Below are 144,179 nucleotides of genomic sequence, written 5' to 3'. Positions count from 1 at the left end.
ACAGTGCCTAATTATCCTCCGGATAGTCATTTACTTGAAACCATTAAAGGAACAGGCTGAGAGGAAGATTTAGGACCCTGGAAAAATGTTAGCCTGACTTCTTTCTTCCAGAGGATGGGATGGGGCTGAAAAATAAAAATAAAATCCTGCTAAATGTTAGCCATTTGCTTTGATGGCAGAAAATTGTTCACCCCACTCTGTTTTTTTACAGGTTAAATTGCTAACTAGTTCATTTTATCCATTGCCTACGGCTGGTGCTAAATGTCAGTGACAAATTTTGTACTTGTCTTGAAGAATGAATTGTTATGCACAAAAGCTATAGTGCTCTTTTAAGATGAGTGAATTGCAGAGGGAAAAAAGTTGCTCTTTTGAAAAAGGATTATTTTGATTAAAGGCCTTTTCTATTGTAGCTGAAGACAGGTAGTGTTTTAAGATAATTCTGACAGTTGCCTCCCACTGAGGCTACAGTCCTTTACTAGAAATTTCTTTAAGAGCACTTGTGTCAGATTATATACTATGATTATTATCATAAGACCATTAGTGACAGTGGAAGAAATTACTGAAAAAAAGCCCACCTAGTTTTCATTAACTGGAGTAAAAATAATGGTTTTCTGTGTGGTATCAGCATTCTATCACTGTTACACAAATCTTTCACAGTGAGTTGCAGTGGGAATTAAAGAGGGACGTCTATGCTTGCCAAAATGTTGCAGAAATGAAACCCTAGATAGGGTACTTCGGCAACATGTAATAGGAATGTATGACAGCAGCTGATAGAGACTTTCAGCCCTCTTGTTTTTAGTTACTTGGCAAATGAGTTCTGACGCGCTATCAGCAGTTACTGATGTTATATTGGGAACTGGTTTATCACTAGTTTATATAAAAACAGGTTTGCATCAGTCTTTTTTATGGTTTTCATTCACCTTTTCAAGGACCACTTTTTGCTTATTTATTACATAAAGTTTATAATAGTTATTTTGCCATAGTATGGAATTATTTTAGCTAAATTTTAGCATTGTTGATTAAAAATGGGTAACATAAGAATGCAGTTTTTAGATACAGGATTGGTGTAAACCATAGCAAAATTTGGGCACTCGAAGGGGTATTTCATCTCTGGTTCAAACTGATGGCCATTTGCTTTGGTAGGGACAGGATTTCCTAGGATGAACCCCAAGAATGTGACTAACTATGACTAGTATAATTTCTATTCTGCTAGTTCAAAATGTTTACTTGAAGGAGCAAAAATGTGCTGATGGTTTCTTGGTGAAGTAGTGCGAACTCAATTTTTTAGTTAGAATTGTTCTTTCCTGGTAAGGAACAATATAACCATGCTTTGTTTTAATATACTCTCCTATTGTTCTGTGAAATTATTACAGGAAATTTGATTTTAAAGAAAACTATAGTTAGTTTTAAAACCTTAGTTAAATAATTACTTACTTGAAATCAGCTTTTTAAAATTGCATTTAAATTAAGGGAAGCAGTTGTTAAATCAGCTCTTACCAAAGTGCTAGATAAATATAGGTGTCTGAACTTGTGTTAAGACCCAGTATTCAGCGTGGCAGGGAATGTTTTTTGTGTCTGAATGGTTTCCTCCTTTATCCACAGTGCCCCACCCATTCTCTAACCATTTCCATCCTGTTCTCTAATTATGAGTTGGTGTGAATGGCCTCTCAGTTGGAGTTGCCATTATCTTCATCCCTCCCAGCAAGAGTTTCAGTTTGTTGATATAGAACAAGATTCTGAGGAAAGAGCCTAGGCCTCAGTATTAGGGGGGAGAGTCTCCCAGAATGTTGTTTAGAATCATTTTTTCTTGGGGTGTGTCTAGAGAGGGAAGCGCCAGTTAAAATGAAACAACTTAATCTACAAAAAGTTGATTCTTACATGCTTTCTTGGGTTTGGTCTCACACCATATCGTTGGCTAAGTTTACCATGCTCTGTCACCAAGGGAGTGTGTGTGTGTTTTCTGATACTGATGTCTCAGGAATTTGGACACTGTGTAAAGCAGATCATGTGGCATATTCACAGCTTCGGAGTGTAGTGCACTGATGAGGTGCTGATATTGCCTGGCTTCCTTCTTTCCTTTTCGTATGTATGTTATTGTCCATATAATTATCGCATTCACCTCATAGGCTTAAATAACATGCTATTTAGTTTTTAATAAATAGCCATCAAAGAGCTTTGCACCTGTACAGTTTCCACCCCCCCCCTACATCAACTGCTTGTCATGGATTTTCATACTTCAAAATTTTTATTAACAAAATAATAGCAAAGATAAAATCAGAGGACTCAGTTCTTCTCTGCTGAGTTCAGTGATCGGTGTTTGCTAGGTGGGTTTTGTCTTCAAATTGTTCCCACTGTGACTTGTTGGCATTAATGAGGCTGTTGGTTGGGTCAGAGGGACGAGCAGAGGGCATTCTTTTCCCCAATGAAAATCGTCTGTGTTATCTGCGTCTGTGCAGCTGAGAATGTGGACCTCCTACTTAGAAAGGATTCAGTGTTGCAGGAGGTGTGTGGTGAAGCCTAGAATATATTTTGGCATTTTGCTTCCACGTGCAGCTTCTTGTATAATCAATCCCACTGTGTTTAAAGGTGAAACCTTTTTATGCTTTTGTTTTATGAAAACAGTGGGATTGGTTGGGAAAGCAGAAACTTGAAGAGTAAAGTCTTCTGCCAAAATGTAGACTGAGAGCCAAAGTAGTTTTGCTTGTGTATAATTTGGAAATATAATAGTAAAATATCTTTTTGTGCTTTAGCTGTGAATTTTGTCTAGTTACCTGTCGTCATCAGTCAACATTTCTGCACAGGGCTTTTATGGTGGCCATTTGAGCTTAAACATTTTTAAAAATTTAGCACACTATTAATACATGTCCATTTGAAAAATAATTTTACCATCTCAATTTATTTGGCAGGGAAATCATAAATTGACCTGCAATATGATTTGGTCCACGTGACCCCTTCTCTTAAAACCATAAAATGCATCAATGTGAATTCAACTTACTGAACATTTTTGTTTCCTTGTTTATGGTGACGTTACTGTCCCACACCTAACGACCTAGGTAGTCAAAACAAGTTCAACAGGAGGAGTAGGGAATGTCAGTGGAGGACTGGGTGAACATGGGACATGGCATATTTGATTCTACCTTTGTCTTCAAGGTTCTTATATAATTTGTTGTCTTCTTTAACCACATCCACTTTTCAAAGAGAAGTCTTACTGCTCTGATCAGTTTTAAGGGATTTCATTTTGATGATCTTATATTGCTAAATATTACAATAAACATCTTCTCTTGAGAACCGTGTGTCGCATTTCCACTTTTAAATCTTAAATCTTGTTTTCTATCCCTGTCACTTATTTCTAAACCTACCAAGTTTAAATTGTCCCCTTCCCCTCTCCCCTTAGGTTTTCAGACCACAAAGCTTTTCAGAGCTGATATAAAGCACATAGAAGATGAGTAAAAATTATTGAAAAATGACCTCAATTGTGTAGCCATCACATGGTCTTTATGTTTTTAAAGATTTTATTTATTAATTTTTTTAGAGAGAGGGAAGGGAGGGAGAAAAAGGGGGAAAGAAACATTGATATGTGAGAGAAACACTGATTGGCTGCCTCTCACACGCCCCCAGCGGGGCACCGGGGCCCACAACCCAGGCGAGGGCCCTGACCAGAAGCGACCTGTTGGTTTGCAGGATGATGCCCGACCCGCTGAGCCACACCAGTCAGGACTAGACTTCAACTTTATACAAAATTCGTAAATTAGTGCTGTGTCTCCCCACCAACTTGGACACTCTAATTACCACATGTCATGTTGTGGTATATTATTATCCACAGTGAAATAATCAAGTGAAATTAATACTTTTTCCTACTTCAAAGCTGACCAGCTAATTTACTTGTTCCCAGCTCAGAAGGCCCGAGCACACTGTCTGAAAATGTAGACATCGTGCGGAACTTGCAGGCAAGTGTGTCTGCTCAGATCTCCTGCCTGTGTAATGCAGATCCGCTGTTTTCTCTGGAGAAGGCCTCTCCCTGTTTTGGCAGAAGCTATGGTATTACTAAGTCAGAGTGAGGCAGTTTGTCAGGGAATGCTACCTGAGAGATCTCAAATAAGTATAGATCTCATATGTACACTTAATGTTCATTTTATTATTTCTTTGTGGGAAATTGGAAATAACTTGGAGGATAGATGTATCACTACTGCAGACCAAATAGATAAAGCATCTTGTTTTATAAAACAAGAAAGCTACTGGTTACTTGCTTTATAATACCAACGATAATGACAATAGTGCCCATATATTTTGAGCTTAACTTTCTGTTAAGCATATATTAAGGATTTCATAAGGTGTTCTTATTTGATCTCCATATACACTCTGCTAAATACTTATAATCTTTATTTTACAGATAAGAAAACTGACATTTACCACTGTAAAATATGTTGGTAAATCTATTGCAGCACAGTAACAATTTTGCTTTTATTTCAGTTTTATCTGTTTAAATAGAAATATATAACTAAAAAAAAGAATAAGTATAAATGATTTGGAATGAAAGTTTGTGCACATATTTTTCTCATGGGATTCAAGTTATGGTTCTGGCTTTTAGCTTTCATCTCTGTCTCCTTGGAATATTTCTTATGCACATTGGAACAAGCATCTGTCTATCAGGCATTTGTGATCTTCAAACCAAATAAAATCACTGAAGACCTGTAAAATAATTTAGTGTCATGATTTTGTTTGGTGTAGATGATTCAGAATAATCAGAATGCTAGGCTTTTTTTTTTTTTTTGGTGGGGGGGAGTAATGCCTTAGTAAGTACAAAAGAAAATTCAGATGAACTTCATTTTAGGTGTTGCCTTTTAAACCCTTTCTGGGATCGGATTTATGGTGATGCTGTGGGCACTATACTTTGTAAACAGTAGGCTGCACTGCTCCTTCTCTCCTTGCACCTCCACTTTCCTCTCCATCCCAGTAAATCCTTTGAAGGTTTTATTATTCAGAGGTGGGAAGATTGGAGTGAAAGCTACAGAATGATTTAACACTGTGGGAACTTAATCAATAAGAGTGTTGCCCAAAGCTCCCAGCAAAGGGTGTTGTTTTCCATCCACATGATAATGAGGCCGAGTAGCAGCAACCTCTGGAGGAGGAGTGCTGGGGCAGCGATTCTTTGGTGGTGCTTTTCCTGGTTGCTAATTAATAGTTTTGAGGCCAGGGGGGCACCTTTTGGCCTCTCTGACATTTGCAAGCTTTTCTGTGGCTTGTCCCACATGTCTTTCCACCATCAGGGGTCACTCTCAACTGGATTGGAGTCTGACAAGTCTAATTGGCTCGAATCTATGCAGATTTAAACATCTAGCCCACATGCCAAAAATCTGATGTTTTCTCATGCTGCTTCTGAGTTCCTGGCATTATGGGATCGGTGCATGCCTGAATTATTATGTACCAGCTTATCCTTCTGTTAGCATGTTAAAGAGCAATTAGCTGGATGTGGTGTAAGAAATAGGGGAAAGAACTTCAATGCAGTTCAGTTGTAAATGCCTTTTATACTTAAAAAACTGTCAGACCATTGAGCATTACTGGTTGGAAAGCAGATTGAATTGTGTAGTCAAAAATTTTAAAGGGTGAATAATTTTCTGAGTGTTGGTTAAAAAAAAAAAAAGATCCTTGCTGGGCAAACATTCAAAGATGGCGTAATGTCAATCACCAAGGCATTCCTGATGTGCTTACATTGCCCTGTTCCATTTTCCCAATCTTATACTTCTCTCATATTCTCGATTTTTAATTAAAAAAATTCAACTTCCTTATAACTAGTTAGTGGCCAGGTGTATTTTCTTGTAGATTGTGTTTTTTCTTACTGACAGTTCATAGGGTTCTGAATTAATGTCAGGATGCTGGGCTAGATGAATTCACACTCAAGCCAAGTTATTTGGATAAGATAATTCCTGTTTTCTTAGAAATAATTTATTGTAATTGACCATTAAGCCATACACAGAATAATGTAATGGCTATGCTGATGTATTGCTTCATAGTTTGTAAAATATTTTGTCATGTTTAATCTTCACAATGATCTTGAGAAGACAGTAGGTCATGGTAGGTTAGTATCTGTAAATTTATGAATGAATGTATTGATTTACAGAAAATTCAGGCAATTTGCCCAATGCGCCTGTGTCACTGAGAGGCAGATATAGTGTTGATCCCCAGTCAATTCTTCATCATAGTATGTGTGTATGAAACTTTGTTCAGTAGATTATTGCATAGACATTTTTGACTATGGATTGTGCACTAATTTTTAAAAATATGTTGGCTTAGTCTTAGAACAATCTAAGGAATTTATGAAAGATAGCAAAAAGTGATGAATAGTTTCACTTGTAAGTCATTAAAAATTTTAGCACCAAATGCTCTAATGACTAAGCTTTCACTTGATTTTCATTTTCTGAGAGGTCTGTGTCATCATTGCTAATTCACCTGGGGACATTGACTTTGTCATGTTACATATCGAAAATATCAAATTAATTAATCCTTTAAAATCTTACTTTTTATAAAAATCTGTTTAATGCTAATAATAATTTAAAATGCCAATTTCATGTTATATTCAGGCTTTGTCTCATATTCTTGAGAAATCTGAGAGTATCTTTTATTTTCTTCTTTTTTTTATCATAGAATGTTGTCTTTTTCTGACAATTCTTTGGTATCTCAAAACTGCTGATGCCTTAAGCCCTCTTTTTTCTTTCCTTTGAGTTTATGTATATTGTAGTTTCAGCTTTGGAAAAATTTTTACAAGGTAAAAATAAGTGGTGTGTGTGTGCATGTGTATGTATTGTATAGTTCAGAATTTTCTAGTCTTCAGTGGAATTGATTAGATGGAGTGTGGCAAATTACATTTGATTCTTGTTTTTAGTTTCTGTGAGACACCCTTAAGAGGCATGGGCATGGATGTTTAGAGATCAAATTAGTAAAGAACTCAGATATCATTAGTTCAGCTCATTTTAGATTGTAAAGATTTTATTTGCTTCTATGTTTTTTCCCCTCAAAAACAAATAACATGGGACCTATTAATATAAGAAAAAATAGGAAGATAAACACTTTTATATGTCATCTGTGGAAATAATTTATTATGACATTGCACTAGGCAATGAATACACACTAGTTTTAACAAATTTTAACATAAAATTACAAAAGCAGTTTTAATGAACAATGCTTGAATCTTACTCTTCAAGATAAGAATGAGACCACATGTAATTCTTGAAGGGTAGAGGAACTAACATGCTTAAAATATTTGCCGTTTGTCAGGTTGGGTGACCAGAAATCTTAGTTTGCATGGGACAGTCTGGTTTACATTTGTTGTTCTGGCCTAGTTACTAATAGTGTTTCCCTTTACTCTCAAACCATATGAAATATATGGATCGAGCATATGTCTTCTGTCTCTTTTGTCTAAACATTCTCTAATGGAATTAAATCACCAGAAAATTGGGGTTTCTCGTTTAGACTTGCTATGAACTAATTATGTGCTTTAGGTCAAATCGTTTACCACTCTGTAAATCAGATTTCTCTTTAGCAAAAGAGGAGCAGCATACTTTTCCCATACAATAATAATGAACTTTCATGGCTAGTTCTGTAGAACATATCCAGAGAGGACTTGCTATGATCAGATGAAGAAACCATTACTTTGAGGTGGTATCAAATATTTCAAAGTATGTAATGACTGGACTTACACAAAACCTTAGTTGAAATCCTGTTCAACACTTTACCAAATATGATTTCTTAGAGAATTAGGTCTAGGCTGTGATTTTTTTTCTTTTTTGGTGATTCTATTTTTCCCTCAAAAATAAAAGAAAAAGAGATAATACATCTCACATCTCTGGTACAGACTTGATAAATGATAAGTAGTTAGCTTTACTTTCCTATAGTTTTGTGAAAATCACTGGGCAAATAAACTTAGAGTTTATGTATGTGGCTTATCATTGTTGTTGTATAATAATGCTAAACTATCATGTTCCATCTGAATTTGCTCACTCACTTTAATTACTATGTTTAAATCTCCTTGATCATTATGCTTAAGTAGGGGTAAAGGATTCAGAATGACTCTGTGTTGCATGTAGATTTTGTCTCAGTGAAGGGAATTGAGTAGAGCTAGATAGATATTAGCTACCTGAGCCGAAAGGAAAGTGTTTTGTTTGTATGTTTGTTTGTCTTGGCTTCAGTTCTAGAGGAAAGAATGCTAGAAGGAGTTAGGCCAAGTGTGCAAGAAATTAAAGAGAAAGCACTTATGGGAAGGACCAAGCTAAGACAGGGTAGATGGGATTTGGGGTTGGGATGTACCCATTAGTGTTAACCAGGTGTGATTTGGAGTAAAGGTCAGTTTGGGTTTGGAATATGAGTAAGGGTGGCATTTAAGAGAGAGGTTGAGAGGAGTAGTAAGCAGAGTTAGGGAAATTTCAGTATGGGTTTCAAGACAAATGCTATAGGTAGGCCCAAGATTTTGTTTGAGATTATTGGCAAATCTGTCTTTTGATAAGCTAGGAAAAAAAGGGTAAAATAAGTCAAGAGTTGATGTCCTAATGGCTTATTTTTGTCAAATTTGTTATCTAATGGTACTCCCAGACCAAGTTCTAATTAGCAACTGAATATCTGAGATTTTCTTTTGCACCTGAGCACAAATGTATTATCTCAGAATCATGTATTATTAGAGGGCTAGAGCTCTAGCAGAAGCAAGTTTTATTCACCAGTTTCCCCCAGATTCTGACTAAAGGTAATGAGTGCCTAAGCAGTTACTAAACATTATTCCTCTTAAAATTCTATGACTAAAGGACATGCTTGTAAATGAATCTACAATGCCTATTTATTGCATGTTAATTTTTTCTTTTTGTTACTGAGTTAGAGAGATAAATCTCTCAAACCCTCAATCAATTGTGACTACATCTATAAAGCTAACAGTGGATGTACATTTTCAAAATTGAAAGTCATTATAAAACAATGTAGGCCACTGTAAATCATAGCTAAAAAGAGTCATAATGGAAATCTTTTATCTATGTCTGATCCACTAACATGCTGTTATTCTGAGAACTAATAACTTGTTCTTGGAGATAGGGCCCCAAATTCAATTTTATAGCTCACAGTCCCAGTAAATAAAAAAAGTCTGCCAAACCTGCCTTTATAAATGCTAGCAATTTCATGTTTTTACCACATGTAATGAGCTAGAAAAAAAAAGAGAAGTGAGATTTGATGATTTTTTAAAATTTGAACAATGGCGTCTACTCTGTATGTGGTTTGGTTATTAATATTTTATATTTCAAATACTATAGCTAGCATTAATTATTTCAGTAAAATCCAAGAGTACTTAAGAGAAATATTTGCTTCTCCCTCAAATTATAATTCATAACTATTTGAATAAGCCCTCAGTCCTCATTTTCTACTCACTAAGCAGCTGGGCTACAATAATCAACTTCCGCCATGGTGTTGTCAGAGAAAAGGGGGTCTACTGCTTCCTCCTCAGCGGTGGTGGACTTCTCTGACGCTTTCTAATTCCAAAGGAGAAATTTACTAAAAAAAAAGCACAGTGTTCTGAGAAAAAAACAACAATAACTGCAAGGGTCAATCTGTATCTTTTAAAAAGAGAATCTCACTTTGTCTAGAGAGGCTCAGGTTCTAATTTGATAGCTCCTAATGTTATCTGGTAATATTTTCGAAGGGTTATTCTATTTTTGTTGAAAGAGTTTTATTTTTATCAAATTTATTGTTTAAAAGTGAAATAACAGTCTTCATCATATTTTTAGTTGTGCACGAAAGAGTCCCAATGGCCAAGACAGCAGAAAAGGAACTCGCTAAAAGGATATTGGGTGTTATCCAATTGTTACAAAGATATTAAAAGGAAACCCTGGAAAAACTAGAGATTTAGGCTTGTAAGTTATACAGAGAAACAAATCTCAAAGTTATTTTGCAGAACGAATGATCTATTGGGTGCAGATATGGAACCTTGGACCGCTGACAACACTCACCCACGGAACTAGTAGTGATGCTGCTAGAACCGTTGTCCCTGGAATCTGGATGTAGTTGTTGCTAATGCCCCTGAACTCACTAGAATAGATTCTAATGTTCACTCTGCTGCTTGGCTTTGCAGAAAATCTTACTATCCTGGAGACTAATCCAGAGATTTAAATAATGAAAACTCTACAAAAATGGAGTACCTTGTCTAGTAGGGTGGTGGCCGGCTTCTATTCACTGTAAATGTTCAAACGATGAGCCCTTACTAGAGTTATTTTAAAGGGTATTCCTTCATTGCATCTGGTTTGAAATAGATCTTGTTAAATCATAGTTTAAATTTGGGAAAAGTGTCAGGGTATATTTATTCTACCATTTGTCATTTTCTTTCTTTTCCTCCTATTGATCTGCAAGGACATCTGCTGAAATAAAACTCTGTGATGGTCTCATTCTAGGTGCTCCCACAGGTAAATGAAGGCAGGGTATAGGTTTGTACATAACAAGGTTCATTGTATCAGTTTTATACTTCACACAATGCTTGCTTCTCACTTAAGAGACACAGAAATAACGACAGGCTATTATTGATGTAATGGACTCCCCATTTAACATGTTGTATTGAACATAAATATTTATTTTCACCCCTTGTGAAATAATTAAAATAACCAAACATTTATATATATATATATAAATGTCCATATATATATATGGACAAAGAATGGAAGAAGAGAAGTAAATAGATGACAGATGTTCAATTTTGGAAGATAAAAAGTAGATGTTAAAGTGGTAGCAACTAACTCATATACCTCAATAACAAAAAAACCCATCTGATTAAAAAGTGGGTAAAGGACATGAATAAAATTTTAAAAAAATTTTATTTATTCATCTTTAGAAGGGAAGGGAAGGAGAGAAGGAGAGAAATATCAATGTATGGTCACTTCTGGTGCATCCCCTGCTGGGAACTGGTCTGCAACCCAGGCATGTGCCCTGACAGGGAATCGAACTGCAATCTTTTGGTTCACAGGCCCATCCTCAATCCACTGAGCTACACAGCCAGGACTTTGAACAAACATTTTTTTGAAGAAGACATGCAAATGGCCAACAGATACATGAAAAATGCTGAACATCACTAATTAGCAGGATAATTAAAATCAAATCCACAATGATATAATCATCTCACACCTATTAGAATGGTTATTGTCAAAAGAGACACAAGACAATAAGCATTTGGAGTAGCTGTGGAGAGAAGGGAATCATGGGCATTGTTGGTAGGAACGTAAACTGGTGTAGCCACTGTGGAAAACAGTATGGAGATTCCTCAAAAATATTAAAAATAAAACTACCAGTGATCTAGCAATCTCACTTCTGGGATATATTCAAAGGGAACAAAAACACCATTTCACAGAGATATTTGCACCCTCTGTGAAAATTTGCTGTATTATTCACAATAGCCATGACTTGGAAAAAAGCTAAATGTCCATCAGTGGATAAATGGATAAAGAAAATTTGATTAATATATAAAGTGGAATATTACTCAGCCATAAAAAAGAATGAAATTCTTCCATTTGTGACAACATGAATAGATTTTGAAGGCATTATAATAAATGCAATAAGTCAGAAAAAGACAAATCCTATTTGTTCTCACTTACCTGGAGAGTCTAAAAGGTGGGAATTCATGGGTGGCTTCCAGGACCTGGGGGGTGGAGGAAGTGGGGGTGTCAGTCAAATGGCACAGACTCCCAGCTGTGAGATAAAGTTATATGTGTGTATATATGTATATATATATAAATATATTAAAGTAGCAAAAACTAACCTGAGCAAGTGATTAATATTAACATCACTACTGATAAGTCCTGTTGATATCAGGTAAGGACTGATAAGTCCTGTTGATACTGATAAGTCCTGTGCCCTCTGACACAATGAGATGAGAAAGGCACTTAATCTCTGTGGTATTTGTCCCCTCAAAACATGAGCCTAATCAAACCAAAAGAGAAATATCAGAGAGACTCAGATTTGAAGACATTCTACATGATACCTGACAAGTACTCTTCAAAAGTGTCAAGGTCATGAAACAAGGAAAAACTAAGAAACTCACCAAGCAAAGGAGATTATGGAATACTTTAGAATGGAATATTGGTGTCTTCTCTGCCTTTAGTTTTTCAAGTATGTTATATATCTATATGGACTCATACTGAATTTATATTTTGGGTTATGATCTAACACATAGGTGGCCAACACAAGGCCCACGGGCCGAATCCGCCCCTCTGCCTTGTTTTATCTAGCCTGGCATCATGTTTCTACCCAGCGGTAGTCCTGAGCTCTTGTTTAACTGTTAAGGAGTAGTTCCATTTACACAGTCCTAAAATTACATTCAGCCCTTTGAAGGCAACTGTGAGGCTGATGTGGCCCCTGGCGAAAAGGAGTCTGATACCCCATAATTAATGCTATTTGTTTTATTGTTTATAATTTTTATTTATTTATTTTTTAATTACGGTTGTTCCCATTTACCTCCATTACTCTTCTCCTCCTACTCACCGCACCTTCCACATTTAATCCTCCCCCCACACTGTTGTCTTTGTCCGTGGCTCCTTTATTTATGTTCTTTGGTGATCCTTCCTTTCTTTCCCCTATGACCCCCCTCCTGGCTCCCCTCTAGTCACTGTCAGTTTATTCTTTGTTCCATGTCTCTGGTTATATTTTGCTTGCTTGTTTGTTTTGTTGATTTGGTTCCACTTACAGCTGAGATTGTATAGTATTTTTCTTTCACTGCCTGGCTTATTTCACTTAGCATGATGCTTTCCACCCATGCTGTCTCGAGTGGTAGGAGTTCTTTCTTTCTGCAGCGAATTTTTAAAAGACTTTCTTTCAGACTTTAAAAAATGATTTAGATGTTTTTATAACTTGGCATCTGAAACCTATATTGAGTATAAATAGACTCTGGTTATTTCTTAGTGTTACGTGATCTTCATTATTAGTGCAAATAAAGTCAGTTACAATAAACTTCATCCCCTTACTTGGCTCATCTCATTTCATCTCATTGTGTGGGGTATTCTGTGCCCACTGAAAAACAACTTCAGTGAACATGGATGTGAAGTGTCTCTTTATGATTCTGCTTTCAGTTCTTTTGGATATATACCCAGAATATTACAGGGTAATATGGTAGTTCTAATTTTAATTTTTCAAGAAACCTCCATACTGTTTCACAATTTTACAATCTTAGCAACAGTGTGCAAAGATGCAATTTTCCACAACCTTGTGATTACTTGTTACTTTCTGATGTATATTTTTTTAAGTGGGGGCATCCTAGCAGGTGTGAGATGTTATCTCATTCTGGTTTTGATTTGCATTTTTTTGATGATAGTGATGTTGAGCATCTTTCTCATATATCTCCTTTGGAAAAATACCTGTCCTAGTCCATTGTCCATTTTAAAATCTTTTTTTTGGTTATTATAGAATTGCAAGTTATTTGTTTTCTGGATATTAACCCCTTACCTGACAAATGGTTTGCAAATATTTTGTCACATTTTGTAGGTTGCCTTTTCACTCTGTTGATTGTTTCTTTTGCTATGCAGAAATTTTTAAGTTTGATGTAGTTCCATTTGTCTATTCTTGCTTTTGTTGCCTATGTTTTGGGTGTTTCATCCAATAAACCATTGTGCATTCCAATGTCATGAAGCTTTCCTGCTGTTTTCTTCTATGGGTTTTATAGTTTCAGGCCTTAAATTTAGGTCTTTAATACATTTTTAAATTAATTTTTGTATTCAAAATATGGTGTAAAATAAGGGTCCATCTTCATTTTTTGCATGTGGATATCCAATTTTCCCTGCATAGTTTGTTAAATAAACAATATTTTCCTCATTGTAGTCTTAATACCCTTTTTGAAGATCATTTGACCATATATGAGAATTTGTGTCTGTCTTCACGCTGATACCACACAGTTTTGATTATTGTACTTTGTAATATGTTTTCAAATTAGAAAGTGTGGGCCTTTAGCTTTGCTCTTCCTTTACAAAGTGTTTTGCCTATTTGAAGACCTTCAAGATTCCAGATGAATTTGAGAATGTTTCTCCATTTCTACACACAAAAATATGCCACTGAGATTTGGTAGGGATTGCATTGAATCTGTAGATTGCTTGGATAGTATGGACATTTTACAAACATCAAATTTTCCTACCCATGAACATGGGATGTATTTCCATTTATTTGTGTTATCTTTCAGCAATGTTTTGTAGGTTTCAGTGTACAAGTCTTTTGCCTCTTTGGCTAAGTTTATTCCCAAGTAGTTTATTCTTCTGAATGTTATTTTAAATGGTGTTTCCATCATTTACTTTTCCTTGTTGGTATATGGAAAAGCATCTGATGTTTGAGTTTATTTTGTATCCTGAAACTTTTTGGCATTTGTTTATTAGTTCTAACAGGTGGGATTTTTTAAATATTTAGGGTTTTTAAAAATATATAAGATCATGTCATCTGTGAATAGAGAACATTTTACTTCTCCCTTTCTGATTTTGATGCCTTTTAATATCCTTTCTTGACTAGATAGGACTTCTGCACTATGTTGAGTGGAAGTGACAAGAATGGGTACCCTTGCTACGTTTCTGAATTTAGAGGAAATCTTTCAGTTTTTCACTGTTATGTATGATGTCAGCTATGGGCTTTTTATATATGACCTTTTCTATGTTGAGGTAGTTTTCTTCTATTCCTAGCTTGTCAATTATTTCTAATCAGCAAAGTGTGTAGAATTTTGTCAGATGTTTTTTTTTCATCAATTGGAATGATTATGTGATTTTTTGTCCTTTGATCTGTTAATGTGTTGTTTTATGTTTATTGATTTTCATATGTTAAACTATCTTTGCAGCCCAAGAATAAATTCTACTCAGTCAGGATATATAATCTTTTTAATGTGGTATTTGATTCAGTTTGCTAGTACTTTGTTTAAGATTTTTGCATTAGCATTCATCAGTGATATTGATCTTTAGTTTTCTTTCCTTTTTTTTTTTTTGTAGTACCTCTGTCTGACTTTGATATCAGAATGATGCTGGCATCATACAAAGTGGAAGTGATTTTTTACTCTTCAATTTTTTGGAAAAATTTAAGATGCATTCACATGATTTTTTTAAATGTTTGGTAGAATTCTGTAATGAAGCCACCTGGTCCTGAACTTTTCTTTGTTGGCAGGTTTTTGATTACTGATTCAATCTCCCTGTAGTTATAGATCTGTTCAGGGTTTTTTGTTTCTTTGTGATTCAGTCCTTGCAGGTTGTACATTTCTATGAATTTATACATTTCTTCTAGATTATCCAATTTGGTGACATATAATTGTTCATAGTAGTGTCTCATAATCCCTTTTATTTCTGTGGAATCCATTTTAATCTCTCCTTTTTTATTTCTGATTTAATTTATTTGAGTCTTCCCTTTCTTTCTGCCTCCTTCTCTCTCTCTCTCTCTTTAACCTACCTGAAGGCTTGTCAATTTAGTTAGCTTTTTCTAAAACACCAACTTTTACTTTTTCCCCACTTTTCTGTTTCATATACTTCTGTTCTAATCTTTATTATTTTCTTTCTTTTGCTAATTTTAAATTTAGTTTGTTTTTCTTTTTCTTCCTTGACATATAAATGTAGGTTGCAGATTTAAGATTTTTTCTTTTAACTATACTCATATTTTATGCTGTTATCTTTTAATTTCTATCCCAGGATTACAGTGGCTTTACACACCATTTCAGTATTATGTATCCTGTGTTTGTGTATATATTTACCTGTACTAGTGACCTTTATATTTTCTTGTTGTTTCATGTTGCTGTCTGGTACCCATTTGTTACAACTTGCAGAACTCCCTTTAGAATTTCTTGTAAGATACATCTAGTGGTGATGAACTTTCTCAGCTTTTGTTTATATGAGAAAGTCTTTTTTCTCATTAATTTTTTAGGGATTTTGCTGAATTTAGTATTCTTGGTTGACAGTTAACTGCTTTTAGTGCTTTGAATATATCATCCCACTCCCTTCTGGTCTGTAAGATCTCTGCTAAGAAATCTGCTAGTGATATTATGAAAACTCCCTTGTACCTGAAAAGTTACATTTCTCCTGATGCTTTGAAATTCTGATTGTCTTAAATTCTGAAGGTTTGATTATAATGTGTGTTGGTGTGAGTCTGTCTGGGTTTGTCTTGGTTCTTTAAGCTTCTTGAGTTTGGATGTCCATCTCCTTCCTTAGATTTGGGGAGTTTTCTGCCATTATTTATTTAAATACACTCTCTGTCCCTTTGTCTCTCTCCTCTCCTTCTGGAATTCTCATAATGTGTATGTCGATCTATAAATCCTTTACACTTTATTTATTTATTCTTTTTCTCTTTTTTTGCTTTGGCTCTATAATTTCAAATTGCTTGTCTTTGAGGTCACTCAGTCTTTCTGCTGCTTTATCAAGTCATCTGTTGCACCCTTCTAGTAAATTTGTTTTCAATCCAGTTATTGTATTTTTTAGTACTAGAATTTCTGGTTCTTTTTCATAGTTTCTATATCTATTGCACTGTTATTTTGTTCATGCATCATTTTCCTGATTTTTATTTATTTGTCTGTATTCTCTTATAGATTGTTGATTGAGCTTTTCATATACAATTATTTTGATTTTTTAATTTCCTTTTATATGGGGTTAGTTTCTGAGAATTTATTTTGTTCCTTCGAGTCAGCCATGTTTCCCTGTTTCTTTGTGTTTTGTGATTTTTTTCTTTCTTGAGGTTTATGCATCTGTACCAGCAGCCACCTCCCCTGGTATGAATGGATTGGCTTCATACAGAGGAAGACCTTCACTAATCATCTTAAGACCTCAGAGCCTTTTGTCTTTGTTGTTGATATATTGCAATTGTCTGAGCTTGTGAGTGTAATTTCCCAGAGTTCTGCCAGTTTCTTTTGCCATAGTTCATATCTCTTCCTCCCTCTGCTGTCTACCTGTGGTACTGCAGATTCTCAGGTGCTGTAGTAACAAGTACCCCATAGTTCTTTGTCTTAGCTGCTCCCAGGCTTCCAAAGTATGCCAGCTTGCTGTTAGATCCCCCAAACAGTTAGGACAGTTAACAGCCCTTTGGGCTCTTCTTTACAAAGCTGCAGTCGCTGATGTACAATCCAATCTTTTCTGTCTGTATCAAGGGAGAAACTACCATTGGGTGTTTTCTCCCTTTTGTGCTGACCTGTATGCTATGGCACTCCAGGCCCTCTGGTGCAGCAGCAAGCTGCTCCTCTTCACTCCACTTTCAGCAGCTTCAGGGCACGTAGGCAAACAGAAACCAGTCCTTTAGTTCATTTTCCAAGATCACTTGAATGCAGGTTCCACCCTTTTCTTTCCTCTGAAGGAGAAGCTGTGAGCCAAACTGAGTTACAATGGCTTGGGGAGGAGATCATCACATAAAGAGCATCAGTAGAAAGGCTTTTCTTACCTGTTGCAATGTGATTAACCTTAACTTTGCACTTACCCGGGGAACTGCAACTTCTTAATCAGTTTCTAAAGTATTCATAAAATATATTGGTCAATATATTGTTAATTCAGTGTCCCTGAGGGGAAGCGAAGGCTGGTGAGTCCTCTTTTGCCATTTTGCTGATACCACTAAGATTTAATGAGCTTTTGTATGTTGGAGCCCAAGAGGCCTGTGAGGGGTCGAGGATAGGGTCTAGCACCGCGGGTGTGGTGATGGCCTGGTTTCCGGCCTCGGGGCTGTCTTGGGTTGTAACAGTTCTCTGACCCTTTGAGAAACTAGCCGCCTCTCCTTTCCCATCAACTCATATCTTTGGACTGTGCATCATGTACCCGGAAAGTATGTTACCTTGGCAACGTCCGGACTCTAAGGGGAGAGATAAACTGTGTAGGTCAAGGAAGTGAGCTACGTGCCAGCAGGCTTCTCCTTTGTCCTCTATGTACTCAAGATTGTATATAAGCCAGAAGACTGCTCAATAAACTTGCTTTATGCCAGCAGAGCATTTGGTCCTCTCCTTTATTCAGTCCCTCGCTCAGCCTCACAACCACCCTTGCTGCAGCTGGCTGCAGGCTGCGGCATTTGTACATAGAGTTTATCATAAATTTCTACCAAATATTTAATTTAAAGAAACTTTCTTAAAGTTACTTATGTATTGGGTCAACCAAAAAGTTATTTCGAGTTTTTCCGTACGATGACTCTAGTAGTGCTTAGTTGTCTTTAACCTCATCTAAAACAATTTTGTTAAACTGCATTGTGACAGCTGTCATATCAGTTTGCATTTATAACACTTATTAAAATTGGTGAATTTTTGTAAAGCCATTTTAATATTGAAGATGGAAGAACATATACAACATTTTTGCCATATTATGCTTTATTATTTGAAGAAAAAACACAACTGAGACACAAAAGAAAGAAAAAAATTAGTGCAGTGTAGGGAGAAGGTATTGGGACAGATTGAACATGTCAAAGTGGTTTGTGAAGTTTCATGCTGGGGATATTTCTCAGGACAATGGTCCATGATGGGATAGACCAGTTGAAATTGACAGTGATCAAATCAAGACATTAGAGTCAATCAATGTTCTACCATGTAGGAGATAGCTGACATACTCAAAATATCCAAATCAATAAAGTTATTGGTGAAAATGAACAATGTATCTTTTATTATATGGAAAAAACCTTATGAATTTTTTGCCAACCCAATACATTGAAATTGGTGTGTGACCCATAGTTTTTATTAATACAAATTAGTTTGCCATTTGTTATTATATAGATTTTGATATTAACTAGAGTATCTAGTTAGAGAGAACTTCTATAAACTTGATTATTCTAGCTCTGTTTGACTTTGAACTTTAATAAAATGAACACTTAAGAATTATCCATAGGAAGATAGTCGGTTTTATGATTTGTAACTTCTAGATGATGGAATAAAAAAAAAAGATCATTGCACAGTGTGAAGGAGCAAATATTCATCAGCTGGAGGAAAAAGAGGTCTTGACTTAGGGTTTGAAAGATTACTAGGGTTAGTTACAATGACTAGAGTTCAACTGCTATTGGGATTTTCTTTAAGGGAATTTACCATATTAGAAGGGATTTACTATATTTTGCTATGTATAATGTGCACCCAGGTCTTTGGTTCAGACTTTCAGGAAAAAAATATTTTGTTTTAATTCAATTATTTATTTACTTATATTTAAAAACAAAACCAGTTATCATATTCCAGGGTGTTGTTTTGCATATGGATATCATTATTGCTTTCTAGAGTTACACTTTTAACTCATGAGCATAAGTAAAAGAATTAAAAACATTTATATAGATGTAGGATTAGCACTACCAATGTATAATGTGCATCCTTATTTTTTCCTCAAAAGTTTGGGCAAAAGGGCACATTATATAAGACAAATACAGTAATTTTAGTTTTAGGGAATGTAAAAGAAGGTTCTAGAGAGTCTAAAGATGTAGGATATTTTAGAATATGCACTTATTCCAAAAATGTTAATATTTAAATAGCATATTGCTAGAAAGAGTTCTATAGTGATTGAGAAACTGACTAGATGGTTTGGCCAATCTGTTTTACTTTCAACTTGTGTTTTGTTATGCCTGTGTGGCAATTATAAGGTTAGTATTTTATTGCTTTTATCTGAAGGTCAGTAAAAGATGTGTAGACTATAAGATAGAGTATAATATTTAAAATGGAATCTAGAAATAAAACAGAACAAGATGACTTTTTCTGTGTACAACAAAGTTAAATTTTAGGATAGAATTTAAAATAAAAACTATCAAACCAATGACATTATTGTCTTTAATTATTAAATAAATGTTGGCTATAATTTTTTTAAAGCACCCTCGCCCCCAAAATATAGATATTCTCAGTTCAATTACAGCTTTTCTAGGGAGTAATTTACTCCTTCTTTAGCCATTTCTAAGAAGGTTTCTGTGTGAAAATCTGTAAGCACATTCTAGCATCCTTCCTGGCACATGGCGTATATGAACAGGTTATGAAAAGGTCTTCCACAGTGGGTTGTAGAAGATAGTTTATTTTGATATTTGAAGGCAATATTAGAATTTAGTAAAAAATTTTTATTTCATCCTTTAAAAAAGTGGTGTATGAATGAAAAATTGTCTGTAATAGTACAATAGAGAATAGGAATATTTTTTAATTTAATAAGTATATCAGGAAACTTTTTACAGATAAAAGGTGTATTAAATACAGGTCCATTGAGATTCAAAGACTGAAACTTTTAGATTTTATCATGGCATTGACTTTTTTTTAAAGTTCTTTTGTCAAGGTATAATTTACATTCCATAAAATTCAATCATTGTAAACACATAATTTATAATATGTATTGGGGTTGTGCAATGATCACAATAAACCAGTGCTAGAATATTTTCAAATTTCTCTAATGTCTACTTGCAGTCAATTCTTATTCCCTCTGCTATCTGTCTATAAATTTGCTGTTTTTTGACATTTCATATTAGATCATATAATTTGCAGTCTTTTGCGTCTGACTTCTTTCACTTAGCATAATGTTGTTGAGATTCACCCATGTGGGAGTATGTGTATACCCACACACACTAGTGGATAGTATAGTTTATTTTTTTGTATTGCTTAGTAGTATTGCATTGTATGGATATGCCACATTTTACTTATCTACTCACTAGCTGATGGACATTTTGATTGTTTCTAGTTTCTGGGTACTATGAATAATGTTGCTGTGAATATTTGCCTAGAAGCACTTGTGTGAACATATGTTTTTATTTTCTTGGTTAGGCTCCTAGGAGTGGAATTGCTGGGTAGTATGGTAATTTTATGTTTAGCTAAGACAGTTTCAGTTTCTTCACATCCTTAGTAACACTTTGTATATTTGGATAACAGTGTTTTATCAAATATGTCTTTTGCAAATATTTTCTCTCAATCTGTGACTTGTCTTTTCATTCTCTTGACAATGTCTTTCACAGAGCAGAAAATTTTAATTTTCATAAATTACAGTTTATCAATCCTTTCTTTCATGGATTATCTACTGGTGTATCTGAAAAGGCATTTCCAAACCCAAGGTTCTCCCAACTAGACCAACTGAAAGCAGCGCTGGGTGAAAAAAGCATCCCACCTTAGTCAACAGAAAGCACATAAGCCTCCTTCAGGATAACACAAGACCTCGTTGGTGACCAGGCAAAAACTGTTACAGCCTGGCTGGGAGGTGCTGGTTCCTCTGCTGCATTCCCCAGACACTGCACCTTCTGATTTCCATTTATTTTGATCTTTGTAAAATTCTCTTAATGAAAAAAATTTCAATTCCCTGCATGACTGCAAAAGGTACCTGGAACAGTTCTTTGCTCAAAAAGATAAAACGTTTTGGGAAGATGGACTTAGGAAGTTACCCAAAAGGTATCAGAAGGTAGTGGAATAAAATAGTGAATATGTTGTTCAATAAAGTTATTGGTGAAAATAAAAAAAAGGTGTTTTTACTCTCACTTAAAAACCAATATATGTTTGGCTAACCCCATATTTTGTTAAGGATTTTTGCTTCTATGTTCATGAAGGATAATGGCTGCATTTTCATTTCTTGTGGTGTCTTTGTTTTTAGTCTCTGAATAATAGAATAGATTGGGAAGTTTTCTTTTCTTTCTGAATTTTTGTGAAGGATTGGTATTCTTCATTAAACATGTTAAAATTAATCAGTGAAGCCATGTTTTACATTTTTAAACCAAATAGTAGCATATTAAATCTTCACTTACATCTTAGTAATACCTTCACATTAAATTTAGGTTACATTTCCAATTTCTTACCATGGTTTATAAAGCACAATATATAAGGACTCTCTCTTACTTACATACTATGTTGAAACTACATGGGCCTCTTCATGCACCTTGAATACTCAAGTCTTAGGCCCTTTTCATTTGAAGCTCCTTCTATCGCTGTTTGTTTTTCATCAATTCTGTCTTAGTGCAGATGCAGTTGTCTCACAGAATGCCTCTTAGGCTTCCTACCTTCACTGCCGCCCCAACGATTCTCTAGCCTTTTACTCTGTTTTATTTTTCCCCAGCACCATTTACTATTTGAGGTATTTATTTATTTATTTATTTAGCATTTATTTTCTGTTTTTTCTCCCTTAAACATAAGCTCTGTCAAGGCCATTCTCATGTGTGGCCATATTTTTTACACCTACGAGAGTGTCTACTGTTTAGTCAAACCTCAGCCATTCTCTGTATCCTATACAAATGAAATGAATGATACCCAAATCTTGGTTGCTGATCACCCTTAGTTAATGCTATTCAAATAGATAAAAATAACTTGGTAAATACGAATGTGAATCTCTCAAGGTCCATTTTCATCGGTCGGCGAGCATGTACAGAAGTGCGGTTTGTGTTGCCGCACTCTGCTGTTGGTCACAGGCAAGTGAGAAACCACAGAGTTCTTTGGAATCTTCAGAGCCAGTCGCCTCTGCAGAGAGAAACTAATTACATGTATAATGCCCTGTGCTCATTTTAAATATTCCATACTATCGTATGTGGCCTGCAGTAAATTTAAGTACCTTGAAACTAGGCTTTCTCCCTCCTTTCTTCACTCGTTTAAATATGGCAGCCTCTAAGGCAAGACAATTCTCACTTTCCTAATGAAAAGATCCCACCGAAGCTTTTGGCTGACTTAAAATTTTAAACTTCTAAGAATGTAGATGAACTCTAATATCTACTTATGATCTTTTATTTAGAAATGTACTTTTTGTTTTCCTCCTGAAGCATTAATTGATAAATGCTGCCTTTTTCATTCTTACATATCATGGAATTATTATATTCAAATTTGTCTAGTTATCCACCACTTCAGTGCCTTTATCAATATCTCAGCTTATTTTTTGAGTCATCTAAAACAACTTTCCGTCTAACAGATTTCCAAAGCACGTAATTTTACCCTCCAGGTAGTGTGCGATAGAACCATTTTGCAATCAGCATATAATATTATCTCCAATTGTTTTTCAAGGTACTAGTAATTATTTATATAACATTGTAAAAGGTTTTATTTCTATTCATCCTCTTTACTACGTATTTGTTAAAACACCACCTTGTGTGTGTGAGTTCTACATTTGTTTTTGTTACATGATCTTTAAAAAGCTTGTTTCTGTGGCCATAAATTTGTTCTAACTGTGAGATCCTACTCCACTGTATAATTGCTTAGTCTGTATTTCATTTTTGTCTCTTCTTACTGTGCTTGCTTGTTTAGTCAGTCCCAGGAGCTGACGTGCGTAAGCATCCCAAGTTGGCATGTGTCACAGGCTAACAGATCTTCCCCAGACTACATTTGCTTACTTCAAATAAATACTGAAATTGCCCTTTAATGACAAAGTTTCTGAAAGACCTCAAACATAGGACAACTTGCTTTTTTGTAGAAGATTGTTTGGGGGAAACTTTTTGCTTTTAATTTGGGCAAATAAGGACTTTTAAAGTTTTTTTTTGTTTTGTTTTTTACTTTTTAAACTTCCAGGAATACAACACTTTTTCTTTCTAGTCAGTGCAGATTTTTTTTTCTCCTGTCTGCTTTCGAAAGTTGTACATAAGTCATTATTTTATTTTATCTGATTACTTATTTTTCTGTTAACCACTACTATAAGGTAAGATTTTAATTGGTGGTACATTTTTAAGTGGAATTGGAGAAATGTAATGTCTGTGAGAATTGATTTATTTTTAAAATTGTATAAGAGCAGGCCAGTGACTTATTATTTTACCTTTCCATTTAGTTTTGTGTTTTTAGACATGTCAATCAAATTTATTTAAAAACACAAATTCGTAGCTTTATAATGATAAAATACTATACTAACACATTTATTAGATGGATAGGTCATAGGTAAAGCCTGGACCTGATGTAATAACATAGTGGTTAAAAGTATGACTTTGCAGCAAGAGCACTTGGGTTTGCAGCTTGATTCTTTCATTTACTAGCCACGCTGTGTTTTTTTAGGGCTGCTTCTCCTTTGGGTGTCCCAATGTCCTCATCTATGAAATGAGGGTGCTAAAAAAGTATTTCATAGGATTGTTGTAAGGATTAGGTGAGTAATTTGCCAAACATTCAGAAAATGTCTGCTGCATAGTTAGCATTATGGAAATGTTCTCTATTATTGTAATTAATAATAACACTAAAATGTCCAGAGGCAGAACTTAGTCTTAACATCAGCTCATCCAATTGTGACCCATTTTAACCTATCAAACTGCTTTAATTCCAGTATGTTTTTAAACTACTGTTAATTAACTATCCTTGGGTGAGAGGTATGCTTTCCTGCTAATCAACAGTTTATCAATGACAGAAATCTAGTTAACCGTTAACCGTAAGACTAGATATGATAGAAAGGAAGCCAGTGTTTTCTGATCCTGTGCTTACTTAGCATTGTGCTAAGAATTTCTATTCTTTTTATTTAATTCCAAACTCTTCTAAACTCTTCTAATTGCATTAGAATTACAATTTATACAGATAAAGATATGATTCTTAAAAAGCATCATGAAATTTACTGAAAGTCACACTGGTGAATAGTTTTCACTTATCTGAACATGATGGGACAATCTTATTATGTATAAAGGGGTTTAAATTTGCCCTGGATGCTGGACCTAAAGTTCCAGCAAACACTGCTGCTTTTCAAGGTGGCACTGAGGAGCCTGACATGAAATGCATTTTGTCTTCTTCAGATTTACCATTTGCAACGCTGTCTCTTGGCTCCTGAGCTGACACATTATTGCGCTTGCCAAGCAATGTCATCTCCAAATTGCTAGGTGTCTGTGTGCCATAGTATTTGAAACTGAAACTCGGTAAATAATTTTTGTGCATTTTAAATAATTGTTTAGGGCTTCATCTTTTCAAGGAAAAGGATGTGAAATTAGCTGTTTCTTGCATCATCTAAGCAGATTGTCTCATGGTCCATTTATCAGTTTTGGAATACTGAACAATAATTGTTAGGTGCTTGCTGAAACTTTCTTTTCTTTTCTTTTTTTTTTTAAGATTTTACTTATTTATCTTTAGAGGGGAAGAGAAGGAGAGAGGGAGAGAAATATCAGTGTGTGGTTGCCTCCCGTGCACCCCCTGCTGGGAACTGGCCTGCGACCCAGGCACATGCCCTGATTGGGAATCAAACTGCAATCTTTTGGTTCCCAGGCCCGTGCTCAATCCACTGAGCTGCACCAGTGGATTGAGCTACATCAGCCAGGGTGAAACTTTCTTTACCTCACTGTTTTAGTTAGTTATACGTGGTGTTTCTCAGAGCTGAAGGTATAGATGAGTCACCTCGGGTCTTACTCAAAAACAGATTCTGAATCAGTGGGTTCGTGGTGGGCCTGGGGTTCTGCATTTCCAACAAACTCCCAGATTTTGCTGCTACTGCTTATCTCAGACGACATTCTGAGTAGCAGAGGCTTAGTCATAAATGAACATCCCAGGCAATATTTATTGTAAGCACACCATGGCTGCTGCCTACCTGCACCCGTTATTTGCCGTCTTCTATATTTAAGTCTGTGTGCTGAGTGCTGTTCACAATGGGCTGATGGTCCTCACTGCCTGTGGGCGATTTGCAACTAGACTAATGGTAGCTGGGTTTGAACCTGTGTATACTCGTGTCCTAGTAAGCCTTGTCCTTGATGTCTCAAGGAATCCATTGCAGGGACTGTTGAGAAATCTCTCTTTTGACCTGGTGTGCGGACAGTTTCAACGTTCTATCAGGGGTGTCCAACCTGCGGCCAGCGGGCTGCAGGTGCCCCAGGATGGCTATGAATGTGGCCCAATGCAAAACTGTAAATCTACTTAAAACCTTTTTAAAGTTCATCAGTTTTCATTAGTATTTGTGTATTTAATGCATGGCCCAAGTCAACTCTTCTTCCAGTGTTGCCAAGAGACATCAAAAGGTTGCACATGCCTGTATCTAAATGGTAAATTAAACATTTGAAATAAAATCATCTTTGACCTTGGGCTCTAGGATGTTCCTTCCTCCCCTCTATCCAACCAAGTAGATAGAAATTAGGGTATATTGACATGTGTACATGTAAATGAAGATGGTCTATTGCTTGGGCAATTTCAAAGATATTTTAAAATGCCCAGTCTGGGATGTTTATTTCCTTCTTTTCTCCTGCCGTTCTTTTTTCTGTATTCTAAGCCGCAGCTCTGTGATGATTGTCTGTAGCAGAGGAAGGGAAAACAAACTGTATAGAGGGAGCAAGGAGGTAAGGGACCAGTGCTTGGAAGAATACTTTGAAATATCAGGCATACTTTTAATTGAAAAATTTATTGATGTACAATAATTGTAGGATTACATGCAGTTGTAAGAAATAATATGTAGAGATCTAGCTACACTGTGGAAATAAATGAAGACCACCCAAATGAGAACAAATGGAGGCTATTTATTCCAAGTTTGCTATAGCAAGGGAGCAAGCCACTGTCATTTGTGTTCAGCAGAGTCCAAGGCAGGCAGGTAGAGAAACTTTATAGTAGGAAAAAATGGAATGCCTCACATGTACTCTGCTGGGAGACTGTAGGCATGAGCAAAGTGGGGGCGGGCTAACAAGAAGTGGGGCATCTTGGGTGATTGGTTTGGAGGGCATGCAGAGTTGACTTTCTCTACTAGATCCTGAATCAGAAGGGTGGCGAAAAATAGAAAATGGGCAGTTACTGGAAGAATCTCAGCCAATTGCTGCAGAGGTTTGGCTTGCTGTGATGAAGGCTCCAAAGGTTATGCGTCAGAGCTCTATTGTGTTATATGCTCTGACCATTACCCACTGGAGTTCCTCAGTACCTTCCCCAGTGCCTCCCACTGTTAACATTTTGCCAAGCTATAGTTTAATATCACAAACCAAGATGGTAGACATTGTTACAATCTTCTGACCATGCTCAGATTTCTCCAGTTTTATCTGTACTCCTGTGTGTGTGTTTAGTTTTATTACAGGTGTAGTTCCTTGTATTACCATCACAAAAAAGATACTGAACAGGACATTTCCATCAGCACAGGTATCTCTCATGTTGCCCTTCAATAGCAACACCAACCTCCCTTCCATTATAACCTCTTGTGACCACTAATTGGTTCTCCATTTGTAAAATTTTGTCATTTCAGAAATGCCATATAATATAAATGGAGTTATACACTACGTAACCTTTGGGATTGGCTTTTCTCATTCAGCTTCACCCTCCAGAGATGTCTTGTTTCCTTTTACAATCATTTAAATTACTCGTGTACTATATTTTGCCATGTTCAATGTGTACTTTTTTACCCACATTTTTGAGGGAAAAGTAAGAATGCACATTATACATGGGTGTAATAATTACATACCATGAGTATAATAATGGGTATAAAAATCCCGTGGAGAATGTGCACAGAACTGTGGGTATGCATTATACATGGCTGAATATGGTAATTAAATTTAATTACTCTTGTGAAACATTAAAATAGTGAAAATAGGTTAAAGGTACTTTAACTAAAAACACTGTCAAACCTATTCTCCTCTCTTGAAATAATTAAATACTTACTTGGTCATTGCATATTGTGTGGGGGGCTCCACCTGCAGGGCCCCCTCGGCCGCCATGGATGAGAATAAGACATGATCTGCTTGGGGAGGAAAGGTGGCCGATCACTCAAAGGAGAAGGGCCAAGAGCCTTTTTCTCAATGGGCTTTTATTGGGTTCATTTTGCCCAGGAATACAGGTAAAGCTCATTAATCATTGTCAGGCACTAAGGATCAAACAATAGATAACATACAAAGAACTACAAGGGCCTATTCTGAGTCAGGCTCTGTTAGCTAAAAGGCTACAAAATTTTGGGAAACAAACTCATTTCTTGCTCAGACCCTTATCATTTAATTGAGAGCATTCTTAGAAAAGCGGGTTTCATAGGAGTTTATGTATTCTTTCTTAGGCCTGATCACCCAGGGAACCTGCCCTTTCCAGCACAGGGCTGTGCTGCCCTCTGTCATTTTTCCAGGCTTAAGTCAAGCAGAAGTAAGGCAGCCAAGAGATTAGGAGGCTTCTCAGAGACAAAATAAGGAATCAGGCTATGTCAAAACTGAGGGGTGAGGGTCCATCACCCCCTTTTGCTATAGCCCCCCAAGTCCTTCCCTGGGCCCCCCATGATCATGCCTGTTTTAGGTTGTCCCTCCCTTGAGGAATCTTGCCTGTCATTGGCTAATGGATCATGCATTAGGGGCCAGGCAGGGTGAAGTAAAAGGGGCAGAGGCAGCACTCCTGCCATGTAGATAAGCTTTGTCTCCTTAGTGGCTTATGTTCCCAAGGTCACTCACTCAGCCTTAGCCCTGGTGGGGTTATAGTTTCTGAAACCAGGAAGGGCGGTTCCCAACAGTATATGTAAGTGGATTCTGTATTTTATATATATATATATAAATATATATATAATGGGAAAAGTAAGAATCCATATATATATATGGATTTATACAGAGTCCAGCAAAAATGCCCCTTTTTAATTATAAAATCACAAGCATGTAATTCAGTAACCTAACACTATCACACTCAAGCACACCATATGACATTTTAGGTAAAATGTTCAAGTTAAAACTATAAATCATTGCAGTCATATTATTACCCTACCAACCACACTCAGGCAGGCATTCCTTCTTTGGGACCCTCTTACACATCACAACTTTGTTATCACAAACAAGTTTCAGTGGGCATCCTCGTATAGGTCTTCTTGTTTGCATCTGTCTATTTTTCTCTATGTTTAACACCTAAAAGTGGAATTTGGGGTAGTAGGAGATGTATAATTTATTTTAAAATAGATATTGCCACATTTTCCTTCAATTTAGCTGTATCCATTCATATGCCTACAATTAGTGTCCCCAAATGACCATTCTCTGAGATTGTCCAATATCTCATTGATTTAGAAGTCAAAGTGTTTTTTGTTTTTTTTGCCAATCTTATAAATGAAGAATGCTGTCTTGTTGTTTTAATTTATACTTCCTTGGTTACTGAGAGTATATTTTTAAAATATTTAGTGTAATTATTAGCACTATTAATAATTCTTCTTTTCTGGTGTTATCTTCATGTTCTTATTCCATTTTTCTTCGATTTGTTGTCTTGTTTTCTTCTTGATTTAGAAGGATTTAAAAACAAATTTGTTCTTCATACTAACAATCTATAAAACAACTTATTTTGGATGCATGTTTATTTTAAAAACATGTGCCCCCACACACTATAGCTAATCTCTTAGCATTACAGATGTTAACTTTTGCCATTTTGACACCTTAAATTAGATGTTCAATTTATCACTCTGTCTCTTTTTGTACTTTTTAAAGCAGGTCTTCCTACCTCTCATTTTTAAACCTTTCATTTTTCTCAAAGTTCCAGGATATTTTATGTTTTACAGGCTTTTGGGCAGGTTTTCCCATGCACGTGACCTGGCTCATATCTACTATGATTCTAATCTTGGCTAAGATGTCTCTTTGGTTTTTTTCAGCTCAAGTGTCTTGTCTTGGTCTTGACTGCCTCTAACAGGTTGCAGATATTGGTTGCTAAAAAAGAGGACGTTACCTTACCTGCCATGTCAGTCTCCTTTCTGTGTGATTCATGTGGACAACTCTACCCTCAGAAGAGACTGGGAACAGTGAGAGTACATACAATTTCAAGTCAGACTTTTAAGGGTATTAAATATGTGAATAATTAATTCCAGAGAAGGGTAACTTCTAAATATTCAGATAGATTTTAATTCCTATACAGATCAATACAACCAATTTGATGATTCTAATTATAGCTGATTTTGACTATCCCCTTAAAACCAAATTTCTTTGGAGCTATCCTGTTAAAACCAACTTGCTATATATTTTCTGTAGAAATGAAAGATTACATGAATTTTACAGTAAATGTTACTTAAGAAAAATTTACCTTATGGTTCTTGGCCAAATATCTGGGGTCAGTTGGAAAACCTTTGGAAACTTACAACTTTGGCAGATCCCTAGAATTTCGTAGTATTAATGTTGTATTTTCCTAATAAAAGTTTAAATTTCTTTAAATTCTCAAATAGGTTATGTCCTTTGAAGAGACAAAATAATGGCAAAAGGAATATAGTAACCTTAAGATTTTTGAGTATTGATTTTGGAGACATTTCACACTAAAATTATTCAATATAACAATTATTGACCCATTTTTTCTATTGTATTTATGATTCTTATGGAAATATTTTAAAGCATAATAGGTTACCCCCAGGATTTTAAGTAGTAAAAATAAAGAAAGAATAACATTATAATAATATGGGGCTAAAATTTATTTTAATTCTATTTCTGTATTTAATAGGTGTTTATGTGTGCATTTATAGTTATAGTAATCACTATGCCTTTTAGTTAGATTTGTTTACTGAATTCAGACTCCAATTTAACTGGATGCTGCCACATTTTCACTGACAGATCACAAATTTGTTATTTTTACACTTAAATTTCTCTTCTTCTGAGTTCCCTAATTTGGTCAGTAGTGTCACTGATCGTTTATTCATTCAAATAAGAAAACTTTTAGTTATATTTCTCATCTCTCATATTCAATCAGTTGTCAAGTTCCTTTGATCCTTTCTAATTTCCAAAATGATCTTTTATTCACCAGTACTGTTCCTATTGCTGTAGCTTTCAAACTAACCTCTTGCCTTATATTCTCATCTGCCCTCACCCATCTCATGTGTGTTCTAGTTCATTTTAGTCGGGCAGACCCTGAGGCCAGGGCCCTTATGCAGATAGTTTATTTTAGAAAGTGATCCTGAGGAACAGGAGTGAGCAGCGGAGAGGAGCACACAAGCAGGGAGGGAATGGTGACCTAGGGTTATGTCATTACGCTAAGTTGCACTGCAGGTATTTAGGGCTCCAACTTACTAGAGAATCCTGAGCAGCCCTGTGGAACATACCTCAGAATAATGTGTCTGAAGGATGAAAGAAGGGAACTTTTATCTATCAGCTACTATCCCCCACTGCTCAAGCGTTGCTCCGTAGGTGTTAACTTGTGCATTTCCAGGTTTAGTTGGACAGATGCCCAGACGGGGTCACAGCACAGAAGTTTAATTGTGTAAAACAAGAGAACAGGGCTGGCTTCATGGGTGTGTGATCTGTTAGTGATCTTCGCACTTTGAAGCTCTTAATGCTTTGTGGGGCCCAGAAGGAAATGAAAACGTAGGACCTGCTAGAGACACATGCTAGCCCTGAGGTGAGGCTCTACCAAGTCACCAAAGGCAGCTGGATACCGCAGCAAAAGTGGGAGTAGAAAGGTTGTTCAAAAGGATGTGAAGCGAGGCCCCTGAAGTATTCAATGCATAGTGCATGTTTATATATATACACAAATCGTGAAGAGAAAGGTAAAGAATTTAGTAAGATTTTGTTCATGATGATATGCACAAACCATGAGTTTAAATACATGCCCAGAGGACACACGTAAATGTTTCTTTGGGTATAGACATATAAATAAAAATTGGAATGATTTAAAGATGGATATGAGAGGTTATGTTTATTGTTGTTATACACACATCTATATTTCTATTTATGAATATATTAAGCAGTGATTATCTACAGACAACCTGCAGAGAAATGTATAAAACTTGTTCTTCCAAATGTATCCAGGCCATGTAAACCTGGGCCTTTCTACTTAGAACAGACCCTTAGGGCAGCTCTGCAGGCTACGATTCAGGTCTGGTGACCACAGTGGGCTGGTCACTCATTTATGTGAGAATGAGCTCACAAGGCTTTTGAATAAGCCATCTTTCCTCTGTATCTCCCACTTTGACACAGAGGGGCTCATCCTTAACCTCATCTGGGAAGAGAGTTCACCAGTGCAGGGAAGCACATTCAGATGGTAGGCTGGGAAGAATGTTACTTTTGTCTGCCTTTTTTTTTCTCCAGTGTGGTGACTTTGCTGCTCCAAACTTGCCCTTTTGAGGGAGAGGGGTGTGCATCAACAAGAAGTGATTTAAGCTACTTCCCAATGAGTATGTCCTTCCTATAATATCTTCCTTTTACCTCATGCACCATTATAAGGAATCTAAAGAAAAAGGGGGAAAAGAGATCTCTAACGTGGGTATATAATCTTAAGTGCTGTACCCTCCATCCTGTAAGGTAACATTTTTACTGGGCACACACTTGTCAGCATCTAAATATCCGGGAGCAGAGAACGTTTTGGTTGGTTCTAAGGTACATTTTTTGTTTTTGAGAATCTGTAGGAGAAAAGATTAGAAAACACGAAGCAAAAATAATATATTTTCTTTTTTTTTTTAAGTGAGAAGTGCCTTAGAAGTTAGGGATGTGTCAATATTTTGTTTTAAGACTGGCAAAGCTAATGTAACGCAGAGAGGGCTGCTGACTTCTCCAATCAGAACCATCTAACGAGCTAAATATAAACAGAAACCCAGCTATGCTTTTCTCTCATTGAGTTGACAGTATTAGTTTTGAAATTTTAGTTGTACTGGAAATCTAGAGAATCACCACCAGATCCTTTCCATCTCTTTACCCTTCCCTTTTTAGAGTGTAGCTGTGAAGAAATGGGAATGTGACCTTTGGTTAGATTATAGAAATAATTACTAGTTAAGTGTTTGTTTTGTGAATGTCTCTAGTTGTTTGCAGGTATTCAGTTTACAGGTAAATCATGAAGAAAAAGGTCAAAATATTTAGTAAGATTTTGTTCATGATAATAAGCACAAACCATGTGTTTAAATGCATACCAGAGGACAAATCTAAAGGTTTTTATGGGTATAAACAAATAAAAATTGGAATGACTCAAGCATATAGATATGAGAGTTACTATTTTTGATTTTTTTGTATTGTTCCTTCTCTAAAGAGGCGTACGGCTCCAGTCATCTGAACACTGGCTATTTCTTTGTGTCCCCATCGTAAATTAACTTATTGTGATAATCTCCATGAAAACTGATGACACATTATTTTTGAAAAATGTAGATACATTCATCATCATCAGCTATGATCAGCTGCAGTGAAGATGTCTTTTGAAAATGAAGTGCTCTAAATTAAGACATTTAAAAATACAAATAACAAAAACCAAGTGAGTCAAATCCCCAGCTTTTGAAACTTGGTATATGAATGTGTCCATTTTTGATGAGGTCGACTTCAGTTGGGCACTTTCAGAACACAGCGTGCTGTACCAGTTACTATTTGGAGGAGGCCTTGGTGACACAGTTCTCCATCCCTCTGCCAGGTGGCGCTGTGTGGTAGTAGGTGAGGTCTTGAGCAAGGCGTAAAATGTCATCTGCTGATCTATTTAATTGTACTGCTGACCCTGGTATCAGATTATATTTGAAGTGTGAAAACGAATTTATTTTATAAATGTCTAAATCATCTATCTCTATAACTATACTTAAATAGTTCTCAATCTTCATTTTTGGGGAGAAGCTTCTGTTTAGTGAATGCATCTTACAAATCTTAAAAGAGTGAATTAAAAAACTCATAGTATCCAGAATGCACTAACATCTTTCATTATAACTGCCTCATGCCTTGTAAATACTCTGCTTTGAATATAAATAAAAAAGTATTAAAATAAAAGTCTTTTGTTGCCAACAGAGAGCTTTTTGCTTTGGAATAGTCAGACTAGAAGGCATTTGAAGGGTATGAATAGAGAAAATATCTTGCAGCATTAGTGTAACATGTACAATTAAGATTTAAAAAAAAATAAAAGCCTTATATATTATTTTTCCTTTTAAGGTAAATATTTTTGTGATCATTTCCCCCTTCAAGGACAATTACAGTCCTCCTCAAAATGGTCAACATTCTGGTTCCTTTTTTTAGTTCAGCATGAAGTAATTTGGTGCTTTCTTCTTCAAAATTGCTCTCAAATTAATCTTCCAATAGGAAGTTTCCAAGACCAGTGCAGGTGGCATACATCAGATCTGAAATTATTTTATTATTTTCATTTTGCCTGTTTTATTTATTTTTATAATTAAAATATTATTATTATTTATTGTTCAAGTACAGCTGTCTGCATTTTCCTGCCACCACTTTACCCCACCCCACCCAGCCCCACCTCCCACCCTCAATCTCCCCCACCTCGGCTCTGTCCCTGGGTTCTTTATAGACAGATGTTCCTTGAAGATCCTTTTCCTTCTTTCTGCTGTTACCCCTTCCTCCCCTCTGGTCAGTTTGTTCTTTATTTCAATGTCATGTGATCTCACCTATAAGTGGAACCTAATCTACAAAATGAACAAGCCAGCAAAAGATAACCAGATGCAAAATTATTTTAAATGTCAAGTTTCTTCTTTTACTATCACAAATGTACGTCTTCAAGTCACGTAAATGTGTAAGATAATTATGTTTTTTAAAAGATGAAACATCTATCAGAAGTACGAATAAATGTTAGTGTTTTGGTTTCTAAGGAGGTGGCATCTAAAAGATGTAAGCAATTGCGCAATCTTTACACAATATGACAGTTTTTCCGGTTGTCAACCTTCTTCTCTCTTCCTGTTAGTCATGCAGGCTCTACAGTGACTAACAAAACATTTTAATTTAGGAAGCTATCTCGATTGTGGGTATTTATGGAGGTCTATAGTTTCTAGAGGAAATTTTCAGAGAGGAGCCTATTTAGTGTAATTATTAAATTTCCTACGGAAAGTTTTTTAGGTCAATATAAGAAATCAGAATAGTATGAATCTCACAATATGAATTAGTTTCATAGTGTTTATAAAAGGGAACTATTTTTGTTGAATATTAATCAATAGGAACATATTTCTTAGAGTAGTTTTATTGAATATCCACACTATGCTGGCAGTAAAATCAAACAGAGGTTGGACAAGAGCTATGGCTTCAAGGAAATTTTGGTTTAATGAATGACAGAAAATTCTAGTTCAAAGGAATTCAGAGAAATAAAGGAGGCCTTTTGCAGAGTTACTGAGAATGGTATAAATATGTTAGAATAGGAGACAAGTTAAATAAAGTACTGACAAATTCCTATGATATACCACTTAAAATGTATATTTTCAAGAATATATAGTGGTATAGACAAATGCCCCTATTTATAATTGGGAAAAACTAGGATATGAAATAGTACATAATCTATATCTTTATAACATATATAGGATAAACCTAATTTATATGAGATCATTTAAAATATATATTATAAAGATTTTCACTAAGATATCAAAAGCAATTATTTCTAGATAGAAGGTTTATGAATAACTTTTTTTGCACTCTGAGGTTTCTTCACTGGATGTATTATTTTATAATGTTTATTTTATTTTAAAACAAAAACATACAGAAAGCACAGTATTAATTTGTGTTAAAGAATGTTTACAAACACATTTTATTTTATTTCAGATAAATAGAAATTCATAAGCATTTTATTCTCAATATATTTTAGGAAAGTAGTGAAAACTTTCTACCTAGTTTTAGATAAAAGCCTCATTTTGTCTTTGTTCTAGGCCCCAACTCATAACATGCAGGTTACAGGTGGCGGGGAGATGATAGGTGGCGTGAGTGAGTGCGGCTGTACAAACCCCATCAACCAATGTTGCTAGGCTCAGGTCTGTGACTAATTGATACCATTTATTGAGTACTTACCATGTGGCATTCCTGGTGATAATTACATTTTAAATACTTTATCTTGATTCCTATAGCACATGTGCTCAGCATTATTATTTCCATTTACAGAGAAGTACCTGAGGCTCAGCTGACAGTTTACTCAAGGTCACAGGACGAGTTAACTGCAGAGGTAGGATCTGAAACTAGATCTTTTAGAATTAATATCTATTTTCTTCTAATGGTAAATTAATCAGTTGTTTGACCATATAGACAAATTGCCTTCTAAAATTTAATTATTTTCTCATCTTTAAATTGAAGGACTTGAACTTGGTTGGAGGAAGCTCCAAGTCTTTCTGATAAAGGATTACTTTTAATGTTTTCTGAAATCTACATTCATATTTGAGGCCGAACAAGATAGGGTCTGAGCTGCTGAGGGTAGAAACAGCTTGGAAATTAAGGAGAAGTACCTTTTACATTGATGGTGGGTGGGAACTGTGTCTGCAATATCTGGGTCCTCCAAGGGACTGTAAAAATAATAGTTGTGATTCTACATGTAAATTTGCTGGCCAAAATACATGCTAATTAATTAGCCTTATAATTAAAAAAATATGTATAAGGTCAGTTTTAGAGAGAGTCTATAAATAGGATAAAACTGAAGTGCAAGAATATGTTACAATTTGGTAAGGGCAGAATTACTTATTTGTTACAAAAATACCAGTGGCATTTAAAGGAAATGATTGTCAGGTTAAAAAACAGTTCATCAGAGTGGAATAAAGTAATGCAATGAAAGGAGAAATAATAGAACTCCATGATGGGAGTGCGGACTCTGTATTTGGAAGTGTTTCGCTGAGAGCACTCTGATACCAGGGACAGATTAAGTGAGTGACCTCATGGGGCTTTTCTAATTTCTGTGACTCCATAACAGAGCACTCTGAAGGTACCTTGCTTATGACACTTCTGCATTTACATTTTACCACATAATGAACTGCTGAGTGATTTTGGTCGAAATAGTTTCCCTATTATTGCACAAGTCATCTCATTATTGGATGGAACAACCCCTACGTGCTCCACCAAGCTCAAAACTGGAACTGGCCTGCAATGATTTTCTAAGTTCATTTCATAATCAGTGGTGCAATACTTCTTATTCATATCCATAAATATGAAAGCCCTTGGTGACTCCACATGTGACCAATATCATATGCCATTGAAATTATGCAATTTAGTTTTGTAAAACACAAAAAAATGACCAGAATGATACAGAAACCATAAAGTGCAGATTTCCTTTTCATTAGTACTGCCCCAGCCCCTGCTTCTCATACAGCACCCAATTTAGGACAAAGACAAAACAGAAGTGTATCTTGAATATGCATCACAGGTTCCAAAAATAAAAAGAAATTGGATTTGGATAGCACTTACTCAATAGACAGATATGATACATGGTGAGAAGGTGCTCTGTCTGCCCTGTGATAGATTAAACTACTTTGTAGGAAAATTACTGTGAGCCAGTCACCACCACCACCGTGGCTAAATCTTTAATAAAATTCTCTTCCATATTCAGGAGTGAGGTATGAAGTACACAATAAGCAGAGTGAAGTAGAGTGCCATTTATCAAACACCGGCCAGGTCTGTAATCTTCTGCTTTATCCTTTCTTTGTACTTTATTTGTCTTTATTGTTGCAAGGAGGGATATTTACCCAGAACAGTCGGCATGAAGCCCTTATAACCCCCCTCCTTCTCTTCTTTTCCTCTTTCTTATTCCTGTTTGTCAACCTTGTCAGTATCATTTGTTTCCTTCCAGGTGGTCCTTTGCTTGTTGGGTGTTCCTTTCTCTCTTCCTTTTCTCTGCTTTTCTTGCAATGTGCATTCACTGAAAGCTACGCCAAAGCTACAGGAAAGTGCAATGGTAATGCTGACAGCTGTCATGAAAGACTGTCCAGTATGCATTTGGGAAGACAGCAGTGTTAAATAAAATGTTGTAGATGGCCCCTGGGTGGCAGTGCACAGCCAGTCCTGATGCCAACAAAAGCATTTTCAGAGTAGGGGTTTTATGTGTGTATATATGCATGACACACAGGACACATGTGCCATGTGTGCACACACATTATATACATGACACAGGTGTACACAAACATGTGAATATATTATAGACATGCACATCTATATGTGGGCATAACATGCACGTGTTAGCTGATATATACACATACATGTGATATGTGTGCACACATAGACATGGCACACAGTAAAAAGGTGCACTGTGTATATACTACATGTTTATTTGTCTGCCCCCAAACTAACAAGCTTAACACTCACTCTGTCTTTGAAACATGCAAACACTCAATCTAATTTATCCCATGTTTTTTAAGTAATGATAATATTGCTAAAGATAACTTGCATCTTTTTAAAAATCTTATGCTAAAAAGGTTCTGGATATACCAGCCATGAGATGGTATGTGAATTATCTTTAGAATCATGCAGATATGGGTGCAGAAGCAGTGGGAGAGTTCAGAGGACAGTGGAGGAGTTTTGTGCCCCTCAGTCTGCACACTGCCAGTCTATGCGGCAGCCTTGGGGGTAAACTATTTTTAGTACTATTATAACCCTTTTTTATTGTTTGAATAGCAGTTTTATGACAAAACATTTATATTCAGACTGCCTTTGTACTTGACTGAAAGAGAGCAATCATGGAGAGTGATAAGGCAACAATGGTAATGATAACTGCATTTATAAAGACGTACAGAATTTAAACGGGTGTGCTAAAATAGACTGACAGTAGTTCTCTACCTGAACCTGGAGAAGAGATGGGCATGGTTCTCGTGGCAGAGAAGTCTTTGCTGTTTGGGAGCAGATGGCTGTGTGTATGTAAGTGTGTGTGTGAGTTCCTTTGTCATTATTCTTCCTTTCAGTTCAATGTGCTTGTATAGATGTAGGGGTAGCAATAGAAATATTCTATATTCAGATGGATTGTTATCATAATTGTGTCAGATTATGATAAGTACAATTGCATTTCTGAATAAACTTTCAACTCAAGTGTTAGTGCTTAAAAAATTGTGATTATTTGATCTTACCTAGCATTGGTTTATTTCTCTATCTCCTGAAAAACTACTTCTCATGAAAAATTGATCATTTACTCTGTGAAAGAGAGGATGAAGGTGAGGAGGAGGAACCCGTATCTCAAAACCTAATTCAACAGCAAGAGGTGGTTCTATCTACTGGGTAGCAATGTTTCCCATGTATGTTTATGGCTTCATCAGATTTCCTTGTTCCTAATATTATGACCACAAGTAAAAACTAAGCTTCTTTCGATCCAGTTACATTCCCTTGTTTTTATTTTTAAATGTTCTACAACATTAATAGAATGAATATAACATAATAAAAAGGGTTGACATTGTGCAACTGTCTGGTGCTGTACATAAAACTAAAACTACACAATGTGGGGTAGAAATAGTATCTTTCCCTCACAAGGTATCCCTAAGGTCTCTTAAAATCAGCTATATATAGTCTAATTCTGTATTTTGTCTTCCTTTGCTCCTTCTCTTCTTCAGCAAAGTTAATAACGTCTAAAGTTAAAATCAATTTATTTATGCCCCACTTTGATTCAAACAGAAATTAAGGTGGCTTGCAAAGATATATAACATAAATTTACAACTAAGTGAGGGAAATGAAGCCAAGGAAAAGCCAGAGGAGGGAAGGGGGAGTGTGGAGTGTGACTATGAACCAAATGCCCACCGAGAGGCCCTGCGGACTGGCTGCTCATGGATAGCACATTTAGTCCTAAGCTCTTTGGTAGCCAACATGAAAATGGAAACTAATTCCAAGAGGCAGCTCAAGAGAATAAACTGATTCTTTAGAAGATCTGCAACTATTACAGGTACACAGGCTTTGTGGAAATTTATCTCCTGGGTCTTCATAGAGAGAACTTTGTGTAATTCAGGGAACTATGTTCTTCAATGTAGCCTATGGTGAACATACACATCAGTGTAATGAAAATTAGTTATATGTTATGTAGCATGCTGGTAAAGCAAGTCAGTGAAAGCAAGCCTAAGGTTGTCCATTCATTCAATAGTCATCTGTTGAGTATTTTCTATGTATCACGTGGCAATGCAACAGGTAGAAAATGCTACTGAGCAAGAGAGGTAGCCCCTGTCCTCATCAAACTTACAATCTTTCCCTGACAGTTGACATTTACAAATTAGATATGTGTGTATGCTGAAAAGTTCTGCAGTTGGCCACTAAGAGAAGTTCTAGTTGTTTAACCTAACATAGGGGTATGGGTCACAAAAGCTAAAGAAATACTGAGACTCCATAATATTTAGACAGTTCTATACAAATGACATGTCTATGAATTCAGCTTTTAATTTGTGTCAATAGTGGTGAGTTCAAGATCAAACTTCCTTACAAGAGGCTGCAGAGTGCTTTTGTTCTATATTGCTAGTTGAAAGCAAAGCCAAGCGCCTCAAGGATTATTTGGCCTGTTATGACAAAAACAATAAAAACTGTCTTTATTAAACCATATTCTATTTGTTCATATGGAAGAACAGAGCAAGAAATATTTATATCTGCATTTTGGCTGCTGAATTCTTCCATTATGAGTCCCTTATCTTTTGCAAAGGGTATGTGTAGTCTTTTCTTTAAGCTTTAAGAGTATGAGTCACACACTGACTTATGTCTTCAGAATTTTTAAACACAGTTTCTATCAAAAGTAATTGTTAACTGCATGTTCCAGAAAAGAAGTTGTTCAGAAGGAATAGTTATATATCAGGAAAATGCATACATCTATTTGGAAACAGCATTTTGCGACATCAAGAAGTAGTCTACTTTTTTCATTTGATAGTATAATTGGACTGTAAATGCCCCTGTTGCCTTCTATTTAACTTATCCATAGTAGTGCTCAGCATAGTTTGACTTTAAAATATGGAGATACAAAATTTCAAGTAATATATGTTTTTGATTGTGTGTCTCTAAGAATGACTTTGTTTGTTTTTCTAGATCTATAATTAGCTCCATATGATTTGTTCCTTTTTTGGAGCTGTTTGTGAAAACAGTAGGGAGGAAGAAGAAAGATATGTCGTAAAAGGATTATGAATCAAATGTTATCAGAAACAATGGGAAAAAATCCTAACAGATTCTGACTCGATGGCAAAATAGCATACCTAGTTATTGGTAACCATTTTTGTACAATGAGGCTACACAACTTATCAGGAAGACAATTTTCCTTTAGCAAGAGTTTTTTTTTTTCCTCACCAACATGGCAGGGATCTGGTAACGTCATCCAGAAAATTAATCCCTAGGTCTGACTCTGACTGTGGTGACCAGCATCCTTCCTTTCCTGACTCACCAGTCCACACAGGCCCCACAGACACACAAATTACCACCTGTCCCCACTTTTTGCTGTTCTCCTGTCTTCTTAGTTCCAAAGTAATGGAATACAGAAATTATCTTTACTACTTTTGACTTGAGTTTAGAGAAGTTCTGAAGAATTCTGTGTGATTCCTACACAACCTATATTAGAGGAATGAGAATTTCCTTCTTTAGAGTGTATGCATAAGTGGTTAAGAAATGGGGATAGAGGATAAGCGATGATTTCATCTCTTTTCTGAATAATCCAGAAATCTTATGACCTTTAGATTATCTCCAGAAAAAATAGCTTTCGCACCACTCTTTATCTCCCCTCATTCCTCTCCCTCACCCTCACCCACCTACATCTTAAAGTTGTTTGAGAAACAGGGCATATGTCCACCATCTTTTTTATTAAAGAAGTATAAGCCACAGAAATGTTAACATTCTTTTTTTACACTTTTACAGACTGATTCTGGGAGATACAATTAATTTGGCTCTGCCTTTCCATTGAGAAACCAAAAAAAATTTCCCTTGGGCTGTTCTATTTAATGTTTACTGTCAAACTGTGTCTTTCTTAGGGTTTAAAACAGTGGTAAGACACACATTTGATTTTTGGGGGGAAAAGCATTTAGAATAACTAAAAACGAACATGCAGAAGGCTAAGCAAAAACCTAAAGCTCCTCCTATTGTTGCCTAACATCTGTCAGATGTAGCCACTATTAACCCTTCATTTGGGAAAGCATTTTTATTTCTTTTATTATGCAAAAAGCTTCATTTAAAAAAATTGGCTTTCCGACTTTGTGCTAGTGACGTCAACACCTTCACCATGACTTTGTGCTCCTCAGTGAGGAAAGCACACTTGACCGTGTCACAGACACACTTAGCAAAAGGACCCACCATGGGTCATGCTGACATTTTTGGGTTTTTAATTTTAGACAACCTTGTAAGAACTTTAGGTCTCGCAGTAGGAACCCCCTGCAGCTGGGCTGGGCACACACCACATGCACATTTTGATGCTTTCCCAACCTTCTTGGTGTAAAAATAGACAATTTTATTATCAGAGGTTCAGGAATACCAGGTTTTGTTAGAGACTACATTGTGAGACAGCTTATGGTTGTATGTCAAATGCTGGACTGTTCTGAATTAGTTCTCTATGGCCTTGTTTCTTAGCTTATATGAAACTATTGTGCACAGTGAGCAAATGGACTCTAAGCTACCTGAATCTTACATCAATTTTTAAGAATGAAAGATGGCTCTACTCTATGGCATAATATTCTTTCTTTGAACATTAGGGATTCTGGTCTAAACTCATGCATAATTAGTCATACTGTAGAACTAAATAGATTTTATTCTAGGTGGCAGGTTCCTTTCAGGCACATAATGACAGAAAAATAGATTTGTTCCTTCAAATCCTTTTGTTTTCTCTTTAGCTTCCTTGCAAAAGCTTTTTTGAGCAATAGAAAGCATTCCTGCTAGAGACTCCATTAGGAAGACTTAAGCGTTAACCATGTTAGGCCACTGAGAAATGATAAACATAAGTTAGGTATAAGAAAAAAGAAAAATCAAATGAGAAATAGAAAGAAAAAAGAGAACTAATAAATTGGTGAAGAGGCATAGATGAAAAAGAAGAAATTGCTTCCAATCTTAATTAAAATCAAAAGTCTCAATATAGCATTGCATTTCCAAAAAGATAAATTTCTCCATAAACATACATTTCAATTTTTGAGAAGGAACATGATATAGAAACTTTGAGAGATTTGTCTGTCATATAAGAGATGTTGCCCTACAGAGTGGTATTTAGTAACTTTTTATTCAAAATAAGATGTTCACAGAGTAAGATATGATGGGGAACATTATCACTAAGGAGGAAAAGCTGTCCCCCTTTTTTTGAGAAGAAAGCAGTATTTTTAGACATCCTTCCCTTTCCTAAAAAAATTAAAATTGCAATGATGTAGTAGATAAATTGCATCGATAAGAACTGAAGAGTGTAGAAATTTCAAGGTAAAAAATTTCCTCCCCAATTTTTATTTTTTGAAAAAGATGCTCAAAGTTTTTGTTTTTTGGCCAATAGATAGTTCTTAAATGTCAATTCAGTTGCTAAATAAAAACAGTATTTTAAGCTCAGTAACGCAAATTCCTTCATGGGATATGGAATTACCAAGTAGCAGGTAAGTACTGATATTTCATACCTACATCATTTTCTCTTTTTGCTCCTGTCTTGTCTTTGTGGATATGATATCTGCATGCTCTGTTTGCGCATTTCTACTTTCTGTGTACATATTGGGGTGCAATGTCAGCACCTAAGAGGGGTACTGTGATAGGTAACATAGCAGCAAGCTATTTGATCTCCGGAGTATCCTGTGTTTGTTGTGTAAGTGCTCTATTTAAAAATTTTAATAACAATAATACCAATAGTTTTATTAGATCAATTTTTCCACTGCATATAATTCCCTAGCAACACCAATTCAAGGTAGCTAGCTCTCTTGTAGGGTTTCATAATGAGTGTACTCCATTGTCACTCACAAAAAGTTACACTATTCCCACAAAGACTTTACATAGTAAACTCTTCACTTTCCTCCCTAGTATGATGTTTAGGTACAGGTACTAATGGTTGTGAGAAGATTGGTAAAAGTTTAGTAATACACACTCACTGATATTTAACCAAAAGAAAACTTTAACCAGAGAGTCTTAGAAGTAGCAGTGTTTTTTTAAATTATTTTTTATTTAATTATTGTTCAAGTACAGTTTTCTGTCTTTTATTCCCATCCCAGCCCATCCCCCCAGTGCTCCCCACCTCCCTCCCATTTTCACCCCCCTTAGTTGTTGTCCATGTGTCCTTTATACTAGTTTCTGTAAATCTTTCCCCTTTTTCCTCTGAAATTCCCTCCCCTCTCCCCTCTGGTCACTGTCCCCTTGTTCTCTATTTCAGTGTCTTTGATTTTATTTTGCTTGCTTGTTTGTTTTGTTGTTTAGCCTCCTGTTAAAGATGAGATCATACAGTGTTTTTTTTTAAGCCAATAAATTTTAGGATTGTGTGCTATACAGAATAAATAACCGAAATGACAAAAAAGGCCTTCATCTTGCTAAATGTAATACATGTGCTTTCATCCTCATTTACTTGAGGTGTCAGCAGCTCTTTTTTTAAAATTTAATTTCACCCATCCCTCTACCCCTCTGCCCTCTGACAAACCTCAGCTTGTTCTCTATATCGGTGGGCCTGTTTCTGTTTGTTTTGTGTGTTTTTTTTAGATTTCACATATAACTGAAATCATACAGTATTTGTCTTTGTCTGACTTATTTCACTTAGCATAATAGCCTCTGTGTCCATTCATGTTGTCACAAAGGGTAAGACTTTTATTCTGTTTTATTGCTGAGTAATATTCTGTTGTATATATAAACTGTATCTTTTTTATTCATTCCTCTATTGATGGACTCTTAGGTTGCTTCCATATCTTGGCAATTGTAAATAATTCTGCAATGAACATAGGAATGCATATGTCTTTTTATTTTATTTTATATTTTATTTTATTTTATATTATTTTCTTTTCAGAAAGAGGGGAAGGAGGGGGGAAAGAGAGGGAGAGAGCCATCATGTGAGAGAGAAACAGTGATAGATTGCCTCAGGCACACATCCCAGCCAGGGGCTGAACCCTCAACCTAGGCATGTGCCCTGACAGGTAATCAAAGCAGGGACCTTTCACTTAGGGTGACACCCAACTAACTGAGCCACACAGGTTAGGACTGTGTACATCTTTTTGAGTTCATGCTTCTGTTTTCTCAGATAAATATCTAGAAGTGAAATTTCTTGAGTCATATGGTAGGTCTGTTTTTAATTTTTTGAAGAATTATAATGTTCTTCACAGTAGTTGCTCCAATTTACAACCTACCAACAGTGTATGAGAGGGTTCCCTTTTCACTGACACTTGTTATTCATTGATATTTTTTTTGTTGGTAAACTTTTCTCACAGGCATGGCGATATCTCATTGTGGTTTTGATTTACATTTCCCTGACTGGTAATGTTGAGGGCCTTTTCATGTGTCTTTTGACCATATGTATGTCCTCTTTTGAGAAATATCCATTCAGGTCCTCTAACCACTTTTTAATTGGATTTTTTTGGTATTAAGATATATTGATTCCTTATATATTTTGGATAGTAACCCCTTATTAGATGCATCACTTGTTAATGTCTTCTTCCATTCAATAGATTGTCTTTTCATTTTGTTGATGGTTTCTTTGCTGTGCAAACACTTTTTAGTTTGACGTAATTCTGTTTATTTTTTCTTTTGTTTTTCTTGTGTGAGGAGACATATCCAAAGAGAAAGTCTCAAAAAGTTTACTGCCTATGTTTTCCTCTAGAAGTTTTTGGTTTCTATTCTTACATTCAGCCCATTTTGAGTTTATTTTTATATACGTTCTAAGAAAGTGGTTCAATTATATTTTTTACATGTACCTGTTCAGTTTCCCCAACACCACTTATTGAGGAGATGGTCTTTATTCCATTGTATATTCTTGCTTTCTTTGTTGTAGCTCAACTAACCATATAAGTGAGGATTTACTTCTGAGCTCCCTGTTCTAGTCCCTTGATCTACATATCTGCCTTTATGCCAGCGCCATACTGACTTGATTATTGTAGCTTTGTAGTACAGTTTGAAATCAGGGGGCATGTTACCTTTCACTGTGTTTTTTCTTGAGGTTTCTTTGGCTCTTTGGGATCTGTGTTCCCATATAAATTTAGGTTTAGTAGTTCTAGTTCTGAGAAGAATGCCATTGGTATTTTAATAGGGATTGCATTGGATCTGCATGTTAATTTAGGTAGTCAGAGCATTTTAACAATATTAATTCCTCCAATTCATAAGCATGGTGTATCTTTCCACTTATTTGTAGAATTGGCAATGTTCTTAAAAGTTATTTACTCTCATTCTCATATTCTAGGGTTGAAATAATAAGGCTTAAAATGGAATTCCCAAGACTCAAGTTATTGGAAGAATAAATAGTAGAAATCATGTCTTAAAAACTAAACATTTTCCCCTTTCTTTTTGGGCTTTGGGCTCTTCAGTGACATGACCCCCCCCACTTACATATCAATAGATTTGGGTCTTGCTTTAAAAAACATCCATTGTGAAGAAAATTCATTCTGACAATTTCTGCTTTTTAATTGAAATTAGTATTATTTTTTATCCTCACCTCATGACATTTTTTATTGCTTTAAGAGAGAGAGAGAGGAAGAGAGAGACACACACACACACAGAGAAAGAAAGAAAGAGAGAGAGAGAAACATTTATTAGACTTTCCTAACCTGTTAGACGCTCCCAACCTGGTATCAAACCTGCATCTCAAACCTGCGGCCTGGGTATGCACCCTGTCCTGGAATGAAACCTGTGACCTTTTGATCTACGTGATTATGCTCCAGACATCTGAGCCACACTGTACAGGACTAAATGAAATTATTAATCCACTTACATTTAATGTAATTATCGACATGTATAGATTTAGGTCATCATTTTTAAAATTTGTTTTCTGTTTCTCCCCTCTGTTTTTCATTCCTCTGCTTCTTCTTTGCTATCTTATTTTGGAATATAGAAATGTATCTTAGAATTTTTAGAACTTCATTTTTATATATTTAATAGTTAGAGAGATTACTATATCATTTTTTACAGTTTAATTAGTACTAATATTGTATTGCTTTAGGTAAAATGTAGAAATTTTGCATCTATATAGGCCTGTTTACTACTTACAAACCTATATATGGTGTGTATATGCAATATCTTTCCTTTGTATTGCTCGATTTTTAAGGTGGGAAAATTTAGTTTAGGATTATTTTTTAAAACTCTTAACTTTTTTAGAGTAAAAAGTAGAGAGTAAAAAGAAAATATGGAGGTAATAATATAAATAAAATAAGAATTAAATCTCTGAAGTAGTATAAAATTTTAATAACTTATAATAATATAATAATAACATAACAAAAATAAGAAAAACATTTTCTCAAATATTTTGCAAAATTTATGCATGAAATTAGAGACAAAAACACATTTATGTCATAACCTTAATTCTAGTACATTTTAAAAATACAAAAGAGGCCCCGACTGGGTAGCTAGCTGTCTTGGTCAGAGCACTGTCCTGATACACCAAGGTTACAGGTTTGATCTCCAGTCAGGGCACATACAAAAATCAACCAATGAATCCATAAATAAGTGGAACAACAAATTGATTTCTCTCTCTCCCTCTGCCTTTCCCTATCTAAAAAATCAGCAAATAAAAAATAATGCAAAAGTACATGACATAATCTTTTTTGGTTAACTAACTTGTTGAAAAGATAATCAGATATCAAAAGAATATTTTCAGATGCTGCATCGAAATATTCCTTTTTTCTAGCATGTTAGACTAAGCCCAGGAGGAGAACCAAGCCAGCCATATAGTTATTTGCCCAGTGGTTTTGTGACTTTGTAGACTTGGAGGAGCACAGGCAGGTTTTTGTCCTTTGGGGACCCGGACACTGATGCTGGTTATTCTATGACTAGGTCAGTTAGTAGAACTAAAATTAACTGGGTGGTGGTATTTTAGTTATGTAGGTAGGGAAACAGCAGTGGGTTCATCCACTTTATTCAATTCTTCTTGTGAAGTCAGAAGTTGACTGGCCTTGTGTAGAAAAATCAATAAGGCATTTATAAACCGTCATGAAAGAAAAGACTTTTGAAAGGGGAATATGTCGGTTACATGGAGAGATGACCCTGTGTGAAGGTGGAAAGGGTTAGAGTAAGCGGATTAAGCAGCGGCGACTACAGGGAACACACACCAGTATTTTTGATTTATGTTAGCGTTCATGTAGTGAGCACTGTCTGGAGAATAGCAGTGCTTTGCAAACCCTATTGATGAAGCCCTGCACACGGTGGCACTGGGAAGTTGCTGGAGTGTACTTTGCTGACAGATTCTGTTTGAGGGTAGCTGATGATCCTTTTATTTCTTAAGGGATGACAGATATAGTCTTTTTAGTTTGGATGAATGATATTTAGTTTCAGGCTTCATGCTCACGTATAAGGTGATGTGTGATTTTTTTCTTTTTAAAATTCCTGCACAGCCAAACTTACTGCTAAGTTCTAGATTTGAATGTTTAGCCCTCCTCCTCTCTGCTTTCTTACTGCTCTCACTTCTATATGATTACTTAAGGTGAATCTGAATGTCATGGATATGTTAGCTTATCAAATATATGGCAACACTCTTTATTTTAACTTTGATTAAAAGTTAGTTAGCCCTGGTTGGTATGGCTCAGTGAACTGAGCGCCAGGTGGAAACTGAAGGGTCTCCAGTTCTCTTCCCAGTCAGGACACATGCCTGGGTTGTGTGCCAGCACCCAGTAGGGGGCACACAAGAGGCAACCACACACTGATGTTTCTCTCCCTCTCTCCCTCTTTTCCCCTCTCTCTAAAAATAAATAAATAACTAATAAAAATGTGGTTAGTATTTTAACTGATCTGCATTTGGACAGTACCTTTAATACCTTGATTTTGGTTTTCATAATTATATAAGGACACTGATTCCAGTGATTCATAAATGTGATGCTGTATGAAGGAATACAGATATACTGCTGTTTATGGATGCATGCCCCTCTATTGAAGAATGTTTAGCATTATAAGAATTGAGTCTGTTTTTTCAAAGTACGAACATATTGGTATGATGGGCCTTGAGGCTAAATCTGACTATATGCCCCTCAAAGCTTGCTTGTTGTATATGATTTTCACCACCAAAGCTGATTTTTAATTTGTAAATGTAAAATGGGCTGGATCAAAGTCTTAGAAGATTCAAGGAATCTAATCCAATTTGATGTATAGCAAAATACAATTTGAAATCTAAATAATTCCAAACTCAAGAAGCTGCTTTCTGATCTACCTTTTCAATCATCACCAAGCGAGTCTCTTGCTGTAATTCTCTCTTCCCAAGATAGTCATCTCTTCGATGCATCTCTTTGGCAACCTTAAAAATATTGCCCTTTCACTGGTTCATTTGATTTAGTGGTCTGGAAATTTGAAAACGAGGTTGTCTGTTAAAGGTGACCCCCTGCAGTGGCTCTGACAGCATGGAGTGTTCAGGAGCAGGGAGAAACAATGGCAGAAGTACCCCGGAAGAGCAGTGGTGCCGAAATGACTGGGCAGAGCAGCAAAGGCTGATTTCCTTACACTGAAGCTCTTCTGCCCCAGGCATCTTCCTCTGACTGTCACCCCATTAATGCACAGCAATTGCTAGGCAGTCTGCAAGTTATCACCTTCTGAAAAACAACAGATGGGTTAACTGGCTTGAGGTCACTCAGTGAGTCATGAGCAGAGCTGGGGTTAAGTCCCCAAGTCTCCTTATACCCAGCCTGGTGCAGAACCAAATATACAGGCTGTTGCTCCATCAGTATTTCTAATGTGTGGGAGCAAGCTCATTAAGACAGCTCTAACCTGATCAAACTAGGTTTGTATCCAGTTTCTCTCTCTTTCTTTTTTGTTTTGTTTTAATATCCTGGATTGATCATGCACCGCTTACTGTACAAATCTGCAAGGATGCTTCCTGATTATACTATGCCTCTTTCTCTGCACAGCTTCCTTATATAAAATGATAATCTTCCCACATCTCATCACATTTTATTGTTAGAAATGTAAAATCTGAAATTAAAATGTTATAAGGCTTACCCTGACTTTTAGAAAAGGAGATTTTTTCTTAATGACTGTTCTGATTCCGTATGTCAGTTTCCATATTTAAGTAGCAGCTACTCTTTGATTATGTGTAGGGGATAAGGGAAATCACGTATAATTGATATCTGCACACCAGAAGAAAGTGACTTTATTTATAAGTTTAAACTATTGAATTTACAACCGGGTCTTATCCAAAGGCACTTGAAAGATTTACCACTGAATTTAAGTATTTCCTTCTGACCAGTTGCCAAAATGAATGAAATAAAGGGCATAAGAGATATAAAAAGAAGGATAAAGGGAGGGAGGGAAAGATAGAAGGGGGCAGGAAGACAGGGAGAGAAAGAGGTGGAGGAAGAATTAGTTTAAAAAATGAAATTAATTTTATAAACAACTTGGAAGGATGGCTAATAGCCTTAACTGTAATGACAGTCTTTTGAATCAGTGGTTTGTAATTTTTTTAAAAAGTGTTTGTTTCTGGACCTGGACTTTAAATAAAGTATAATAATGTTATGAGCTCCCAGAAACATGTATATTCACTCATCAAATACAATTTTTAAAGACAAGTCTAGGCAGTTTCTGAACTCTTTTAAAGCCCATTCAAGACCATAGGTTAAGGAATCTTATACTTAATTCAAGCAACTAGGAAAAATATAGACTAAAAATTCAAAAGTGAAATATTTCTATATAATATTGGACTTACACTGAGAATTTTTAGCTAAACTGTGACCTTCTGACTCACTTTCTTATGTATCATCTTACTAACCCTGAAAGGTACCAACTCTCACTTTTGAAATCCCCAGTCCTCTTCTATTGTTGCTCTATAAAACATTGCTATTTAAAAAATCAGTATCATGACAGAAAGAAGCAATGAAAAAAAATTTGAGGAATCACTTTGAATTTATAATGCAACACTTCATCATTAGATTAGGATAAATTTTGAACCATTCTAAAAAAAGTAAAACTACTATTAAAAATTTCCCCCCAAATTCTGCGAATATTCTCAATAGTTAACATCAATATTTAAAACTTTCCTGTAAAAAAAAAAAAGGAAATTTTCCTTTATATGTGACCTAAATTCTTCATACTTCATATTAAGTAGTTATTTTTTATCATCACTGGGAATTGAACACAGCGGGTCAACAACTTCTATGGAATAGTGCTCGGAGAGGTACCTTATTTTTTTAATCAACTAAAATATGTAGATAATAGGTTGTTTTGATTGTATATTTAGTCTTGATAAGCTCCTGAAAGATTTTGCTGTGATTTAAACTCCTTGAATTTCAGCTTATGACAGAGTTTCTTTGGAACAAGCAAAACATGTTAAAATAGCAATTACTCTTGTAATTGCAAATAGCTGAAAGTTCTTGGATTTTTGATGCTCTTATTCTAGGTTTGATTTGCAATATGTTTTTGATTGCCTCCCTCAAGTTTCTTTGCGTTTTCTTGTAGTTTTATTTTTTTAATCGTGTTTATAGTTTTAAGCTAATCAAGAAAAAAATGGAAGTCAGTTGGTAGATGAAACAGGAAAAAAGTGAAAGGAAAAATGTCCAATCTCTTAAAATGCCATATCCTTTTTAAAGAACTCCTTTTAAATGAGAGTACTGTATTTTCTTGATAATTTTATGTTTATTTTCAATTAGTATGTTAGTTAAACTTTCTTGTGGATTCTTTGCAAAATCAACCTGAGTTATAAAGGGGCTAAGCTTTCACTAATGAACAGTCAGTTTGGTTTTCACTCCACACCCTACCACTTTCCTTTCTGAAAATGGCTGGAAGGAGTTTTTCATATTTCCGTGGTATCCTTGTGACTAGCAGTTGATCCTTTCAAGTGTAATACACGAAACAAAATGTTCCTCAGTTGGTGGTGTGTCCTCAGTACCTCTGTAGGTCACTCAGGGTGGCGCATGCTCTGTTCAAAGGGTCTCTCTCAGTCCTTTTCTTTTTCCTAATCATGACTTCATGTATTGACTTCACATCATTTACTACAGCTCGCTTTCCTGGAGACATGTTTTTAATTCAAGGAGACCTTCAAAATTGCTTTAGCCAAATATTAATTAAAAATAAGAATTTACTGAGTTACTTTATGTGTTTCTTTACTCACAAATTATTTTAACATTTCATATTCAGTTGTTGCAGCAGATCACACAAGATCACAGTCTCACAAACACACATGATAAACATAATGACACAGTATTAGAAATCAATAGTGTGTGTTTTATGGTATACTGTACCTAAAATATACAATAGGGCGACTTACATAAATCATTTATCCCCAGTCATGATTGATGACCTCATAACTCATGAGTGACGGGGCAAAGCAGAGCCTCAAACGAGTTATGAAATGTCATCAATAACAAGTGGAAACAAATGATTTATCCAGTGTCACAGCCCATTGTATGTTCAGTTTATGCAACAGCAGTTAATGATAAAAACACCCAAAATAGGCGCAGCTTGTATTTTATCTGTTATATATGCACATACTCTTCTAACACTGTTTTACACTAGGTTAGTGCTTATTGGCCGTGAAAAAAATGATCAAGGTTGAAATAGGAATTGTGGGTTGATAGAGAAGATATAATCTCTCTCTCTCTCCATATATCTATTATATATATATATATATATATATATATATATATATATATATATATATATATAAATCCTTTTGGAATCTCTTTCCTGTTGGCTGAATTTCCCCCCTGTATTTCTTTTTAAAATATATTTCTCTTTTCTGGCAAGGAATTTGTAGAAAGAAATATCTGCAGCTATGTAATTAAAATTGTTTCTTTTCAATTGATATTCTGGGAGACAGAAAAGTTTCTATGATTTTTAATGTTAGAGGATGTTATATGACTTTAACACTAATTTTTTTACATGTGACTTCTTTTGAGCATTTAACTTAGGACCAAAGAGTTTTATATTTTCACATTCAAATGCAGTATGAGTCTGGCTAGTAAGCAATTTTTATTTTACAACTTCATCCCATGTTTGCTATGTGTATTTAAAAGTCCTGCATGTTTCATACTGAAATTGTATGTACAACGTTAAAGTGCATTGGTTTCTCATTGCAGAATTAGAGATGTGTTTCATTGAGGTGGTTGTTGGTATGTTGGAAGCTTCCATTTGAATTTAATTTTCTGAGGCTCAATATCAGATTCAGAAATAATATTAACTTTTGGGGGAAAATACCATTTAAAAGAGAATGTCAGGTTTGGTCTTTTGAACTGAATTAAAAGTCTGTCCTGTATAACACTCTCCTTCAAGATTTATAATGCTAACTTACTAAGAACCTCAGAATCTTGTTAAATAGAAGTTTGTGAAGTACATTTAAGATACCAAAAAAATGGGTATCATGCTGTTCAGATTTTTGGACAAAGTTAAGCAAATCTAGCTTCTATTGAAATGAACAATTATAAGGAAAAGAGGCAATCAGTTTGTAAGCATTTTATGCAGGTAAATGTGTGTCAAGATCCACATAAACCTCCCTTTTGATTCTTCTGGAATGTATCTCCAAAATACACTGTGAATCTGCTTACTTCTTCAGATGTCCACTGTCATCATTTTACTCTTAGCAAATATCTTTTCTCCCTGAACCATCTACTGTGGAAGGTTCCAAACTTGATTCTCTATTTCCTCTTGTCTCCCATCAACATATTCTGCATAGCATAGTCTGTGCAATCTTCTAAAAATGCAGCACTTCCTGCTACAGCTCTTCAGTGTCTGTATAATATATTTAGGATAAATCTAAAACCCTCTAGTTGGATTTATAATTGGCTCCTGTATAACCTGGTCCCTGTGTTGGTCTCCAGCCTCATCCTGATCCATTTTCCCTTTCACTTTAGCCACGTGTCCTTTTTACATTCCCCACAGAGACCGAGCTCTTTCCTGCTTTGGGATCTTTTCCTGTTATATTTCCTCTGCTTGGAGTTTGTCTCTTTGCCTGGCTATGTCCTACTTGTAATTCGGGTCTCTCCAAAAATGTCTTTCTCAGAGAAGTCGTCCCTGAATCCTGGTCTAAAGCAGGCCCCCACTGTACACTAGTCTACTTTTTCTTGACAATGTCTATGACAGGTTTCATTGTGACTATGTGATCCCTGCGTGTCTCCCCATCTAAGCCTTCAGCCCTGTAAGGGAGGGTACATAGTCTCAGCCTTTGCTGCCCTCTGTGTGTAGCACAGTGCCTGGCACATAATAAACCCTAAATACATACTTCATTTTTTGGGAAAGGAGAGTTAGAGTTTGAAGGTTATGCAGTAGAAAAATTACCAGCTTCCTTTGAATGATTTCTCATTCATTGGTTAGCCATAACAAAACCCAGTACTGTGGAGTTTTACTAAATAATTTGAGAAAGTTGTTTTTTATCCTTGGAAAACTGACTCTAAATACAAGTACCTAAAAACATTTCAAGTATTTATTGAATAAATATAGGTAGAAGAGAGGCAGAAGTTTCCTTTCTTTATTTTATTTTTGTATTTTTGTTCAAGTATAGTTGTATCCATTTTCACCCCACTGCTCTCCCCACCCCACCCATCTCTGCTTCCCACCCTCAATCCTGCTTTCCTCTGGCTTTGTCCATGGATCAAAGAACATTTTATACATGTTCTTTGACTTCCCTTCCCCTTATTTCTACTGTTATTCTTCTTCCCTCTTCCCTCTGGTTACTGCAAGTTTGCTCTTTATTTCAGCATCTCTGGTTATATTTTGCTTGTTTGTTTTGTTGATTAGATTCCACTTATAGGTAAGATCATATGGTGTTTGTCTTTTAATGCCTTGCTTATTTCACTTAGCGTCATGCTGTCCAGTTCCATCCATGCTGGAGTGAAGGGTAAGAGCTCCTTCTTTCTTTCTGCTGTTTAGTATTCCATTGTGTTAATGTACCATAGATGTTTGATTCACTCATTTACTGATGAGATTGCTTCTAGCACTTGGCTGTTGTAAATTGTGCTGCTGTGAATATTGGGGTCAGAAGTTCTTTTGGATTGGTGTTTTAGGGTTCTTAGGATATAATCCCAGTGATGGAATCACTGGATCAAAAGGCAGTTTCATTTTTAGGTTTTTTTTTTGAAAAAATTCCGTGCTGTTTTCCACAGAGGCTGCACCCATCTGCATTCCCAGTGACATTGTACTAGGGTTCCCTTTTCTCCACAACCGCATCAGCACTTGTTGTTAATGATGGCCATTTTGATGTGTATGAAGTGTATCTCATTGTGGTTTTAATTAGCATCTCTCTGATGGCTAGTAATACTGAACATCCTTTCATATGTCTTTGGGCCCTCTGTATGTCCTCCTTGGAGAAGTGTCTATTCAGGTCCTTTGCCTATTTTTAAGGTTTTTTTTTTTTTTGTCTTCCTGGAGTGGAGTCCTGTGAGTTCTTGATATATTTTTGAGATCAAACCCTTGTCCAAGTTATCATTGGCAAATATATTTTCCCATATGGTTGATTCCCTTTTCATTTTGCTGATTTTTTTTAGCCATGGAGAAGGTTTTTATTTTGATGAAGTCCCATTTGTTTATTCTTTCCTTTATGTCACTTGCTTTAGGGAACATATCAGTTAAGTTATTGCTGCATGGAATATCTGAGATTTTCCTGCCTATGTACTCCTCTAGGACTTTTATTCTATCACAACTTATATTTAAGTCTTTTATCCATCCTGAGTTTATTTTTGTGCATGATCTAAGTTGAGTTTCATTTTTTTGCATGCAGCTGTCTGGATCTCCCAACACCATCTGTTTAAGAGGCTATTTTTACTCCATTTTATGCTTCTGTCCCTGTTATCAAATATTAATTGACCATATAGACATGGGTTTATTTCTGGGCTCTCTGTTCTGTTCCATTGATCTGGGTGTCTGTTCTTATGCCAGGACCAGGCTGTTTTGATTACAGTGGCCTTGTAATATAGTTTTATATCAGATATTGAGATTCCTTCTATTTGTTGTTCTTTCTCAAAATTGCTGAGGGTCTTTGTGGTCGTTTTTGGTTCCATATACAATTTGGAAATGTTTGTTCTATATCTATGGAAGTTTTCTTGATATTGGTGAATTTGAACCTAAATTTTAAAATCTGAGGACAAGATTCACAAGTGGAAACAGTATGAACATTGCTATTTTCCATGTTGTACCATGCATATAATCATGAAGGCACAACTAACTAGAAAGTTTTTACTTTTCTCTGAGCTTGAATTGTGTCCCTTCAAAACTTTTATGTTGAAGCCCTAAGCCCTAATATGGTAATATTTGGAGATGAGGCCTTTGAGATATATTTAAAAACAGATATATATGAGATTATCAGTGTGTGGTCCTCATGATGGAATTCATGCTATTAAAAGAAAAGATTCTAGAGAACTTTAGAGATTCTAGAGGTTCTAGAGAATGCTCCAAAAGCTGCTTAGTTTTTCTCACAACATGGCAGCTGACTCCCTCAAATCAAGTGGTAGAAAAGAAGCCATAATTAGTTTTATAACCTAAAAGTGACATTCTACTGGTCAGACAGACTAACCCTGACACCATGTGGGAGGTTGTTACACAGGGCTGTGAATACCAGGAACAGAGGTCATTGGGAACCAATTTGCAAAAGAGTTATCACATCCACCATGTCTCATAATAGCTGTCACTTGAATCAGGGAACAGTTTTTCGGATGTTGCCAGTTGTCAAGAATGTCTATTTCCCCTGTACATGCAGGAACTGGGAAATAAGTACAAAAAGAGTTTTCAGACACACTGAACTGAATGAGAGGTGCGCTTGGTTCAAAACTTCATTTGTCACATAACTACAATGACCTCTTTTCTGATTAGAGGATCACAGTAGGTCTCCACAAATTAATTTTAGCTCAGAGCCCATGTAAAAAGTCTTCAAAAAGTCTGATTATGTCTCTTTGCTCAATGCTAGTCATGGCAATAAATGACTACAGTTACTTTGGAGATAACTGAGAGGTGATATCATTGTAGGTTCTTCCCCACATACCTGGCCTTCTAAGTGAGAGTATATGATTTTCTATTAGAGTGACTCAGTCAGGCCCCTGTTCACCACACCTGGAAGCTGTTATTGAAAAGATCAATTAAGGTTGCTCATTTATTTCACTCATGAGGACCTTCTGGTCAACTAGTCACTGTCAAAGTTCGTTTTGGTGGTCCTTCTAGTCCTAATACCTATTATGGTAACTGATTCCTTCTTGCCTCTGATAGCCTCTGCCACCCTTGTATCTTATCATGTCCACTGAAGTCAAGAAACTAATTTCAACAGCAACATGTACCACTTTTCTTTACGCCTTCAGAGGACAGTTATAACAGTGTTATGACCATGTTTTCTGAGAATATTGATGATCTTTTGACAATTCATATGTTAATGTCTTTGTGAAGGGAGTGTGCTTTGGCCTGGGAGAAATATTTAGGAGGTAGTTGCAAGTGATAGAATACAACATTTCTAAGTCTTACATTTCTCTTTCCCTGTATTGCCAAAACGTTTCTAAATTATTTTAGGTCACCCATGGGTTTATGTTTTATTTAACTAACTAATGACATGCTGCCATTTGACCCACATCTAGAAGAAAATGGGGTGTGGCATGAGGAGAACCACCTCATGAGTTAGCAGCCTCAGCGAGGTCATCACCAGTTGTCCATACAAGGTAGAACCAGCCTCATCAGTCAGGGCTGTTGACTCGAGAGGTTGGTAGAATTTGTGGGTTCTGTGGACTCAAATATATCTGAATGATCTTAATTGTCACATTTATCCCTTAACATTTTTTTTTAATTTATTGACTTAGAAGGGAGGAAGTGGAGAGGGAGGGAGGAAGGAGAAAGGGAGGGAAAGGACAGAGAAAGAGAGAGAAACCAACTTGTTTTTCCACTTATTCATATACTCATTGGTTAATTCTTATACGTGCTCTGACTTGGGGGTTGAACCTGCAACCTTGCTGCATTGGAATCGTACTCTAACCAACAGAGCTACCTGGCTAGGGCTGTCACATTTTTCAGTCATTCACCAAATTCTAAAGTTTCTACTCTTTCCTAGCAAGCTTTTAATTTTCACATAAGAACTATAATACTTTGCTGTGTTCAGCAACTAAAAGATCAGATTCTTCTTTTGATAATTGGTCCTGTGACTATAGAGATAAGATATTCTTTTAAGACAGTTAGAAAAAAATCCTTTTTTTTGCTTATAGCTTAAAAAAGGACTTTGTGTGAGAGCCTGTTATTTTTCTTCTTTTAAGTCTCCAGTGCAATTACAAGCAGCAATTCTACCTGACCATTCTTGTATCCTTATACTCATCATATTCTGTTTAAGAAACTGCTATTTATTTTATTAAAGGTGTATCTTTGGTAGGCAGTTTTTTACAGGAGACCATAGGTGGGAACTGAAATACTCTGGAGACCATGGTCCACCTATAGGTAACCCTTCCTAGCAACCAGATTTTCAGTTTTTTAAGCAAACTCTGATGCTCATCTTTGAGTGTTTCATCTACAATTATTCTAGATAACAATCTATATTAGTCAAGGTTTAGTTGCTGATGTTAGAATCACTTTAGCTACTTTAAACAAAGAAAAGAAATACAAGGAAGACTAAGGTGCTTATAAAATGTTGGTATTCTGGGAAAATTATGAGCTAGACTGGATCTCCAGGGAGACTCCCAGAATAATGATGTGGAATAGTTCTTCCAAGGACATTGCAAACTCTGCCAAAACCAGGAGTTGGAAAATCAAGAATCTCACCAGGACTGTAGACTCCAGAGTCCTATCACAGCTACTAGGTCTGACCCAGAAAAAATGGTTGCCCCGTGTATCAGTCTCTATTCCACTTACACAAGTACTGAATTTAAGCATCATGCATCTAACTGGTAACACCCAGATCACATCTGGAATTCTGAATAACAGGGGAATGTGAGAAATGAGAGCTCTCAGACGTTTGTAATATAAAACTTATTTAAAGCATTTATAAATACTTGTAAATTCATGGTAAATTCTTAAAGAATGTTATTCTTTTTTAATAATTTTATTTAGTTATTTTTCAAGTGCAGTTTTTTGTCTATTTCTCCCATCCCAGCCCACCCCCCCGCCCTGTGCTCCCACCTCCCTCCCATTTCCACCCCACTTAGTTCTTGTCCCTGTGTCCTTCATATTTGTTCCTCCAAATCCCTCCCCTTTTTTCCCCCCTTAAATTCCCTTCCCTCTTCCCTCTGGTCACTGTCCCCTTGTCCTCTATTTCAGTGAAATAGTTGTTCTTATTATTACCAGGAAAGTATATCAGGTCACTTAAGCACATTGTACTATATAGGGTAATCTTGCATTTTGCATGTTCTTTGTTCCTTTTTTTTTTTTTTGCAGAGGATGATTTTTATGCATGTAGATTTATCTCCAATTGCCTTGTTGGTGGATGCCTTCAGATGTTTGCACCTAGTGCATGCACCACACTGAAGCTCTCATGCAGCTTCCTGTAGTGAATGGTTGAGCAAGAATTGAGAGTTTTTATTTCACAGGCCCTTGTGACAGTTTGTACAATTCTTGTGCATCCTCCATTTGTTGAGCCTGTTTTAGTATTCTAAAGAATTAGAAGACCATAGCAGTGGAGTAAATAAAAATGCATTGTGTTTTGAAGTCCCCAAAAGAGGATGCTTATAACAGATTCAAAGTATCCTTAGTTTGATATTTGTTTCTGGTCAGTCACAACTTCCTGTGCCCTGCTTTGTCTTACAAAGATTGCTTTGTTTATTACAAAAGAATGTGACAGAATAAACAGTGTCAGAATGCAGAGACACTTAGCTAAGTAATAATAAAAATTCATATATTGATTGTAAATGCTGGATTCAAACCATAACTCTTACATAGTGGTCTACATATTGACAAATTTGTATAGATGTGAAAGAAAAAGTAGTTCTAAAAATGTTGACATTTCATAGAAGCTTAGGGCTAAAGAAGATCTTAAATATCAGCTGGTTTTCTTATTTTATACCTGCAGAGACTGAGAAACAGAGCTGAAGTAAATTGTCCATAGTCATAAAGTTGGCTAATTGTCAGGTCCAAAGTAGAAATCAGTCCCCTTTGAAGTTCAGTCCCATCCAGGGCTCTAGCTACTCTAAAAATACCTTTTCTTTTTAATATTCTTAGTATTCATTATCTAACTACTCTTGATCCATGTTTTTTTTTCAAAGTACTAAAGAAATCAAAATGTTTAAATTAGTTTCGGTGTAAAATCCATTCATGTAGAGAAATACTTCTGATCTTTCTCTGCTTAAGGTGAAGATTTTGAAGAAGACTTGCAAGTGTTTGCAGGATAGTTTCCCCTCCAATAGTGGTGGATCAACACTTTCTTTTCGAGAGAATTTTTTTATCACCCGATAACTGCTTCTTCATATTCAGTGGAGTGGAGCAGCGGTGGCATTTGATGATTAATTAGTTCAGAAAGTGTTAGCTCCCAAAGGATAGCCTGTTAGATACTTTCCAGGTCATTTAAAAAAAAAGAGATCTATTGCTTATGTTTACAGGTGGTGGCACACTGAATGTAGATTGGTTAGAATGCACACAATGCATTGCTACTTCTGCAAGTCTCATTGCTAATTCCCTGTTACAATAATCCCATGCAACAATCCAAATTTACATTTGACAGTAAGAGATCTGAGCACTTGCCTCTTTGATTCTATAATATATTATGTTAAATATTCCTTGCACTTTCTTTTTAGATTATTGTGATAACCTGCATCCTTTGGCCCACAAATATTTTATCTTAAAGTGCCTGGAGAATTAATTTTTTTCTATTTTGAAGAATTTTGTTAAATCCATTGGGTTAATTCTGTAAATTGTTGGCACTAGGTAGTTCTGTGTAAGACCGTGGACTTCAGTACATCATAGTCACCAATTAATTTAACCCCTGAAGTTGTTCCCCGCCATGTTGGCATGAAATACATAATAAGTGTGCGTTGTCCTTTAAAATATTGTTAAGCTGTTTTTCATGTTTGAAAATAACTACTTGATGTTGGTGCTGAAATGGTAGTTTAAACACATCTGGTGAAGCTAAGAGATTTTTTGCGGGAACCTGGATGCAAAGATAGGGACCATTTTATGTGAATGTATGCAGAGCCTCAGGTAGAGGACACATTTCATAAAAGATTTGCTCTTTTTTAGGTTTTAGAGCCATTAAAGCCCAGGGGTAGAATTTTATTAGTCTCTATAGCAGATGCAAGTGCTGGGTATCCTTAATAAGATACACATTTAATAGGTGCTGAGACCCCTACCTTGTAGGGTACAATATTTAAGACGACATATTTTTTAAGCATATGCTGTATGCCTAATGTTGTGCAAGATGCTGCAGGGATCCAAGAGAAGCAGAAATGGGCAAGGCCATAGTGGTTTGTAAGGGAAAAACAAATACTGGACCTTCTTAATTTAACCTCTGATTGACCATTTGTCCTCAGTTTTAGGGAAGAGTCAATATGAAGTGCTGAACTGTGAAGATACACTCCAAACAATGATGAGTGCTAACTTTACAGTTCTCAAAGGGTCCACAGTATGGCTATCAGTGTAAGAAGAATTAAACCTTTGTTATTATTAGTTTTTACTATCCAAAAGAGATCTTATGGGTAGAATGCCACTTTGAATCCTTTCCCATGTCTATTCTGCATCTCTTGAGCTTCTTTAATTATAATCCTGAAGGTGTCAAGTAAATAGATTAAAGACTACTGATACTAATTTTTAAATGTATTACTGTTTCTAAATCTGTGAAAACATTTCCTCTCCTCCATGGACAACAAAGGCAGTGGTGCAGTATTTTCATTTGTTTTTTTTTCATTTTCATTCTGCTTGATTGTTTTAAGTATAGTACAAATTAATTACATAAAAATTCACTTTTGTATTGAAAAGTAAACAAAAATCTGTTGAAAGTGTTCTTTTGTTTTAATTTCATCTAGATATAAGTGATCTTCATAGTTTTATGCTTACATGTTCAGGTTGAGAAGGTTTACAAAATTTATCCAAAACATATAGTGTTTTTACCTCATTATTCATAGTCATAATCACTACCATAGGCTGTTTGAAAAATCATCAATCTGCATTCAGCTCTGTGCTGTGAACTTAAACAGCTTATTTACTGAGTTGTATATTAATACTGTCTTTTTTCCCTCAGAAGAAAACTGTCTTGTGCCATAGAAACTTACAGGGAATTAACAACCCTATGACCCTCTATGAGGTGGGACCCTTTAGTAACCCCTCCATGGTTCTCTTCTCCATCTTTTGGTTGAGGTGGGCAGTTTTCATCAGAAGACTGACCAACCCCACCCCCTAACCCCACACCAGCTGGCCAGCATTCAGTGTCTAGGTCCAGGCTGTTGCTATCCTTTCCTTCACTCCAGACAGCCTCTTCCAAGGATTTCATTTGGAACCTGTCATCCATGCAACCATTAAACTATGCAGGAGAACTCTTCTTTTGTTCTGGGAGTAGCCAAAAATCAGTTCTAGAACTTTAAGGCTTACCCTGGCTCCTAAGTGCCAGGGCAGCAAGATATTTTACTGCTTGGGGCTAAAGTTGGTGCTCTTAAAGTGGCACCTCATTCCACATTAAGTATCAAAGAAGTTCCTTATGGTCCAAGGAGATGCTTTTGGGTGGCTTGTTGATGATACTACCTTCTCAACCACTGTGAAGGGGCTCCAGGCATTTGTTTGTTTCTTTTTTTGTACACATTTTTTATTGTGTTTTCCAATTACCATCTGTCCCCCTTATATCCTCTTCCACCTCTACCCATCCCTCTCAGAAATCACTATGCTGTTGTCCCTGTCCATGAGTTCTTTCTCCCCCCCCAATCCACATCTAGTTCTTTCAAAACCCATTCCATTCTCTTAGAAGTTCATCAACACATATGGCAAATTTAGTGATTTGGCTTCTTGGCCAATGAATCTTGAGATAAATTGCCCCAAGAAATAGGTTTCAGATACATTGATTTTTTTTTTTTGGCATATTGACCTAAAGCCAGCTTAAGCCATGACCCTTGCTGACCTCTTGCCTGAATACCACAATTACGCTGTGTTTACAAAAAACACTAATTTTTCTTTTATATTTAGAAAAAAATAATTCCTCCTTATTGTGTTTATTCCCTGTGTTTCTCCTTTACTAATTCTGCATAACACTTCATTTCAGACACCTTTCATCAGCAAATAAGTTGAGATTTTTCCCCATATCAAGCTATTTTCTGTGACATCATTTGAGTGTCTTATAATTTAACTCACTTTTGACACTATCTACCTGAGCATAGCATCAGATATCACAGGATAGTGTCCAGTCCCACAGGACTGTGTCCTTTTCCCTGTTCAGATCCCAGGTACAAGTCCAGATTGTCACCTGTGTTCCTGACAAACAGGCTGTGGATGAAAGGTTCAAATGACCTCCTCCTTGCATTTAATTAATTTTCCAGAGCATTTCACAGAACTCAGGGAAATGTGTTGGCCAGTTAATTAAAGGATATGATAAAGGATATAGATGAACAGCAAGGCGAAGGTATACATAGGTGGGTGGATGGGTAGGTGAAAATGGGGCTGAAAATTCCAAACTTCTAATTATGGCTTGGTCTTTCCAGTGACTAGCCTGCCACCCAAGAGCCATACAGGACCCCACCCAGAATCACCACTTGAAAAAAAAGACTCTCCCAAATCCCAGGGAATTTCAAGAGTTTCAGGAATTCTGTGCCAGGAACTCAGAGCAGAGACCGAAATGTATTTTTTAAATTACAGATCACAATATTATACTCTGTCTCTTAACTTTTCATTTGTTCACCTTCTCCCCACCAGTTCATTCTTCCTGACAGCCAGAGGGACATTTCTAAAAGCATCAGTCAGATGTCCCACTCTTCCTCTCTTAAACCCGTTAATCACCTGGTACTGATTTTGGGATGGTTTCACCTGCTCTGGCCTCTGGTGACTCCACTAACTCAGTAGGCACCTGCCCCCCAACCCCACAGCCCCATTCCCATGCTTCAGTCACTCCATTCCTCCCAAACCCGGCCTTTCTTAGGGCTTGCACAAAGCTTCTATGTGTTCAGAAATCTCCTTCCCACCTTGCCCCCTGGCTAACTTCTCATTCTCCTGGTCAGGCGAAATGTCGTTTTTTCCCGTGAGGCCTTGTGCAATCCCTAGATCAGGTTAAGTCTCCTCTTGGTTATATGTTCACTTTGTACATTTCACATTTTTATGGCATGTATCAGTGCTTTGATAAAATTATTTGAATAATTTCCGCATGTCTCCCCCACTGAAAGGCAAGCTTCAGGAGAATGGGATCCACAGCCGTCTGCTTCATTGCTGTCCAGTAGCACTTCTGTAATGATGGAAATGTCCTGTTTTGCACTCTGCAGTATGGCAGCCATCAACAACAGGTGGTGACTGGGCCCTTGTAATATGGTTAATGTGATTGAGAACTTGAAGTTTTAGTTTTATTTAATTCTAGTTAATTGAAGTTAAAATTCAGCCATGCATATTTAATGATTACCGTATTGCATAGCATAGGTCTAACTCACCACTATGTCTCAAGTTTCTGGCATAACATCTGGAAGAGTAGATATTCAATTAATATTTGTTAAATGAATCACTTTTGGGGATTTGTATTACTGATCTTATTTTCGGCTAATGAAACTGAAGGGCAGAGAGAATAGAACCATCATTCAAAAGTGGATATATGCATTTATTTATACTTTATCTAATGTTTAGTTCCAAATGAAATTTGATCCTGTGATTAGGTAATTCTCTTCTTAATCACTAAGATTCAGTTTAATTATAAATTCCTCTGTGCAAGGCCTGCTACTCAAGTCTCTAAGTCTCAATTTTTCATCTGTCAAATGGAGAACATAATAGTAACTATCTTTCCATGTTAAAAACTTAAATGGCATAATTATATAAAACCTTTGTTTCACAGTTCTCGACACAAAAGAATTGTTCAATAGATGTTATTTGCCATTATTGTTAAGTATTATTTCTTAAAACCACTTAAATTTTATGAACTCCTCCTCCTCAACAACAGAGGTAGTTGCTTCCTCCATTACGGGCTAATAACCCCTTTTTAGATTCTCACTCACGTTGAAGCATGCAAGCATCTTATGACTGTTGTCCTCTTCTCCTTCATAACTAAACTGTGACCTTCTTAATAAGGGCATTTGCTTTCTTGTTTCTGTCCCTGCTGCCTTGCACAGCACCTGGTCCAAAGCAAGCACTGAAACAAGCTGACCAAATGAATGCAGTGCAGCAAACTGGGGCCAAAGCTTCCGATTTCCTGATTCATAGCCAAGTGCTCTTTTTACTTAATACTGCAGTCTCTTACTTGTCTTACTTCTTGAAAACGTGGAAGATTCTTTTTATTTACCCAAAATATTTTATAATCTTTGAATTTATGAATGTTTTATAAAATATGCACATAGAATATTTTATAACATTGAATGTGCATGTACTAGTTTTATGATAAGAGGGAACTAATTAAAATTGCACAAAACTTGAGTGTACTTCCCTTCTGTGTCTTTTCTTGATTCCAGGTTGGCCATGCTCCTAAGGATTGGTTCTTGTGATTAAAAGTTTGTCCTTAGTGTCAAGGAGTACTCCTACACATTGAAGTGTATGTCCTACTCATAGTTACAGGGAACAAGAATGGGCAGAAAACTATTTCTGAGATCTCAGGAAGTTTTCTGTAGGGCATGACATAATCATGAATAATATCTAATATGCATAGTACAGTGTGTACACATCTTGAATTTGGCCTAATAACTCTAGGTGCTTCATATTACAGCAGCTCTTATTTCTTCATAATTCTAGAAACCAGAGAGAGAAGACAGTTTTCTTTTGAACAGATAGAATTTTGTTGTTTTGGAAGAGGTTCCTACACATGTGAGTTAGTGTAGGTTTTGAGTAAAGCTTGAACTGGAACTCACATTTCTTCTTTCTCTGGGTCTAGTATATTATATTTTTAAGGAAAGATCCTGGGTATAACTTGACATAAGTGTATGTTTTACATCATATAAACAGTAATATGTTATAATTATGAAAAAGATATTAATATTTGAAAACCTAAATCTATAGTCAAATAGCAGAAGATATATTTATAGCTAAGAAAGTTAGGATGACGGCTGGGTGTTGGTATATGTAAGATTTCGAAGTTTTATTTCTTGTTATGAAAGGGATGTAAATTAATTTTATGCTCTATTTTCTCAGATAGTTGGAACTCTGTAGGCAGATGCCATCATGCCAGCCAAGTAGTCCTTCAATTCTAACACTGGTAAACATGAAAGGTTCAGAACTTAGACATTCAAGTCATATACCAATAGATTTTTTTTTCTGAGAAGTTCCCTGGATTTAAATTTCTCTTCAATATTTAATAGGGTGCTCAGGAAGACTGGTCCAAGAAAACGAATACATTTCTCTTCCGTTACTTAGCATTCAACCTGCAATCGAAAGAAAATAAGGTATATGCTAAAGCTCATGTGTGAAACTGCTATTAGACTCTGCAGGAATCCATGGTAAATTTGAACTAAAACACTCAAAGTATCCGAAGTGAGAGTGTAAAAATTATACACCATTCTTTAGTTGCAACTTAATTGTAAAAAAGTGAACTATTATTTATCTTTTTAACTAGAGAAAATTTTATTATAATTTAATGAATTTGAATTCACATTTAAAACTGAAATTAAAAAATTTAACTTCTGCTAATTTACAGGTGAGCAAGTTTATTTGTAAAATGATCACATTTGTAACAATTAGCTTAATGGATATTAGTGTGTGACTTTAAAATAAAATCTGAAAACCAATGACTTGATTTCACATTTGAGTGCTTTTAGCTAGTACAGTGAAATTCCTGATTGTTTATTTCAATGCTGTATTAAGAGGAAACACAACTTCTTCCTTTGTGTACGATATCTTTTCAAGTGTTCATGAGATTAGCAGAAATTTAAAAGGTGCATTAAAGCTATAGACTTATTTACAAAATAACATTGTTTAACATTAGTGAAAATGCTAAATTTAAATCATGTTACCAAGTTTTCTTGTTATGAAGGCAGTACCTAGAACTACAATAATAAAGTCCAGATAGCTGACAGAAAGCCTTAAGACTTGGATATAAATAAATTAGAAATTAGTTTCTTATAAGTATATCCAAATGTTGGTAGTTGCCGAGAGAATTTGAGTTGTATGACAAGAGATAAGAGCATGGCATGGGAAAGAACTGTGTATTGAGAGCCAAGGTAACTTGGTCCCTGTCTCAGTCAATACAGTAGGTGACTTTGGAGAAACCATTTTCTCTAGGGCTTCACCTTCTCATCTGTTGAGTGAAAAATTATGACTAATTGAACTCCAAGATTATTTTTAATGTTAACTATTAAAAGCCTCCCCACCCCCCAAAAAGAATAGACTTCTAAGTGTTGTCACATGTACCAGATTTCATGTGGCATTTTTGTATTGTTTTCATTTACCAAAAAGCTCATGTTCTAACTCATGTTCTGTTATCCTTTTTGCTTATAGAATTGGGCTTTAGTATCATATATCTATAGCTATCCTATTTCTCTTTCCTAGGATTCTCTACTTTGCTGGGGCCATGTGCTGGGCTATATTGAGACCTATATTGAAGTATGGGGAAGGTATAACCCTTCTCCATCCAGTACAGGATAATATGAACTAGGTGTATTGGGTCCACCTTTCTGGACATTTTGTCAAACATGACTAGGGTGAACACACGATTTATCATCCAAATTGGAACACTTTTGAGTTTGGAAAGGAACACTATTAACAATTATATGTTGACAGCTACTACTAATCAGGACTGTGGGGGAAGTATATAAGGACTAAAAGGGTATTATTTTAATATGTTCTACACAGCTTTTGCATGCTCTTCTTTACTTTTTCTCTCCTTTTCTTGAGTCAGAGAGTGAAAAGATTTAGGTTTGAATAAATGGAACGTTTTGATTCAAATAGGTCAATTGCAGATTTTGCTTTTCATATGTAAAACAGTATGAATAACCAAAAGGAGGGCTCAATTTGGCCAGAAATTCTGAAAAAGGCAATCATACAAAATCCAACAAACCCAGTGAAATATGCAGTTCAGTACCTCATGTTGCTTACCTCTCCATGAAAGGTCAAGAAGTACCTCCTACTGTGATACGTCTGCAGTCCCTGAAAGATTGATTAAAGTTCTATAGAACACAGAATTGCAGAATCTAGTGGACCATAACTTATGTAATTTTTATTACACTTTATCATTCACCTTTTAAAAGTATTTCAAATGAAACATTCTTTAGTAGGCAACAGAAACCTGAGAAATACCTGCTTTCTTTACAGTAACTTTAGCAGTTTGACTTCATTACGTCAAGGTTGGTGGGAATTTCTTAAAGGAATTTGAATGTATAAATTTACTTAATTTTTGTGTTTAAGTTTTGGAATAAAAAATCTGAGAATGAACAAGATAGATTTTGTATTGCATGGGAAAAAATGAGAAAAGTATTTTTTTCACACTTGATAAAATAGTGGCTAAAGAGGTATTTAAAAATTTCCTTTGCTGACTCTTAATTCAAAAGCTAAGGTGTGGGTGTAAGTTATAGATACCTGTCTACTCTTGCAAAATTCTATAATATTCTGAGTTCTTCTTCAGTAAGACCTCTTTCAGCAGGAGATTTGAGAAAAGTCAGAAATTAGGAGTTTTGAAGCTATGTGTATTCTACTCTTAGACACACAGAGAATTTCCTTTCTCCTTCTCTGTTCCACTATTACCCTGTTCTCAGTTCCTAATTCTCAACTCACTTTAAAGCTGGACATAGGGAAGTGCTCAAGAAGTATATGATATCTGGATAAGTCTGGTATATAGACCATCTCACATGCCCAGTGAAGGGTCTTGAGCAGGTTAGAATGATTTCTATGTCCTTGAGCATCAGAATTCATATCTTTAAAAGCTATATAATGCTGCCAGAGACCCCTGGGATGGAAATCACAGTAAAAGAGATAGCCTTTGAGAACATCAGGGGAAATACCAACAGCATTCAGATCTCGGAGCAAGATCTAAACTCTTTAACATGATCTTCAAAGCCCTGCTTTGTTCACCCTAACTTTTCTTTTCAGTCCCATTTTGTAGGGGACCAGTTTCTTTTGGTCTGACAAATGTGACTCAGCTCTGTATGGAAAACCTACAGAAGCGAAGTGGTGGGCAGGAGCCAGACCTTCAGACTAAGTTTTCCCATGGGATTCAGGCCTAAAAAATGCATACAGATTGTTATGGCTTGCTCTTACTAAAACTCCATCACCCTGGTCTAAAACAACAAATGTGTATTGTCTATCTTCAAGTTAATTTCCAAAGCCTGTATGAGTTTTCCTAAGGACAGAGCTAATCGGTTCATCACTGTTCCCCTCTGCATGTTATTTTCATTTTCTTGGTTGTACCTAAAATGTAGACAATAATATTTGGTGTAATAGATAATAAATCTTTCTCTGATGTAAGACTGGAGGGAAATCATAAAAGCCTGTCTAGGCAAGGGTCGGGGCGCTCCCCTCTTGAGGGAGTGGCCGAGGCACCATAGGCACTCTCCCCTTGAGAGAGTAGTCGTGCCTGTTCCTTTTTCCACACAGGATTGTTGTCGCCTGTGCATTTGGCATCATCAGCCACAATGGGTGGATTCTGCTGGCAAGGGTCCGCCACACAATTTCTATCACATTTCTCCCATATTTACTATCCTAGATGTCTTTATATCTTTAGTGTTTACCATGTTTGCTTTATCTCCAAGCCTTTAAAAAAATTCAAATCTAGCCCTGGCCAATGTGTCTCAATTGGTAGGAAGTTGTTCCACAAACCGAAAGGTCGCTGCTTCAGTTCTGAGTCAGGGCAGTCGTGGGTACGTCCCAGGCTGGGATGCAGATGGAAGGCAAGCAGTCAGTGTTTCTTCCTCACATTGATGTTTTTCTCCCTCTCTTTCTTCTCCCTTTCTTTCCCTCTCCCTGAAGCATACACATATAAACAAACAATTCAAATTTAAATCCTCCACATTTGATTTCCCACCCCTCCAAATGCTATTTATCCTCACATCATCATTTAAACATCCATTCCCTAGGAAAGCCTTCTCTCATGAGGTCAATTCCATATACTATGTATGTATTAGTGTTCTATTGCTGGAAAACAAATCAATACAAATTTGGGTGCTTAATAGGACAGAAGTTTTTATTAGCTCACAGTTCCCATGGATTAGGAGTGTGTACCTGGTTTAGGTGGATCTCCTGCTTCTGTCTGACAAACCTGGAAGGAAAGAGCTGGCTGGGCTATTTTTCATATTTGAGATCCAGCTTCCCCTTCTAGGCTCATTGGTTATTGGGAGAATTCACTCCTTGAATCTCTATAACTGAGCTTTCCTTTTTTTGCTAGCTGGCCAAGGACTGCTCTAAGCTCCTAAGGGTTGTCTACAGTTCTTTGCCTCATGACCCCACTATGAAGTTTGTAACATGGCTGTTTGCTTTTTTCTAAGCTAGTAGAAATGCATCTTTCTGGTGCTTCACATTGTATTAAAGACTCTTCTTATTATGTCAGGCCTACCCAGGTACACCTGGATAATCTCATTTTTGATGCACTAAAAGTCAACTGACTAGTAATTTAATCATAGGAATGATATCCCATATTTACATATTTGGCCCTTGCTCAAGGGGAGGGGATGATGTAGGGCATGTATACCAGGGGATAAGAGTCTTGGGGCCGTTTTAGAATCCATATACCTCAATGCTCTCTCATACCATATGCTTCATATCTTTTATCACAAAACACAGTTTTCAGCAGCACATTTATTTCTGTAATTCTTTGATTAATGTTAGTGCTCCCCACTGGCAAGTAAACTTCATGAGAACAGGGAATTACTGTTTGGGGGGATGTTGCCTTTGCTCACTGTGGTATTTTTGGACATTAATACAGTGTACAGCAGAGTATCAGTGCTCAACAAATATTTAAATAAATTAATGACTTTTACTGACTGAGTAAATGAATAACTGAATGGAAGTTTCACTGTGATTATCTGGCACAAGGTGGGCATCTCAGACTACTCATTCTCTAGTGCTCGTGCACTGAAAGATGTCAGCTTAATACAGACATTATGTCTCTACCTTGAGATCACTAGAAGGACTGACTCTAAAAGAAGAAATGGCTCCTTAGCTTCAAAGCCTGAGGGAAGACTATTTATGTTGCAGCTTTCCTGGTATTATCCATAGGGCTTTTTTTCCTATTAGAATAACTTTCAGAACCTGAACTTCTACCAACCCTCTAATAGAGAGACCATGGTAAACCTACATCTTCCAGCCAGGCTACATTAGCTGGGAGAGTGGGTTGAGACTTTTGGTAGACTCAGGTCTTTAAAAGACCAAGAGGATTCTAGTGAGGGTGGTATAAAGACTTACACTGTGTGTGTTATGTGTGCATACCTTTTGTATTTATGAAACTAAGTGTTGCTAATTGTAGGGGAAATGGAAGAGGTTTTTTTTTTGCTAGAAGCTTATTTCCTCTTGCCCTTAATTTCTTGTGCATGCAGTCATTCAGTCAGCATGTCCTAAGTGTCCTATGAGGCTATGGCATCATAGTCACAAATTCTGGGAAATTACAGTAAAACTTAGGACTTACTTGCACATGTAGGTGGGAGAGGGTGATGTCTCTCAGATCATATTTTCAGTCTTTGTTGATAAGTTCTTCTTTTTGTGTCTATAGTCATCAGGGTTCTCCAGAGAAACAGACTAATAGGAATATACACTCAGGGTGGGTCAAAAGTTTACAGTTGTGAGCACACGAAATAATGAGTTTATTATTATATTATCATTTAGTAATTATTATATTATTTTTCAGATAAAGAGCTGTAAAACTACTTTTGTGCCACCCTGTATATTAAAAAATGTAAAGAGGTTTATTTAAGGAATTGCCTCACATGTTTGGTGAGGCTTGACGTGTCCAAAATCTGATGAGGGTGGTGGGTGGGCTGGAGACTCGAGGAGTTACGGTTTGAATCCATAGGCAAGCTGCTATACAGCTGGGAAAAGCTGAAGTTGCACATAAAGTCTGAAAGCAGTTTTCTGGAGGGATCTTGCTCTGGGGAAGTCAGCTTTTTGCTCTATTTAGGTCTTAACTAATTGGATGAGTCCCATTCACATTACACAAGGCATTTGTCTTACTTAAAGTCCATGGGTTTGTACATACATCTCATGCAAAAACACTCTCACAAAAACATCCAGAATAATTTTTGGCCAAATATCTTGCAACTGTGGTCTAACCAAGTTGACTCATGAAATTAACCATCACAGTGTTCCTATGATTCAGTCTTACAGAATTTAGCCCTACTATTAGGAAGATAATATATGTCTGACATAAGACTATTTTCTATTCACCATCACAAGTTTGGCCAGGATGGGTCACAGAGGCCTAGGACTTTAGATTTTGACATGATACTGGTTTTTATAAGACCACTATTTCCATAAACTTCTGAAATATAGATAGTTTTTCAAGGATGTATACGTCTCCAAAACTACAAATGAAGTAAGGGCTGAATAATGATATAGCATGTAATACCAGGTAGTCAGCTAATCTTAATATTTATTTTAAGCTTCTTACTGCTCTACATTCTTATCAAGTGGCTTATTAATATTTTGAGGCTTTTGTTGTCAGGCACCTACTAATGACTGTGACACTTCTTAGTATCATATTTAGGGACCCATGTTGTCTTTTAGGATGTGTAAAATAATCTGTCATATAAGAATTTCTTGGTTGGGGCTTTGTTCATATTATGGTCCTGACAATATTTTCTTCTGACTCAAGAAAGCAAAATTCATCCAAATACCTGTACATTATCCTTGTAATGCCTGAAAGCTAAAATCTCTTCTCAGTGTCTATGTTACACACAGATTTGGACACATGGTTACTACCCAGTAAAAAATGGCAATATGAATGAATGGATGAATGAATGCTATCTTTAATTTTAGATATTTTGCTATTTGGGTTTTTATCATTTGGATAGACTATATTAAGCAATATAAGAAATATAATGTAGAATCATTGGGATAGGACGATCTTTATGAGATGGTTCCAGAAACAGACAATGAGAAGCAGTGGAACACAAACATATCCTGCTGGCAGCATGTTGCAACAGAGGCTACAAGAGGCTACCTGTTCTGTGGGTGAGCAATGTTAGCATAAGGAGTTGCCAGAGAATAGTTGGATAAACAACAATACTTGGTGGTTAGAATGAAAGAAGAAAGTTAGAATTTAATCATGGCAATGGAAGTTCAAGATCATGTGTCTGGCCACTGGAGAAGTGAAGAGATGACATTAAAACCTAGTCATAGAGGGGTTTGCTAGTCAGTGATAGTATCAGACATTCATCTCTGGGGTGTGGAGAGACTGGATGGAGTAATGAGTGAAGGGGATGAGACACAGACCCAGGCATTAGTCTGGACCTGGCAAGGATCTTGGGCCAGAAAATAATTCAAGAGGTAAATTACTAGGACTTGGGCCCCAAACAGCAAAATCAATAGTCAGCCAACTTAATGCTCAGTTGCTAGTTCAATTTTCAAAAATTCTCAATTTGGAGAAGACTGAGAACTAGATGCTGAGTTGGAGCTACCTCTGCCTGTGGCATTGGAGAGACTTCAAGTGTGGCAATGAACTTTAGCTGTGACCATGCACTCTATGTTCCTCCAGTCAGAAGACACTGTCCCACTGACTGTTACTGTTATGAAAGAAACTCAGTTCTTGCTGATGCAGTAAAGAATTACAGATCAGAGAGCCTATTAGTGTGCAGGCAAAGTTTATTAGTGCTAAGCTCTAATGGGAGAGCAAAAGCTGGGGTGTCAAGAATGAGGGTGGCAAAAGCAGGATGGCTACAACCTGGGTGTTCAGCACCCTATAGCCGGAGGCTCCCTGGCTAGAGGTCGGTTGACCAGGGGCCCCTGTGTGGCAAAAAAGGGCCATGAGCCAAGAGGCCAAGAGAGTCCTTTTTTCTGAGGACTTACATAGTTGGTGGGATTGGGGTCAGGGAATTACATATTGATTGATGAGTAAAGGTGGTGCCAGCTTTCTGAGAGAGACATGACTACCCAAACGTAGGTATGTGTGGGGGTCTGTTAGGCCAAATTTTTATCTTGCTCCAGACTCTATTTTTTCATTTTGCACATGTGACCAAAGATAGGCAATTAACCAAAGTTGTTTCATGGGTTTTTTCCCTGGGCACTGAGACCCCTCCCCTTCCCCTTTCAGGCCTTAGAATGGATACAGTCTCAGGGTTTTCCTTTTCCCAGCTAGCAGAAATGATACACTCAGACTTTCAAGGGTTTCCCCCCTCTTGCAGTATCTTCTTGTTCAAAATACCTGGCATCCTTATTGGTCCAGGCTCAGAACTGCTGGGTCTACAGGTGAGACATTTCTTCCTTTGCTTTTAGCCTCCCGTATTAAGTTCTTTGCTAGACTGCAGTGGTGAGGGCCCTGTCTTTATTTCTCCTCTGGCTGCTCATTCTACCATTACACCATCACTGAGGATGCCTTCTGAAGTGCCCAGGGAAGACGGGGATACTTTCCTCCTGTATGAAGGGTGGAGTGCACAGCAGGAAAGGCAAGGCCCAGAGAGCTGCACAGAATGGGTGAGATGCTGTCACAGCAACAAAAATCTAGGTCAACAAGAAACTTTGGTAAACTGAGTTCAGAGACACAGAGCAAATGCTTCTATGGCACTTTTCATGCTGGTTGCTTTAAAAATTTTTTTTATCCAATTTATAGAGGTGACACGGGTTAATAAAATTATATAGTTTTCACTTGTACATTTCTATAATGCATCATCTATATATTGTATTATGTGTTCATCTCCCAAAGTTAAGTCTCCTCCATCACCATTTTCCCCTCCTCCCAATTTTTTTGATCTTTTTGTCTTTGGACCTGCCTCAGATTTCTTGCCCACCCTCACTAGTTTGATTTACTTTCTTGCCCTTCTGTAGAATGCCTAGTGCTTCTACCACCCAGCTGGAATCCCTGCCTTTTTGCCAATAAATGATATATGGCTTTTGAAAGTTACAGAAGATAATTATGGTAAAGAAGGTAGCTTTTTCACAGCTTTAAATTTGAATAAATTCAAGCCTGTGGAAAAGTTGAAATATAACAAACATCCTTGCAACCTTTGTCTTGATTCACTAATTATCAATATTTTGCCATATTTGCTGTCTTTCTATCTTTATTTATTTATACATATATATGTGTATATATATATATGTATATTTATATCTTGCTGGATGATTTGAAAGCTAGTTGCAGACTTTTCACTCTTAATTGCTACAGCCTCTATCTTGTAAATATATATTCTCCAACCTAACCATGGTACCATTATCATGTCCAAGAAATTTTATATTGATGCAATAAAATGATCTAATATTAGCCTGTGTTTAAATTTCCCAATTGCCTCAATAATGTCCTTTATAGATGTTCTTATAGTGACTTTTAAAATAACAAATTTGGTAGGGCATTTAGAAATAAAACTAGGAACATGAGATTTCTGGTGTACCTTGAGAAGCATGTATAGGGTGGATGTGTTTATGCAGTCTTCTTAAAGTGACCAGACAGGAGAAGGGAGGGAATTTCAGGGGAAAAGGCAAAGGACTTACAGGAACTAGTATAAAAGACACATGGACAACAGCTAAGGGGGGTGGAAATGGGAGGGAGGTGGGGAGCACTGGGCGGGTGGCTGGGATGGGAGTAAAAGACAGAAAACTGTACTTGAACAACAATTAAATTAAAAAAAATAAATAAATCTGTAAAAAAAAAAAAGAGCAATTGTTTTCATTTTTCCCCTGAAGGGGAAGAACAGCTACCAATCTAGAATATATCAGAAGGCCCAGGTATGTAGTAATGACCTTTACCTACTGTATTGGGGTGAATTTTCACCTTCGGTTAAAAGTGGGTCCTTGCTTACTAGATGCTAGCTTTCATATTTAAATTGCATTCGTACTTGATCTTTTGAGCAAAGCAGCAAGAGACCAGTTAAAAAAATCTATTCCTCTTAATTTAAAGGCAGCAATTAAAGGAGACTCAGCACTTTGAAACTGTTGTGAGTATTCTACTTAAGAAAATAAACACTAATTGAAAGGACTAATCAAAAGCTCATCATGCTGAAGGGCACTTGGATGGTTCACAAGTGTGCAGCGCAGGTAGACTCGGTGCTTTTACAGGCGCCCTGTCATCCTAAGTGCAGGAGACTTTATGTCTCACATGAGTCCCTGTAACAGTCGGGCCGGGCTGTTCATGTTGAGAAAACACATCTACCATTAACTTCCTTCATAATTTTGAAGATAGTTTATAGAAATAATTTATCCTCAATCGGTAACAAAAAATTTACATATGGTAACATTTCCTTCAACAACATGTTCCTTTTCCCAATATGCAGTCTATATGCATTTAATTCTACCAGAAAATCTTTACAAATATTTAGGCAAATGAGTAATCATCTCTGAAAACACATAAATAACTAAACTCTCACTCCTTTATTATGGTCACACAGGGATTTTTCCTGCCCTGAAAGAGCTACTTTCATGGGTTAAGCCATTACCCCAGGGGCTTAACAAAAATTCAGAGATGAAAAAGACTTTGAGGATTTTTTAAAAAGATAACTTTAGATGCTTCAGACAATCTCCTAAGCAGTATAAATTCCGGTATGTGGACTTTCCCTCTTACCAGAGTATAAGTCAATTCCTGTGGCCTCTGATGGTGAACTGGAGATCCAGACATTTTAACTGTTGTTTGAGGAGAAGATCATTGTTGGATGGATAGTGGGGAATGGGGGTTTATTTCTTATTATTTACTTATTTCATTTACTTATTTTTATTGTCATTCTGTTACAGTTGCTCCAATCCCCCCACCCCCATTGCTCTCTCCTTGCCCCATCCACCCATGGCTCCCACTTGATTACCTGGGCAGCTTGCTTTTGAAAGTGTTGCCATCCATGAAATTTTGCTGGTCATTATAAGAGCACATGTACAAAAATGAATATAGCGAGCAACACTGGAAAGCAATTGAGCTACATAGCACAGTCTGATATCAGTAGTCTTAAAGTATTATGGAGAATTTTATAATCATTATGCTTATACATCTTGTAAAACTTGGTAGCCAGAAGAATTTTGTTTCCTTCACTGGGCACTATATATAGATATAACTCCATGAATTAATCAAAGTATAAACAAATGGATTTTAGCACTAAAAATCAACATTATGAGGCAATGGCTTCTAATGTTACTCTGTAGCTGATTCGCCACTATGACAGAAAATTGCTTAAGTCCCTATTGGAACTGATAGGACCATGGAATCAAGGAATTCAGGGATTTCATAGCTGTGGATGGTGTTATGTATGAAACTGGTGGGTATTTAGACTTCCTGTTTTAATTGACTATACAAGAAAAGAAAACAATGAAGCTAATCTGCCAATTATCTTAGTAGGGCTTCCTAATAAATACCCTACACATTTGAAATATGGAAGTTCCTGTATAAGTTTAAGTGCTATATGTGATGTCAACTTTGTTTATTAGTATTCATCATCTTTGTTGAAGTATTATTGGGAATTATACATAAATATATTTTTAACTATGAAAATGGAATATATCAGTCTTATATTTTACTTCCACAGTATAGAATTGTAAAGGCCTCATATTAACCCAGGCATTCTGGTACTTGCTGTCATCTTAAAGCTGGGCTTGGGACACTGTGAAGGTGTACTTGTCTTTTTCTCTCTGTCATCCCTCATGTCATTTAAAGTTGATGATGCAGGTTAGTTAAAGTGGGCTTTGCAGGTAGCCTCAATTGATTGGATTAATGCTTTTAACATCAGGGAAAGTATGTGTTGTGTCATTCACACTTTTTCCCTCTTCAGGGATTGTGTGTTGTTTTAGTCCATATAGATCAGAGCACAGGTGGAGCTGCAGCTTATTTCTGATGTTCTCTTTCAAATCTTAGAGCCAGGACTATATACCCAAGCTGCAGAAAGAGCTGGGGGAGAGAGCTATTTGAACACTGAGGCTCAGATCTGGCTTCCCGCCCTGACTCTTCCAAGTTTGGTTCCATCCCAGTGGGTAAACTCACCTATTATGTGTGAGGGTATAAAATGCTTTCATGGAAAGGTGGAGAGTGGTAAAAGCCTATGCCTGTGTGTGGTGCAGAGTAGGGTGTTCAAAAGATTCATGGGTGGGCACCTGTGCACCTGAAATACAGAGCTACATGGCAGGGAGGATATGGGTAGGATGGGTTTTGGCTTTGCTCCCTCCTCACCTCCATCCAAAACACAGACTAATGTTAAAGGGACTTACCTAAGAAAAAAAAAGATAAAAAAGATGAACAGTGAAAGGACAGCAAACTCACAGTTACTAAGAACCAAACCTAAAACAAAAACAAACTAAGAGGACAGCTAGATCAGGAGCAGAACCATAGAAATGAAGATCACATGGAGGGTTAGCAACAGGGGAGTAGGAGAAGGTACAGAGAAAATAAGTAGCATACATGGTAGGTAGAAAATAGATAGGGGGAGGGCAAGAATAGTATGGGAAATATAGAGTCTAAAGAACTTGAGACACATGGACATAAACTAAAGGGAGGATTGGTGGGGGAGGGGGTGTGCAGGGTGGAGGGGAATGAAGGGGGGAAATCGAACTGTAATGGCATAATCAATAAAATATATTTAAAAAAAACACAGACTAATACAACATTGTTAACTGCATGCCTGAGCCAAAGAAACAAGAAAGGCTGTGTTCATGGTCCTTTCTTTTCCTCAATCTTATTGTAAAACCTATTTACCTTATTAGTTCTTAGAGGAAAGAGAAAATGGAGATTTACAGTTTTTAATTTATCACATCAATGATGATAGATATTGACACGATCAAATTTTCTCCAACCTGAGTTTCTCGCACTAAGAAACTGAGCTAACAAAATCAGTTGGGAAAAAGATTTCCATTATTTAAAAATAATGATACCATGTACTCATATATGTTGTGAAAATGGTGTTTCATAGGAAAACATTTAAAATGTCATATGAATATCTATAGGAAGGGTTACAGTGGATTAATAAAAACCAAAAACAGGAAGGAGATGATTAAACTTAGCAAGACTTAAGGTCAGTTGGCTGGTCTGTGCTCAGTGAAAGCAATCCTCTTCTTGTGAGAAGGGTGGTTACCATACACTTAAGAGTTGCACATTTTTTCTGGAGTGGACCTTCCTTTTCTAAGTGCCAAGGAGTTCAGGACTGCCTCATAGAGTTGGCGTATCTTGCACTCATTTCACCGTGAAAAGAATTTACTTTGTCAGAAACAGGGATAGTATTATATTTATGAAATTAATCATCCACAGTAGTCTTTATTATTAAAGACATTTACTATACATGCCAACGTTGTTATACAAGAGCCAATACTGCACAGGGTTATTATCCCTCTGTTTGACTTAGAGACCAAAACAGAGAAATACCTGTAAGGCTGTGTGGGTTCTAATTTCTGCTCTAGTCCCTGCATACATTGACACGAGTTGTTCTGATCTCCATTTCATTTTCCACATCTGTAAGATTTGCTTTCCTGGATAATTGCAAAGCAAATATAAACACTTGCATTCATGTTAAATTATCTTTTAGAAGTGTGCAAACAAGACTAATACCAATTTAAACATTTGATCAATAAAAACGATGAATGTATTTTCTATTGTTTTGTACATTGTGCCAAGCAAAGGGCAATTAAATGCCAAGCATAGTAGAAAAATATGACTAGTTAGATACATTTCTGGTTTGAGCAGTGAGCTTTCTCACGAAGCAAAGATTATTAGACTGCTTTATGAAGCTTATGAACTTGTAATATGCTCCTGTAATGAAATGAGACTGTCAGACCCATCCCTCTACAGTTTCCCAAACGAGGGCCTTCTGCCTACAATAGAGTGTTGAACCCGATATACATATGCTTAATGGACTAACCGTTTTGAAGATTGGCCATGGCTTATGCAAAATAAGAACAATCCTTAGAACATTTTAAAGGCTTCCTGCCACAAATTGCTTTTGCAATTTTCATTTCATTTTTAACTCTAAAGTTAAGGCATCTTTAGTTATTCTTATTTTAAATTGCTCCTGCTGTTGTTCTCCTAGAAAGTAGCCACTATTCTTTTTCCTTTCTCCTGGCCATTGTAATTCTTTCTCATATGAATAAAGACAAAGTGGTTTATTTTTTTTCAAAAAAAGAGTTTTTAAATCCTTTGCAGTTGCCAAGGAAAATGCTTTACCATTGTCAAATTGGAAAAGGGGTAATGTGGGGCAGTTACAAGTGGGTTTTATCAATGAGTGTTTTCCTTAATGTTCTCATTTTCCAAAAACTCTTTATGCTGCATCCTTTAACATCTGTGGCTGCAAAAGTTAATTTTGAAAACAACGTAGGTAGGGAAAGGCAAGTGATTGATCAGGGCACAGATTAAAATTGGAGACTGGTGGCACGATCTTTTACTTTTTGGCCCACAGGAGTCCTGATATAAATTAATTGTTTCTGTGATTCTTAGACCTTCATCAATCAGATGTAAATTACAGCATGCATGATTGGCTGCCTTTCCATTCTCCAGTTCCCCATGGAGAGCTGCTGGCCGCCAACTGCTGGGGAGGCTCAGCGGAGCCGCAGCCTGTCTGTGGCCTCTCGGGACCACAGAAGGAGCAATAGGGCTGACTTTCGATCACAACAGTGCGCCTGTGGAGGCAGCCAGCACCCTTCCAGAGTAATTTTTGTTTAGGGAATGAGAGCCATTGTTTTGGAAAATGAGGTGTAGTGTTAGCCAAACCCATGTGGGCGAGGTTTGATTTTTAAACTCAGCTTTGGACAAGCCTAGGGAGGACAGTGGAGCACATAGCCCCTTGCAGACAGCAGGACTGATCATGAAATTAATCTCCAAATTGAATAGGAAAAACAAATATAGACACTCTAAAAAACAAGTCTCCTTAGATATACTTCATTCATTTTTAAAGGCAGCAGTAATAATAATAGCCACAACTTAATTAAAGTAACATAAAAGACCCCAGCTAGGAGACCTTGTGACCACGTTTGTAGCTGAGTGCTGAATTTAGCCCCAAGAAATATGAGATCTACTTTTCATCTCACAGCAATTTACCATTTCAAACATCTCATGTTAAGGAGGTGATTAGAAGTTACAGGGTAGCCCTACTTGCATGTAAAGAAAGGAGGGTTTGAAAATGTAGGAGGGCACCTTTTCAAAGAAACGTCACAATTAAGGTTCAAACATATATTGGCAAATGAGAACACTTGGAGTGACCTGGCTGCAAGAAATGTACTTTTCATCTTCAAGCTTTCATTCAGATCTTCCTGGGCTTATCTGAACTGTAATATTTGTATTTATGAATTCATTTGAAATAACTCCTGATGGACACTATTTGAAGAAAACAGTGAATTGACTCTCAGGGTAGAGTCAAGGACTCCGATTGCCTGGATTCAGGCCTTGCCTCAGCCACTGTGTGACTTTGACAAGTTCCTGAACCTCCCCAGTCTCTGGTAACCTTGTCTAGAAAATGGACATCTTTCTGAAGATTGTGCAGAATAATGAGGTAATCACTTCTAGCAAAGCCTGATGCTTAAGAAATGTTTGATATGTTAATTATCACTATTAAATTATCATCATTTTAATTCTATATGTATTATCTGTAACTCATTTAAACAATTATACAAAAATGAAAGTGTTCCTGCTAAGAAATTTTCTTGATTGAAACATGAACCACTGTTTAGAAAAAGATTCCCAGTAGGTTTCTGAGGACATTTATACCTATAAAGTATGGTTACTGTTTCTGTAGTTTATGTATGCTTACTGTTGAGGGATTCTTCTGTGATTATATTATCAAATTTCATGACTGTCTAATAATATTTATTTCACCATGTTCAAGGATTATGGAAATAAATAATGGAATGAGATGCCCTTTTTTTTCTTGTAAGGTGGTATCTCATGGGGATTTTCATTTGCATCTCTCTGATGGCTAGTGATGCTGAGCATCCTTTCATATGTCTCTGGGCCCTCTGTATGTCTTCCTTGGAGAAGAGTCTGTTCAGGTTCTTTGCCTATTTCTTTTAAGTTATTTATTAATTTTTTATTGTTGTTCACATACAGTTGTCCCCATTTTGTCCCCACTTCTCGCCCCACCCCAGCCATCCCCACTTCCTACCCTTGACCCTACCCTGGTTTCGACCATGTGTCCTTTATACATGTTCCTGAAAACTTCTTGCTTTGCAGATGTTTAATATAAGAAGATACCATATGATTGTTTGAAAGGTTGCTTTTTAAATGAAACTACAAACAGTAATATTTGTTAAGAAAACTTTGCCATGTGAAAAATCAAAATCATGAATTAGCAGAAAAAAAGAAAAATTTGGACCTATTCACAACATTCATTTAAAATGTAACATTCCTTTTAAAGTGATCTCTTCTTCCCCTTTTATACCAGACACTGGTTCAGATCAACAGGAAAACTATTACCAGAAATTTTGATCCTCCTTTTTTCTTTCACAACTGATGCACCATAAAATTTGTGCCTTGTGCTTGACGAGATGCCAAAAGATTTGGCTTTCACTACTGTACTATATGAAATAACTTAAAAAATATTTTAATAGTTTTTTGTACTACAACACAACTAATTATAGGTTATTTCTTTTATAAAGTAAGAAGAAAAATATGTTAATCATAGCAGCCAATAAATATCTTTCTTCTTATCTATCTAGTTACCTATTTATTTACTTATTAATATTGTTGAGTATTTACCCAAAGCTCCGTACTGTCTCAGGTACTAGGAATATGGTGGTGATCTACAAAATGCCTCAAAGCACAGCTTTTTCCAATGTTCCAAGAGCTAAAAGCACTTTTATTTCAAAAGTAGTGCAGGCAAAATGAAGCCCCTTTAACTGGCTTACTTAAAGCACTGAGGTGACATTCGGCAATACAATGCAAGAAGCATCTCTTGTTCTTGGTTTTATTTATGTACTTCTTTTTTTCCTCAAAGTCAAAGCTGTGTGGTAATACAGTAAAATAGAAACAAAAGGTGGCATATAAATAGATGCAGACACCATGGTTTAATTGAGAGTAACAACTAAATTTTATTAATTCAAGGTTTTACTGGTTATAATCTTGGTTATAACATCCCCAAATAGTTGTGAAACAAATAAATATCAGACCTGCATACATTCATAGAGTCCTGATAATAAGTTTTTAAGTTCTGCTTTTTTTTGTTCTTAGGCATGTGAACTTATTTAACTTTTCAGGATTATGGTTATAAAAAATGTGTAATTCAGTACCCATAAAATGCTGTTATTTACTGCATGTTGCTGTATAAGTATGTATGAATAGAAATATAGATGCATCGCATATGTTTTTGTAGAGCAGATGGCCACAGAGCTAATGGGATTCAGAGTACTCAGAGTCATTGTGGTGCATTGTATGTTACAAAAATTATTTGCTGCCCTTTTCTACTGTCCACTCCCTGCTAGTGAATTATACTTTGTACCTCCTCAATATCAAGTTCAACCTGGGATTTGCTTTGGCCAGTGGTGGTGAAAATGATGTGTACAACTTCTAACAATAACTTTTAAGATGAGCCATCAAGTAGTTCCATATTACTGTTTTCCCTTTCCTTCACTGTAGGTCTTTCAAATGAAGAGGATATTAAGCAGAGCCACACCCAACCCATACATGATAAGTCAGGTGGACAAGGAATAAATACAGAATAATTTCGGTTGGTCAGGAATGACCTTTGTTAATTTCATACTTGTCTCATTTGATCTTCATGATAATTCTATGGTTTAGAAATGATTACATCCCTACTTCTCAACCAAGAAAACTGCAGCTCAACAAATTTGCTCAGTGTTGACTAGCAATAAAATATGAAATATAAATAGGAACATAGGTCTGGCTAATTCCTAAGTCTCACCCAGAGAGTGCTCTATCATGGAATTTAGAATTAGTTATTATGTAGTACAATATGTTCATTTTACAAAGGAGTAAACTCAGGTTCTCAGATGTCATGTATAGTTCCGCTAGCTGAATATAAAGCTGAAATTTAAAACATTAATCTCTATGAGCTAGTACTCATATCCATAATCTGTACTCATGGTCTACTACTCCTGTGTGTTTGCGTGTATGTATCTACATATACAATGTAAAGTTATACCTTTGTAAAATGGGTATTAGGCTACATACATCATAGTTATGTCTTTTTTATATTGGAACAATAAACCTTAAGATTAATAATTAAGTTATTGTAACATGTGTTTTACCAATATGATAATGTAGTACCTGGATAAACAATAAAAATGTTTTGAGTTATTATTTTATATCCTAGAGTTTTAGCATCATTTTGATTTATATGTTATGTTCTCAAATATGATATAGTATCACTTATTGTGATTTTCTTGGGGTATAACAATATAAATAAGATGATCCTATTTCTTAGGTTGACTTGAAATTTTATTTTTTTATTTCTCTTTCTTACTTTGTCATTAAAATAAGACATTCTATATTCATCCAAGCAAAATACAGTTATATACAGAGAAATAACTTAGCTTTATTAAATGAAATATACGAATCCAGTTTTTTTAAGCTAGAGATATCTATTTAAAAAAAAGAACAGTTAAAAAATTCCTTTTGTAAAATCTTGCATTGCATTAGCAAACCATGTAAATACATAAATGTGCCATAAACCTATTAATAGGCATTTTGTTTACATATTTTTATCTCAATTATCTATGCCCATAGGACTCATTCAATCAATTTTTCACTAAGTAGTTTTCAAAATATAATTACTCTTATGGGTAGGTCTATGAACAGCAGTGTCATTTATACTATAGTTCATTAATTGAGCTTCAAAGCCATTATAATGAATTATACCAGTACATTCTTCAAGAAGATCAGTTAATGCTAATCACTGTATCGCATATATCACTTAGAAGAGATCTATTCATAAAAGCCTTCCATTTATACCCTCATTTCTTTTTAATTCTCTTGTAATGTACGTTATAGCTGTAAATATATACAGCATGTGCTTTTGTTATCTATTAGCCTGGTGAACTTTGATTCTGAGTAATGTATTGAAATCTGTGGATTTCAATACATTACTGACAAATACTACTCTAAATCTGACAAATGCTATTCTATAGAAGGAACAAACTGTGTATTTTGAGATCCCATGTAATAACTATTCTTACATAATTAAATTATTACTATATACAGTGATCTACATTTGAATCAAATTTAAAGAACTTAAATAAAATTTATTTTCCCTAAATGTTTTATCATCCCTTTTGCTGTACCCAGACCACATTTTTGCATTTCTTTTCATGTTCAAGAGACCTGGTATTTATGTTTTTCTCAGTTAAAAGTAAATGACAAGAAGATTTATGTTTTTTTTTAAAGATTTTATTTATTTTATCTTTAGAGGGGAAGGGAAGGAGAGAGGGAGAGAAACATCAATGTATGGTTGCCTTTCATGCATCCCCTGCTGGGAATTGGCCTGCAGGGAACCTGCCTGCAACCCGAGCATATGCCCTGACTGGGAATCGAACCGCGATTGTCTGGTTCGCAGGCCCGTGCTCAATCCACTGAGCTACACCAGCCAGGTGAAGATTTATGTTTTTAAACTTATACAGAATAGAAAGACTTTATACACAATGAAGATATATTCTAGATCACAAGCATATTGTTTTATGGTAAAATATGCTAAAATAACTTTGTAGACCCAGTGTCATGACAGAAAATGACATAAACACATTGACAAAAATGTCAAAAGCCTTCTTTAAAACATTACTTCTTTGTAATACATACCTACTGAGTGGTGTTTCTATAATAGTTATAGAAATTGAGATTTTCATAAGAATCCTTTTGTTATTGTCACTATATTGTATGAAAAGGTAAGTATCATTTGCATATTATAGAAGCTGAGTCATTAGGAAGTATTAATTTTCTATTCAAAACAATTATTTTAGAAATAATACAATTTTTTCTTAAGGAAAGAAAGTATGTTACCTGTTGTCATCATAATCTGAATTTCTGACTTCACCTTATAAAATTAGGAGTAGAGAAGAAAAGAAGATGGCTTTGGTGAGTCTCTGTGAGATAGCATGAAAGCTGACAATAATATATGACTGATTCTATATAAAGTTCAGATTCTACACATTACGGTACCTGAGCCTCCCCCAAAATAACACTATTGTTCCCATTTTACAGACAGTGAAACTGAGGCTCAGAGAAGCAACTTGCCCAATATTACATAATTGTTAAGAGATAGCACCGAGCTTTAAAATCCACAGTTCTATCTCAAAATTGTAATCTCTGTGCTGTACTGAATTTTTGTATGTTACTGATATTGAGGGGTGACTATAATGCACCTGGTACAAAGCCCGCTGGCAGAACTCTATTCTGATATATAGGGCTCAACTGATATGCAAAGTTATTTATTTGTGTTTTCCTGGTAATTGTTACATGTATGTAGGGAGAATGGACTAGCCCTCTTCATTGACTCTTATAAGCACCCAGAACTAACAAAACGTTTGGCAGTGTTGTCTGGAGATATCTTATCTCATCCTTACAAGAAAAATGAACACATTAAAAAGTTACTTTCCAGTTGATATGCTCAGATAAAAATCTCATTTTAAAATATATCAAAAATGGATTTAAATCAGACTAAATATTTTCTTCAAACTCCTTCTTCTAATAAAAATCTAAGAGTAGCCCTGGCTGGTGTAGCTCAGTGGATTGAGTGCGGGCCTGAGAAGCAAACAACCACGGTTCGATTCCCAGTCAGGGCACATGCCTGGGTTGCAGACCAGTTCCCGGCAGGGGATGCACAAAAGGCAACCATACATTGATATTTCTCTCCCCCTCTCCTTCCCTTCCCCTCTAAAGATAAATAAATAAAATGTTTAAAACAATCTAAGAGTAATAGTTCTGTTCTCCAGCACCAACATTATATTTCATTTCCTAGCATGTATACCATTGCTACCTTATTTTAAAAATTATTGGTGTTTAGAATATATGTTGTTTTATCTGTTGTTTCATTTTTGGTAGAAATTCTACAAAAAGCTACTTTATCAAGGATTCAAACACAGTGCTGGACATGGAAGTCGGGATTTCAGTTTTCAAGAATGAAGTAACAGGGACTAACTAAATTTACTTTTTCACCTTCTTGACAACTGGACAAAACATATGAAACAGTGGGTTTCTGATTTTGGACAACCAGCAGCACAGGATAAGGATTCCTGAGAGAAAGGAAGCCCCAGGGAGAACCCTATGATTGTCTTAGTTTATTGACTGGAGAGCATTTCCAGGATGTAAATCAGAAAAGAGCAATCCAAACAGAGCCTGAGGGTCTTATGAAGTTGAAGAGACAGAATTCAGAGTTGGGGAGTCCAGGACAGGTAGAAATAGTGGGAAAAATACAACAGAGGGAGAAGCCACAGAAAGAGAATTTTGGAGATGTACTGAGTTCTTCCCTTGAGTCTTTGGCTGAATAGTAATCTATTTCAGGTAAGGATACTAAGTGAGGCCAGGGAAAGAACCACTATGAAGAAGCAGGCAGAACAATCCTGGGGATTCACACAGGCACAGGAAGAGTATGTGTTCCTTCTAGCTAGTGTGGAAAGAATTCCTAATACATGAGGCACTGAGTAGAGTTCTCAGACTGGTATTGACTAAATAGTGGGTCCAAGTTGGTCCTAGACTGAAGGCTTCCCATTACCCATGCTAACAAAAAGCATGACTCAAAGAGTCAAACTGATTCTAAATAACTTAATTAGACACTAAAAATGCTCAACATATTTAAAGAAAAAAAGTATTATCCAGAACCCAGAAAAGTAAACTTCTAAATGTCTTCTATCCAGTGAAAAATGATCTGGCATGCAATGAAATGGGAAATAATGATTCATAATTTTAAGAAAATGAATCAACAGAAATAGACCCAAAGTGATAGAGATTAGAGAATTAGTAGACAAGGATTTAAAACAGATTTTGTTATAAATGAAATCTATATGCTAAGAAGGCAGAGGAAAGCATAAATAGGACAAGGAGAGAAAAAGATGATATAATAAAATACCCAAACTTCTAGATGAAAATGTAACATCTGAGATGAAAAACATTCTGTCTGGAACGAACAGCCTATTAGACACTACAGAAGAAACATCAGTTCATTTTAAAACTTAACAAAAAAACTATCCAAAGTGAAGTAGGAAGGATAAAGGTAGAAAAAATAGAGCAGAGTATTAGTGACATATAGAACAGTACCATGGTGGGTAATGTGAATGTCGTTAGACTCCCAAAAAAGATATGAGGGGGCTCAAAAATATTTGAAAAAGTATTCATAAAGTGTTTTAGATGCTCAGTGAAACCCAAACAGAAGAAAATACCAATGCACACAAGTAGTCATTGTAATAAATTGTAACGTCTTCCTTCTAATGAATTATTTGGATTCTGTTCCCACCGTGCAATTGAGGAACCTGAAGTCCAGAGTGTGGATTTGCCCACTGCAGTTAGTCTGTCAGGTCCTGCTAGTCAGATGGCTTCCCTTCTTATTATCCTGGGCCCAGCCCTGTGAGATTTTGGAGTGAACTGCAGTTGTCTTTCAATATGGTACTTACAGATTTCAGAGGTGAGAACTGTGTAGCTGTGCACAGCGTAAAAAATTTCACACGTATTATGACTTTTTTGCTGGTGAACTGACACCATGACACTATAGTGAACTGACACTGTAGCAGAAGTTGAGTGCCGATGAACAACTAGGACTTGGGGGACACAATTTTTTACAAGCAGTATTTGACTTTGGAGCCTATTTGGACCTGGGCAGAAAATAATAGAAGTAAATGATGAAGGACACTGAAATTATTGTTTTTATTAATGATAAAGAAGAACAATTTAAGGGAAATGATAGAATGAATCAATTGAGGGATAAGATTTAAAACAACAAGAGCAAAAAATAACAATAGCATGCAAAGATAAACTGGATGTTAATTCAGGCAGCTGTTCTTATATGGTGGTTTTATTTCCCCTGTTGCTATTCAGTCTTCTAACATCTCCCATCTAAACTGCATAGCATTATCACTTCTCTAATCTAATCTCTCTCTTACTGCTTAAAATTATCACTCTTTTATTTCAAGATGTGGTTTCTTATCCTTTGATACACTAATTGGCTTTATTACCCTTGAACCCTCTTGTCTTCTTTGTGTACTGTCTGATGATTTAAAAAAAACCAACTCATCCTCAATTTTCACACTCTTCCCCCTTTTCTCTGGATATTTAGAGCTGCAGAGTGCAAAGATTCTACCACTAAGATAAATTTCAGTTGTTTCAAGCACTGGCCTAATGAGACTCCTTATTAAATGTTGACTATATGTATAAAAGTAATTTTTAGACCAAGGACATTATGCCATGAGTCCTTGAGATTTAGGTGGACATAGGAATTCTATTCTTTTGTGAATCAGTCTTCTAGGAACTTAAACCTCCAGAATTTTTTCTTTTTCAATTGTTTATCACACTGGCTTTTCCTAGAATCAGGATTTTTAAAATCTGGAGTTTACAAGGGATATAGATAGAACATAGAGAACAAAATTCTGTAATGAATTTTAGTGTTTCCTTCAATGATGAAAGGTAACAAACAACAGTGGTGTTGACAGTATTTGAAATCATCGATGTTTTTATATTACTGTACAGTTATTATGGATAACTAAAAAATTAGTTACCCTCATCATTATTTTATTTTGTTATGTTCAATATTTCATTTTTATTATAATGTAGTCAATATGATTTATTGGGTGTAATTGGAAAATTGGTTTTTTTTTTAAATTTTATTTTTTAATTACAGTTGACATTCAATATTATTTTGTGTTAGTTTCAGGTGTACAGCATCATCATTAGACAATCATACTTTACAAAGGGATCCCTCAAGATTTCAAGTATGCGCCTGGCACCACACACAGTTATCACAATGTTATTGACTGTATTCCGTATGTGGTGCTTTTACACCCCCATGACTTTCATAACTACCAATTTCTACTTCTAAATCCCTTCTCCTTTTCTACCAGCTTTCCACCCCCCTGTCCTTTTAGCAACCATCAGTCTGTTCTCTGCATCTGTCCCATCACTTTTTAAAATTAATGTTATTAGAATTGTTTCTAAATACTGTTATTTAGTGAAGTAATAAAGAATAAGAATTTATCTTTTAATGAATAGGATTATAGCATTGAGAGTGCTGATGGTTTCATGGGTATATACTTATCTCCAAACATATCAGGTATATACATTAAAGATCTATAGCTTTATGTATGTCAATCAGACCTCACTAAAGTGGTTAAAAATGATTTTTGATGTTGAAATTTCTTTTTTTTAAAATTTTTTTTCAGTGTAACAGGGAACATTGTTTTTTATAGCACCCTTTTTTTATTGGCAGAAAGAGCATACTCTAAATCACAATAAATAGAATAGCAAATACATAAACCCATAGCATGGTCATTTAGTATCATTATCAAATATTATGCACTGTACATAACTATATATGCTATACTTTTAAAAAATTTTATCTAGTTATTTTTCAAGTACAGTTTTTTGTCTATTTCTCCCATCCCAGCTTCCCCCGCCCTGTGCTCCCACCTCCCTTCCATTTCCACCCCCCTTAGTTCTCGTCCCTGTGTCCTTCCTATTTGTTCCTCCAAATCCCTCCCCCTCTTTCCCCTTAAATTCCCTTCCCTCTCCCCTCTGGTCACTGTCCCCTTGTTCTCTATTTCAGTGTCTTTGTTTTTTTTTCTGCTTGCTTGTTTGTTTTGTTGTTTAGCTTCCTGTTAAAGGTGAGATCATATGGTATCTGCCTCTTGACCCAGAAATTCCACTGCTAGGATTATATCCTAAGAATCATAAAACATCAATTGCAAAGAACCTATGCACCACAATGTTCATAGCAGCACAATTTACAATAGCCAAGAGTTGGAAGCAACCTAGATAGTGTACATGGAAAATCCTATAGACTCTACCCAAAAACTCCTCAAACTAATTGATGAGTTTGGCAAAACAGCTGGTTATAAAGTCAATATCCAGAAATCAAAGGCATTTTTGTATACCAACAGTGAATCAGCAGAAGCAGAAATAAAGAGAAAAATCCCATTTGATATAGCAAAAAGAAAAATAAAATATCTGGGAATAAACCTAACCAAGGAGGTAAAAAACCTGTATGCAGAAAACTACACAGCCCTGAAGAACGAAATCAAGGAAGACACAAACAAATGGAAACATATACCTTGTTCATGGATTGGAAGAATTAACATTATCAAAATGTCCATACTACCCAAAGCAATATACAGATTCAATGCAATACCTATTAAAGTACCAATGGCATATTTCACAGACATAGAACAAACACTTCGAAAATTTATATGGAACCATAAACGAGCTCGAATAGCAGCTGCTCTTTTGAGAAAGAAGAACAAAGTAGGGGGGATCACAATACCTGATATCAAACTGTATTACAAGGCCACTGTAATCAAAACAGCCTGGTACTGGCATAAAAACAGGCACATAGACCAATGGAACAGAACAGAGAGCCCAGAAATCAACCCAACTCTCTACAGTCAATTAATATTCGACAAAGGGGGCAGTAACATAAAATGGAGTAAAGATAGCCTCTTCAACAAATGGTGTTGGGAGAACTGGACAGCTACATGCAAAAGAATGAAACTTGAGCACAGACTTAAATGACTTTATTTCATTTGATCACCCAATTTTCTCATTTGATAATGATAGTAATAATGATAACCTCTGAATCAGTAAAGATTGAATGAAATACCTACCACGTAACAACCACCTAGAATAGAATCCGGCATACAATCAAAAGTTTAACCAGTCTTAGACACCAGTTCCTCTCAGAACAGAGGAAAACTAAATACCCTGGTGGAGACTGGACCCAAGACTGTGAAACATCAGCTCTGCTCTGTGAGATGGAACTAACAGGCCTTGGGGATTGGATTACGTGTACTGTGTGTGGCCGGAGCGGGGCCCAGGGAGTCCCTGACTGGAGTCGATTTCTTAGTAATTTATTAAAAGTGATCATTAACTCCTCTTCCTCCTCCTCTCTTTTTGTACTTTTTCTTGCTCTTATTCTTGGATTAAAAATGCTATTACTATTTTTTTGCAATGTCTTAAAGTTTTAAAAATGATAGCTCTTGGTGGCTTTCATTATGAAGAATAAACATAGTATGGCTATTTCCCTAAGATAACTCTTTTTTTTATGTTGGCAATGGAGTGTATGCTATATTTACATACATACAATATAAATATATGTGAAATACACAAACACACACACACACAAATATTCATTCTAACAAAACCTCTTCCTGCCTGCAATCAATAATAAAATATGTTCATTTTATCAGAATATACTCTGAAGCATTCATGATAGTCTAAAAATGTAAAAAATGCCTGCAGAGAATATGAATATATTGAACTTCTTTACGGTTTTTTAGGCTGTATCTTAACCAGATAATATAATCTAATTGTATCAACCTAGAAATATATAGGATTTTATTTTAATTTTAAAAAGAGCTGTACCTTTGGAACTTGAAAGTATTTTCTCTGCTGAAAGCTCATCAAAGGATTATAAGATATCTTTAATAAAAAGTAGAATTTTATAAACTTAAGCATACTTATTCATTTCCATATATAGTTAAGTTCTTTGTATGAATAGTCCATAAATATATAACAAAGCAATATATACTTTATTGAATGAGCAGTGAAATTTATAGTAATATACTTGATGGGGACATAAGATTTCTTTAGAGGCAATTTTTTTAGAACTCTATTATTGGACATTATATCTTTTTATCACTTCCAACCTCATTCCAATATTGCTGTACTTCACCCTGGGAATGTTTCAAGTTCTTAAATAGTATTCTACTAGTTTCAAAATAAAGCCCTGTTATTTTCTAATTCTGTTTTAATTTTTAGAACTTTGTTTTCAGTTACATTGTAATTAAAATTTAAAAATTACCCAGTATATTCAGGGAAGATTTTTTAAAAAGATTTTATTTATTTTTGGAGAGGGGGAGGGAGGGAGAGAATCATGAGTGGTTGCCTCTGGAGGGCTTCCTACTGGGGACCTGGCTTGCAACCCAGGCATGTGCCCTGACTGGGAATCAAACCAGCAACCCTTTGGTTTGCAGTCCAGCACTCAATCCACTGAGCCATACCAGCCAGCGCCTCTTTTTTTTTCAAAAAGGAATTCTTATCTTTATTCAGCATCTAACTTGAGGATATAAATTTATTCCAATAGAATATATGTAACAATTACAAAGTAGCACATCAATGAACTTAAAACAAGAAAATATGTAATTGATGATAAGATTTGTGACAAAATGAGCATTTTAATAAGAAGGTTTTCACTAGGGGTTGTAAAGAATCTCCTTATTTCATTTTTGAATGGGGATCAGCATTCTCAAGGTTACTCAGTAGCTACAAGAGTAGAGAATATAACTCAAATATTTTGACCTAGTTCAATGTCAGATTTCCTTGGAGTCTGTGTGAACTGGACATATCTTTCAATGTTGGGTCAACCCATATAAGATTACGTGGGATATAATCATATGAAGGTGACTAGCCAAAGCACTTTTATCTCTGAGAAGAAAGAAATTTGAAATTCTTTAATATAGATAGGCTTATTTAGCATTTCTGTTATAGGAGAGATTCAATAATAATAATGCCACTATTGTAATGCAATTTCTGTAATAATAGCAGTTCTGTTATAAAACATCATTATTATAGAAATGCTATTATAAGAAAAGCTCTCTTGCTTAGAATTGCTTCTGTAATAAAAGTGCTAAAAAAGCCCCCTTATATTATAGAAAATTGTTGCTTTTTTTTTGCTTTACAATGAAATTTTTATTCCAAATCTTAGTTGATTTTCCTTTAAAATGACTCTTCGATTTTATTCTGATGACTCTGAGGACTGGGACAGATTGCTGTTCAGGACAGAAAATTGCTTGACAGCCAAAGTCGCTTGGTCAAATAAGTCTGCTCCCTATCTGTCAGTTTTTATGAGGTCAAGTGAACCTTCCTTTTTTGCCTTTTTTTTATTCTCAAATACTGTATCCTTTTATTGTCTTTCTAAAAATTCCATGTACTACCTTTTTTAAAAAGTTTCAAATCTTATTTTTTTAAACTAAACTTATTAGGGTAACATTGGTTAACAGGATCACACGTGTTTCAATGCTCTGTGTATTGCATTGTGGGCCCACCACCCAAAGTCAAGTCATCTTCTGTCTCCATGAATCTACCCTTCACTACCCTCCCACCACCTTCTCTGTGGTAACCACCATACTGTTGTCTGTGTCTATGAGTTTTAGTTTTGTGCTAAGCAAAATAAGTCAGTTAGAAAAATGACCATATGCTTTCACTCATGTACTACCTTTTCACAGAGGGTTCTGATAATTTTATTTCACTGAAACCAGATAGTTATAATGTTTCACATTAATTTTATTAAACTAAACAAAAAAGTGTAATTGATTTTAAAATAAAAATAATTTAAGGTTTAAATTATACCTCATTTATACTTTCTATAATGGACAGGGTAAATTTTAGTAAACTATATGTTATAAAATTGAAGTATGTACTGAGGAAAAGGCATATGTACAGAGATGCACTTAAACATATCTTCATGCAGTATTAAAACATGTGTAATTGTTTAAATTGAATTCGGGCTGTCCCTTTTAAGAAAATCACTTTATAGAACATAGTAAAGACAAGCTAGAGTTTTCTTTTTTTTAATTGCTGTTGAAGTACAGTTGTCTCCGTTTTTCTGCCACCACTCTCTGCCCGGCCCCCATCTCCCACACTGAGTCCTTCCCGCCTTTGGTTTGGTCCATGGCTCCTTTACTCATGCTCCTTGGTGACCCTTCCCCTTCTGTCCCGTTACCCCTCGCCCTCTGGTTACTGTCAGTTTGTTCTTTCTTTCAATGTCTCTAGTTATATTTTGACAAGCTGGAGTTTTCTTATAATCTGTATTATATCACATGAAATCATAGCTTTTCAGGTTTTAAAGAGTCTTAATAATTATGCCAGTGGTTTCCATACGGTTGCCATATCATTTTAAACATCATAAAATACATTTTAAAAATAAAATATTATTCAGAATCCCCAGCATTTTAACTTATAGCATCATATATGTTCATTACAGTATTTTCTTATTACAGTCAGTGAATCTTGTGTGGTCTGATGCTCACAGATTTAACTTTGGAGGGGGTGTGATGGTGCCTGTCCCTTGGCTGCCTCGATGTGCAGTTTGGTTCTGTGTTTTGACTCAGCTGCTCAGTAGGAGAACATCCTGAGTCACACAGGTAAGAAGCTGCAGATGATAACTGCCCTATAAAGATTGCCTCCTAATGTTCTCATTCTCCCTGACCAGACAGAGAAGCTGGAAAATAACAGGAAGAAATTTGGGTTTCAAGATTGCATTAGTAACTATATCTAAATGCAGATCACCCAGAACCTAAAATGAGCACTGACAGTGTCTCTAATACTAGCTTTTCAGGACACACTTAATTATATATTCACTTGTTATGATACAGCCCGCTTCCGCGGACAGAGAACAGGCGCTGTGCGGTTACACAGGGGTGGTGTCTAGCAGTCCACTGAACGTGCAGCCCACGGATGCTGGCCAGGGGGTGGTACCCAATTGGGAAACGGGTGGCACAGGAAGCACACCGGCGTATGGGTAATGTTTATGTTTAACACGTTTCAGTGGGCTTTTAAAATGGAATTTGTGATAGTAGATGAACACGTATTTTCAAAATTAAATTTGAATCCTATGTCCAAGGAAATTCTTAGGATGCTAAGTTCTTCAGAAAAGTTTTTAAAAATTGTTAGCCCAATCCAATAAACCATTCAGTTTTTGAGCCCTATCTGTAATACTTCCACTAAGCAGTTATTTAGGGCCCACTTAAATATGTTCAAGGATGGGCAACCCTCTCTTGCAGGCATAGTCCGTTTTGTCTTTATGGCATCTCTTCTGACTTAGAAGAGGATTCTCATATTTTATTTGATTTTTTCCATCTGAAGGCCTAATGTCCTTCGATTCTACAGCTGTCCCTTACATAGCTGGCTTTGTTGCCCTTTGTCATTGTGTTTCCTCTCTCATGTGTGAGTTCTGGAGCCCATATGCCTTTTAAGAAATGGAACCTCAGCTTAAAGACAAACCTGTATACGGTTTTACTTCACAGAGAATAGTCACTATCGCTTCTCTTCATATATTTATATATACATGTGTGTTTATGTATATATGTATATGTTTATGTGTGTTTATACACACATAAACATATATATTATGTGTTTGTATATATTATATAATATATAAATAAAATATTAAGTTGCATTCAACTAAGTTTCTGTTAATTATGTTAGTTACTTCATTTGATATTGCCAAAAAGTTTTCACAGGTTTTTCCCCAAATGTGTGTATTTTGATATTGTCATGCTATTTTAAGCAATTGATTTTAGGAACTAGAATGAAAAGTTTTAAATTTAATTCAGATAAATAAAATTTGGATTCACCCCACTGTACCTTATAAATTTTGATTTCTGGTTTCGATATCCATTCTATTTCTTTATACAGCCTTGGGATGTGAAAAACAATAAAAATTCCCTATGCTTATTCTATTAAAGGAAAGGAGGAAAGACAATTAAAATCACTAATGAGAACTCTTTCAGTGTCAATATTTCTAAAGTTTAGGTACATTGTATATATCACATTTCTAAAATATTAACTTTTTAAAAATTATACTTACTGAATCCATGTTATTTATCTAACATACTTACAAACTATTATTTCATTCTGGAATTTTGCTTAGGATTAATGTTAAACTCACTATGCTTTTGACTGTAGAAATCTCTCCAGTCCACCACCCCACCCCACTGGAATAATGCAACCTTTTAAATTTCTTTGTACACTAAAGTAAAAAAATGATGGATGGTGAAATTTCGTAGTTCTAGTGTCCTCCAACACAACTCAGCACATAGAATTAGCCTTAGTGAATGTACCAAAATCTAAGTTCTGTTCCTCATCTTTGAGCACCCTGTGAATAGATCTCAAGGGTGAACTTACATTAACCCAACTCTTTGGAAATAGATATACAAACAAAACTATAACCTTATCAGTTTATAAGGAGACGCAACTCGCATAGAGATTTACAAAATACTGAAGTTTTACCCAGAGGGTTAGTTTGTAGGCATGGAATTGAATCAAGTGTTTAAGGGTGTAAGGGAACTGCAGCAATCTCCACAACCTACAGATGTTAAGTTACAGTTGTTAGTCTGTGAGCCAGAACAATCTACTTTTTTCTGTTCTAGACCCAAACTTTGATTTTTCATGTTCCAGACATACTGATCTCAGATTGACAAGTCTTTGGGTATTAATTCAGCCAAGTTTTGTATTTCCTGGGAGCCTTTCTTTTTACTTTAGATGACTTCTATATGTGTGATTCATTGAGTTGTATGGCAATGTTACATTCTGAAGGAAATCTTACTTTTCTTACTTCCTTTGGAAGAAACAGCAAACATCTATATATTGGTAGCTGGCATCTGAATCTTCCATGGGCAGAATTTTGTCCTTTGTTAATTTTTTTCTCTGTGTGTGTTTGACCTGTAAATACCTTTGCAATTTGATGACATTAAAAGTCTGCATTTTTGACTATGCTTGAAAAATTATAAGACCTGCCAGCTGAAGTTCATATTCCCTTACATCAGTGAGTGACTGAAAATGAGTAATGGTGCTCACTTTAGATGGATCCTGTGCTCCCCATTTGATTCTGTTCCCTCCTAGCCTACTTCACTCATTTACACTACTTGTCTGCCCCCTAGAGGAGTTTGAGTTTGAGAAACTTGGGTACTGTCTGTAGCTCAATTCTATTCCCCATTCACTACCCACAAGAACGCAACACAGCTTTCAACCATTTCCTTACATATTCACAACGGTGTTTCAATAATCTTACTTGCAAGTTCTATTAGTACTGTGAGATGTAATATTTCAGACTAAAGACATTTGGAGTCATTGGAGATGGCTAGCTATATTTTTATAGTCTTAATCATGTTTTTTCTTCTACAGTTCTATCCACTAACAATATATCTCCAATATCAAGTAGTGTGTCTATTCCTCATTTATTCACCTTAAGTCAATGTTTTATAACAATAATTAAAAGTTTATCTTAATGCAAACATTTGCTATTATAATTTGTGTGATCTTATTATACATTCTTCTAAGTAAATTTATAATAATAAATATCTAATATTGCTTTATATTGCATAACAATATATAAGGATAAATATTACTAGGAATCTCATACTACAGGCAATATAAGTGAAGTATAGATTTTAAAAAGTCTGGTCTGACCAAAAGAGGAAAAGGAGAAATAAACAGAGTAGGTCTAGATCAGAGTTTTTGCCATGATTTTGCAAGGCTAGAGAAACCAGACTGGGCAGATGCATGTGCTTTAGTAGGAAGATGCACCTGCCTCTCCGTGATCTGGTTTCTGATGTGGGCTGATTTAGCCGTGAGTGCTTCAGCAAGACTCTTATGAATTGAGCCTTTGTTTTGTCAATGATAGAAATAAAATTTAAAAGGGAAGGGTTTTGTTCTTATTTTTGAAATCTGTATTCATCAGATTTTGGGGTTCTGGAAAAAATGGAATACTTGCAAATTCAGTTTTGTAGTCTCTGTGCATCCTATAGGTGTTTGCCCTTAATTTTCAAGGTATCTTTCTTAATACTTATATTTATTCATTATGGATTTGTTTGTGGATTTAAGATAGCTTCTTTTGTTGGTTTCTATTGCTAATGCATATAATAAAATCTCAAAATAACTTGTTGTTTGTGGGATATCACAAATTATAAGCACAAAGATGTAGGTACTGCATGTTTTGCTTCAATTTTGATCGACTTAGTGCTAAGAAGTTGAGGGAATAAAGGATTTCAATACTATTTGGTCCTGAAGAACTTAATCTACAGAACAGTTATGTAACACCCTAGCAGAGGAGTTCTGTTGAATAATGTTAAATATGATAGGCTATTATTGAAGGCTTAAACATAGACTAGTTAGATGCAGAAGAATATTACACTTCATACTGAATCATTCTGATGTTATTTTCAGTAGTCTAGTTGTGCTGAATTCATGCCACAAAGACCACAACTGTGGATTTGTCTGTGACTGCATTTACTTTGACCATTCCAGAAAATGTGTGTTGGCATTTCTTTCACCTGTTGGAGACTTACCCTGAGTGTGGCCTCAGATACCTAAAATATCTTGTAATTTCCTTCTAAATCGAGACTACAAAATAACTATTTTTGATTTGAAAATTCAGGTCATTTTGGTCATACAAACCGGGATTCAAAACCTGAATTTGGTACTTATTAACTCTCCAATACTGAATAAGTTATTTAAAACTATTGGCTTTAGTTTCATCATCTGTAACATAAGGAAATATTTACCTAAAGAATGCTGTGAAAATTAAATGAAGTTATAAGTATTGTCACTTAGAATGTATTCTGTGAATGTGAATTCCTTCTTTTCTTTTTATATCTTATGCATTTAATGCATATATTATATGCATTTCTATTATGTTGTATGCATTTAAAAATTCAACCCAATGTTTATTAAATATCTCCTCTGTGCTAAAGCACTTTGATAGATTCTGAGATGAAGAAGAACAGTGTTTTTAAAGTGATAAAAACTTAAATATAAATACAGTGTGACATGTCTCATTTTTAGCAGGAAATGCTATGATACCCATGGGCACCCAGGTCATCCTAAAGGTCAGGAAGGACATCTGTAGGTGGATGCCCTTTGCTGTCTGTTAGCTGAAGAGGAGGAATGATCCAGGTGGATGAGGAGGGGAATTGGGCTGAGGCCTGAGAGGACCTGGCATGTTCAGCAACCTGCACGCAGAATGGGGAGGTTCTAACAGGAGAAATAGGAGGCCTATAATAGAAGAGGCAAATGTGATAGAAGCAAAGCCAAGATAATAAGGGTATTTTGTTCCATATTTAGAGGACACTGTCTTCTACTTGGTCTTCTTCACAGCTATTATTTTGAATGCCTGCTTAATGCATACATGATTCATGTATTCCATTATTCGTCTATTCCTGTCTAGAAGATAATCTTTATGGCTTTGGTTCTCAATGATGGCTATACATTAGAATCACCTTTAGGAGAACTTACAGAAAATGGCTCCTCAACCTACCCTTAGAGATTCTGATTTAATTGTGATAGTTTGGGTGACGGGGATGTGATGTCTTTGAGAGACTGCTGCTTCAAGGAATTTAATTTTTCTATTTGAGAAATTGAGAATTTGTTTACCTCAGGGGCCTCCTCATTCATTCCTTCCTTTATATCTGCTTGAATCTATAAGTTACTTGAGGGTTATTTTCACAAAGTCATCTCATATGTAACATAAGTCCAACAAAATTAGGACACCAGGTAATGAACAGAAGATTAGAAAGTCAAGACTAGAGCCGAAAAGCAATGATTCTGATGTACAAACATTTAAATGAGATATGGTGTGTAAACTAATTATTAACATAGATTTCTGGGAAACCCAATTTTTACTTACCATTTATTCCTAACTAACATTTCTCATCTGGGTACTTATTTAGACACTAAATGCTGTAGTGAACATATCAATATGTAAATGGTAATTTCCTTTTTTTCATGCTTTTTTGGGGCAGTATTTCAATCAGAATTACTAGGTGAAAAAGCTTATGCATTCTTCTAAAACGTTGTACTGATTTACAACATCACCAACAATGAAAGAAAACGCAGAGCACTTACAAAAGCAATATGCTAACTGCCCTTTTTCCTGGTGTTTCAGAGTTTTGGGTAAACACAAAACAGTACATAATATACAAATGATCAATTATATAGGTGGCTACCTTGAGGCTGAAAGAAGAGGACAGGGATCGGAGAGTAGGGTTTTTGGAGAGTGAGTCTGTGTGCCATGGCACTTCCTTTCTCACTCTCCAGGGAGGGAAAGGGGGGCTATTTCCCCCTCCCCAGTGAAGTGGGAGGAGCTCCAAGGGAATGGTTTAGAGAGAGTGCCCTGTATCCCCTGTTGTTTAGGATATTTAGGTACTCAACCAATACATGAGAATTTCAGAAATGACAGTTTGGCTGGCTAGGCCCTGTTAACGGAGGGGAGCTACCTGCATTACCCCAAGATGGAGCAGAAATGCTCAAGTTTTCCCTTGGTCCAAACAAACCAGGGAAAAGGAACCCAAATACATCATCTTGAAAGGGATTCTGCCCTGAAGAATCCAGGAGTTTCCTTCCAAGATAAACAAATCTGCTGGTGGGGGAAAGGTGAAAGAAGACTTTCTATAAATCAATGGGTACTATGAAGACTGGAAAACTAGGGGTTGTGGAGATTGTCCTAAAAACCCATGTAAGAAGGGATCCTCTACTTTGAAGGAACTGAGGTGTCCCCTGTGAAATGGTGCACGGGCCCTGATGTCAGGCACAGCTCATTAGCCGTAGCACCCTGTCCCTTTCCCATAATGTACCTTCCCCGGACCCAACTTCAGAGAGACCAAATAATATCTAGAGAACAGTTATGAAGAGGTGAAATGAAGAAAAAGTAGAGAAGCTGTTTATTTTCCTTCCCTTTGTGCTGAGTGTTGAGTCTTTGGAAGGCTGAAACTAGAGGAAAGAAGAATCTCATTAGTTCATGGTTTGAAATTTTTATGTTGGACTGGACTAAATTTTAGCTTTCTGCAAGTGACTGCAAGTAGCTTTGAGATCTGATCTGTCAGGGATAGTCATGAGAAAGATCAGTTGGCTGTTGCTCCTGTACAGCTGAGCCAAGAAACTCCTTCAGGAACCTCACACATGACAACTCACAGCCATGTTCTCTTACATCTGCTTTCCATTTGCATTACCATTTTTCACTGGTTAGAAGTTCCAAGCGATTGTGTTTTAGAATCTGTTGATCTTTTCCTTTATTATTTCTTCTTTTCCTCAAAGCTGAAAAAGTTAATCTTCCATAGATCTGATAAATAATATATTCTGTTTTCTTGTTATTTTCCAGAGATTGGTTTAATTTTTTAACTATTTCATTCCTCCGTGGTTTCCTTTGTTACCTAGTAAAATATTCATTAATTTTAAATTATCTCAGGTTACTATCTATGTCTAAAAATTGGCAAATTTTTATTGATTCACTTTGTTCTTTTATATGTGGGTCTAAATAATTTCCACTATTGAGATAGGAAATTGGAGACATCCTAGAGTTTTATTATATTCTAGAGTAAGGCTAAGCATGGTGGAAGGAATGGTTTGTGGAAGGAGGGGGTGAGCTTAGCATACTTAGGCAGCACTTGGCACAATTGACCATTTCCTTCTGTTATTTTAATATATATTTTTCTTTTTAATTGAATTTATTGGGGTGATAATTATTTTGCCATATAGGTATATAAGCCCAAATCATGTATTTTTGGTGTCACCACTTCTTTTCATTTCATTCATGTTTTTATTCTTTTCTTTGGATTATTTTTAAATTAAACTTGTTGGAGTAACATTTGTTAATAAATTGTGTAAGTTTCAGGTATATAATTCTGCAACACATCACCTGTGTATTATTATATTGTGTGTTCACCACCCCGAGTCAAGTCTCTTTTCATACCATTTATCTCCCCTTACAAAACTCTTCTGGCTCCCCCAACTCTCTTTCTCTCTGGTAATCACCACGCTATTGTTTGTGTGGAAGGTTTGTTTGTTTTCTTAATCCCTTCACGTTTTTCACCAGGCTCCAACACTCCTTCCCCTGACAGCTGTCTGTCTGCTCTCTATCTAGTCATTTGTTTTTATTTTGTTTGTTAGTTTATTTTGTTCACTAGAACCCAGCTATGAGTGAAATCATATGATACTTTTTTCCTCTGACTGGCTATTTCATTTAGCATAATGACAATTCCCTTAAAAAAAAAGATTTTTCTTTTTTGTGACAAACTGCCAAGTGATCATTCTCCTCTTTTTCTTCTACTTCTTTTCCCCAGTTTGGATGATTTTCCCATTTCTATCTTCACATTACATGTGGGAATATCTCTGGATTTGGTTTTGGATCTTTGTCCCTTTATAAGACTTTCTTTCCAGGCAACTCAAGCACTAATAGTTTAAAACATATATGGGTGGCACTTACATTTCAGTCTCCTTCCCTGACACTTTATCTGGGCTCTAGATTCACATGTTCAATTCTACCTCATTGTGAGGGAAATGGCTGAATTCATCTGACCATTTGCTACACCGTCTTGACTTTTTCTTTACATTTTTTATATCCAATTAGCAAAAGCAACCATACCCAATGCCAAAATATATTTTTATACTCTGCATGTCTATTTTCACTGCCCTATTCCCATTTTCTAATTGTTCCAGGCAATTTATAACATCCTAGAAGACCACACCCATGTAGTCCTCTTTCCTTTTTAAATGACATTTAACCTAATTGTCAGTTTTTTTGTTTACTAACTTTTCTTCCCACTGGACTGTAAGCTTGCAAGGGTAGGAACCATATTTGATTTGTTCTTCACTGTTGTCTCCAGTGCCAAGCCTCTTGAGGAAGACAATTCTTAACATTTATGCTATATTAAATTTACTTTCTGTTTTCATACATTTTTATATTTTTTCAACAGATAAAATTATAAATATCTTTGGAATAGTGTTCTTAATCTCCATATGGAAGAGGTTATATTAGATAATCCAAAGGGTCCTACACAAAATTGTTGGCTCCCATTATTTCTTAATTATTTGATAAAGTATTGATTTAGTAATTAAAAAGGAAATGTTTTGTTCTATGTCTCCTTATTTAATTGATTATGTATTTGTATGTTTACATACCCTTGAGGTGGAAATCCACATACATCATATGATCTAATTAATTGATTTAAAATCTTTTTTAAAAAGTCATCTTATTTGTCCTCTTACCAAAATAGTATAGATGGCTTTTTATTCTTTTTGGCAGGACATATGTTCTTTTGATAAAAGTTACATTGATTGGCTTCATTTCCTACAAGTTAATATATTATAGATTATTTTATTCTCTCGGCTAAAATATCATTTTCTTTTCTTTTTTTTATATTATTTTCAATCGATTCTCACCATTATCTTTATTGAATGTCCTCTGTTGTTTTGAATCAACAACAATCTTGGTTGAGGTCTAAGGATTCCTGACTTAAACTTCTATTTCTTCCTGTTGCTATAAGTGACCATAAGGTAAACTGAACTTTGCAAACAATGCTATCTGTGACAATAGTCACAGTCCTTGTGTTTCTCTCTACTTCCCTCTCTCTGTTTTATTTTCCTTGGTTAAGTGGTATATTTTGAAATAATATTTCTTATGATTTATAGCAGATCTTTAAAATGACTTAATAAAATCATTACACAGTGACTACATTTAATTTCATAAATTTATCCTTCATTCAATAATATTTACTGTTCAGGCAATGATGTTAACATAGGTATCTGCTATTCATATTGGTGCCAGCTCATGGGAATCTTGTTTTAATTAATTTTTTAAAAAGCTTTTTTCAATTTCACTAAATTCAAATCATTGGGATTAATTTATAAGACTGCAGTAATTTCTATATTTAAATTTCAGTTTTCTTATAGTTTTTTTCAACTTTAAGCACAAAACAACTAATTTATCTTATGTAGATATGGGTTTTTGGTTGATAATTCTCAGTTAACAAAGTAGGGTTGAATATAAACATCAAGAAGACAAAAATAATGACTACAGAAGAAATGCAAAACTTTGACATTGACAATGAACACACCGAAATCGTTAAAGATTTTGCTTCTCTTGGTTTAGTTATCAATGTAATGGAGACTGCAGCCAAGAAATCAAGAGGAGGCTGAGACTCAGAAGGGCAGCAATGGAAGAATTAGGGCAGGTCACCAAGATGAAAAAAATGTACCATTAGAGACCAAGGCTAATATCATCCACTTATTCCAAATTATTATGTATAGATACAAAAGTTGGATAGTGAAGAAAGCTAGTAGGAAAAAATTGCTTCATGTGAAACATGGTATAGTAGGAGAGCTCCACAGATACCCTGCACTGCCAAAAAGATGAAAAAGTGGGTCCTTGAAGCATCGCTGGAGGCAAAAATGACAAAAATGAAGCTATCCTACTTAGGTGACATCATGAGAAAGCAGGGTTCCTTGGAAAAGATAATAATGCTGGGGAAAATAGAAGGCAGCAGAAAAAGAGGAAGGCTACATATGAAATTGATTGACTTTGTAAAAGAAGCAGAAGGCATGAGTCCGCAGGAGTTGAGCAGGACCATGGAGGAAGAGCATAGTAGACATCACTCCTTCATATGGTAGCCTGGAGGCTGAGCCGATTCAGTGGAACACAGTGCACACAAAGGGGGAAGCAACTTTCTTTTGGTAATGCAGTAGCAAATCTTCGAACAGAGATGCTAACTCAGGTCGTCTGATTCTAAATCTCATGCTCTTTCTTCTAGGACAGGGGTGTCAAACTCATTTTCACCAGGGGCCCCATCAGCCTCACAGTTGCCTTCAAAGGGCTGAAATAACTTTAGGACTGTATAAAAGTAACTACTCCTTCACTATTAAGGAGTTGAAATTACATTCAGCCCTTTGAAGGCAACTGTGAGGCTGCTGGGGCCCCTGGTGAAAATGAGTTTGACACCCCTAACTAAGATGCCATCTTTCTAGCATTTATCATGTGCCTTCTCTGTGCGAAGAACAATCTAGGCATTTCCTCATGTAATCATTACAACACCTCCTTGAAGTAGAAGCTACCCCCATCCTCTTGGGGTCCCAGGTCTGTCCTACAGTTCCTGCATGTCTCTGTAGATGGCTTTATGGGAGAAAGGAGGGAGTAATTCCAGTGATCTGGAGAAACGAATCTGGAGCGGGACTACCAGAGCAGCTGGGGTTTAATGTTCCGAAGTCCTGGAGAGAGGAGAACTGCAAAGAAATGAGCTGGACATCCTGCACTCCTTTTGTACTTGAGGCACTTGCTGAACTTTGAGCTTAAATTATTATCTTACCTTTACCTTTTCTATAGCTTCTTTTCAAATCACCTAATAGAAATAAGCCCACTTGTGTCCTCAGACACATTGTGTATAATAGCAAATATTGGTGAGTATCCAAATATCCAGTCTTCCTAGGATGGATAGATACGTGTGTTGTAGCCATACAGTGAGATATTAATACAGCAACGAGAATAAATATAGTGGAGCCATACATACTACATTATATATGTAATGTAAGTTTTAAAACACATACACAGAAGACTATGTACTGTATGCTTCCATTTACATGAAAACTAAATTATAGTGTTTAGTGATGATTAGATAGTAATGAAGGTATAAGGAAAATCAGGGTGGTTGACTTTGGGGTGGGCATATGGGGAATTTCTGAGGAGCTGGCAATATTTTTTATATCAATGCAAATAATTATGTAAAAATTGAAATATAAACAAAGGCAGAGAAAAGATTGATAAATTGTCATTTATTTCCCACCCAATTTCAAAAATTACCAATTTATGAACTATGTTATCTTACTGCTTTTACCCTAACTCCCCTGCCTGCAACTCAGACCACTTGGGACCAAGTTCCATACATAATATTCAAATGCAGAAATATTTTATGTTATCTGTGAAACATAAGTTGTTAAAAAACACATTCACTATACCTTTATTACAAAAAGAAACTTAATGATTTCTTAACCTTATCAGTTTTCCAATCAATCATTTAAGTTTTTCTAATACTCTCGAATCTTTAAACAATTGGTTTGTTCAAAGCAAAACCCATAAAATATCCCACCTCTTTAATTTGGCTGCTGTGATTCTTGGTGGTAAAATTATACATCCTAGATTAGTCCAAAGAGCCCCATTTCCATAGTATCTCTTTTCACTCTCTAAAATATCTTACTGTGGATGAAAAATCCTATTATCACTCTATAATTAAGCCATTTTCCCTTTTAAAAATATTTGTATAGTCTTGGCTGGTGTAGCTCAGTGGATTGAGCATGGGCCTGTGAACCAAACAACTGCAGTTCGATTCCCAGTCAGGACACATGCCTGAGTTGCAAGCCAGTTCCCAGCAGGGGATACACAAGAGGCAACTGCAAATTGATATTTCTTTCCCTGTCTCCTTCCCTTCCCCCTCTAAAGATAAATAAATAAAATCTTAAAAAATATTTCTATGTATTTATGTTTGTATGTATGCATGTATTTATTTATCTATTATTGTTCAATGACAGTTGTTCCCATTTCCCCTCATTACTCTCTCCCGCCCTACCCCCACCTCCCACATTCAATCCTCCCCTGCCCCACCCTACCATAGTATTTGTCTCTGGGTCCTTTGTACATGTGCCTTGACTTGACCCTTCCCCTTCTTTCCCACCCCGTCTGGTATGGTCATTGTCGGTTTGTTATTTCTAAGTCTTTGGGTCTTTTTCACTCATTGTTTTGTTGATTAAGTTCCATTTATAGGTGAGATCATATGGTATTTGTCTTCCACTAGCTGGCTTATTTCACTGTTATATTTATCTTTGCTTACTCCCTCCCTTTATCTTTTGTACTTTTTATTTTTGTCACTTGCCCTATAATGTTTTCTATCATCTTGATATTTGCTAAATGTTCCTCTGTATCCTGTATTTCCTGTAAACTGGAAATTAGAACAAGAAGCTTGATTTGTTTTAAGTTCCATGGAGAATGACAAGGGAGAATACTTCATAGGCGATATTGTTTACTTCTGGTAGAAAGAATGTAGCATTCAGCTGCTCCTTTTGGTCAGGTAGGTTAGCAGTCATTGATGGTCACTGTGTAGAAGTATTATTTCAAGAGTAGTTTTCCAAATGGTGTTATTAATATTCTGTTTCTTGATCTAGAGGTACTTACATGAAGCTGACTTTATAATAATTCCTTCAGCCATTCATTAGCTTTTCTATATATGTGTTGTATTTCATGAAACTATATATATGTATGCCTATGGGCATGAGAAACAAATGAAATTCGTGAGATGCACTGTTAAATTGTAATTATGAGATTAATATGTTTTGAAAATTAGGCAGCAATCGATTATACAAGGTAAATTTTCTTATTATTCTCAGTACTAAATTGAGATTTAAATAATAGTTATGAACAATATATTATTGCAATGTGACCAGTTATTTACAAAAAGTTTAAACTTGCTTTCTGTGTTCGACTGATGTGCGAAATACAGTAAAACTGGAATGTGTCGATGTTGAGCAGCTGCACATGGCTTCATGAGGGTTAAACCAGTTCATGAGAGGAGACTCATCTTTTTAGTAGCATTTATTAATAAAGATTAGAGTCTTTAATGAATAATTAAGAGGTACCATTTAAAAGATAACTTATTTGGGCTTTTGGACATCAAAGAATCATGAATGTATTCAATTCGATGATTACAGGGTGATTTAAATGTTAATTACTCTACATTCCAATTGATTCTAGATACCATCTCCCAGGATAGATTGACCAAAGTGATAAAGCTAGATTTAAAAACATACAGAAGTGGTAAAGTCCCTCCCAGCTTGTTGACTGAGATGGGAAACTGAGAATCTTTTCTGTTTGATAGTGGGAGTGAAAATAGGACTCTGCAACTTTCACTAAGGTGGAATTACTATCATAAAGCAAATTCCCAGAAAACTACATTTGAATCATATTTCCCAGAGAAGCTAAGCCACTAAATTTAATTGCTTCTGGAAAGTAAAATATAAAAATAAAGTGATTGGCTCCTGGGAAAATATTCTATTGTTTTCTGGGGTGCTCTGATTTATACTCGTATTCAAGCTGTGTTGGTTACTAGTAGCCAACCAACTGCAGAAGTCTTCTGTAGATTGATTGATATTTATTGGAGATCTTGCAGTTTGCTTCAGTCTTCTTCCAGTCATCATACTGATGATCCATCTATTTCCCCAGTCTCACGGTACTTTGGTTTGCTCCAACAACCTTTTTGTTCAGAGGTGATAAGGTATGGAAGTTGAAAGACAGAGATACAAACTGGATTAAGTCACTTCTAGCTATGTGATGCCTTTGGTAAGTTTCTTAACCTGTTTGTGTCTTATTTTTTTCACCTGTAGGATGCTAATTATAGTATCTCTCATCCATCTGTTGTGATGGTTAATACATGAAACACCTTTGGCACATAAGAAGTCCTCAGCAAATCATAGCTATTTCCATGATGTGTTAGCAGCTCAGATACTTAGTTGCAGACTGATGATTATCACTGCGGAAACTGCTCTACCACTCAGATCTTGAACTGCAGAAATATTCCACTATGATTATAACATTGTTTGCTTTCTGGAAGCTATTTCTCTCATTTCCTTATGAACAAGACTGCCTTTTTTACTTTTTTTTTTCCCTATCCTTAATTCCTAATCCCATTGGCTTCCAAATTTCTGTAATTTATAAGACAGGAAAAAAATTGGAAGGCCAAAGTAAGATTTGAATTTATTGGAAAATAGGATGTTAAAATAACCAACATCATTGCATGATAAAATAATGAAATTGTGTACTTTTAAGAATATTTATCTTTCTTGATAAATTATGTATTCTCATGAGCTAGAAACTCATCAAGTACCTACTTTGGTTGTGCTGAATATCCAGGATTTTGTTCTTGGCATGTGCTACTAAATTCATTAAGTAAAGATATTTTTAGAATGAATGAATAAAACATCTATTATTTAATACAAGAAAGATATTTTAGCAAAAAAATAAAAGTCGGAGTTCTTAAACCAAATATATATGTGAAAAATATCCAATGTCAGAAATAACAGCATTAAAATGATGTGTTTTTATTTTGTTGATACAAATTGTTGATTTGTTGATTTGTATTCATTGGTAGTGGAATACAAAATGAAGCTCAAGTGATCAACATTTCATGATACTTTGTTTTTTAAACTTCAATTAGTATCAACATTGTAGATTCAAAAAAGTGTGTTGATGAAACCATAAACTATACTCTTAAGGAAATTTCTCTAAGTTCAGAAAATTTCAGGGCCAGGGCAGGTCATTTCAATATCTCAGACAAGCTACAAATTTAAGCCCACTTAAATATTTGTTTGACTATATACTATAATTTCACAGGGACTAAATTTTTCTTTTAAAAAATTTATTTATTTTAATTGTTGTTCAAGTACAGTTTTCTGTCTTTTGCTCCCACCCCAGCTTACCGCCCCACCCAGTGCTCCCCACCTCCTGCCCATTTCAACCTGCTTAGTTTTTGTCCATGCGTCCTTTATACTTGTTCCTGTAAACCCTTCCTCCCCTTTTCCCCTGAAATTCCCTTCCCTCTCCCCTCTGGTCCCTGTCAGCCTGTTCTCTATTTCAGTGTCTTTGGTTATATTTTGCTTGCTTGTTTGTTTTGTTGTTTAAGTTCCTGTTAAAGGTGAGATCATATGGTATTTGTCTTTCACCAGCTTATTTCACTCAGCATAATGCTTTCCAGTTCCATCCATGCTCTTGAAAAGGGTAGGAGCTCCTTCTTTCTTTCTGCTGCATAGAATTCCATTGTGTAAATGTACCATAGTTTTTGGATCCATTCATTTACCGATGGGCACCTAGGTTGCTTCTAGCACTTGGCTGTTGTAAATTGTGCTGCTATGCACACTGGGGTGCATAGGTTCTTTTGGATTGGTGTTTTAGGGTTCTTAGGATACAATCCTAGCAGTGGAGTTACTGGGTCAAAAGGCAGATCCATTTTTAGTTTTCTGAGAAAATTCCATTCTGTTTTCCACAGTGGTTGTGCCAGTCTGCAATCCTAACAGTGAACTAGGGTCTCCTTTTCTCCACAACTTCTCCAACACTTGTTGTTTTTTGCTTTGTTTATGATGGCCATTCTGACTGGTGTAAAGTGGTATCTCATTGTGGTTTTAATTTGCATCTCTCTGATAGCTATCGATATTGAGCATCTTTTTATGTGACTCTGGATCCTTATTAAAATTTGAATGCTTTCTCATTTAATATCTTTGTCACTAACTTTTCCTCTTCTTTCCTACTCCCACAAATAAAATTTTACTTATATATGGACTTTAGTGAATAAAGTAGAATTTAGGAAATTGAAAGAGAGGGCATATATTATATAGTGCATATTTTCTTATTTAAATGCTGTATATCCTGGAGGTTCCAAATTCCTTTTTTCAACCTCATACCCACTAGAATTCTTTCCTTTGCTGTTCTCCACACTTCTTGACCTCTGACTCCAATAACATTTTATTTGATTATTTCTGAAAGTCTTTCCCCCCCATTTTATCCTTTCTAATCCAGAGAAAACCAATTGGTGCCAGTTGACTCTTTCAAAGAAGTAAGATAATGCTGTTTTACATTATAAACTGCTGAGGAGAACCTCCTTAATAAGTACATCCAAGCTTTAGGGGAAATGTGGCTCATGGGTGCAGAGAAGAGAAGTTATAAAGTCCCAGGTCACCAGTTGGTTAGAGTCCCTGTTAACTGAAAGAACAGTGAAGCCACTGATGTAACTATTCATTGAATGTCTACATCGTGCAGGGATTCTGTAAGGTGCTGCTGTCAAACTGTGGGAGGACTGGCAGAGAATGACAGTAGGGGAAGCAGACGGTCCCTGAATTCAAATTCTACCAATTATGTTCATTTTACTATGGTTGTTTTGAGCAAATAATTGCTCTGAGATATAATTTCTTCACTTCTAAAGTGGACATAAAATAAAACCCACCTCTAAGGTTATTAGTATTTATTATTTAATTTAATACTTGACACATAGTATTCTATTCAGCACGCTTTTTCCTTCCCATCACCTCTAGTCTCCATATCCTCCTCATAGTTAAATAAGATAAAGAGGAAACAAATTTAAAGCCTAAGGTAAATCAATAAACAATTCAACAAGTTCCTATAGATTACCTATTCTGTCTAGAACTATATGGGATAGATAGTAAGGGGATCAGCTTAGTCTGTTTAGGCTGCTATAAGAAAAATGCCATAAACTAGGTGGCTTATAAACAACAGAAATTTACTTCTTATAGTTATGGGAGTGGGGATGTCCAAGGTCAAGGTGCTAGCAGAGGCCCACCTCTTCAGTCATAGATTGTCATCTTCTTTTTGTGTCTTCACGTGGTGAAAGGAGGAAGGGTGTTCTCTGAGGTCCCTTTTATAAAGACACAAATCCCATTAATGAGGGCTCCACCCTTATGACTAAATCACCCTTTCCCCACAATAGCCCTAACTTCTAATACCATCACATTTGGGGTTAGAACCTTAACATATGAATTTTTAGGGTACATGAACATTGAGTTTATAATGGGGATGCAAACAGCAATAAAAGATAGTCTCTGTTATAGGCACCTACAGCTTAGATTCATGGATTCATGTAAGGGGAATCTTAAATGTTGTCTAATGCAACGGCCTCTTCAGCACACGAGAACTGAAATGAATACACAAAAGTATACTGCAGTATGTTATCAGGTGCTTAAGGGAAGTGAAGTATACCACATGGTGGGACACCTCCAGGAGAAGCATTGGAAGGCCAACACAGTGCTCCCCATTGGGTGGCATTACCTTGTCCAGTTAACCAGGATCTGTGTTATCAGCATGCATCCAGGAGCTTAATGACTTTGTGCAAAAACACAGGTTTAAAAATTTCACAGTTATTGATGAATCTCCTAGAATGCCAATTTATTATGATAAATGAATATTTACCATCATATGTACTTTAACACTTATCTACGTATGAGTAGCCACTTTCTATGGGCATACCTATACAGGAACCCAAATTAATATCAGAAAGTTAATAAGACAGCAGGGAATTAATAAATGAATTTTAGGTTATCTAAAAATATATAAACTAAGGTAGCTTGAGGTACTTTTATTCTTGTAATAGGGATAACAGTACCAGTGAACGGTAGTGCTTATGTAGTAGGCAAAGACAGAGTAATATATTAGGAGAAATGATTAGTGTTAGAAGTAATGGGAAATACAATTTTATTTATAAGGTGATAACTTTCTGGTAGGAGATTAATTATGTATCCATTACAAATGAAAAGAATACCTGTTGGTTCTTTCAATTTTTCATATAAAATAGTAGGGCATATATGTGAATTCTCTTTCAGTACTTGTTCCTGAAGTTTTCTTACATTTTCTTTCCAGCCATGGCCCAGTGTGGCTGATAGTCTTTGCATCCCTGTTTTTGGGCACCAGATGTGGCGGGCCCTGTCCAGCAGAGTCTGCCTGTTGTGGCTTACAACGAGAATCAATATACAGGTGACGACAATCCTGTGTGGGAAAAGGGAACAGGCACAACTACTCTCTCAAGGGGAGAGTGTCTATGGTGCCTCGGCCACTCCCTCAAGAGGGGAGTTCCCAGACTCTTGCCTAGACAGGCTTTTATTGTTTTCCTGGGGTCTTACATCAGAGAGATTTATTATCTATTACATAGAATATTATTGTCTATATTTTAGGTATAATCAAGAAAATGAAAACAACATGCAGAAGGGAATGGCAATGAGCTCATTAGCTCTGTCCTTGGGAGAACTCGTACAGGCTTTGAATATTACCTTGAAGATAGACAATACACATTTGTTGTTTTAGACCAGGGTGATGGAGTTTTAGCAAGAGCAAGCCATAACAATCTGTATGCATTTTCTAGGCCCGATTCCCATGGAAAAACTCTGTTTGAAGGTCTGGCTCCTGCCTACTACTTTGCTTCTGTAGGTTTTCCTTACAGAGCTGAGTCACGTTTGCCAGGCCAAGACAAACTGGTCCCCTACAGCCCAGGAAGATAGATCAGAATTGGAGAGGAAGTCCTAAGTAACTGTATAATGTACATATTTCCCCCTTCCATAAATAGGCTTTAGTTTTCTAACTATTCTTTGAGCACTTGGAAAAAAGATAAAGAGTGAATTCCCCATGATTGCTTCATACATTTGTTTGGTTATCTTCTTAATGCATGACCTAGACAGAAGCTTGTGGGGAAAAAGGTACATAATGCAGCCCTGACTTCAAGCAACTTGAAATCTTATTGAAAAGGCAAAAATAAAAGTTTACCAAACATTATCAAATGATAATACTCAGCTACTAAGAATGAATTCAATAAATATTTATAAATAACCACTCTGGGCGTAGTTCTGGGCTGGATATTGCAGAGGCCAAATGGGCTTTCCTGTCTTTCAGGCACTAACAGGGAAATCCATGTGATCTCACCTTTAACAGGAGCCTAATTAACAAAACAAACAAGCAAGCAAAATACAACCAAAGACACTGAAATAGAGAACAGGCTGACAGGGACCAGAGGGGAGAGGGGAGGGAATTTCAGGGGAAAGGGAGAAGGGTTTACAGGAACCAATATGAAAGACACATAGACAATAATGGTGGAAATGGGAGGGAGGTGGGGAGCACTGGAGGGTGAGCTGGGATGGGGGGAAAGGCAGAAAACTGTACTTGAACAACAATAAAACTAATTTTTAAAAATTGCGTAAGGGAACCGATGTGAACAAATGTTTTGGAAGATCCAAGACATTTTTTAAAGTTTAGATTAAAAAAAGTGCTTTGAAAAACAACCCATGACAAATAGTGGTCTCAGTGGAAAAGAGGATCCGTAGACGCCAGGAGATGCAGACAGGAAGCCATCAAATGATGGGGAGGGTACTTGGGGAACAATTCCCGTGAAGATGATTTGCGAGTTGGATTTGAAAGGACATAAATTAATAAAAACAGGGGCTGACAATCCAGTAGTTGGAACCCTAACTGGGGTTAGGGGTGCGGTTGAAATGGGCTGGTGCTGGTGGGCATGGTAGAAAATTGCATAAGCAATAATTGGTTCTGAAGAGAACAATTCTGCCTCAAAGAAAGACTTCAGCTTTTAACTTACTTTTCCTTTGTCAAATCTGTTGCATCTTCTTTCTGCTCTCATTTTTTTTGTGATTTAGTTCCTTATAGACAAGCATAACATGACACTGGTTATTAAACTTTTGGAAGGTGGTACCATGGGCAGCCGACCTTAGGGTCTAGGCTTTGAAGTGGCACCCATCACTTGCATCCCCATTCTGTCAGCCACTACTCAGTTCATGACCCCCTCTCACCGCAAGAAGGTCTGGGAAATGTATACGTCCTCTATGTTATTTACAGGGCCTCTGAGTGATTAGAATTGTTTAGATCCTAAATGGGATTAGGAGACATAGTTTGTGTGTCTGCAGATGTCATTAGGGATGTCAGAAGCAGCAAATTAACCAAAGTTACCCCCAATTTCCCCCCTTCCATTCTGGGTTAGAGCTGAAGCAAATTTGGATGGCAGTACTATAGAGTAGATCTGACATCAAAGAACAGGATTGTTAGTAGAAATGAAAGGTATGGTGTATTGTATATATTAGTAAAGCTGCATGAAAATGTAGGAATTACTGATATTGACAGCTTAGTAGGTATCATTGTAAACCGGGGCTTAGTGGATCACTATTAAACCCTCAGCGTTTCCTTCACACTCTTTATGCTTGCACATCTTTGCCTATTTGGTGTGCTTAGGTGCCCTCAAAGATTAATGTGTTAAGGCCCATTACACATGTAGGCAGGGATCCTATCTCTCCCATTCACCTTCATTTCCCCAGTACATAGCTGTGGGTTCATTTAATATGTGATAGATTCTAAAAGAATGAATTTTGTTTATGACTAGGGTTAAATATGTCTGTATATGCAGTCATATTCATCTATATTAATTCTGTGAATTTATTTTTTCTTTTAGCTCTGAGGTCTATTAAAAACATGTTTTTTTCTTATTTGGAGAGTTGTTGTATACAATGTACCCACAATAAATGAATATTTACTCAGTAAATATGGTTCTTCAGTTGCACGTACTATATCTCTGGTAAGAAACTTTACATGGGTGATGACCTGTTTTAGCCTTGTACTCACATGCTCCAGAGTCAAATCTACAGTGTGTTTCTTTTATGGTTGGCTTCACTCCATGTGCAAAGTATAGAATTATTCTCAACTTCTGATGCACTACATTTTCAGACTGTTTAATATTAGTTTTTTCTCATAAAGTCAGCATTGAATACACTGAGGACATTACTACTGATAATATTGAGTGTGTGTTTAGTGTTGATATTGTATGGATGGATTTTCAGTAACTCTTAATCTAAAATAATCATAAACCATGCCTTGTATAAGTATTTTTTTCTAAGTGGTACCTACAATTTTCTTTTTGTGTGTGAATGAACAATAGCAAAAAGCAATGCAGAGTGGTTTCATGGCTCAATAAATTAGCCTAAGCAGGTAAGAGATTTACTGTGCCTTAATCAATGAATAATTACTCCTTTATGATCTCAGTAGAATCCCATAAAAAGAAGTTTCACATGTAGCCTTGTTCCTTTTGAGGTTGAACACAGAACTATAAAATTATTAGACCCAGCTTTATTGCCTTTTGTGGCTGCATTGAGAGGGATATCTGTACAGTGCATAGATATGACCACCTTTTATATCAGGGACAGGGACAGGGAACAGTACATGCCTCCTCTTTAACATGAATAACTTGTATTTTGAACATAGGGGAAACAAAAACATAGATCTTTAGAGAATGGGTTCATATAACATAGGCCTTGATTAGCAGATTAAGGGAGTTAGTTAGGAAATGACACATAATTTGCACTGGCTAGGTGACTCATTTGGTTGGATCATGGTCCCACACACCAAAAGGTTGCAGGTTCAGTCAGGGCACATAACTGGGTTGCAGGTTTGGTCCCTAGTCAGGGAGGTAGTAATTGAAGATTCTCTCTCTCTATCTCTATCTCCCTTCCTCTCTCTCTCAAATCAAGAAACATATTCTTGGATGAGGATTAAACAAAAATATATACATATAAAAATAAAGAGAAATGACACATTTTATTTCACAGATACAAAATTTCAAAGTCCATTAGCTATTTCTCAATCTTTAATTTATACTGAATATACCTGCTTTTTAAATTTTATTTTTTAATAGTGACCATGTTTATCCTTTCCTTTTCCTTTCATCTAAGGCAGAATTACTTAAAGTGTAAATGTGACCTGCATGGCCTCTGGTCTTGCTAAAGGTTGGTTGCAGGCGTGGGTACAAAGGAGTTTTACCTCAACCTACAGCCAAGTTCTTCAAAGGAAAAATATCTCCTCTTGAAGAATAAACAAGGGCCATTACTTTCTCATTTTATTAAAATCCTAGGAAAGTTTCCTAAATTAGTATCCTGGGGCTGCTATAACATGGTGTGAAACAACTTATTTTCTTATAGTTCTGGAATACAGAAGTCCAAAATCAGGGTCTCGCCTAGCTGGGCTGCACTCCCTCCAAAGACTACAGATGAGAAGGCTTCCTCGCCTCTTCTAGCTTCTGGTGGTTCCAAAAATTCCTTCATTTCCTCAGTTTGTGGTTGCATACCTTCAATTTCAGTCTCCACTGTCAAATCTCCTCCTTTGTGTATTTTCTTTCTTCAGTCTAATAAGGATACTTACAATTTAGGGCCCACCCCTGATAATCTAGGATAATCTCATTGCAAATCCTTAGTTTAATCCCATCTACCAAAATTCTTCCTCAAAACTAGGTTACATTCCCAGGTCCTAGATATTTGAACATGGATATATCTTTCACGGGGCCACCATTCAGTGCACTGCAGTTCCTCTATTCTCTAAGACAAACATAGCAAGTGTGATTTCTGGATAAATGTGCACTTGCAGGAGCGTTGCAAACATTGCACGCCCTCTAACTTGTTCCCAAGGTTATAATTTACTTTTGTAAAAAGGGCACACCAACACTAATATGACATGTAAGAGCAGTGGATGACAGTCACAAATTTCATATTTCATTTTTTCCCAAGAGAAAGGAGAAAAGAATCATTAACTACATGGTTAATGCCACAGATCCTTCAAGCTCACAAATGTCAAAGAATCTTCCATATTATTTCTTTAGAAGTTCATCCTGAATTGGTCAGAGAGGAGAGAATGGATTCTAATCAGGAGGTGGATGAAGGTGTCCTAGGGAAACTAGTGGATTTAACAGTCCCTTTCTCTAGCCAGCAATGGATTATTTCTCTGGAACTCCTAGACATCAGCAGTGTTACTTACAACTTCCCTTGTCTTTGAATCTTATGGGGAATTTTTGTTAAGAAGCAGATTAAAGAAGACAGGGACAATGAGAGAAGAGATTCCTCATGCTCCCTAACCAGGTTTTGCTGTGTCTTTCTCTCAGTGTTTTTATTGTTATGATTATTTACAAAAGCTCGAATTAGTTAAAAAAGGGTATTGATTAACTTGTCTTGGGGCTATGTGACTTTGGATCCATATGAAGATATGATCAAAAATGTTGAAAATTACTACTTTTAAAATTGAGCAGAGATCAATATTATCTGTTAAAGTAAATAAATCAGAGCATAAATTAGATTTATTGGGGTAAAGGAAGGATATGATAGTATGTTTTCATTCTGAAAATTATATAGACAACTCCTCCATACTTAAATATATATATTTTTTATTTTAATATTGACTTATTTATTGAGGAAACTATAAGGCTCTTTATGTCATCAACTCCAGTTACACTTATATAAATTCATATCCAAAAGCTGTCCTCTACTCCCCTTCTTTTATGTTTTCTATTCTTATTTATTGCCTTCAATCAGGGGTGTCCAACCTTTCGGCATCTCTGGGCCACATTCAAAGCAGGAGAGTTTTTTTGAAATACGTGTTAAATATATTGTGACATGTAATCACAAAAAATCTCATAATGTTTTAAGTAAATCTACAATTTTGTGTTGGGCCACATTCATAGCCATCCTGGGCCATGTGCAGACCATAGGACTCGGGTTGGACATCCCTGTGTTAAATAATAAACTTGTTTAGAGATATCATGGCACTTACCTATAAGGTAATATAGACATTATCCTAAAATTGCACATAAGTAGGTGACAAATATTATAGATAATTTAGGTCTAGACAGAGCACTATCAAGCATGGAGGAATCTATTGCTTCAATGTGACCCTGCATCTGATGTCTTGCAAAACCTTGGGCTGATGGGGGCAGCTACAGATAATCCACTAGACCTCTCAACATATACCTCGTATACTACTGTATCACTTTCAGGAGATCTCTTATATCCTCAGGAACTCCATCTATTTGCTTTGTTTGTGATTTGACTTCAGTTAGCTAGACTGAACAATCTGAGGACTGAGAAGACTGTACTGTACAATTTTGTGTATAATTTATTTTAAAAATTGAAGTGAAATCCACACAACAAAAACAACAATTTTAAAGTGTACTGTTCAGTGGCATTTAGTAAATCTACAATATTGTGCAACAATTACCTCTCTCTTATTCCAAAATATTTTTGTAACCTCAAAGGGAAACATGGTAAACAGTAAGCAGCTGGGGCCCATTCCCTCATCTCCCATTCCCTGGAAACCACTAATCTGCTTTCTGCTTTCTGTCTATGGATTTACCTCTCCTGGATATTAATAGAATCATATAATATGTGACCTTTTATGTCTTTTTTTACTTAGCATATTAATTCCCAGGTTAATTCCCATTGTAACATTATCATTACTTCATTATTTTTATTGTTCAATAATATTTCATTGTATGGATATATCATCTTTTGTTTACCTGTTGTTCATTTGACTGACATTTGGTTTGTTTCTACCATTTGTCTATTGTGAACAGTGCTCCTGTGAACAATTATTCACATGCATGTGTTTGTATTGTATTTGTTTATTAGATATATGATTTGCAAATATTTTCTCTTATTCTTCAGCTATCTTTTCAGTTTTTTGATGGTGCCTTACTATGCACAAAAGTTTTTAAAATTTATAAAGTCTACTTTTATTTTCCTCCTGTTACTTGCACTTTTGGTATAATAACTAAGAATTACCAACCCAAGGTCATGAACATTTATCCCGCTGTTTCTTCTAAAAGTTTTAGCTCTTTCATTCAGATCTTTGATCCATTTTGAGTTAATTTTCACATGTATGAAGTAGGGTTCCAGCTGTATGCTTTTGCATGTGGGCACTATTTGCCTCCACATCATTTGTTGAAAAGTCCTTTTTCCTCCAGCTGAATGGTCTTGGCACCCCTGTTAAAAATGAATTGACCATAGCACTTATTTCTGGATTCTCAATTTTAATTCTTTGACCCATATGTGTATTTTTATGCTGATACCACATTTTGGGGGAGTTTTGTAGTTTTTTTTTTTACAAGACATGATTCCGAAGTGAGCTCCATAAGGCTTCTCAGAAAGTCTTGCTAGATTAAGTAACCAGTTGCTCATAATGACACCAACTTCCTAGTGTTGGTTTTCTCTTTTTCTGGTTTCATTTCTCTTATTCTTTGATTGTACTTCCTGGGAATGCATTGAAATAAATTACTCATAGACATTTTCTTTGATTCTGATTTTGGGGATACCCAGGCCAAGCAGAAGTAAGGCATCTACTGTTCCGGTCTAGTGACCTGGCCAAAATAGAGGGAACTGGTAGATCATAATGCAGCTCCTGGCGCTTCAGTTGAATATTGCATAGTGCTATACAACTGTTTTGCTTTCATTTCTGGGGACTCTGCTACTGATTTTTGATGTTGGTTTTGAGTATAGAGGTAGTCCTTGAAAGTTCTTTGTCTCCCTGTTACACCTTCCTGCTTTTCTCCTTTTGACTGTAGGGCAATCTACAATAACTGCCTTTATTAATTAAAAGGAGAGAATACCTGCAAGGGAAGTATATGTAAATTTTGATTGAGGAATCATGATTAAAATAATAAATCTCATATGTTTTAAACACTATATGTCAGTCACTGTGCTAAGTTTAATTCTAACACCCCCATCATGAAGTAGATGTTAGTATTAGCCCCATTTTACCTTTAAGAAACTCGACTCCAACTCAGATGACACTAATTCTTCGAAGCTCATCTTCTTATGCACCATATTCTCCATATTAGATAGCCTTAAGCTCTTCTTCTTTCTGTGGATGAGTTAAAGTTCTGTTATAAAATTCATGAAATGTTTAAATAAATCTTCAAAAGAAGCCAACACCCAGTCTGGAATTGTATTCCTTTTAAAACTGAGACTAACATAAACAAATTACAGAGGACTTAAGTTTTTGATATAGAAAAACTGATTTCAGAATATGTTGTTATTTTTTGTGAAATCTTGAAACATAACAAAGCATAACAAAAAAATGGACTTTAGTCTCTTGACAATATACTCAGAGTTTTAAACTCTACAGTTGTTCCTGTGTCTGCACAGACCGAATCTGGAAATGTTAATATTTTGTCATTTGGCTTCTAGATGTCCTTGGTGTGTGCATCCCTGTGGAATCCATTCACCTCCGCTATGTCAGAGAGCATCAGAGATGGTTTTGACTCCCTATGTCCTGCACCTGTACAGAAAGTCGGTAAGCACACTGAGATGATGAAGTCAATTTCACTGTTGCCAAGGGTCTACTGAAGTGATTTTGTAATGGCTGCTCAATTGGAATGAACTAACCCTGTGGTTTCAGTCTGAGAAGGGAAGAGCAATGTTTGGTTAAGATTAGAAAATACTTCTCTTGGAATTGTCTTATGTGTGTATGCAAGCTCATTCTTTGCCTAGAAAGGCTTTGATGGACACAACTCTGAGTTAAATCCAAGATTTGAATTGAAACTAGATTGAGGTGAGGAAGAAGTTGCTCCTTTTTATATTTGCAGACTCTTCCTGTAGGAATGAAAATGTAATCAAGAACTCCTGATTAAAGAATAATCACTAAACAGTGGAGCTGGGGAAGTTTCCAATGAAATTTTGTTCCATTTATATGGCTTATGTTTTATTACACATGCCAATTAGGGATTATTGCAGTGAATAGTTTGTCACTCACATTAGCCCAAGTTGATGTTTTATTGTAAGGATTCTGTGGAGTTTCAGGGGACCTAGTAGTGATGGCAAGAATTTTAACTTTTAGCCAGTTCTAATTTTAGGAGGAAGGTTAAATAGGACAATAATTCTCTTATTTTGCTTCACAATTTTTAAGAGAGAAATGCACCTATGATATTTAGTTTACTAATTAGAATCAGGTACAAATGATACCTCTGACAAGCAACAGTCCTTCCTATATAATCTAGATGTCATTAAAGAAGTATGTCAGTGCATTTCAAGAGCTTTTCAAATAAATCAATTAGCAAAACTTTGTCTATGGAGTTGATTTGAAATACTTCCTCTTAGAGCTTCTTGCAACCATGATTTGCACATTAAAAAGGGATGGCATTTCTTCCAGATCAGTCACTGCACACACTGAAATCACCTTTTTCAGATTCCAAATCTCCCTTCGATAATCAATGTGTTTATTTTTCAACTATCTCCCTTTTCTATGTTAATACAAAAGATATATAGAATTTATCTTCTGTTTTGTTTGATAGGTACTCTATGTTAAGTGAATCAGTATCCTTTTTAATCCTTTTAGGAATTATCATTTTTTTCTTGCAGATATCCATTCTAAAGCCCTCAACATCATTCTAGAACTATCCCTTTTTCTTTTTCATGGGCTGGCTCTCTGTTTCCTGAATTTCTTTCTTGGTTTACTGCCAACTTTTCAATGAAGTTTACTTTCCAGAAGATTCCTGAAAATAATACCCAAGAGGAAAAATTTTTGTGACTTTGAATACACCAGAATACCCTTATTCTATTACTACCCTTGATTTATTTTTATATTCTATAAGTACATTGGTTAGTTACTGAATTTTAGATTGGAAATATTTGCTCAGAACTTCAGAAGCTTCCCTTTAACATCTTTTAGTTTTTGTATTTCTATCAGAAACTGTACCCTTTTCAGATTCCAGAATCTATGTGTTGGTCTCTCACTGTCTGCTAGAAGATTTCTCCACATGTTTTTCTGTTTCTCTATATGAAGAGTAAGGGCCTCATAATTATATGAAATGCCTCATATGGGGAAGTATTACGTGGTGAGGTTTACTTTGTGCAATAAGGTGGTAACATGACATTATAATAGAGACCCTATGTGTCATATATGTACATGTTTTCTCTGGGCCCTTCAGTCTCCCTGCTGAAGACTTCTCCAATTTTATGCTTGGAGGGTGAGAGCCTAGGGGTCTGTGTTCTGGGAACGGAACCAGAAAATGACCTGCAGGACAGGGATTTTGCATTTCATCCTTATTACTCAGTAGAACATCTCACCCTGTATTTGCTGAACATATCTCTACAGATTATAAACCTCTGATCTGCTGGTGTCAGGAAAAGGATCTGACATCTAATTGTTTCTTAGGTAAACTTTCAAGTAATCCACTTGCTTTATTCATATATCCCTTCCCACTATATTAACATCTCACCTTAAGAAGTACCTGGTGTTTCCATACGTTGAGACTTTCTGAGTTTTTGAGGTAAAATTTTATTGGCTTCCTTCAATTCAGGTTGGGGTTTCAGCTTTACCTGGTTTACAAGCAGTTACTAGTCATCCAGATATCTTCCAATATTTTAGAAATGTATTTGATATTGCTTATCTGGTATTTTCTTCTCTAGTATTCTTTTTATCCTTATGGTTTTATAAGTTATGGAATTCTTTCACTGTGAATTCAGTGTAGTTTTGCAAGGATGAGAAATAAATACATGTATCCACTGCTATGGTGAATCAGAAATTCATAAACTACCTTGAAGCAGTATATGCAAAAGATAGTGACATCTCTATGGTGTGACATTGATCCTACTGAAAATATTATCAATTTATAACTATACTATCTGCAAGTAGAAGAGGGCATACATACTCTGAAAGCAGAAAGACCTGTCCTTCCCAGCTCTCAAGCTGTTTTCTCAGTAGAAGAGCTAATGTACCTGATACATTTGCAAAGCCTCCTGCCTGAGTTTTCCAGTTGCACTTTGCAGATCTTTCTGTTGTAACACTTATTACATTTTCCTCTGTTTATTTACCTTTTTTTCACTAAGCTTCAGCTACTTGATATCAAATATTAAGCCTTATTCATCTTTGTATTCCCTGATTTAGCACAGTGCTTAGCGTGTAGAAGGTGTTTCACACATTTACTGAAAAATGTTGAATGAATATGTTAATAATTTGCCTACACACTCAAGTAACTCTTAGCATCTCATATCTAAAGTAATTGCTCTTCAGTATTTTCCTCTTTCCCCTTCATAGCTCCCCTTTTCCAATAAAAAGATATACTTTTACTTATCACTTAAACTGAGTAAAGATGCATTTCAGTATATTTCTTTTGCTTAATTCTTACAATTTAAGTGAGGTTTCTTCATTTGAGGTATTTTACTTTTCAAACAATTTTCTCTAGAATGAGACAAAATGTTTTGTTATATGTTGGCCATTTATGGGAATTTATCCGAGCATTCTAGCCTGTTAAGATGGATGGCACAAGGTGGTGAGCAGGCCTAGGTACAGTTGTTAATTTAATTCAAGACTTATTTACTGCTCACATGTTATCTCCCAAAAATTGTACTTAGAACTATTTGGAAATTAAAAGGAGTAAGAACAAATCCTGCCATTAAGAAGCTTATATTATAATAAATGAAAAACTGTAAGACACTGCCCTGTAAACAGGTAAAAAATACTAAGTGCCATGAAATTCAAAAGAGGAAAAGCTCACCAATGTATGGAGTCATGAAGGACATTTTGAAGGAAGGCGGCATTTCAAGGGCATTTTGAAGGAAGGCGGCATTTCAAGGGCATTTTGAAGGAAGGCGGCATTTCAAATGTGCTTTGGAGAATGCTGGAAATGAAAGAGGACCCAATGGAAAGAGGGGAAAAATAGAGTGTGAGGCAGAAAAAAAGGAACTCGATGCGTTTGGTAATAGGAAGCACTGGGTTTGTTTGGTTACAGGGTAGAGTTGAGGATGTATAAGGATATATGGAAGAAAGAGCTAGAAAACATGGGCTGAGTAGTTTTGTAGAGTACTTTGAATGCCAGGCTAAGGTGTTTTTGCTCAATGAAACAGTCAATGAGGAGACACTGAAGGTTTAAAGCTAAGGAATAGTAATATTTGGATAACAACCTAAGAATACTGGTGAGGCAGGTACACTAGGAGGACCATAAGAGAAGAGAATCAATCATTACAGGGTTACTCTTATAGTGTGGTTAGAAAAGATGAGCTTCTAAAAGAATAAAGACACTAATAATAGAAAATAAATTTATTATGTGTTCATTATTCTCTATTTATATTACTATTCAGTAGTTTCCTTATCCACTGCTTGTCCCTTCCCACTATCATGGAAACTCATTAGGGAAAAGGCCTTTCCACTCTGCTCTCTGATGTCTGAAATAGTGCTTGCAGTATTGTAGTTGCTCAGGAAATGCTTCTTGAAGGAATTAGGAAGGCAGTAAAGAAAAAACAGAGACAAGTAAAATAGGTCAATCTCAGGTGCATGAATTAAGTGAAACAAATTCAAATAGTCTAGTAATCCTAATAAATAGAAATGGACTGAGCTTTGTAATTAAAAAAACAAAAATTTTTGGTCCCAATTTAAAATAAGTATCAGTCGTATGCTCTCTAAAGATTCATGTTTAAAACATAAATAAAACACAACAAACATAAAAGTAAAAGGATGGAAAAATTATCCCAGACAAATACTAACCAAAAGAAACTTGCTGTACCTATCATTTTTTGCACAAAATAGATTTTAAACTAATATAAAGCTAAAAGAAATATACAACTATGTATATTTGTATATTTAAAAATTGAATATATCTGATAATGTTATTAAAACTATATAGCCCTTACTGATGTGGCTCAGCTGGGTGGAGAATCGTCTCATACACCAAAAGGTTGTAGGTTCAATTTCCAGTCAAGGCACATACCTAGGTTGTGGGTTTAATCACTAGTCAGGGCCCATATCAATTGGAAGGCAATCAATTGATATTTTTCCCTCACACTGATGTCTTTCTCTCTTGATCTCTGTTTTTATCTCTCTAAATTCAATATATATATATAAATTTTAAATATGTCTTGGGTCTAAAAATTTTCATGTATCTTCTTCAATAAATGTTTCCACTTTTCATATTTCATGACTGGATACCTTCTAAACAGACCCTGTTAATTAGAAATGATAACAAACTAATCAGATATTACAAGTCAGCCAAAATATAAAAAGTTACTGGAGGCATTTATTCAAGAGGTTACAAAATATAAGAAACATTGTACATAGAACAATGACACCTCAGTTTCCTTCAAAGTAGACACACTGGGACCTCACACAGTTCTCCCAATCACCATTGGCTATCCTGTCCATCATATTTTCCTGAATCTCATCACTGGTCTGAAATCTTTTCCCTTTCAAAGGTGAGTTTAGTTTTGGGAAAAGGCAGAAGTCACAGGGCACCAAATCTGGGCTGTAGGGGGGCTGAGTCACCTGGATGATTTGATGTTTTGCCAAAAATTTTTGCACAAGACGTGATGCATGAGTAGGCATGTTGCTGTGATGAAGCTGCCAATTACCAGTTGCCTGTAGCTGCATCCTTCTGAATCATCTGAATAGTTTCCATGGAGGAATGTTCAAGCTTAACACAAAATTTGATACAGACTCATTGTTCTCCTTGCCCAGTTGTTTTGAATGCTATGGCCACACAGTACACATGGGCACTTAATGGCGTCTACTGCCCCCATTGATAAGTACAGTGAAGTTGTCATTGTTCATGAAGGCCCATTCCAATCTATTCTCCTTGGCAGCCAGATTACATTGAAGTCACACAAACCATTCTCATTATATTAACAATGGCTGGACTTTTTCTGGACGGATCTTGTGTGTGACCTCATGCATGCATGTATTGTGTGTATTCTGTGTATGTATATATATATAGAACACATATATACATATTTATATGGCATAAATGGACATAACTACATGGAAGATTGACAAACCCACAATCCAAAAAAATTTTAACATCTTTTAGTAGCTAACACAAGCTTTATCTAATGGGTCTTTATAGAACTTCCATAGAGGTTTCTTTCCAAGCACTAATGGGATATTTAGGCAGGGTGGGAAAATAAATGGCATCACAGACTGGAGGAACAGCATACGCTAAAGAGCAAAGAGTAAAGATGAAGAAGAAAATGGCTGTCACACGAAGTGCATGGGGGAGATGGTGAGCACTGAGGCCAAGCATGGGCGAATGATAGTGCCATTAATCAACACAGGTTCTGTAACAGGAGGGCAGGCTGAAGGGGGATATAAAGGTTTAGGTTTGTGATGCTTAAGATTAAGAATGAATTTATATTTAAAATTAGTTATGTCATTTTCGAATGCCTGCGATAGTACAACAGTGGGAAATTTCAGGCTGTCCAATGAGGGTTTTTGTCCCCACCCTCATGTAACTGGGTAATAAGACATCTCTGAATTGTGAGCATGAATATCACCTGAGAAACCTTTACTTGGAATTGGCAGACCCGAGCTTAAGTGATGGCTCTGCTGTTGCTATGTGACCTTGTTTTATCTACGTGCAAGTGCATGAGATTCTGTTTTTTTGTTAAACAGCAATTTCGGTAACTGCCTGGATGTAGTAGATTCCCCAATCCATTCCTTAAAACTGCTGCCCCAGAAAGCACTCCACGTGGCTGTCCTCAAAGTGTGCATCATCTGTGCCATGACTGTGTGTTACTGCCATGGAGTTCAAGGCAACTGTACCAACGTTTGACAGACCGAACGACATATTTCAAAATTTTAGTTCACATTTCATATTCTTTACCTATTTTAAGAACTAACCTTTAAACAGTAAAGAACTTGACAACATGATAGTGATGATGATGATGGTAATGATGATGATGAAAGTATGGAGCTTTTCATGGCCTAAATTAACCATTTTTACTGTAATTTTACAATGACATCACATTGAAGGTATCATTAGACCTATTTTATATTTGACAAAGTTGAGTGTCTGAGAACCTAATTAACTTCTAAAGGATGCATAGCAAGCAAAAGATGAGGCTGGGATGTAATTCCAGCTCTCCTATTCCAGTGATTGTATCCTCAAAATTGTTCAAAATGTTATTGACTTGGATTGGGGAAATAAAAAACGTTCTTTATAAAGCGTCTTCCTATGTGGAGAGTGTGTCTGCTGCCTTGGGTTCCCGGAGAGCACAAGCTGGCCGTAGTCCTGCAGCTCCTGTGCCGCAGCCCTGGCCGTCTGCTGTAGGAGGTGAAAGTGGTCGGCACAAGTATCTGGTCAGTGGTTTCCCCTTTCATATGGATGGATTTTCCTTTTTGTCTTTTCATTAACATAACCACTTTAAATATTTAGTGATGATGGCTTTTTGCACTGCTTTTCTTTTTTTTTAAAACTAGTAAATTAAGCATGCCTTGAAGTTTCTCACTAGGTGATAAACCAAATTCCGTGTTAGTTCTCAGAACTGAAATAAATTGGCTTCAATTATGACTGTTTCACAGTGTCCAATCACACGTTGTCCTTAGAAAAACTCAACAATGACTATATATTTTCTAAGGTGCTTGAAGAATTTGATGACTTACAATAATTACTACTAAATGATATAGTTTTCTAATAATGACCTTAGTGGATGCCACAGCCCTGTTGGGGTCTGTGCCAAATAAAGGTCGGCTTCTCAGATTCCAATTGCACTTTTTAAAATTTTTTAAAGTTAAAAAGCATCTCTAAATTGACACTAGTCCTTGTGATGTTCTGGGAAAAGCTCCAAAAGCTCTGTCAGATCACCTGGTGTATTTTTGCTTAATATCAATACTCACAGCAATAATAATGAGTTTACACGAGCTGTGTACCCTGTGCCAGGGACTGCGTTAAGTGGTTTACATGCTCTGCTTCGTCTGCAGAACTGCACTTGACACCAGAGTCAGTTATTATTTTTATTTTACAAATGAGGACCACAAGTCTCAGAGAAGTTAAATAACTTGCCCAAGGTCACACAGAGAGTACTTATCACAACTGGGATTTGATCAAGTATTTTGCCAAAATGTGTTCAAAGGCTCTGTAAATGGAATTTGAGCCATTTCAGAGAGCAGTGGACTCACGCAGAATGCCCATTTGTTTTTGTGGCCTGACACCCGGGTCATTATTTATGACGGCTCGATGCACACTTACTGATTCCAAGTGTCAGCTGAGAACGGCTGATGCAATGGCCACATAGCACTCTTATTTGTTGGAAAATTCCATGTTGATCTTTATACACAAAACAGTTGCCTAAGCTTCCGAGGCTGGCTTTTTTGGTCTGGGGCATAATTCGAGTGTTGGGACGCTGGTGTGCCCGAGGTGTGAAGATGATGATGTATTTCCTGTAGGCATGAAAGCCCTCGGAGACAAAGCAAGGCCATCGAACCGTCATTTGTTGTTCTTCCTACTCAGGCTTTTACAAAAGAAACTGGGGTCAATTAACTGGGAAGCTTAACCTCCCTTAGCTTGTCTTTCTTTGCATAGGCTTTTAGCCTTTTAAATAAATCATTTTTCTCTTCTCTCCCTCCCTACCCCCTATCCGTTTTGAACACGTTCTTGGATTTCTCATGCTGGGCCTAAGGAGCAGACTGCTTATATTCAAGAATGATTTGGAGGGGATAAAGTGTGCAAGATTTTGAATTCTTGCCATAAGTCCCTGGCAGACGGCCAGGCAGCCTCAGAGGAATAAGGCTAATGAAGGGAGGGTAAAGAAGATCCGCGAGTGCGGCTGGTAATGCAGCATTCATTTAATTGGGAGCAGGTACTGGTGCAAACTTCTCCATTTTAATTGGAAAAAGGGAAGGGGATTGTTAAGGAAGAAGGAAAAAAGAATGCATAAAGTTTTCAAGCCAAGGAGCCAAAGGCAGCCCTGTCTATGCCAGAGAAAGAACTCAATTTAGGGCAATTTGCTCTGCAAGCTGGGCTGCAGCCTCCCCTGGGAATAGGGATGAGGAAGAAAATGAAACCAAAAGAGAACTTGATAAAATCACCTAGTACAGACAATCTCAGTAGAATAGGTTTTACTGAGTTAAATCTGCCCCAATCAATATGATTCTTTTCATATAAGTTACAAATAAAAAGCCACAAGATTACAATAAAAATCGAGACTCGAGCACTGCTGATGTTGCACCTGGGAGTCTTAAGAACTTGTTATGGAATATATGCTTTTGCAACTATAATGTTTGTTTTTTCTCTTCGCCCCAGTCCCGTGAATCAACTCTTTGCTCTGCCTCCCCGTCCACCTAGTTTTATATATTGTTTTAAAAACCAGTGGAGGCAACTTTTTCTGCTAAATTTCTCTTGCACTAGAAGTTAGTGATTGGTGGTTTCTTTTTGTCCTGAAATGTGTTGAATTGAACGTGGCCTGATTTCTCATGCTACTGATAAAGAGATTTCTTCCTGTTGCACATTTTTATAAGATTAATGTGTTAGTAAAACATTCAAAGAGATGCAAAGTTTCGTGTAAGAAGAGAAAGCAATGCCTTTTCACGCACACAAAAAACTATGAAAACATCATGTAATCTCATATTAATAACCATCAATTCTTAATAATTTTTGACTGTGTTGTGTAAATGGGAGGTATAAGCTGCTGATGGTTTTAAAGTGATAACTTTAATTTTGATCATTAGTGAATAAAAATGCAAAAGGCTAAGCAAAACATTTTGGTCTTTCTGCATTGTGGTTACTGATGAAAAACTTGAATCTTTATTTTAGTACATAACAGTATAGTTTAAAGAATTTATACCATAAGTTTTCTGGCATTTTTTGTTACTAAATTCCTTTAAAATTATTCATATTGGATAGTAAAGAGATCATGGTGCCTTTTTTTAGGTAGATTCTACCTTATGTATAGTCAGTCATTTATTCAGTGTTGGTAAAGCTAATAGAAGAGGAGACTGTGAACATTTTATCTCTGGTAATGTTGCTTGTGTGTTGGGAAAACTTTTGTTGTTAAATACTAGCAGGCTGTGTCATGATTATTTGACTTTATCTCAATTACTAGAAGCTTAAGATTCAAAAATGAAAAAGAGATTTTTCTGGACAGAGGAAAGAGGGTGACATCTCAAAATGTGGTGTAGTTCTGAACCGAAATATTCCATCTGTTGTTCCTCAATACTATGCTGGATAAACAAATCAGTCTGTCCACAAAAAATATTCAGAGAGGACCCGTCTACGCTAAGCACTGTGGAAGAGCAAAGATGAAAACACACAGACCCTGTCATCCAGAAACTTACTTCCTGAATGGGAAAGCAAACAAAAATAAAATACAAGGGCCAATAAAATCAAACAACAGAAGAAAAGATGTTCCCAAACAATGTATAACTGATGAAGTCTGAACAGAATTTTTTTCAGTTTGCAGTGCAAAATATTGTCTATCTGAAGATGGACAATATTTGGGGGAGAGCAGCAGAGTTAGGCGGTGTGTTGAAGGTTTGTGGAACCAGGGTGGTACTTGGCCTACTGTGTCGTAAGAACAGGAGAGGATGTAGGAGGCTGTGCAAAATTCATGAAATGATAGACTTTTATCAAAAATAAGGGACTGGAGGGAAAGAACATTGGGGAGCATTGACTATAGAAGAGATTCTCATAGAAAACTTATGGAAACTAGTTGAGGCCACATTTTTGGAAGGTTGTAATAGAATGTTTTTTTTTATCTTATAGTAATTTATAAAGATTGTTAAGAGAATTTAAAAAAAATGATAGAAGTGTTCTTTAAGGAAGACTACTCTGTAGCAGCAAGTGGTATAAATTAAGGGGACAGGGGCCTCACCTGTGCTTAAAATCCCATTTATTTCTATGTGACCAGAAGTTCCTTCTCGTCTGTGTTCTCCATCAGTGTGGTCCTTTCCCACAGACCCTGCTACACAGAACTGCATCTCCTGCATAGCCTGACAGGGACCCTCCTGTCTTCCCCAGGTGTGACTACACACAAAGCTGGCAGCCCTCAGAGGGCCACAGAAGTGCAGAGTGAGGGTGGGGGAAACATCAAAGAGAAAGGCTTTTCTCCCACCTCAGAATTTTATTTGTGCTAAGAGTTACACAAAGACTCTCCTGAAAACATTCCAGCAGCTTCTGTCTCTTAAGCCTTCTAAAAGTTACTTTAAATTTCCCCTAAGTCAGTTCTATCATTTTCTCACCTTTACCTCTGAAACCGTGGGCACTTCTACCTGGATGGGTCAGGCAGGGAATAGATGTCATCTCCCTCACTAATCTTGTCTCCCATGATTTGATGGCTCCTACCCCAAATAAACTTTTCTTCCTACACTATAAAATAAAATGCCTGTACAAATCAATTGGTACAAACAGGGACTGGTGTGTGTTTAACATGAGTGAAGTTGGAGAAGGAGTCTTTTCTATAGCTCAGCTACCCAAGATTCTCCATTTGGTTCTGTAATCTACTATTTATGTGATATGGTTTAGCCTCCGGAAAAATAGTGAATTAGAGAATAGTGAATAGAGAATTAGAGATTATTTGCCTTCATCTCATGCTCATTGTGCTTTTTGTACAACTTTTCCAATTGGAACATTTTTAAAAGACAAGCAAATAATCAAAATATTTTGGAGGGTGGAAGGACCTTTTCAACTGTTGGTTTTTTTTTGTAGGGTTATCTTTAGGGTAAGGGCACTGGGGAACTTTCTGCCATGACATTTCTCAAAATATGATACACAGATAACCATCTGCTTCAGTCATGTATAAGATGACCCAGTGTTGATCAGTTGGGAACATTTCTCTAAGAAAGGGGAATTACAAGAGGAACTGTGAGTTAGTTTTAGGTGTATTCACTACTTGGCCATTAAAAAACAAAAAAAAACAAAAAAAGGAAACCTTACCTTTTGCAACAGCATGGATGAACCTGGAGATTATAATGCTAAGTAAAATAAGCTAGTCAGAGGAAGAAAAATACCATGTGATCACACTTATATGTGGAATCTAATGAACAAAATAGATACAGAGGCATGGATACATGGAACAGACTGATAGCTGTCAGGGGTGGGAGTTTGGGGAGCTAGATGAGAGAAGGTGAAGGGTTTAAGAAAAAACACATAGATACAGACAATAGTGTGGTGATAGCTAGAGAGAGAAGGTGGTGGGTATAGTTGGATGTGGGCAAAATGGGGGAGAATGGGGGCAGAAGGAGACTTTGCTTGGGGCGCTGGAAACATGATGCAGTGCTCAGACAACCTTTTGTTGAGTTGCACACTTGAAAACTGTATGGTTTTATAAGTGGATGTCTTCCAGTAAATTCAATGAAAAATTTAGGCCTGTTCATATATTTTGAATGATAATACTGTTTTAATTTTAATAAGCCAGTCATAGCTAAACAGGTATTAGAAAGTACATTATTTAAAAATCTGTTTGTGAATCAATTATGGATAAGTGTTTCCTATTAGTTTACAAATGGCCTTGTGCCTTTTTGAAAACTGGCATTTTATACAAATTTTATTTTATTTTTTAAATTTTATTTTAATTGTTAAAGTACAGTTTTCTGTGTTCTATACAAATTTTAATTGAAGATGTGTCTCTTCTGGGAGGTACATAACCATGAAATTCAGCATATTCTTTCTTGCAGACATCACCAATGATAATATTAATATAGAAAGAATTAAGTTCAAGTGTCCAAAACAAGTTACACCATTGATTTTATTCATCTATACCAGATTCAGATTCAACGAACATTTATGTACCCTTATTTGGCTAGATATTGTGCTATTATCTATCTATTATTTAACTTAAAATTCTTCAGAGCCAAGAATGAACTAGATGTGCAGGTTTGCATTTTACAGATAAAATTGTAAAGTCTAAGTTAGATGGTAACTCCATTATTTAGTGAGTAATAGAGGTGGGCCTTGAAGCCACAGTTCCAAGATGCCAATGTGGAAGTTAATTAGTGATTTTACAACAATAAATGTATGACTCTTTATGTCAAAATCTACAATACACTTGTCCAATTAACTAAAATGAACATTCTTGAGAATTACTACCCATATTTAGTAGGTGAAAACAATATATGAGAAAACTGTAATTCTACTTCTGATAGGAATCTTTCTTTTTTAAAGTATATTTTATTGATTATGCTATTGCAGTTTTTGCAATTTTTCACCCTTTAACGCCCCTCCACCCTGCATCCCCCAACCCTCCAGCATTCCCACCCGCCTTAGTTCATGTCCATGGGCTGTACATATAAATTCTTTGAGTTCTCTGTTTCATACACTATTTTTATCTCTCCCCATCTATTTAATGCTGACCAATTATGCTTCTTCTTCCTTGTACCTTTTCACCCCTATTTCTTCCCCCTTCCCACTGAAAACCCTCCATGTAATATCCCTTTCTCTGATTCTGTTCCTGTTCTAGTTGTTTGCTTAGTTTTTGTTTTCATTGTTTTTTTTCTTTCTCTTTTTTTAGGTTCATTTGTTGATAGTTGTGAGTTTGTTGTCATTTTACTGTTCGTAGTTTTGATCTTTTTTTTCTTAGATAAGTCCTTTTAACATTTCATATAGTAAGAGCTTAGTGATGATGAACTTTTTTAACTTGACCTTAGAAGGGAAGCACTTTATCTGCCCTTCCATTCTAAATGATAACTTTGCTGGATAGAGTATTCTTGAATGTAGGTCCTTGTCTTCCATGACTTTGAATACTTCTTTCCAGCCCCTTCTTGCCTGCAAGGTTTCTTTTGAGAAATCAGCTGATAACTTTATGGGTACTTCTTTGAAGGCAACTGTTTCCTTTCCTTTTGCTGCTTTTAAGATTCTCTCTTTGTCTTTAATCTTGGGTAACTTAATGATGATATGCCGTGGTATGTTTCTCTTTAGGTCTAACTTCTTTGGGACTGTCTGAGCTTCCAGGACTTCCTAGAAGTCTATTTTCTTTGCTAGATTGGGGAAGTTCCCCTTCATTATTTTTTCAAATAAGTTTTCAATTTCTTGCTTTTCCTCTTTTTCTTCTGGCACCCCTGTGATTTTGGTGTTGGAATGTTAAAAGTTGTCCCAGAGTTTCAAAAGTCTCTCTTCATTTTTTTTGAGTTCTTGTTTCTTTATTCTCTTCTGGTTAAATGTTTCTTTCTTCCTTTTGCTCCAAATTGTTGGTTTTGAGTCCTGGCTTCCTTCACTTTACTGTACAGTTTCTTTTATTTCACTTTTCACAGCCTTCACTTTTTCCTCTATTTTACAACCATACTCAAGCATTTATGTGAGTATCCTGATTACTGGTGTTTTGGACTATGCATCCAATACATTGGCTATCTTCTTGTAGCTTACTTCTTTTTCTGGAGTTTTGATCTGTTCTTTTACTTGGGCCATATTTCTTTGTCTTAATGCACCTGTTATATTGTAAGTAATGGAGATTTAGGTATTTTCCAGGGCACAACTCAGGTCACTGCATTGTAGTACTGTATGCTTGGCTCTTGCAAGCTTTCAGTAGCTTTCTCCCCTATCCTCAAGCAAATTGGTCCCTTCTGGTGCTGATTCCCTGGGTGTGTGGGTTTGTGTACATTCTAGCATCCTGTGGATCTCTCCAATGAGCTCTCCTGTGAGGCTGGGAGTTTCTCTCACTGCCACAACCCCCACAGGGTTTTACAGCCAGAGGGGTTGAGGCTTCATTTCCCTGTGTTGGAACCCTGGGTTTTGAGGTCTGTCTTGCTACCCAGTTGTTCCTGGTTTATCTGCATGTGAATGTGGGATCACCTGCTCCACCATCTGCTGCCTTACCCACCTGGTCCTCCAGCCACTACCTTGCCCCACATCCTTGCCAACCTGGCTGCCCATTTCCACCCCTTCTACCAGTCTGAATGAGTGTTTCTTCTTTAACTCCTTGGTTGTCTGACTTCCACATAGTTTGATTTTTCTGGCAGTTCTGGTTATTTTTTGTTTTAAATTTGTTGTTGTCCTTCTTTGGTTGTGCAAGGAAGCAAAGTATCTCTACCTATGTCTCCATCTTGGCCAGAAGTCCTCAGTTTTTCAGGTTCAAATAAAATATTTTTATTCCTTCTTATTTTGTATTCAGTGATCAAAATACTGTTTTTTACTTTTCTGTCTTCTTTCTTTTTTCATTGGTTTAGCTGTATTATTTATGTCTGTCAAAACATATAACATTTACATTCTTATATATTTATCCATTTGTTTTGCCTTATTTTATTTTCCATCTTAGATCTGCGATTAAATATATTAAACTTTTATCTTTATCTATTCTGTGATATTTCTACTGATGTCTGTATGTTAAGGTATCTCCCCTAGTAGATTAGCAAAGATGGGCTTCTGAACATAGTATCCTTTGAGATCTTGCATACTTAAAACTGTTTTTATATAGACTTTATATTTTAAAAATATATGAGGTGTATCTATAAACCTATAATTCACATTTTAGAGCCTAGTATTTCTATATCCCCCTCAGGGACCACAAATATATGTGTATTGGGTATTTTCTTTCTGTTTTCTATACTTTTATTTCTTTGTATTTTTGTATCTTAACTTCATTTTCATTCTCTTGGTCACTTTTATTTCTCTGGCAAATGCCCTTTATTAATTTTTCACTCAAATATGTTCTACCTTAGTCATATTTTAAACTACTTCTTATTTCTGAGAAGACTTTGTCTCTTTCTTGTGTTCTTTCCTGAGGTTGCTTAACTCATTTTATAATTTTTACATTATAATCTTCAAGTTTATGATTTGAATGTTATTTTTAATATCTGAAAATGCTTTTTAGGCTATTTGTTTCCAATTAGGGTGTTGGGTTGTAGTGGCTTGTTGATTTTTTTTTTTTGCTTCATGGTTTTCTGGAGAAGAAATTTAATCAGCTTAAACAGTTTTATTATGTTTTAATTTTGCTCTTTTAATACTTTGATGAATATTTCTGACATTTACTACTGACTTTTAAAATTCTTATGCTTCACTTTTACAGTGATAACATGTATATTTAAACATGAGTGGTAAATGTGAGTAGCTTTCTGGATTAGCTCACATGTTCTTATTTGTTAATTTCATGCAATATATTTTATTTAATACAGTGTACTTTTGAGGACTTACATTCTTTGATTTCGTGATTTTCTTTGTTTATTTTGAAGAAACTGGGCTCTTAATTTCTATCACTTTTTTTCCTTTGCTGTCACCACCAAGCCTCTGCGCAGCACCTTCACTTCCCATGACTAGCAGCTGTGATCATACGCAGCATCAAGCTCTTTCATTTTGACTCCCTAACAGCCACTCCTCTGCTCTATGTGGTAGTAGATGTGTTCTTAATATAACTTATTCATGTAAGATTCTTCATCTTGGAGCTATGTTAATTCAAGTGCACCAAGATAGGCTCCCTGCTTCCCTGTTCAATTTTCCATGAATTGTGCACCAGACTCTTCACACAGGTTTGGACTTCACTCTTAGTTCTGCTGGTCTAATCTATTTTTCTTTTAAAATATAATTTGAAGACTTTTAATTATATGATTTTCAGCTATATTGTAGGCATGGATTATGGACACATATTTACTCTTCTTGACATCCTCTCTCTTTCTTGGATGCAGTTTCAGGCTTAAGTGTCTATCTTTTGGTACAGAAACCCAGAAGAGCATCATTCTGATATTTTTAAAGAAGCTTAAATTTTGGAAATAACACTTTAATTTCCATGAGGAAAATGGTTTGACTAGTATATTAACTTACTACTGCAGAAGCTAATATTCTATATTATAAAACCTATGTTATTGTCTGATTTGAAAGTGCTGTTATCTCATAGACTAAAAATTTCTTCTAGATCATGCAATATGTAAGTCGTTCTCTTAGTGATAGAAGCTCTTTATTTCTATTTATTACAGTCTTGCAAAGAAGTATTTTATTATGGTTAAGAATATGTGTTCTAGAGAGAAACTACTTGAGTCTACAGCTTGGTTCCATCACTTACAAGCTATATGATTACAAAATTTACTTAATTCCTCATGCCTCAGTTTTCTTCTGGGTAAATTGGCAAATGACAATAGTGTCTAGGCATAGGATTAATAATACATATATAACTTAGAACCCTTGACATATAATATTTAATAAATATTGCCTCAATATGCTGAAAACTAAGGTTTGATTAATAGTCAAAGGACATGAGTTAATTTCCAAACTATGTATTTAGAATTTTCCTTTACTAACAAACTCATCATTTCCTTTTACATTAAAAATTTTGGTAAAATGTAACAAAAATAAAAACTATTGATCTTATTGAATAGTTTCTGAACAGTAGCTGATATTGATTATATAGAGAAGCGTTAGTGACAAGAAAAACTGTACTTGAGTTTTTGTTACAGAATATAAATTCTTTCACAATCCTGAGTCTTTCAATCAAAAATTGTTTTTTTAAATTTTTTATTTATTTTTACACAGAGAAGAAGCGAGGGAGAAAAACATCAATGTGTGATTGTCTCTCATGCACCCCCTACTGCAAACCTGGCCCCTAACCCAACATATGCCCTGGCTGGGAATCGAACCAGTGTCCTTTGGTTCACAGGCCATCACTTAATCCACTGAGCCACATCAGCCAGGTCTCAACACAAATGTTATTAAACACTTAGCTTTTGTAGTTGAAGGTAATATGCAAAAATTAATTTATTATTGATGCTTTTTAATTTTAATAAAATTCCTTAACATATAAGTACTTTCACTTTTAATTACATATAATTTTCTTTTCGTATCATCATGAGTGTAAGAAACTAAATAATTCTTCATAACTTGGGAATATTTTCTGTGTTGGGAAAGCTTGGTTAGGAATTTTCCTATGGTTTTCTAACCAGTTCAAATAGTAGATTATTTTTAATTCACTAGTTTACTAAAGGTATGATCATGTGGCACACCTTTTATTTGAAATAGAACATTTAAATCTAAATCTGAACATTGGAAAGGGGAGGTCAGTCTTTTAAATCATTGCCAATAACTGTAGATAGTGTTGAAGCCCTTGCTAGATCTGCTTTGATCCTTTTTACCTGATGTGCTTCTTCTGGGGTCAGATGGCACTACAGACCTAGAGGTATTTTAATTCAGTCTTTCAGCTTGGCCATTTCCTAACCATGAGTTGGGGTGAATTTGAACTGTAGACCTTCATGTGAGTAGGCCTAAGACTAAACATTTACAGGGTAGATGATTCATATTTACAGTTTAATGCTCTGGGTTTTTTGTATTAGTTTCCCTCAAAGTTGGTACTGTTTGATTTTAAGTTCACCATTTTAAATTCAGTTTACTGTTTATTTTTCCCTAACACTTAAGTATTTTCTCTGCTTTATAAGCATGTGGAGGTTTTAAAATAATGGAATTTTACAGATTAGTATTGAATAATAATAATTACTATTATTACTCTGACTTTCAGATTAAAATTTTTAAATTAAATTTATTGGGGTAATACTAGTTAATAACTTTACATAAATTTCAGGGGTATCCTTTTATAATATGGCATCTATACTTTATTGTGCACTTTCCACTCGAAGTTTAGTCTCCTTCCTTTATCGTGTGTCTGACCCTCTGTACCTTCTCTGTTCTCCCCTCCACGCCTCTATTGCTTTGTTGCATACAAGGTCTGCCCAGAAAGTATACAGCCAATTAATATGAAAAATAGAGACGTTTATAGAAGAGGATACAAGACAAGAAACATAATGCACAGGACAATGATGTCTCAGTCCCCTACATGGTGGGCACTTTGGGATCTCATTCATTTCCCCCAATCACCATCAGATACCCTATCATATTTTCCTGAAACTCACTAATGATCTGAAATCTTTCAAAGGTGATTTTAGGTTGCAGGAAAAGCCATAAGTTGCAGGGCACCAATTTTCGTCCTTAGGGGGACTGAATCACCTGGATGATTTGATGTTTCACAAACAAATTCTGCACAAGAGATGATGTATGAGTGAGTGCATTGTCATGATGAAGCTGCCAATCACCAGCTGTCAATAGTTGTGGCCTTCTGAATCCACTAAATAGTTTGTGTAGAGGAATGTTCAAGCTTAACAGAGAATTGGATGCAGATTGGTTACTCTACATGCTCAGTCATTTTGAATGCAATGGCCACACAGTACACATGCTCACACAATAGCATGTACTGCCCCCACTAACCAGTAGTGTGAAGTCATCATTGTTCACACATGTGCTTTCCAGTCCACTCTCCTTGGCTGCCAGGTTACATTGATGTGGTTCTTGTTATATTGACAATTGTTGGACTTTCCCAGACAGATCTTGCATATCTATGAGTTTGGTTTTTTATTTGTTTGTTTCTATTTTGTTTTGTTTATTTGTTGTTTTTGTTTTATATTCCACAAATGAATGAAACCATGTCCCTTTTTTTCTTCAGATTCTCAATGCTAGCTTTGTTTCATTTGTTGTTGGTCTTTTGGAGTATGTCTTCAAGAAACTTCTTTAGTGCTGCATGGATTTTGTTTTTTCTGTTTTGAGAGTAGTTTTCAGATGCTTTGATATATGAAATATAATTTTTTGAAAGACTAAATTGTTGGATCACCACACTTTTATCTAAAAAATCTGCTGTTGCTCCCAGTTCTTTCTGTCATTTAATGTTATGAAGAAGTCTGAGGCCAGCCCAAGTTTTTTTCCTTGTAGTTGGTTTTGCTGTTTTTTCTGAAGGTTTACAAGGTTTTCTGTAACATTATTGCACTTATAATTCAAATTTATTGTGAAGATGTGCATCATGCTCCTAAATTTCTTCTAGGATACACATTTTTCTGAGAGATTTTATCAGGACATCATGACAGGGGAAAAAGAGTTTTCTTATTTAAGTCATTGAGAAATTCGTTTAGCTCAAGAGATGTGTACTTTGGGAACATAACAAGAATTTTTTAGTTTCTCATTGTCATTGAGTAAAAAGAAGCAACAGTAAAAAAATGAATTTCACATCCCCCCCCCCACTTAATATTGGTTCGTGGGGTGTAGCTTTGACATTGTTTGGTCTGGTCTCAGTGTCAGCTTTAATCTTAGTTTAATTTTAGCTTCTATGTTTTCTATGTTCACATGTGCATTTAAGCAAACTCTATGAGAGGCTGTTTTAGGAACATCTGGTCAGAAACATTTTAAAACACAGTTCATTTTCATTTTAATCATATACAGTTTGTTATTAAGATGAAGTTTAAATTTTCACTTGTTTAAGACTGCTGTATGCCTATATACTATACAATAGCTTTAAATATGTAAACTCATGTGTCCTTGTCATGATTTTCCCCTTCTATCTTCATCACTGGTGGTTTCTAAATTATTCATTTTGTCATTGTAATTGAAAATATGAGGTTCCATCAATAATTAGAATCTTAATTAAACAAAAACATTTTTATATTACAAACTTTACCTAGAATTTAGCCAGAACAAGGATTAAAATTATAATTGTAAAGGTTTGGGGAGGTTTCAGTGTTAGGTTTTTATCTTTAATGGAATAATGGATAAAGATGTGTCTCCTTCCGATATGTGGCTGAACAGTGCCATGCAATGAAATTTTAAATGATAGCTAAAAAGACTTTTTAAAATTTGATTCCCTCATAAAAGTAGATAATAATAAAACATCAACTTATTATGCATTAAGAAATGAATCAAAGACCAAATTTTTCCCTAAATAATAAGTTTTACTTTCATGCACTACTAACAAAATACCGTAATGAATGAAGTAATATGTGTACAAGCTAGATAAACAATTAAGTAAAAAAGAATAATTGAAAATGCTATCTAGCTTAAATATGGTACTTTGAAATACCATGCTGTTTAAGTTGTCAAATATCATATTTATCTTTAGTGTTTTGATCTAAAAAGTATAGTACCCTCTGTATTAAGGATCTAATTGCGAATATCAGTCTTTGATAGTCTAATATGATGGATTCAAGAAAAGCAACTGGGAAATGAAGTAGGTGATATGTCTCTACTCCTTTGTAGCCCATTTGGTTTCATGTGACTGGGACAAAATTTTCCATCTGCCTTGGGTCTCTGGTAATGATTTCAGAACACTTAGATAAAACCATCACATTTCCTCTCTAAATTTCCGCTAGTATAACCTTGTTTAAATGCCAGTTTTTCTTGTCTTCATTGTTTTACCTTTTTTATTCCTATTTACATTTTTTGACAGCCTTCTCTCTCAACTGAATGCTGTTATCACTTCTTTATTTTAATCTTCTCCCAAGCTGCCTATATTATCACCCCTGTGTTCCAGAACTCAGAATCCTACACTTTAGTCCACTAATTGGCTTTTTACCCCAGCTCGCCTTGCCCCCTCTTTGTGCATCTGACCCAACCTACTCACCAGGCTCGTGGTCCTGTCAGATCTTCTTAGCTTGTGTCTTCTTTCTTCATCCAGAGGACATTATTAATATTTTCCCCTCCACTCTCCCAAGAGTTCCTGTGACATGACATTCATTATAATATTTTTCTAAAATAAATAGCATATTTTCCCATTTTCAAGTAAGTTTTTTGAGATATATATTTTGTGAAGTCAGTCCCTTCTGATTAAGTGTATGCCATAATTTCAACAGCTGGGAAAATGTATGTAATTAAACAAACATTTATTTTAGCCTATTCATTTCCATTTCCATTTTTCATTTGGTTGGGAAACAATATATGCTTGTTATTCTTTCAATGAGTTCTTTTCTCTTTAAATATAACTGTAGTAAAAATGTTGTAGGGCATTAAAATTCAAACTTCACTTTTTTGTGAGTTTGAGCATGTGGCAAAATGAGAATGTATGAAAATGAGCCAAGTCAATATTTATTATAAAGTTTACATAGATACAATAAGTAGTGAATTAGTCAAGATGTTATGTTTGTAATATCTTAATATACTCTATGTAATGAGAGTGTATCTATCCAGATAGGACAGATTTTAGCAGAACAAGTTATAATATACAGAGAAAATTAAATTCAACTGCAAATAAAAATCCTGAATGAATCAAGAAGTTTGAGATTTATACAATTATCTAGGGTAACTTTTAAAGTTTCTCTTCATCATGATTTTTGGTTTTGTCACATGCCCAGATGAAAAGAGACCTGGGTTTCTATTATATACTTACAACTTAAACGAGCTAATTTTATTAATTGTCAGTAATTTTCAAATATTTGGCTTGCTAGAAAACACAGCACCAAGTAGTTCACCAGGAAGCATTGTGGTAAGGATTCAAGACTAAGTAGATTTTCAAGGAGTATGAACTATATCCACATCATATTAAAATTCCAACCAGGAGGAATAAAAGCATGGAAGGCACGACCTAAGGTGAGATAGAAAGTTTCAGGATGAAGACTAATTATAAAACAGGCCAGTAAGTCTGTGGATAAATCAACGTGCCAGAGATAAAAGAACAGTCCACCAAGTGCATTCATGTGTTTCTGTTCTATGGATTAGGTTTTTACAGTGACTGCATCAAGCCAAACTGGAGAAGTCAAATTAGCACTGATTCACAGCAAGGAACCAATAAGGGATTTTGTATCAAATGCCAAGCCTTACATTGGAATCACCTAACTGCAAACATAATTTACTAAGAGATTTAAGGAAAAATAAATATAAGGAAATAGACCAGATGTTGTACAGAATCACTGTTACAAATAGTGCTTCTCTACGAATAATACCTAAAAGTTCAAGTGTGACTAGAATTGTATATCAGTAACCACTGTATAAATGTTTTTTATATCTTTCGTCAACATAAATTCCCTCAACATATATATGCATGTATATACACATTTGACTTTTTAAACATTCTCACCTGAGGATATGCTAATTGATTTTAGAGAGAGAGAGAAAGACAGAAACATCAGTTGTCTGCCCTCAGTCCATGCCCCATTCAGGGATTGAACCTGCAACCTGGGTGTGTGCTCTGAGCAGGAATTGAGCCCACAACCTTTTGGTGTGCGGGACAGTGCTCCAACCAACTGAGCCACCCACCCAAGGCCCTATAAATCCTTTTGAATTATGTTAAACATTACTTTTGAATTTGCTCATATTTGGTATATTTTTCTTCCCTGTTTCATACCCTTTTTGATTGTAAACTCTACAAGGGCAGGAGAAACTTTTTTGGCCATGAAAGGGTCTAATGAGCAGTTCCGTAGCATGAGCACTCTGTGTGAAGGCTTGTTATACATAGAAATAGAATTTTAAATGGTCTATCAGTATATTAGAGGACTGCACCTATAAATTACTGCTGGGTCTCTGGATCTTTGAGTGTTCTCAAACATGTCCAATTACTGCTGTATGATATGATAGTAACATGTGAGTATTAAGCATTGAAATGTGATCTGCCCAAAGTGAGATGTGCACAAATTAAAATATACACAGAATTTTGAAAACATAATATAGCAGTATAAAAATTATCTCATGAATCACTGTTATGAATCATTTTTTATGTTAATTATACCTTGGAATAATATTTGAGGTATAAGGGGTATCATAAAACACATAATTAAATTTAACATCACCTGTTCCTTTCACTTGTTTTTCCTGTGGCTACTAGAGAATTTTAAATTACATAGTTAGCTCACATTATTTGTCTATTGGAAAGTATGTTTTCAAGTTCTGCCAAATTAAAAATCATTTAGGTTCAATATATTCTGGTTATCTCACATACGTTAAATAATAACATAAGCTTTATTGTACCATCTGTATTTTGGTACATGCTCTGATCCATTTATCCATAACTTGTCTTTCAAAGGAGTATTTTTTTTATATTTTAAAAAGAATGCAGAAAGAGATCTCAATTAAAGCTATACAGCATTTTTGGCCCTGAAGTATTGGTATTCCAAAAGTTCATCTGAGTCATCCCTTGTAAGTCACTCCACACCAATTCTTTATAGTGCTATGAACAGTTAGAATGATGAATATTCTTGTGGTTTGCTTTTCTTTTTCTCTTTTTACCTTTTGAAGGTGAATGATAAATGCAATTGTCAAAGGGACTTGGCTAAAGGGAAGACAGGGAGAGGTCATCAGAAGGTCATACA

At 35.9% G+C, this 144,179-nt stretch overlaps 1 pseudogene; it reads right to left on the bottom strand.

The window, feature by feature from the left end:
* Positions 1–41,475: 41,475 nt before the first annotated feature.
* On the bottom strand, positions 41,476–128,650 carry LOC119048769 (uncharacterized; annotated as a pseudogene).
* Between the last annotated feature and the right edge of the window lie 15,529 nt (positions 128,651–144,179).

Source organism: Artibeus jamaicensis, unplaced genomic scaffold (genome assembly GCF_021234435.1).
Source record: "Artibeus jamaicensis isolate MK-2021 breed Jamaican fruit bat unplaced genomic scaffold, CSHL_Jam_final contig_387, whole genome shotgun sequence".
In the NCBI taxonomy this organism is placed as follows: domain Eukaryota; kingdom Metazoa; phylum Chordata; class Mammalia; order Chiroptera; family Phyllostomidae; genus Artibeus; species Artibeus jamaicensis.
Note: the sequence above shows the minus strand (reverse complement) of the source record. Positions and strands in the feature narration are given on the sequence as shown.